This window comes from Microtus pennsylvanicus, chromosome 1 (assembly GCF_037038515.1).
Source record: "Microtus pennsylvanicus isolate mMicPen1 chromosome 1, mMicPen1.hap1, whole genome shotgun sequence".
Taxonomy (NCBI): Eukaryota; Metazoa; Chordata; class Mammalia; order Rodentia; family Cricetidae; genus Microtus; species Microtus pennsylvanicus.
Window position 1 is genome coordinate 124,368,902 of NC_134579.1, and position 141,720 is coordinate 124,510,621.

Below are 141,720 nucleotides of genomic sequence, written 5' to 3' on the forward strand. Positions count from 1 at the left end.
GTGCTGGAATTCCAGGTGTGTGTCACCAATCAGGCCACATACAGAGCTTTGCAAACCCTCACACCCTGGGCTGGGGAGATGGCTCAGCAGGTAAGGCCACTTGCCATGGAACTGATATTCTGAGTTTGACACCTGGAGTCTGCATGGTGGAAGGAGAGAACAGGCTCCTACAAGTTGTCCTCTTGATTTCTATGCATACACAGTACATGTGTGCACATAAACACACACACACAAGATAAATGTCAACAAAACCTTCACAGCATAACTAACCCCGAGAGAGCACCTTGCCCACAGCAGCCCCAGCAGGCTGCCAACAGCATCCTTGGATTACAGACTAAGCCAGGGCTCTGGGAAATGGCACCATGGCTGGTACTATGCAGTGAGAGGCCACTCTGGGATTTGAGCTCGGCTCTTCCTCTAGCCTGCTTACCTCTGCATGGGGACCACACTATACCTGTCCTGCTGTAGTGGCCGCAGAGCCTGTCATGTTCTCCAGGGTGGCCTTCTTTGGAAGTTAGCTACTAGGGTATGGCTGGAAATTAAGGGAGGCAGACTGCTTCTCTAGGAGAAGAGGAAAGAATCGAAAGCTCCCAGAGGACCCTGGTCGTCCCAGCCAGACATAGCCATTTCAAGGAAAATGAGAAATAGGTGCCAGTTGCAAGTGACACAAAGGCCCCCAGAGAACCAACTCTAGACCTGGGGTGCAAGGCGACTTCTCCATCTACCAGTGTCCTAGACGCAGCCCCTCATGGCTGATCTCAGGTCACAGGCCCTCTGGTTCCCCCCCCCCAGCCATCTGTAATGCCCACATCCTTCCCCAGCTAGTAGGTGCCTTTCTCTATGATCACCTTGGAAGGGTCGAGCAGACATATGTTGCTAAAGGGGCGTTTGTTCTTGTTTATAAAATTTATGGCTTCACCTCAATTACACACTGTCAGATTGGGAAGGATCGGCCCCAAAGCCTCTTGCTGCCTGACTGCTTCAGACGTGCGTACATCTGTTAACTCCGTGGGAGCTGTACAGGGAAATCAGGTCTGCTATAACTCAAGCTCGCTGTCCTGCCACGAGGTATGAGCTGCAGGCCTTGGGCAGACACAGCCAGGCATGCATGTGGGCAGGGAGGCGGCTAGCAGCTGCGATGGCCATGCCGTGTGGCCAGGTGCATGGACTGGCCAAGGCTTCTGTCAAGGTGCTTTAAGCTGGGGAGGATGCAAGAGAACTTTCGTTTCCGTGGCCTTTGGAGTTCAGCTGCAGTAGCCCAGCAACTGGAGAGAGTTTTGAGCCTGTGGCTTTCCACCTGGCCATATCAGTGGGAGAAAAGCATGCATCTCCAGTGTGTGGGAGGGAGTTGAAGGTGGGCATGAGTTTTAGGAGGAGATTTGGCAGTATTCATGACAGGGCATGTCCCGGGCCTGCAAGTCTGCCCCCGCTAACATCTTAGAAGGAGATGTGTCTCAGTGGAGCCCAGAGGGTCTTGCTCAGCAATGTTGCTCATTGCAATGAAAACCTGGACACTCATGTGCAAGACAAGGCAGCTGGGTGACTCGGTGAGTGCACTATTCAACTAAGGGACCATAAGAAATGTCATGACCTCCGTAGTAAGTGGGTATGGGGACCTGTTCCAAAATGTTATGCAGTGAACAGTTTGAATCCTGTGAAATCGATATGCGTGTATACACCACAGGAAGGCTGTGTGTTTAATGGTGCTAGCCTCTATGTGGGAGTATCATGGGTTAACACCATTTCCTTTTTTGTCTGGATTTTCTAACTGTTCTGCAGTGGATTTACGTTAGATATAAGGAGGGACAAGGGAGAATGGGAAGAAGTGAAAGCCAGGCCTGAGCGTGAGGCTCAGGTGGTAGAATGCTGTCTAGAATGCACAGAGCCCTGGGTTTGGTCCCCAGCATGGGATAGGCAGATGGGAGTGGTGCTGTGAGCTAATCCCAGGACTTGGGAGATGGAGGTGGTAGTATCAGGAGATCAAGGACAAGGCCATCTTGGCTACGTACCAAGTTTGAGGTTAGCATGGGCTACATGAGACCCCGGCCAAAGAAAAATAAATAGAAAGACCAAAAGAAGGGGGGTGGGGAGATGGGACTGAAGAGGTGGCTCAGAGGTTAAGAGCACTGGCTGCTCTTCCAGAGGACTTGAGTTCAATTCCAGGCAACCACATGGTGATTCACAACCATCGGACAGCTGGAGTCACATTAGTCCCTGGAGGATGACCACCCCTAGATCCTCCCCACTACCCATGAGTGCCCTCTGATATTATCTTAGAGTTCTGCTGCTGTGGAGAGGCACCATGACCATGACAATTCTTAGAAAGAAAAGAGTTAATTGGGGTTGGCTTACAGTTTCAGAGGTTTAGTCCATTGTCATCATAGTGGGAACATGGCAGCGTGTAGGAAGACATGGTGCTGGAGAAACGGCGCAGAGTTCTACATCTGCATCCAGACCAAGAGAGATTCTGGGCTTGGCATGGGCTTTTGAAACATCAAAGCCTACCTCCTCCAACAAGGCTGTGCCTCTTCATCCTTTCAAACAGCGCCACTCCGTGGTGGCCAAGCATTCAAATCTATGAGCCTATGGGGGCCATTCTTACATACTGGCCTAGGGAGAATGTGCATGCAGCTGACTGGCTGGAGTCCAGCCTGGGAATGCAGACTCAGCTTGTACTCTGGGGCAACTGAGGATAAAAGAAGCGATCCCATCCCATCTGAGGTGCCTCACTTACGAAAGCCTCCACCCATCTCAGCCAGAAGTTGGGGGCTGTTATCTCTCTCCTTGACCTGCAACAGCATCTTTTATTGGCCCAGACCTCAAGAGTACACAAAAGAACTGTCATAAATATATTATCCCATGGCTTTACATCTGTTGTAGGAGCTTCGAGTTGCATTCCTGCCACCCTGCTCCCAGCCGCCTGGCTAGCTTATGCCCCGAAATAACAACACACAAACTATTCATTTAAACACTGCCTGGCCCATTTTTATTAATGTGTGTAGCACCAAGGTGCGCTTACCGGGAAGATTCTAGCCTACATCCATCCTGGGTCAGAGCTTCATTGCGTCTGCCCCAGAGAGCAGAGCTAAGGCGTATGAGCTCACTTCCTCTTCCTCCCAGCATTCTGTTCTGTTTACTCCACCCACATAAAAGCTGGCCTATCAAATGGGCTAAGGCAGTTTCTTTATTAGCCAATGACCTTCCTCCATCATACATCCGGAATCCTGGACAAGGGGGCACACTGACAGGTGGAGAGATGGGGCTAGCATGCCATAGTCAGCAAGGGCAAACTGGGACCCAGTTGCCTTCTCTGTTCTGTGAGCAGAGAAGGGCTGACCTCAGGAGGGGAAAGAGAAGATAATCCAGTTATAAGGAAGGAGACTGAGCCAGGAGGCCGGATTCTACAGAGGGAATTTGGTAATCTACTAGTAATGCCTGCCATGGCCTCCTAGAATAAGAGACACACTTTTGATACTTCTACATTCTTAGGGTGAAACCCTCACTGATCTCAAGGAGGAAAGGCTTCATAAAGAGTTGTGGTCTCCAGACTACCTCAGGGGATCAGACTGCCCCTCCAAATCAGTCCCTCAAAGCGATGTTCAACACCTCACGAGAACTAACTAGCAGAGGAAAAATTTCCAAGAGCTTTGAGGTGACAAATCAGGACCATAGATCTCTAAGAGCCAAATGCTTATAAATCTGACTAATTAATTAGTCAACCCTGACGAGCTCCCCACCATAATTCAGCATCTGCAATTAGATTTCATATTAAAGCATGCAAATTTAAGATTAAAGCCAGCGAGAGATGCTGTGACAGGTCCACCCCCTCCAGCCCCTGCCATCCCGCACCACCAGCTCCTCCGGGGGCAAGTTCTAGAATCTTCCCTTCTGCCACTTTGTTTCCCAGGACCCCATTGTGCTGTGCAGTGCTGTGCCCAGCTTCTCTCCTGGAAGATGGCTTCATTTAAGTGGCTCAAACATTTGCTTCAGGAACATTTGGGGACTTCTAGGTTGCAAAGTCCCGCAGCCGAAGGTCATGACGGAAACCTCTGTGGAGGCAGCATTACCTGGCTGCTGGGGACCAGCATGCCATGGAGAAGCAGGGGCTTTGGGTTCAAGCAAGGTGACTTGGGGGAGGGGCTCCACACTAATTCTATGATTATTTTAGATACTTTTTTTTCAAGGAGGGAGGGGCCAATGGCCCAAGGCTGTACAGCTATGCTGCTCACAGTGCACAATGGTGTTTCAATCGATAAAGAGTCACGTTTGACAGTGGCAGAGCAAGTGACATCATTTCTGTGATGTTCACATTCTAATACCATAGCCGGGGACAGGTTTCTAAGACGGTATCCCCACCAAAAAGTGACATGTGGCTACTTTATTGGATAGTCAGGTGGGCAATTGACAGCTGGCTGGGGGGGGACACCCTCAAGTCTGGTGCTTCCCTTTGACTGGGAGCTAGGGGCCAGCTGCTGCCCCACAGCCTGTCACTTTCTCTCAGTTTGTAAGAAGCCATAGCTCAGAGTCCTCACTATAGAAACTCTCAACACAGGTGTGGTCGTGTCAGCTTCCAGAAGCCTTTGCAAGGGGGTGGGGCCAGCAAGAAACTGCAGACAAGAGACAGGGCACCCCTTTAGCTTTGCCTAGAAGCTTCTCCCATTTTTCTGCCTTCTCAGTCCCAATGAGGGCTTTGAGGTGTGGCACAGCTGTGTTTGGACCTGGTATACTAGGGTGACAGTTTCTGAACCTCAGTTTTTCCAGCTGTTAAGTGGGCATCAGAACAGGGTGACCCAGAACACTGGTGACCAGTGATGTGGGAGTGTCATATATCAATCTGTTGATTTCATTGGTTAAGCAATAAAGAAACTGTTTGGCCCTCATAGGTTAAAACATAGGTGGGAGGAGTAAACAGAACAGAATGCTGGGAGAAAGGAGCTGAGTCAGGAGTTGCCATGATTCTCTCACTCCAGGCAGACGGAGGTTAAGATCATTCCTGGTAAGCCAGCTCGTGGGCTACAAAGATTAATAGAAATGGGTTAGATTAATATGTAAGAGCTAGCCAATAAGAAACTGGAACTAATGGGTCAAGCAATGTTTAAAAGAATACAGTTTCCGTGTAATTATTTTGGGTAAAGCTAGCCGTGCCGGCAGCCGGGTGCTGGGGACGCAGCCCGCCACTCCTAATACAACAGAGTGGCACCCAATGCCGATACAGACCAGGGTACGCAATACCACATCGTAGATGGAAGTTTCTACACCTGGTTCCACAGCCATTCAGTCCCAAAGAATTACACAGCGGCTTATATTCATTATAAACTGTTTGGTCTATTAGCTCAGGCTTATTATTATTTAGCTCTTACGGCTTAAATTAACCCATAAGTTTTGTCAATGTTAAGCTACGTGGCTTGGTATCTTTTCTCAGTAAGGCATTCTCATCTTGTTTCCTCTATGTCTGGCTGGTGACTGTGTCTCTGCCTTTCCTCTTCTCAGAATTCTCCTAGTCTGGTCACCCCTCCTATACTTCCTGCCTGACTACTAGTCAGTCAGTGTTTTATTAAACCAATACAAGTGACAAATCTTTACAGTGTACAAGAGCATTATCCCATAGCACCCCATTTTTTCTTTGGATTAGGTACAGCTCCTTGGAGTAGGGACAGTGCCCACATTGCTCATGGCAACACCCGCCCAGCCTGAGGCACAGGAGTTCTCTGGACCCATTTGTTAGGTGAGTGAATGCCCGTCAGGCTTCCCTGGCCAGCTCTTGGCTGGAACACCTGCCAGCTGCTCAGTCCATCTGGGCCAGTGACAAACCATCCAGTAGACTGTATACAAAAGCCCCCACAGCACATACAGGGGCTACTCCCTCCCCTGGACAGTGTCCTGTGTGGGACAGGAGCAGATTTTGGGGTTCACGGGAGCCCTGATGAGCAAAGGATCCTGGATGCAGATGCCAGGCCAGTGGCTAGGGATGGCAGCTATCTAGTGAGCAAAGCAGCACGACCTTTGCCCCTGGCTGAGCTTTGCCCCCCTGCCTCCTCAGGAACCCCTCTCCCGAGTTTGGCTTTGCCCCCACTGGCTTCAAAATTCCAGTCTGGAAGATAGTCCGAGCCCTAGCCCCTGCCCTCCACACAGCAGGGCAGTGAAGTCACTGCCCAGGGCTGAGTCTCTGTTGGGTATTTTTGAATTGTGATCTCACAGAAGTCACTTCATCTTCCCAGACTTTGGCATAGTGAGGCAAGCTCATTCCTGAGACCCCTGGGTAGATTTACAGCAATACTCTTTGCCGAGGCTCAACAGAGCGGGCAGGCAGGACTGACGGACTTGGCCATCACCATTTGACACGTGCTGGCCACACTTGTCCTTGGGCCGATAGTGCGTCATCCTCCCTCCCCCCATACCTCATCTTCACATTGGGTCTTGCCACAGTGGCTACCCTTCCACCTCCATGGTGAAAACTCTGCCTTGGGTAGACATACGAACACTTCCTTTCTGAGCCTCTTCATTGAACCCATGCATGATTTGCCCCATGAATGCAGAGATCAGGCTGCCTTGAACTCACAGAGATCTATCTGCCTCTGCCTCTTGAGTGTTGAGATTAAAGGTGCCAGCACACACCTGGACTTTTTTTTTTTTTTTAAAGACGGGGTCTCGCTCTATCCCTGGCTATTCTTGACTTGTAGCAATCCTTCTGCCTCAGGTTTCCAAGTGCTGGAGCTACCGATGTGAACCAACATGCAACTGGCTAAGGCAAAGATTTTGAGGAGTCTGACTCATTGTTCCATTTTCTCAGATGAGAGCAAGGCTTGAGCCGGTGGCCAGAGGATGCTGATCAACCTTGCCTACTTGATAACTCCAGCTGTCTGTCTGCAAGGCATCCCGTCGGTATTACACAGGCACGAATGTGGAATGAAGCCAAGGATTAGACATTGCCCAGGGTCAGCTGGATGACCTGAGTATGTCTAAGGCCAAGTTCAGCACTGTATTCTCCCTGCTTGAGCCCCAGCCTTGTCCTTGCTTCAAACCACGTGGTGTTCTGATATCCCCTCCCCAGCATCCCTTACTCCCTAAGGGAAGAACGAAGGAAAGGCAGCCACAGTGCCCAAGCCAGAGGCATTGTCTGGTGAGTGTGGTGGAGGTATGGGGTGCAGCAAGGACTCTGGCTCAGGGGCAGTGGCACTGTTTGGCCCAGCAGCAATCTCTGGGATGTCTGCTGACAGCGATTTCTCCTACCCAGGAGTTTAAAGAACAAAGAAACTCTAGAGAAAATATCAACTCTCTCCAGCCACCAGGTATCACCGGCTGTCCACAGGTGATCAGGGCCCCTCAGCTCTTTCTCTGCTGCCTGGGAGGGGAAACTTCAGCTCCAAGAAGCAAGGGAACTTGGCCCGAGCTCCCAGCTGGTGGGTGGCAGAGTTGGGACATGAGCCCTGTGGCATGGATGGATGGCTAAGCCCTCAGTCCAGGCCCCCGATCTACTCCATCTGTTACACATATGCTTGTCACCAGCATTGACTGTCAAGACAACAATGAGGAAATTATTTCATTAGGAACCATGTGCCAAGGGCTGGGGACTGCTGGCCTGTCCTAGGTCCTGATGCAGCCTCTCCAACATTGGTCTAACACTGGTGCGGGAGCAAAGCCCAGCTCCTGGAGACGCACAGGCGTGCAAACACCTCGGGTCAGTCCTGTGCTAACTGAAGCATCTTTTGCTGAGGGACTGTCCCACATAGATGAGTCCCCAGCCTGTGTAAACTGTATGAAATGGCAGGTCCACTCTGTGAGGGACAGAAGCCACTCTGGAAGCTTGGTCAGAGAGCCTCATCAGGCCTGCGGTAGTCCTGGCTTCTTGGGTTTGTTTGGTTCTTGTGGCTCGTGTCCACTTCTGCTGTTTATCCCAGGCTGGCTCTCGGGTTCTGGGATTACAGATGTATGCCACTCTGCCCGACTTAGCCCTGACTCCCCACAGTGACAGGTGAGGAAAACAGGAGACTGCCAGCTAGAAGCGAATCCTGAGCCAGGTCCAGGACAGCTCATGTTCTTGCCACACTGCTTCTCAGCACATAGCACCAAAGTCCCCTTAAAAGAAACGGGTGTGAACTGGGCTCCCGGGACTCAGGGTCAGGAGTCTGACCCTGCAGCCCAGTCTTGCCGTCGGTCTGAGCAAGTCCACTGAGGTGTGATTTGAACCTGTGGCCCTAGCATTCAAGCAGCGGAGATATGGTACCCACACAAACTAGGGTGCACTGGATCCAGACCCTGGCCAAACTTAGGAGAGCTCGGTGCCTGCCCAACCTCTACTTGTAGCAGTACAGCAGAAGGACAAAAGCTGACAGCTTCGCCACCTCCAGCAACAGTGGACACCAGGGTGTCGCAGACTTCACACAGGCCGTCAGCCTAGCCAACAATCCTGCTTGCTTCCCTTACTCAAGCTAGCCTTTTACACCAGCTTCAGTTGTAAAACCTGTACCAGAGCCAGGCTTTAGTTTCAGCTGGGTGTATACACACAGCAGGCAGACAGTGTGTCTTTGCAACATTTTTATGTTAGTGGGGACCCTGGGGTGTTATAGATGTCCCAAGCAAGAGACATATCTGGTCTTTCCCCATCAAGCAAGCTGGCTTTTGTAGGTACAATGTAAGTCATAAACTTCAAAGTCATGTATGCAATCCTGGTGCTACCACCTGTAGGAAGGAGGCAGAAGGAGACCGGCTCTAGAGATGTGTCTCTGAAATGCCACTTCTGAAAAAAAAACCTGGGCACGTGTGGCAACTGCCCAGCTCTCCTGACTCACTGCTGAAGCCAGGATGTCTGTCAAAACACCCTGTGTCTTTCTGGTACTGTGGGTGCCTGATGTGACCTGAGTCATCCAGACATAGGCCTGAGTACAAATCAGGGCAGAGCCACCATATGCTCAAGTACAAATTTAATAAAGCCCTGACAAGTCTTAGTCCATAAGTTACCTACAATAACAAAAACCCCACTCCTTTTTTGGAGCCACCAAGAGTCGATGGGGTGCCAGTGAACACCGGCTATGACACAGACTTGGTGCTTGGCTAGTGTGATGTCATAACTGCTAGAAAACAGGCTCGAAGTGAACTACAGACACCCCTAGGTCAAAACCAAACAGGTCAAGTCGATACTGGTGTTCTTAACCACTCTCTCCCCATGTCCCGCTGGAATTCTCAGGCTCCGTGTTATTCGTGTAGCTGTGCACGGAGCACACGAGTCTGTGGGCACGCTGAGCACACACACGGTTGCCAGACGTCTTCCAGGGATCTTGCCATCCTTCCATCCAAGTGATCTCCAGAAGCCTGGGGCCTTTCCCAGGCTTCCAGCCACAGTTTCTTGCTGAAGTGGGAACAGAGCGTGCCCACTTTCCCACAGTGTGCAGGTTCCTGATGGAAGGTGTCTCCTTTCTTTGAGCGCTATAGCCCTAAGCTGGCTCCACAGAGTGGAGGAGGGATGCAAGAATTTGATGAGACAAGAGGCACATGGCTGTCACCAGATCACTGAGCCCAGAGCCTCTGCCTCGGCATCCTGAACCTGGAGAAAGTTCTTAGGATAAAGAGGAAAAGAGGGTCAGGAGCACAATGGGTGGGAAAACAGGATGAAGTCCAAACCTAAAAAGGAGCAGAGCCAACAGAGGTGGTGCAGAGGTGTGGGGGATACACCCGCAGCCTCCTGGGCCAGTCAGTGCAAAGGGGTCCCTTGCCAAGGGATGGGCTTTGCAGTTCCCGGAGCAAAGCACTGCCCAGATGCTGGGCATTGCAGGCTCTTGTGTTCTCCATAAGGTAACAAGGCAGGCAGATATGCAGATCCAGTAAGTTCTGGGCACCCCAGAAATTGGGCAGCTCTCCAGGGGTGACAAGGTTCTCTCCCAAGCTAGGACACCATGCACAGGCCAGGTACTGACAGCAAGGGTTTCCTGACAGCGTGGCCTGCTGAGGACTTGGGAGGGAGGGCTGTGGTGTGGAACACCTGTTCCCCGTAAGAGAGACCTGACTGAGCTCAGCAGCCTCCCTGGCAAGAGCTGGGTTTGATTGCCTGGGAAGAGGCTGCTGTGGGCAGGGTAGAGGCAGGGACTCTGCTGTGCATAGAGGCTTGGCAAGGCCTTACCTGAGTTTTCAGAATGGAAGGAGGAGCTCGCGGGCACAGGCTTTGTGTACTCAGAGGGCAAAGGAAGAGAGCCTCACAGAACTACCAGGAGCTTTTCTGCGATCGCTAGGCCCAGGTTTTAGGCCCCAGAAGGCAGAAAGAGGGCATGTGGGAGGGGCAGGAGCTTATTTTTCACGGTATCCCCAGCACACTGAGTGCACTGTGCAGCATCCCCAAGCTTGGGCATCTCATGGCTATTGAGGGGTCTGAGGACTCAAGTAAGCTGGCCACACTCCTGGGAGCAGCCGCTCCAGGGGCTGAAGGGCTCTGTAGTCTGGGCGCTCTCGATGGCAGGTGGGTGAGACGGGCTGGGCTAGGAGAGCTCGAAGCCTGTGTTCATGCTGATGGCGTAGCGCAGTTTCTCTCGGAGGACGCTTTTCTTGCTGTAGTTGGGCAGCTTGAGCAGGTTGAAGCAAGTGGAAGAGGTGGGCAGGCGTCCACCTGGCTCCCGCTTGCGGATGGTGAAGAAGCCCCTGAGGACACTGCCCAGGGTATCCCCAGTGTCCTGCAAGCACACACCACAGCTGTGGCTCAGAAGGTGTCAACAGCTGGGGACAGTGGCCTGAGAGGCTGAGGGGGACACTCGGTGCTCTGAGCACTCACATGGGAGTCCTGTGCTAGGAAACCTCAGACAAGCGGCCTCCTGGCTAATGGACACTTACCAGTTACCTAAGGCCGCCTAACACAGTCCTTCTCTGACTGCAAGTACCATGGCCCATGGCCGACTAGCACTTGGCTCAACTATTCCTGAAGTCTGGAGGTGGAGGTCCACCTAGTGTTTGACTGAGGGAGTGCAGTCAGAAAAGAGGTGGTGAGGCAGGGACACAGAGACCAGCAGGCCGGCACAGGGCAGGCTCGTAACACACTGGGCACAAGAATCCTAGGAAATTCTCCTTGAACCTGCAGACCACAGGCAGCTTTCCAGGTGTTCATGGCCAGCAGGGAAGGATCTGGGAAGCAGACCTGGATTTGCCCTTATCCTGAGCAGCACCCTCGCTGACCCTGCCTCTCGGACCTTGAACCTTGACAGATCAGCAGCCATGAAAAGAGCATCCTAATTACACACTCACTCCCCGGCCTTCCTCAAGGAGGGAACTCACAGGTAAGAGTGCCGAGAGCCCACACTGACCCGGGTCTGCTGTGCCCGTTGTGGGCGGCTTTCATGCCCTGAGAACCATGTAGGCAGGGGTGTGGGGTATAGGATGGGCACACAGAGAACTGGGCAGAAGGGAAAGAAGGAAAGGACATGGCTTTAGTTACCTGGTCATCCGACACTTCCACACAGCGGATGGAGAACGGAGGCTTGAGGTAGGCGAATCCTAGGAGTGGGGGCCGGGAGCAGCTGGTCACAAACTGCAATACAAAGTGGAGTCAGTGGGACAGTAGGGGTTTTGCTCCTGCAGCCATGTTGGGCTCTTCTCCCTCCATGTGCTGTTCACTGATCTTTCATTAGAACTAGGGCTGACAGGGAGTGCTTTCCCAACACATGCCCAGAACACACCACGTGTCTCAAGGGTGCCACTCTCTGGAAAAATGTGGCCCATTGTACAAGACTGATGGCTTGTAGGGCAGCTGGGGGTGACATTCCACGAGACAGATCTCCTTTTTACACTAACTGTCTGACACAGGCGCTCCTCCAGCCACGCTGGCTTCCTACTGAAACTGCAGCTGAAGATGCCCTTCAGCTCCTGTTGTGCAGGACCACAGAGTTCAGAGCGGGTCTCCCTGCGCTGTCACCTAGTAAGCAGCAGCAGGAACAGATTAGCGGCATCTGTCCTCAGGGAGGACAGCACTGGTGACATCCGAGGGGGTTTGGGTGAGCAGACACTAGAGGCACTCATGAGCTGAGGCCTGGAGTCAGTGAGTCCAGGGCAGCTTGAACCCATGACTCATGCACTGGCACTGCTTGCTGTCTTACACACGTGCAGAGCATCCTGTGGGCTGGGTCTGCAGGACACTCGGCAGCAACCAGCATGCTGAGAAAAGAAAAGCCAGGTTTCAAGCCAGTCAGGCTGTGGGGACCAAGGTGTGGGACACTGGATGTGGAGCCTGTAGGCAGCAGTCACGCTTCTCAGCAGCCAAATGCACTCCTAGCACTCTGCAAACACGGCCCCTGCCTTTCGTTTCAGATGCGCTTGCTCCAGACATGGGTATCTGACCACACCAGAAACTCACAGGTCAGCCTCAAAGGGAAGACCCAGGAAATCCCTGCTTTAACTCGGCAGTAACCAAACACATGCTGTTTTTTGTTTTTCTAAGAGACAGAATTCTAAGCCTGGCTCCGAAATTCGGTAGCTAATGTAGGGTGCGTCATAAGATGACCACTTAAATGATGTTATAATGGCTAGATGGCTTTATGTATCATGTTTCTAAAGGTTTTTAATAAGTCACTATATTCCTGGGACTGAACAGACGGTTCAGTGGTTATAGGAGCACTGGCTGCTCTTCCTGAGGACCCAAGTTTGATTCCCAGACCCATGTCAGGAAGCTCACAACTTCCTGTAACTTAATGGGCCACTGAGGGCACTAACATTACACAGATATATACACACCAGTAAAAATAAAATAAATATTTTAAAAAGTTACTATGTTGCTGCTCTAACATGTTTAACTTTGCAAACTGGGGCTGACGAGAGGGAGCGGAGAACATTAGCTCTCAATACATTTAAAAGCAACATGGTCATATCCTCTCATGCAAGAATTTACACATTTTCAGCTGGCACTGGAGCCTGTGCAGTCAGAGAAGGCAGGTGTGTAACAAATGCAGTTCTGGTGACAGGTGACCTAAGGCTCTGACTCATTTGTTATACGGGCAGGTGACTGTTCAAGTGTGAGCCATTTGCACTGCTCTCTAGGAAGCAGGGCATGCAACCTCACAAGCAGCAGCCTGCTTTGCCCAGGTGGTGCACTGCTGGGAAAACCAACTGATGCTTCCAGAACCACTTGTTGCAACAAATGCCCCTGCACCCCTGGAGACCCGTGAGAGTGGAGCCCGTGTATACACTGGTTGGACTGGAGTAGGTGAAGGCTTCCTTAGCAGAAGGGAACTGAATTCAGATTGGCCAGCAAGGAAGAAGACCAGCTGTTGGTCTTCACAAAAGTTGTCACACAGAACAAGAGTATAAGCTGGGCATGATGGCCGCATTTGTAACACCAGCTCTTAGAGGTGGACAGAGGATCAGGACTTCAAGGTCATCCTTGGCTACAGGTTACATGGCAAATCTGAGAGCAGGTTGGGACACATGAGACCCTGCCTGGAGAGAGAGAGGGAGGGAGGGAGAGAGGGAGGGAGGGAGGGAGGGAGGGAGAGAGGGAGGGCGAGGGGGAGAGGGAGGGGGAGAGAGAGAGATAGAGAAAGCGCATGAGCCAGCCAGGAGGCCTTAGGGAAGAGATTCCAAGAGCAGGTGGCACAATGACGATGCATTTTAATGACGATCTACCCACACATAACAGAGACAGGCATGTGTGTGCCTCAGTGTCCTACGAATGCCTACACTCTGTGGAGGTCATTCATCAAAACCAGTGACACCCAGGAACATCACTGACACTAGGGCAGGAAACAGTTAACAAAGATGCTATATTTGAGAAAGTAAGAATAAGCCAAACATAAAGGCCACACCTGGAATTCCAGTACTCAAGATGCTGAGGCAGGAGGACTACCCAAAGTCTGAAGTAGGCTAGGCTATGAAGTCCTGCCTGGGTCACACAGAGAGAACCTGACTCAACACCTGTACTCCCTCAAAGCATCCACAGTGTCATCAGTCTAGACAACTGTGTTTCCTCGGGATGCTGTTGGCTGTGCAAGTGGGTGTGATACTACTGGGGGTAGTGCTCTACAATGGAGTAATATTTAGGATAGTCTGTCCTCCCTCCCTCCCTCCCTCCCTCCCTCCCTCCCTCCCTCCCTCCCTCTTTCCTTCTTTTGAGACAGGGTTTCTCTGTGTAGCCCGGGTTGTCCTGGAACTTACTATGTAGACCATGTTGGCCTCAAACTCAGAGCTCTGCCTGTCTCTGCCTTCCAAGTGCTGGGATTAAAGGTGTACGCCACTGTTTTCTTAAAGTAATGAGGCAGTACTGAAGATGGCAAGAGTGGAGCACAGTGGTACACGGGGCCCTGCCCCACGTGAGGAGCAGGCTCTGTCTCTCCAGCCCCTCTCTGGTTCCTCAGCTTTTGACACAGGAGCGAGGCTACGCTGGCACTGTGTGGCCCTCTGATAACCCTACTGTGTTCAGTGTGAATTACAGAGTGGCCCGAGGACTGCGCATGCTCAGGAACGCACAGAGGTTGTGAACGAGATACCTTCAGGAACATGGCTCTTTCATCAGGCGTGAAGTCGGAAGCCAGAATATCCCAGAGCCAGATGATGACTCTGTGACTGCCATGAAAACCTCCGTAGTACACGGTGTGCTTCCTGAAAGCAATCCAAGGGAGGGGGAGGGGCTCAGCGTGTGCTAACACTCATGGGTACAGGCAGTACAAGTTCACATGGCACGGCCTCATCCTCAGGATGCTAACTGGGCAGAGGCTCCCAGAATAACTCTGCATTAGAAGCCTAGCGAGGGGAACAGCTGTCCTCCTGGCTGAGCACGTCACCCTTCCCTTCTCATTGCCCCTTACTTTAAATCTTCCAGATCTATCTCCGCGTTGTCCCCAGAGATGAGACGTTGAAGCTCAGGGGTAGAGAACATTCGGATCCACTCAGGCTTAATAATGGAACGGAAGCCACTAATGAGAGCAGCAGTCTGGTTTTTGATCTGCGTGTGCATCCGAAAATGTGCCATCAGATGGATGTAGCTAATTCTGTTAACAAGAAAGAGGAACAATGGAACTAATAGTCCAGGACAGGCTGCTGCCAAATGGGCTAAGAGATAAGCCTAACACTTTTGAACCATTTTCCAAAACAACAACAACAACAAAAAAACCCCCACATTCCAGCATCTACCAGAACAACGACGGTGATACCCACGATGATGACTCCCAAGTCACACACTGTGCGTCACCATGACAGCATCAAGTGTCCAAGGCACGACCTTGTTCACTTGTCCTCACAGCCCCCAATGTAACGCCCTGTGATGACCCCCCATGTTCTCAGGAGCTGGAGTCACCTGCACAGGTGAGTCCCACTTGATCACTCTCAAGGACACAGCTTAGAGCTCCAACAACTTCACAGTCAAAGTTCACTAGAGCCTAGGGTGCTAGGTGGGCCTATATTCTCCAAAAATGCAGCTGGATTATTCCAACGGGGTAAACAGGAACTGCTGGGAGCCTGGGTCAAGGACAGAACCAGGTATCCTTGCCATATTCTGAGGTTTCACCATAGGCCAGAGTTATGACATGAGTTTCTATTAAGGCTTCACATGGCAGGATAAGAAAGAATCTTGTTCGAGCAAATCCTGCATAGTCTCACATCCCTGGTCCTTTAGCCTGCATATATTACCTCCCCTGACCCTTCAGTGTCCATGAACTCACCTCCCTGGTCCTTCAGTCTGCGTAGATTGATCTCCCCTGGCCTTTCAGCCTGTGTGAACACACATTTTCTAACACCCCCCCTCCCCCGCACACATGCTCGTATACCATCACCCTTTTCCACAGCTCCCCTAAAAGAGGTGGAGTCCCTGGGACATGCACCATATCTGCTGTCAAAAGTTTTATGACCCCTTTCAGCTAGATGTCTCAAAAACTGTTCTACACATTATTCCATACACTGCCCATGGGGACAGTCACACGTCACACACTGCCCGTGAGGACAGTCACACGTCACACACTGCCCGTGGGGACAGTCACACGTCACACACTGCCCGTGGGGACAGTAACACGTCACACACTGCCCGTGGGGACAGTCACAGGTCACACACTGCCCGTGGGGAACAGTCACACGTCACACACTGCCCGTGAGGACAGTCACACGTCACACACTGCCCGTGGGGACAGTCACAGGTCACACACTGCCCGTGGGGACAGTCACAGGTCACACACTGCCCGTGGGGAACAGTCACACGTCACACACTGCCCGTGAGGAACGTCACACGTCACACACTGCCCGTGGGGATGGTCACATGTCACACACTGCCCGTGGGGAACAGTCACACGTCACACACTGCCCGTGGGGAACAGTCACACGTCACACACTGCCCGTGGGGACGGTCACACGTCACACACTGCCCGTGGGGATGGTCACACGTCACACACTGCCCGTGGGGACGGTCACACGTCACACACTGCCCGTGGGGACGGTCACACGTCACACACTGCCCGTGGGGACGGTCACATGTCACACACTGCCCGTGGGGACGGTCACATGTCACACACTGCCTGTAAGGACAGTCACATGTCACACACTGCCCGTGGGGACAGTCACACGTCACACACTGCCTGTGAGGACAGTCACAGGTCACACACTGCCCGTGAAGAACAGTCACACGTCACACACATGTAGGACCAGGACTTAGTACTGCATTAAGACCCAAACCCCAGCCATCTCTTCTCTGCGGGCCATGCTTTGTTCTAAGTTTTCAGACCAAAGCCATGTGGCTACAGGGCAGCACTGACGTGTCGGGACTCTGCTGAGCACTGTCTGTTCGTCTGATTGCTAATGTTGAAACACAAAGCTCCCGAAGAACACTGGCTACCAGACTAGCTGACCAGAGGAACAGGGTGCAGGAGGGCTGCACTGGGACCAGATGACTCACTTGTCCTTGTCCAGATGAATGCTCAGACAAACAGTTCAAATCGCCGGGCGGTGGTGGCGCACGCCTTTAATTCCAGCACTTGGGAGGCAGAGGCAGGCGGATCTCTGTGAGTTCGAGACCAGCCTGGTCTACAGAGCTAGTTCCAGGACAGGCTCCAAAACCACAGAGAAACCCTGTCTCGAAAAACCAAAAAAAACAAAACAAAACAAAAACAAAAAACAGTTCAAATCCCAAGTAGGGGTGGCAGAAAACTGATCAGAGGCCCAACACCCCAAGTTCTGTGATTATCTGTGACAGAGCTGCTGCGCCTTGGCAGGCCCCCACCGTAAGTGCACATCTGCCACATCTGCATTCACACTGTCTTCCTGAGAACACACAAACAGTCATCCTCCAGTGTCCCTGCTCGCCTGCCCTCATGTCTCAATGGGGCTGTCACTACACTCCTAAGAACAGTGGCCAGTGCCTCTGACCTTCCAAGTGATTCTGCAAACAGTAAAACCATCCACTCTTATTTTGCAAATTGAACTTAATACAATTCCAGCCTATGAACTATAACCAGGAAATCCCATTATGGTATTTATGGTCTCTTTCCACCTCAATCTATCTTAATAAATTCTCAGCCTAATTCCGGAGAACCAGAATGAAGTGAGTTTTCTCAAGTGCTGACCTTAAGTGCCGGCCTTTATACTCACTTATTTTCATTGGTAACAGGAATAGTCTTCCCTCCAGGAACCAGCTCATGGCAGACAAGCTGGGGGAGAAGACGGGAGTGATTACTACAGAGTTCTAACAGAGAAGCTGACCACAAAAATGACGGAATTAGGATGCTATGTGTTTGAGAATGATCTTTTTTTTTTTTTTAATAAAACCTCAGGGCCAAAACATCAACAAGCAGGAAAGGTTTCTCATCTAATCCTTGTCCAAACATGTGCACTAAGGCTGCTGGATGCCACAGAGGGAAATGCTGGTGCTGAGGGCAGCAGTGGAAGTCAACATTCGCTGCGAACTAAGAACCTGGAAGATGGCTACCTAAAAATTCCATCAGAGCATGAACTTATTGGGGGACAAGATTATATTGGAAGAGACACAGTATCATCTCTGCAATACACACGTGCACACACACTCATGTACACGTGCATACACAGGTGTGTATGCCTGTGGGAAAGTCTGAACGACACAGGGCACACATTACAACAATGCACTCCAGGCCAGGCGCTGCAGGTGCTTTAGACACTGGATAACCTTTGAGGGGATGCAGGCTGAGTTTGAGCAGCCAGCTCTGCACCAACATGCTCAGGGTTCTCCGGAGCAGACCTCAGGCTACATGTTCAGAGAGCCTCCTGCAGGGACCTACGAGGAGGGGGCAGAGGACATGGAGTCATGCCTGCCTGACTCCAGGGCCTTTTCTCCTCTGCTCCTGATGACACTGTAACAAGGATGTGACATCCCTAGAGGAACTTCTCCTCAGGTGCTGTCCCTCCACATCAAGTCAGAAACCGCCATTTATATGGCCAGTCCTCAGCAAGGATTTCCAAACTGAGGCTCACAGCTTGTCACACATTAGAACAGGAAGGCTGGGTGGAGGCAGACACTGCCTCAACTCCTAAGATGTGACACAGGCAAAGCACAGGCTCTGTAGGAGCTGGCTGAGGTCGGCATGCGAAAGGCCAGGCTGGCAGAGAAGAAACAGGAAAGCCTTCCTCCTAGCCAGGCGACAGACAGATCCTCAGGGGCAGACTGCTGAGGGAAAGCACATAAATTGGCAGGCCTAAAGACTGGAAGAAGTCTGCCAGATCAGCCCACATACCTGACCCATGACATCTTCATCGTAAGACAGTGTCAGCCCGAGGTCAGCGATGTCCCCATCATAGCGCTGAGGAACAGAGAGAAAGCACTGGAGCTTGTATGGGTAGAGGTGGAGGTCTTCCCTCCTTGAGAGGCCACGGACAGCTACAGGCCCCACCTTCCGGCAGAGGTCCCTTGTCATGTGGATGGAGGAGGCTGTGAGCCTCAGCTGGGAGAGGGACCAGAGTGGAGGGGTGGGCACGCTCCAGGTCTCAGTGACTGGAAAGGTGGACCCTAGCTGGTGTTGTTGGCTGTGGTTTCACACTGGTTCTCAGCACTGACCTTGATGGAGGTGAGGTTTTTATAGAACTCTGAGTCCAGCGACGGGAGCTCGTCCACAGAACTGTAGAAGATGCTGTGGTGGTGCCCGAGCATCTGGCTCAGGAAGAAAGAGGCAAAGGGCACGTCCACCACGATCCCCTAGAAAAACCAGGAGAGCAGAACTCAGCTATCGGCCAGGCAGCTTGGGCTGTAGGTGCAGCCTGAGGCCACCAGTGGTGCCTACATATCAGTCTGGAGCTGTACCTCCCACCATCTAAGAAACGACCTAGGGATCTGGAGAGCAACTGTCTTGGGCACAGACCCTGGATCCATGTAGTGCAGGGATGAGGCCTCAGCTCAGCAGCTCATATAACCAGAGTGTCCATGGACAGATACCAGGAGTTGTGAAGGACTCCCCTGATGCCCAAGGAAGCCCCAACTACCTTGACTAGTGAGCTGAAGGAGCAGAAGCTACATACAACAGACCTGAGATGTGGACCTAGTGCCAGGTATGGCCCTCACCAGGGTGACAACTCAATCACTCAGCTTTTCCTGTGCACACTTTACCAAAGAAGTAACAGGCTCATAGGAGGAAGGTGCCCACTGCATTGCTGGCCACACCTATCTTTTTGCTCTCATCTGCTGACTCCCAGGAACCTCCGTTTTGTTCTGAAGTTGCCACTCAGATGCCAGATTCCAGCACTGGGCTGGGGTGTCAGCGGCAGAAACTGCTGAGCAAGCATGTGGAGCTCTGGCTCCACCCACAAAACAGACGACTTGCATGCCGTCTCTCACGTGTCACTGCGTGGCTTTCCAGACAGGGTCTCTCTGTGTAGCCCTGGCTGTCCTAGAACTCGCTCTATAGAGCAGGCGGGCCTTGAACACACAGAGATTCCTGCCTCCCGAGTGCTGGGATGACAGGGTGCGCCACCATGCCCAGTTCCTGGGCATCACTTCAATTTGTCGTATGCTCCTCTGAGGGCCTACCTCATACACAGCCTTTCCCAGCATCTTCCCCACAAACTCGAAGAGCTGCAGGTAATTCTCGTGGATGTAGGATGTGGGTGAGGGGTACAGCCTCTCATCTCCACTGGTTGTCTGTCAGGAGCAAGGACAGGAGAGGTGGGAGTTAAGGGGCCACCTTACTCCACATGGGTTCTCTGTGTCTGACTGCTGCCAGCCCCATGGGTGTCCCCTTGCCCACCTTGAACAGATTGAGTGCTGGATCAAATACCCTCTTGATGATCTCCTCCAAAAACTCCTTAAAGACTCCGTCCTGGTCGATGCCAGCTTCATCCACCCCAAGGTCATTGACAAACTTCACTCGGATCACACCCTTCATGGCGTGCTGGGAAAGCTGCCGGAGCTGCTCGTAGCCATCCTTCCAAGACAGAATTTCAACTGTGAGGAGCACCGCGTCCGCAAACCCAGGACACCGGCCCACAGGAGGACTCATTTGATGGATATGGCTTCTCACTACTTGGCACGAGGAGACTGCCCCCAGGAGGACAGAGAGAGTCAGATGGGGTAAATTACAAAGAGTTGTGCTAGCGCTGACCACCAAAGGTGGAGGAATCTGGAACAAGATGGAGCTCTCGCCCTTCTTTAATGGTCAGAGTATCTTTTAGCTCATGTAAGAGTCAGGCTTAAAAGACGAAAACCCAGGTCCTGGTGCTGAAGGCAACTGTGGGGAGGGGGCTGGATAAGTCAGAGCAATTGGGCTGGCTTTTTGTACCAGAAAGCCCCCCTAGCAGCAGAAATACGGTGGCGGTAGACAAGGCGGGGCCCAAAGCCCAGGTGCAGCAGTGACACTGGGTCTGTACGAGGGTAGGAACAGTGGGGACAGCGCTGGGAGAACTCAGCGCACGCCAGGCCCTGGGTGAGCCTCCGCTCAAGGCTAAGAACAGGAAGTACAGACAATGAGGGTGTCTCCTATCCAGAGCGCCACACACAAGCTCCCAGTCTACTCAAACACAGGTACTGCCTAGTTTCCTGTCACCCTGATAAAAGCTATCGTCATCTGAGGAGGGAACTCACCCAAGAAATTATGTCTATAAGGGCTGGCTGTAGGCAAGCCCTTAGGCTATTTCCTTAGCTTGTGTTGGGTGGTGCCATTCTTGGGCTGGCGGTTCTAGGAGCTCTAAGACAGTAGGCTGAGCAGGACGTGGGCAGTAAGCAGCTCTCCTCCTGCAGCCTCTGCATCTGCTGCTGCCTCCAGGTTCCTGCCCAAGTTCAGTTCCTGCCCTGCTTTTCCTTAAGGGACTGTGATCCAGGATATGTCAGCCAAATAAAGCCTTTCCTCCTCAAGTTGCTTTTGGTCATGGTTTGGTCACAGCAACAGCGACCTAACTAAGGCAGACACCTCTGGGTTCTCATCTGCAGAGGTTTCCGTTGCACCTGACTGTCACTAAGAGTGTCCTAGTGTCTGGGTGCTGAGGTTCTTATCCTGGAGCAGTACAGCCACATTCAGCTGACATGACAGACCACATCTATGGAAACTACTCATCCATTCATGGACTGTCCTGGCCGCCTTTGACACAAAGCCAAGGAACACCCTGGTGGCACATGAGCCCTATTTTGGGGTACCCTTGCTACCTTCCTGTCATGCTTAGTGATGCACAAGTCCCTCCTCTGGCGTCTCTGTGTCTTGTCAGAGGCACTCTTAGGTTGGCGAGCCAGGGAAGAATGGCCTTCATTATCCCCAGGCCACCTGTGGAAACAGGAAGCCAGCTGCGGGCAAGCACACGTGACAGGTAAGTACAAGCAAGCACTCAGGAGGCTGAGGCAGAATCACTGTGAGTCCAAGGCCAGACTGAGTTACTGAGACCCTACTGGAAATCAAACAAAACCACCCATCCCGAGAACAGCTAAAATGAAACAGGAGACCGAGTTGTTCCACAGCTGTGGTGGACTAAAAGCACCGCGAACCCGCACCTGGGCATGACCGACCCAGAGGACAGGTAGAGGCTCTAGCATGCTCCTGGGATCTGAGAACTTCTCTGGTTTGTTCTAAGTCCTGGCAGCAGGCATGTGGCATTGTGGGGATTTAATGCAACGATACATACGATGTTCTTAGCCTGCATGTGGTGGGGCTCAAGAACAACCTGCTAGACACAGACTCATTCCTGCTTGATCCTAGCCACACCAGCCTCCTCAGACATACCCCTGCCCTGTGGGTGCACACCCCTGCCCCGTGGGCCCTGCTGTAGTTATGTGAGGTTCACACACGTGCTCCCCAGGACAGAGTCAGCATCCTCTCAGGTTTCCCAACACACTGAAGTGGAGGATGGTGAGCAGGTCTGGCTATCAGAGCATGCTCGATTCACATGGTCTCAGATCTGCCTGACAGGACAAGAGATGAGGGGCAAGGGTGTGTCTGAGCTTCCCCCAGTCCTGAATAACTCAACAAAAGACCAATTCTCCTGAAGGAGTATTTGTGCAGGATGATGAAACCCACTACAAGTGTGGCCTCACATCCAAGCTAGGGAGGTGTCAGACATCAGCTCTTGATGTCCCCTGTGTCCACAGCAAGCCCAGCCTCGTGAGAACTGGGACCCTGGAATAAAGGGCCCTCTCACATTATAATTCAGGTTCACAACACAGTGTGCTTTCGTGGAACACAAAGAGGAACACTGGCTTTGCCTAAGTTAGAGACTGTCTCCTGTGACACCCCAAGGGGTGATTTGTTCCTGCAGAGTTGGTGCTAGGTGACCGTCCCTTCAGCAGTGGTACTTGACGGAGGAGCCAAGGAGCCCCACTCCCAACACACATCACAGTCCACATCTCCCAGTTTTTCCAGAAGGTGGGTTCTGGTCATACCTGATGGGGGAGGATTGAGATTCCAGAGACAGAGCAGCTATACCCAGTTCTGATGAGGAAAGTGCTAGACACTTTTAACACAGGAGTCAAAGCAGAGGCTACTGGTGGCCACAGCGTGGTCCTCAAGGCACCTGACAAAACTTAATTAGTTCACAATGTAACAGATCTGAAGCTTTACATTAAGGCCCTGAATTTGGGGATCTTCTCTTAAAAATCCTAAGCCCTCTGGAACTCAATGTGGCAGGATATTTGATCACACAGTGAACCTTGAGATTACATTATTTACTGGAAAAATCTGTTTCTAGTTGTGGCGTGGCTCAGCCCTAGCACGCACCTTTAATCTCAGAGCTTTCTGTTTATTATAAACAGAATTAAATAAAGGCGACCATAGGTCAAGAGGCAGAGCGAGCAACCAGATGGCAGGAAGTAAGTAAGAAAAAGCCATGGAGAGCAAGAGGGAGTCAGGAGGACAGAGAGAGACACACAGGAAGCAGAAGGGAGGGACATTTATTTTGAGTTTTTTTTTTTTTTTGAGATGGAAAGGAGAAAGGAAGTTTTTCAGGGATGCTGGATGAGGAGGAAGGTCAGCTGGGTGCTTCCCCTGCCTCTGAGCTAGCTGGTTTTATCCAGCATCTGGCTCCTGAGTGTTTACTGGTAAAGCCAACGATTGAGATTAGAAAAAAAAAAAACCAACTCACAAGTCCACATGGCAAGTCGGGAGACATGGAGCATATGTGTATCTTTGGAGTGACTGATAGCCACCCTCTTGCTCACCCATTTCCCCAACACCAAAGCCTGATGTTAGCTAACATCAGTGAACAGCTGCCCACTGCCTAGTGAAGGTTGACAGCCGGCCACATCCTAGAGCACTGGGCTGGAACAGTGGGAGTGACGGCGGGGACTTCTCCTTGTTCAAACATTCACTGAGGAGGCACACCCAGCCAACCCTGCTTGTACCTGACCTTATTTCTATTTTTGGTCAGTGCCGGGGATGGTACTTAGGGCCTTGCAAATGCCAGGCGGGTGCTCTACCACGAAGTCACACCCTCTACATTCTTACCTTTAAGAAGGTAAAGATACGAATTGTTGTACTTGCTACTTTTTAAACTGCTCCTGAAAACCAAAAGTCCTGGGAGCTAAATAAGTTATCCAGCAAGCAACGGCATACACATGCTGACCGAGAGGAGCTACTGTGCCATAGCACATGCAGGTGGCTGGTGACGTGGCCGCCACACACAGGCAGGACACACAAATGACAGTGTGGACAGAGCATGACGAAAGGTCTGAGGAACAACGTGATAAGTGAATCGAGTTAAGCTCTATGAAAAATGAAGACCTGGCCAGGCAGGAGGCAGAGGCAGGTGAATCTCTAAGGGTTAGAGGCCAGCCTGATCTACAGGGCAAGTTCCAGGGCAGTCAGGGTTGTTACAGAGGAAACCCTGTCTCGAAAAAACAAAAACAAAAACAACCAAAAAAAAAAAAAAAGAAGAAGAAGGAAGACTGTGGCTTGTCACCAGCACTGTTGGCAGACACAGCCACGCTGTGGATAATCAGCTTATGGGGATGCGTGGCACACAGACAGCACACACATCCTAAGCCCTCAGCAAGGCCCTCATAATACAGCCAGGGTGAGATCTAGTTTCTGCTTCCCAGAGGACATGTCTTCACAGTACGCTTCCTCATAACTTTCTGCTCACCTCAAAACACATCAAGATACCGTGAAAATGTGACAGAGACAAAGTGCTTAAGGACAGGGCACCTACTTCTAACTTGTGAGGCCACAGAGTGGTAACCCGGACAGGATGGCTTACTTGAATCTGTTATATCCACAGAAGCCCTTGAGCTCTGCGATGAGTATCTGCATGGTTCAGACAGGGTACAGCCTGCACTGTCTGCATCACATCCTCAAAAGTGAGTCTGAGGACATGCTGGCCAGAACCATGGTGACAGCACAGACCTGGGAGAGGCAGGGCAGTCACTGCATGAGCTTGTTTGTATCCTTGTCTCACAGAGGTATTAGGAATCTGTGTTTCCCTAGGTGTTGGGGGCTGCAGACCCCTGGCCCCTTGACTTTCTTTGCCTTCTGGAGCGAACTGAGCAAAACAACTTGTTTACCTGTGCCTGCAGCTGCTCTGAGCACAAGACCCTGATGGCAGGAGAGTGGGTTCTGGTGAGGCCTGCAGCTGAAAGATCTCTATATAAGCTTCCCTGAAGCACAATAAACTTGGCATTCTTGGTGGATCTTTCAGAGAAGCAGGGCACTGCTGTTAAAACTGAGCCAGCACAAGAGTTTATTAAGACGGTTTTAGAACTTAGTCCCTTGTTTTCACAGGCAGGGGGGTTAATATTACTGATTGGGAGCAGGTAAAAGCTGACCTTTAAAAAGCTTTGAAAGAGCGAGGGCCAGAAGAATTTCCCACGGAAATATTTTTGATTGCTCTTTGGGGGAGCCGAGGTAGAGCTAGACCAAAGCCTTGTTTTCAATGCAGGCAACCAGGACATTTTAGAAGGAATTGCCCTGCAGGTAGCGGGGGCGGGTAGTCGGCCCAGGAGAAATCAGGTATTTGCCGGAAATGTCAGAGGGGGGCTCATTGAGCTAATGAGTGCAGTGTTAGAACTGACACTCAAGGAACTCCCTTCCTGTGTAGGGAAACAGGAGGAGGGGCCTGCCCCGTACCCCCAAAATGCAAGTATACAGGGCAGTAAGTGGACCAGCTGTTCCTATCAGATTCATTCCTCAAAGAAACACCTCACTGTCCATGACCTTGTCCGAGGCACCCTAGGAAGTGCTGGACTGGACCTCTGTGTCTCTGCCCGGGCAGTATTGACCCCACAAATGGGTGTGTAGGCATTTGGGACTGGAGTATTTAGACCTATTCCAAAGGGGTCAATAGGAACAGTCCTGGGAAAAAGTAGTTCAGCACTTAAAGGGATTAAAATTTTACCAGGAATTATAGACTACGATTATACTAGAAAAATTAAAATCATGATTGAAGCTGGGGTGGGAGTTCTTGTCATCCCTCAAGGAACGAGAATAGCTCAACTAATATTTTCACTCTACTAATCCATTCCTAAAACAAGAATGAGGGAAGGAAGGGGTCTGGCTCCACAGGACTCTCTGGAACTTTTTGGGTTTCTGGTTTAGATAACCGTCCCACACTTACATTAACAATCAATGGGAAAAAGTTCAAAGGTCTTTGGGATACAGGGACTGATTCTTCTGTGATCTTTAAAAAACATTGGCCCATGGCCTGGCTCTACAACCAGCCTCTACCATTACAGGGGGTAGGAATGGCCAGTTCTCCAGAGTGCACTACCCCATAGGAAAGTTATAAGGGCGTTTTTAGACCATTTGTCCTGGAACACCTTCCCCTCACTTCGTGGGGAAGAGATAGATATTTTGCAAACTATGGGGGCAGTTCTGACCGCTGAACCTGTGCAGCATACGTTAGCCTATCAGTAGGATATATGTTGCTAAGGTTCTTCCCCCTGGGAAACATCAGGAAACATAGCCAGTACCTCTGCAGTTCATGAACTGTTGACTAACATTCAATTACTTTCGTAGAGAAGATCTCATAAGATTTATATTGGCCACCTTTGGGCACATTCTGGCTTACCTGGCCCTCTTAGGTTGTTCAAGTGACCTGTGCTCTCTTAATCTCTCTGCCCCAAGATTCCTTGGCCTCTGCCCAGTGGGCTCATGATAAATTCCATCTCAATGTTACGTCTTTGAGGCTCACATATAAAATTTCTAAGGAGCAAGCTCTTAAGATTGTCAAAGCAAGTCCTTTGTGTGCAGAACTTGCTCCTGTTTCTTATCTACAAGTTAATTCTCGGGGCCTTTTGCCCAATCATATCTGGCAGATGGACGTTACTCATGGGGCATCTTTTGGCAAATTGGGATTTGTACATGTTTCTGTGGATACTTATCCAGGCATGCTCTTTGTCTCCTCCCACTCAGGGGCAAAGGTGAAGGATGTAAAAAGCCATTGGCTCCAAGCTTTTGCCTACATGGGGCCCCAAAATTGATTAAAATGGACAATGGACCAGCTTATTTCAATAAAGGCTTTCAATTATGACATCCTTCATAAGACAGGAATTTCTTACAATCCCCAGGGACAGGCTATCGTAGAATGGGCTCAGCGAACTCTCAAAGACTATATTCACAAAACAAAAAAGGGAGAGTATAGTACTCCCTGGAATATCCTTTCTAATGTTCTATACATATTAAATTTTCTAACGTTTGAATCACATACTCAAACATTGGCTGCTCAGTGGCACTGGCAGTCCCGTGGCTCTACTCATCCGATGACACAGTGGAAGGATGTGTTGACGGGAGCATGGAAGGGGCCTGATCCAGTTCTCACTTGGGGGCGTGGAAGTGTATGTTTGTTTCTGCAGGGTATTGAAAGCCCCATTTGGGTTCCTGAACAACTTGGGCATCCTGTGGATGGTTCTCCTGACCATCAGCCATGGGCAACAGGTATGATGGGCCCTGGTCAGGAATCTGCTGGTGCTGATAGTCCCGTGTGGCCGTAGTTCCTTTCCATTGACTGGACTACAGAACAGCCAAGGCTGCGGGTGGCTGCTACTGTCACCACTGTGGCCTCTGAGACACCTGAAATTGCCACCAGTCAGACGACAGCTGTGGTTAGCACTGTTGATCCCCTAGCCAGACAGGTTGCCACTGCTTTGGAGGTCCAGAATTCCCAATATAACTTTCACCAGGGCATTTTTCAGTTTGAGCTATAGCCCTCCTTTTATAAGAACAGTCGGAGCATGCGGTTGGCTGCTCCCTTTCCTTTCATTATATTTGTGCCACGCCCATGCCAGTCCAGCCACTCCCATATGGCCTAGGCTTGCTGAACAGCTGGGAACTCCTGTAGCGAGAGGGCTTCTGTTGCTCTGCCTCTACAACAGGCGTAAGCAGCAGTGATGTAATATCACTATTTGCCCAAGAAAGTGAGCTTCCTCCAAGAGCAGGCTATGGAAAGACCAGTGAGCCAGAGAGAGGTAAGACAGGAGCCTGTCACAGTCAACCTAAGACAGAGGCCTTGCATGCTAAGGTAAGGGTTCTTTATGACCGGTAAGATGTGAATATGTGTTTCTGCAACCCAAGACAGGCCTGGTCTAATTATATAGAAAAAGGGGGAGCTGTTGGCGGCTGCAGGCCCCTGGCCCCTTGACTTTCTTTGCCTGCTGGAGTGAACTGAGCAAAAACAACTAGTTTACCTGTGCCTGCAGCTGCTCTGAGCACAAGACCCTGATGGCAAGGGAGTGGGTTCTGGTGAGGCCTGCAGCTGAAAGATCCCGAGAGCTGGTATGTGGCTATCAGTTAAGGATTCCTATATAAGCTTTCCTGGAGCATAATAAACTTGGCACTCTTGTATCAAGGATGACCCATGTCCCCGTCTCTGTCTGTCTGTGTGCGTGTGTTTTTAAGTCTCCAGCTTAGTTCCTGGTTTGTGTACTGTCCCATAGTGCAGGCACTACACCTAGGTCCCTCACAGGGTCCAGGAAGACACCGAAGCCCCCAGCACTGAGGACATGCTAGACTGAGCGGCTACCCTGCCCAGCTGATTGGCTAAACAACCCTTCCTGCTCTAAGAGCCTCGCTCTGAGTGTTTATACCACGGAGTGACAAGAGGGTCTGGAAGCAGCAGCCACCCACTAGATCCACCCCACAGAGCGCTCTTCGCCGTGAGTGGTCACTCACCTCCAACATCCGGGACCTGCGGATAGTAATATGTGTGACATGAGGGGAGGCAGAGCTGGTTTCCACAAGTCCCAGCTTCTCTTTCTCCTTGGTAACCATATTTCGGAACAGGAGGACTCTCTGAAAGTGAGCAAAGGTGGGACCAGTAACAGGGTCAACAACTGATGTCAAAACCGAAACAAAACAAAATCACTTATGCAAAATGGCCAACACTCAAGTCAACTGAGATGGGATGACAACAGGATGCCCTGTGTGCTATGGTTCAGAGGTGTCCTGTGAGAGCGTGCACTCCCCAAAACACCTCTGGGAATCAGCTAAACTGGCACCAAGACAGATGCCTTTCAGAGAGAGGTGCCTGGCCACAACTGGAGTCCAGCAAGAACCAGTGCCATCAAAACCACTCTCATATGGTCAACAGCCATCTCAGAAGCCCAGGGGCACCGCCAGTCACACAGGCTGCTTTTGACAGATGTGTCTGGACTAGAGGAAATCAATATTATGATTTCAGACACAAAAACCATTTGAAGACAAATGTTCTGACTGTCAAATATAAAAAAGGAACCTGCATTATAAAGATGCTTGGCCTTCCTGCCTGCTTCCTGTGTCCTCAGACCTGCCACACAGCAGGTTCTCAGGCACCGTTCAGAGAGAACCTGTCTTCTCAGCCCTAGGGCTTTGACAAGCACCTGCATCTTATCAAGAGACTCAGGCTGGCCTCTATCTCTTGGTCTCAAGTGGCTGGGAGCACCTGCACATTCACCGAGCCTAGCAGAAGGCCTTCCAGTGCGTAGTGAGAACACAGGCCCAAATATGACCACAGGGGCAGGGACCATAGCATCCCAGGGAGGTAACCAGCCACAACTGTGCTTTCCAAAAGGGAGGTGGGGGCTGCAGAGAAGAGTCTGGTTCTCAGCACCCACACGGAACCAGCCTAGATGGATAGATGTGCAACATGTGCAATTCTATCCAGCGGTAAAGACTGCGGTCACATCACTGAAAGGAAAATGGGTAGGCGTGGGGACCATCCTGCTAGGGGAACTCTGCCAGATGTGACAAAGGTGTTTTCTTCCACATGTAGAGTCTGGATTTAAATACATATCATATATGTATGATACAAAAGCAGAAGGGCAGGGTGGGGAAGAGGAAGGGGGAGGTGTGGAGGTAGGGAGGGGGAAAATGGCAAAGGAGAAAACAAAGTAAAACAGGTAATAATGACACTCCATTTCATTTAATCCTTATAGCACCTCCATCAAGGAAAAACAGTTTTTAAGAAAAAAGCAATTGCCAGTGGCTTCCAAGACAATGTAGGTACTCAGTGGAAGGACTGTCCCTCCATAAGGTACCTGGAATTAATAAAAAGGACCACGCTCCACATCTCATCAGAAGTTCTGAGGGTTCCAAGATTGTGAGGGAGTGAGCAGAGAGGACCCAGTGACCCACTCTCACCTCCCCTTCCTCAGCAGCTTAGGAAACAATATTTAAGTCACATGGGGACAACCCCAACTCTCTAGCAGGGTCACCTGTGACGTGTGGGTAGCAACTGTTCCCAGAAGTGGAGCTGGGGAGACAGGGGAATATGGGAGTATCAGTCTCTCAGAATCACAGGCAGCCTGACTGGGCTCTAGATTTCCATGGAGGATGGAAAGAGGGTCAGGCAACCTTATGCAACGTTTAAGAGACTGGGAAGCTTTAGTGACCACAGCAGACACCTGAGTGAGGACAACTCTCTCCAGGACAGTGGGACAAAGGTCAAGCCCCCACTTCACAGCTGCCTTATCCTACCTCAGGCCATCCTGCCCCACAGAAGATGGAAGATTCACAAGATGGATAATAGGCATTGCAAATCTTAGGAGATTCAACCTTGGATTAGAGATGCTAACTTTAGGGGCTGTTCAAAGGCAGAGAGCAGACATCACCAAGCAGTAGGAAGTTAAAGGTGAGGAGGGGTGCACCATCCCTTAGAGAACACAGCACAGGATGGCTGGCTTCAGGAAGCTGTGGGATTTCCAGGAGAGGTGCATGTGTCCCTCTGTGTGCATGAGAGAGACTGTGTGTGGTCTCTCAGGGAGGACACTCGTGCCTAAGTAATCTCTAGGAGATTCCCCCATTCCTAAGGCCTGTCCATGAAGCAGCCACATTACTGGCACACCACTGCGTACAAAGTATTACAGTAAAGCCAGAGAGCAGTGAGGACTCAGTATCTCCAAAGAGCAAGAATTACGAACACTTCATCTCTGCTCTTTTCTAAATATGTATCTGCTGGGGGAAGAAAGAAAAGGGGCCTTTTCTGAGGGGACTCGAGGGACACGGAACTGCCCCAGTGTCCAGCATATCCCGGAAGCTCCTACCATAGTGTCTGGCCCTTCCCAAGGCTTTTGCATGCTCTCTTCCTAGTGCTCTCTGAAAAATCCCTAGGCTCCTCCCCTTCTGCCTTGGTGCCTTGCTGGGCAGATCCCTGTTGCCCAGGGGTAGCTGCTTACAGACCTGCCTTTGTCTGTCTCCCTAAGCTGGGGTGGCTCTCCCAGGCTGAGACCTGGCTTCCCCTCCAGCCTTCTTGATGGTGAGTGTAACGTCTGGCCTCTGTCATCGCCCTCCTCTGGCTCGACCGCTCTGGCTAGCCTGTTTTAACGTTCTTGCTTCTAGTCGGTCCCCACACGATGGCCAGAGCTCTGAACGGGGCCTCAGTTCTGGACTAGCCTCGGGCTTTACAAGGCTCTAGCTTCATCCGACTCCATCCTTCATATTTTCTCTCATCCCGGGCCTTGAAGCTCTGCCTCTCACTTCCCTGTGAGCTGAATATATATCATTTGTATTGTTTCTGAGTTAGAGCAAACCAAATGCCCTACTTCATTAGAAAATACTTACTGATTAGATGTAGATGAAATTTAAGTTAAAAAGTTACTTTAAATCTCACGCAGTGAATCTAAAACTTCATATAATGATCTTACGTAAAACCTAAACTGAAATCCAAGTAATGAGAAAATGCATCAATGGGAGATTGTTGACAATTTATTTTTTAATTAAAATTATTTTTCACTTTAAAAAAAATCAACTAATTACATGTGCTTGTGTGGGTATCTGCCTTGCTGCTGTGTGGAGGTCAGAGGGTAATCTGTTAAGGTTAATGCTTTCCTTCCACCTTGTGTGGAGCCATTTCTTGACCCCTGAGGGCTCCATTAGGTCCATGTGCTGGGGCTTACACAGCACACAGCTCGCATTACCTGACTTCAAACCACCTAAGCTGTCTTAGCACAAGCTGCCCGAGTAAGACAGCCCACCACTGCGTGTGAGGGATGAGTGACACCCACAGACATTCCCAATCACAGTGGCGAGGAGCCACAAACAACACGGAGACAGAAGGTACCGAGTCAACTCACGTTCTTGTGAGGAACGACATGGGGGATGTGCTGCAGGATCAGCTGAGCCCTCCTGCGGTCCTTGTCAAGTTCCTGGAAGAGCACCCAAGGCTTGAGATCCCTTCAGGAGACAGACAGACAGATGTGATTACCAAAACCAGAAAAGTCTTTCTAGTGCAGGGCTGGCGATGCAGGGCCTGTGGCCAAATGCAGCTGTCACCTACTTGTGGAAATCTTATGGGAATACAGCCACATCTGTTGAAGCCTATGCGCATGGTCTGTAGCTGTCTTGGTGCACCACAGTGGAGGGAGTGGCTAGGGCCCTGCTCTGCTGTCAGAACTACAACCATTCCCTGAGACTCTCCAGGTCACTGACAGAAACGCAGATATGCTCTTGAGTTTAGTTTCTGTCTCAGGGCTCCCCAGCCCACCTTCCCAAACCTGGAAGCAGTTTTTACTCAGGTAATTCTGTTGATAATGTAACTATCAGATCAGCTGGGAGGTGAGACAGCTGCTTAGAGTGACCTGGCTTTATCGCCATCAACTGACTGGAGTGACACTGGCGGAAGAGAAGGGACTGCTACGTGACACACCCAGACAGGCGCTTCACAGACAAATGGACAGGGTGCAAGAGAAGAGGCAGTTTCTCGCTCTAAGTTCAAATGCTGAGCAACTGGGCACCTAGGCTGCAGGTGTGAGTGAGGACCCGGGCTTCCCAGCCCCGCCCTACCCCGTGCTCACTTTCGCAGCCAGTGGTCCTCAGGAGCAAAGCGCCTTCGGCAGTCTCGCTCATACAGCACCATCAGCCACCCGTGGACGGACTGGAACAGCTCCAAGGTCTCCCCCTTGGCGTTCTCTGTATAGCAGACAGGAGGGGTCAGAGTTGGTGGGCAGTGCTCAGCATGGCAGGCCTGAGCTTCAGTGGGACCACAGGCTCTCAGGAGCGTTCTAAACGCCCCTAGGTATCTTTCAGGGAAGTCACCCATGCTGCGTTCCAAGAATGCAGCATCCAAAGGCCTTTTCTCTAAGGAGCTTTGGATTGAACTAGCAGAAACATATTAGATTGTAGACTTGCCCACAGCAGAAACTGGCACAAGCTCCATCCCCATGGAAACCAAAGTGTGGATGTAAAGGGCATTTCAGTGCAGAGCTCATCACTAGTAACAACCCCAAGTGCACAGCCTGAAGGAGCCAGCAGAGAGACCTCTGCAACCACGCTATCTCATGAGCGCACCCAGCCACGTAAAGACAGGCATTCTCTACCACCTTTAAAGCAGAGACACCTGCAGCTAAGGGTACAGACTGGCTGCATGAGGTAGCACCAAAGAACGGAGGTGACCTTCGCCTTACCTACGATTCCGTCCCAGATCATCTTAAACACGAAGGAATTGAGAAAAGAGGAGATGGTGACTAGCTCTTCCAGCTTGAATGAGATTTGTTCTTCATACACCTCAATGTCATCGAGGATGCTACACGGGGCAGAAAACTGTTCAGAATTTTCCATTGAAAAACGGAAACAAATGAGACCTAGCTGTCTTCTAGACAAAACAAACAAGGTGAAGAGAGCACTGGCTTTTCAAGGCACGTCCTGCACGGCTTGCAGACAAAATGGCATGATGTCTAAGATCGGCCCCAGAGAAAGCCAGGGGAGGGGAGCTACTGGCTGTTTAGATGAAGCAAGTTGGCCATGACCTAGGGATAGCTCTTGAGGGCTTGCTAGTCTTCTCTACCTTCTGTTTATACTTGAAATTGTTCAGAGTAGAATAACAGACAGAACAGTAAGTTCTACTCAGAGCCTTTCCCGTGGAGGCCTGACACATTCTCCACCAGGCCTCATCCGTGCCTGACCAGAAAGGAGTCTTGAGTCAGTCACAGCACTGTGAAACCAGATCCCACGTCTAGGAGAGAGACCACTAGTCACTAGTGACAACAGTGAGCAAGTGAATGTTTGAAAGAATGTATGGATGGATGTAGGGATGGATGGATGGATGGATGGATGGATGGATGGACATGACACAACTCAACTGAAAATGTACGGAACCCTCTCCATGTGCTTTAGAACACAGCTCAGTCCTGGGTTAGCCTTGTCTCATCCATTAGTGTTCTTATCCTGGTCAGTAGACCCCTTCCTTTAGGGCACCTAGTCAGCTAACTACATGTCCTGAACCCTCTTGATATAAGATCTTCTAGTCTATATGGTGCTGCCTGAGGTTCATTCTAGATCTTTGGAGAGAGTGGAAGACAGACAGCAGCAAATGCAGAAGGGAACACAAGGATTCTTGCAAATATCCCAAGCTGCCTGACCGCGTTCTAAACAATGCCTTCTCTTAGTTACTCTGTGTGGTAGGTGACGTTACCTCCATCCCACCAATGAGGAAAGAGCGGCTCAGCGAGGTCAACTAGATTTGTCTAGAGTCAGCTTGAGGACTGGGCGGTAAGCACTCAACACTGATTATCTCCTATAATCTCTAAGGCGTCCTACGCACGCCTCAGAGCTGGGTGCTGGAATTACTTCATTTATAGATGAGGAAACTGGTGTCTCAGTAAACTCTGAGTCTGGAGTTTTCATGTAATTACATAGAGTGAATAAATGGCTGAGGTACGGTTTGAACACCAGAGACCGCAGAGGCATAGCTGCTGCTCTGGAAGTACCTAGCAACTACTGAACACCCGGCACATGCCGCCTACTTTGTGAATACGGTCTGTTTTTTGTGGTGGGAGATGAAAAGGGCTATGGGTTCTTGCCATGTTGACCAGGCTGGCCTGGAATTTCTGCACTCAAGAGATTTCTCCTAAGTAGCTGCCATTACAGGCATGCATCACCACGCCAGCTCTTGGCCACTTCTTAGAATGGCCTGCCACATGGGTGTGGTTACTCGCTTCCCCACACTGTTGATGGTCCCAACTGAGTCCTAGTCAGAGCATTCAGCCCCCATCAACATACGTGATGAGATGCCGGGAACAATCACAGAACAGCATCAGCATGGCCAGGAGCTGCTTGGACTCTCCAGTGTCATTGTTCAGGCATTCCAAGAAGAGCTTTAACCCTCCATGGGGCCCCAGCTCACAGATAAATGCCCACAGCTTGGGCAGCAGGTCATCAAGGTACGTAAGGCCTGGAAAAGGAGAGAAACCCAAGCTTCAGGTGGAGACTTCAGCTGGTCTGCTATTTCTTTCTTTCCATTGGAAAAGCACAACACTTAAAGCAGTGTGTGAGAGATGGGCCAACAGGAAAAGCCTTTCCACCCTAAGGGTCACAGCAGCAGGGGCAGCTGACCCTGGGTAAGGATGCCCACAAGCGAGACTCCACAGTGCAAAGCTCTCGAGCACACCCGCCCGCAAAGCCCAGCGCAGCTCTGCCTTATAAGAGGAGTTGAAGCGTGGCGAGGCTCAGTTACTGTCCCTATCCCATGGATGGAGTCAGAGCCAGAGAGAGAACCAGGGTCTGTCTGACACAGCAGCCATGTTTTAAGTCAGGAAACCTGCTGTGGGATGTCTTTCTGCATGCTGTGAATATGTCTTATTACCAGTGGTTAATAAAGAAGCTGATTTGGCCAACAGCCAGGCAGAAAAGAGTCAGGTGGGAAATCAAAACAGATTCAGGGAGAAAAGGGGCAGAGTCAGAGAGATGACAGCAGCTGCTGGAGAAGCAAGGTGTGAGGTAACAAGTTCACAAGCCCCGCGGTAAAATACAAACTAATAGAAATGGGTTAATTTAAGTTGTAAGAACTAGTTAATACTAAGCCTGAGCTAATAGGCCAAATAGTTTTTAATATTAAGCCTCAGAGAGGTTATTCGGGAACTGGTGGGTGGGACAGACACCCCAGTTACAGAAAGCAGCTAAGGCCAGGCATCTGTTGTTAAAAGCTTGAGACAATTCAATTGATCAGGGTTTAACTGAGCAAAGAAGGACGGCACACTGGCAGCACTCAGAGCAGTGTGCACCCCAGCCTGGCACTTCCTTTACTGAACTAGTCTGGTCAGCTGGCTGCGCTGAGTACCTGCCATGGCTCTGACTCAACTACTTGTCATGGAAGAATTCACACAGGTCAGCTGTTTTCTTGGTCTTCATGGTAAGTAAGAACAGGCCAGGTTTACCTGGACACAGTTACTACACTCAGAGCAGACACAGGAATGAAGGAATTGAATGGATTTGGCTGTGTTCTAACAGAAGAGTATTTGTGAAGGTGACAGGCTGGCTTGGTCTATGGGCAGACCCCTGCCTTGAGCAATCTCACAGGCTCACCTGCACTTGGATGAGCTCCCTCCTACCTGCTGCTACACTGAAACCAGGAAAGCAGTGAATGGCTGCAGCAGAGAGACCCCAAATGAACCCTTGGAGCAAGCAACAGGTGCAATGGGAACCTTCTAATCTGCTTCCCAGGGATTACAGGGCCTGGACACACAGGCTATAGACTGGCACACCTCTGGCCAATGCTGTGGCAGAGATCAGGAAAGCCTGAGTCAAGGCTCCAGAGTGATAGCTAAGATGCCCCAGAGAGCAGCAGGCCTGCACTGGACCTGAATCCTCTCAGTGGGGAAGGCACTCTCAGAATTAGTCTCAAGTGAAGCCTGTCTGGGTAAGATGTGCTGCCTGGGGTGGGACTCTGGGAGACTCCCTCAGTGCTACTTAAGGATGCTGACAGGTGAACTGATGACCAGTGAAGAGGCAAAGAGACTATAAGGTGGATGCCGCTTGCTTCCTGTTCAGCACACTGGCTACACAGGGGCTCATGTGTATGCAAATCATATACACTGAAGAATTCAAAAGCCTTACAATTTAAAAACACATAAAGAAACAGAGTAATCCTACACTGCACTGGGCAAAGATAAAATATCTTACTGAATACAAGAAGAAAGCAACTGCCCGTGTGACACACACAGGGAACAAAAGGCCCACAGGTGGTTGCAGGGCTACGTGCTGTGGGCACACAGGGCGCAGTACGGTCGCACTGCTGCTGAGCCAGGCCAGCTCTGCAACTGTCTTAAATCACAGCGAAAGAACGAACTCCATAGCACTTTTATCACAAAGATGTGAGCCAAGAGATTCATTTTCAGCTTCCGCACAGAAGAATGAGTTTTCTTGTGAGCTCACCTTAAAGAGACAGGTGGTAACCTCAAAATCCTCTCCCGCAAGAACCTCTCAGGTCCCTCAGGTCCTGGGGGCTGTAAATGCCAGGCAGCTCCTGCCCTGTTTTCCTCCCTCTAGTTTCTTCTGGGGAGCTGCCCAAGGCCCAACCTTGCTTCCAGCTCAGCAGTGAGGCCGCAGAGGGGCCCCTAGTCCTCATGCCCCTAATACCATGTACCCGTGAGAACTACAGATGCACCTTTCAAATGCACATGGAGCCACCTGCTTCTTCTTCATCACTTGTGCTACCAGTGGGGATGACCTGGCATTACTCTGCCAAAAAGAGCAAGTCTCAGTCAGGGTGGCATCTGTGACACCAGACCACCTTCCATAGAGAACTGTGTGGCCCTCAACAGCTGCTGCCGTGAACTGCTGGTCTCCCTGACTCTGGACTATAGGCCCGGGACAGAGACCCTGGCATCCTCAGTGCCCCGCACAGACAAGATGCCGACTACCTGGAGTGAACACACAGGAGTAAACACAGAGCCAGCAGCAGTCAAAGATTTAAAAACACATATACGCAGCCGCCTTCAGCCTTTCCTGAAGCAAATGGCTTCCCAGTTAGAGATATCCACCTATACTCAGAAAATCAGTTCATACCAACAATGCCTGGGCTGCCCCTTAAGAGCCCCTGACCCCCAATTCTGTCCTTACAGAAGAGATTTTCTTGCTCAGCTAAAAGAAAATGTGGGGCATATCCACATAATGAGCATCATGCAGCCAATTAAAATGAGGTTTCTGAAGAACTGACATGATAAATGCTTATGGGTGATGAGCAGAAAAGGGTAGGATGAGATGTGTCTGTCTGAGCACACCTATACTGCGTGTGAGCACACTGGGCACAGGTGGGCATCGCTGGGAGGTGATGGTGTAAGGCTGTTTACAGTCTTCTCCCTGTCTCTTACCTTTGTGGTCTACTCAGAAAGGAACTTTAAAAAGTTGTACTTTGTAATTAAAGAGCTCGCAAGGGGAACAAGATGGCAGTGCCATGACGAGGCTGGCTTGAGCCATCAGAGACTCACCAATCCCTAACCCTCGGAAAACTGCCTGCCCATTATGGAAGCGGGTCTGACCTGTGAGGATCTGCAGGCGGATCTGCGTGAGAGTTGCCAGCGAGGTCTGGTAGAGCACACAGATGCTGCAGACCTTCTGCACCTCGGCGGAGTCGACGCGCCGGCCCCCGACAGGCCTGAGAATGTTCCGAACCGAAGCCGACTTCTGAAACGCACGCTTGAGGAGACCTGGCACTGAGGGAAGAAGACGCACAGCAGAAATTCAGCCAGCTGCCAGCTCCCACCTGTCAAGGAAGAGCATGGCAAGAGCCCTAGTCACAGCAGGGGCGGTGGGGCTGCGGTACAGTCCAATGTGTTCCTTTGAGATGAACTGGGGAAAAGCTAACACTGGGCTTTCGGTGAAGCCCGGAGACCCGTTCAGATCACCACAGTGCTGGTCAGCACAAGGCAGCCAGGTTCAGCTCTCGTGGCATTCTCTGTGTCACAGAACTTTATGAAGACATGGGGTAATGCTGAGGACGATATTAGAGGAGGGGGGAGCAGGGGCCCGGCCCAGGCGCTGTGTATGTGTTTGGAGGCCTCATGTTCTGGCTGAATGGAATTCTGCTTCTGCCTTCGGCTTTTCTGTCCATAGGCAGAAGTGATGTATGTGGAGCCCACACTCACCACCACCTACCAGCAGCAGAACCATCATTTATCTTCTGAGGACTTGACTTTGCAAACTCCATTTTAAAGAAGGGGCTTCATCTTAAGTCATATAATGAGCTGGGGGGTGGGTGATCTCAGCTCCAGAAATATGCTGCCATAGCAGAATTGGAACAGATGCCCTAAAAATGGCCAATTAAGAAGATAGGGAGCAGGGCCATAAAATTTCACGAGGTCCAGATGTTCTTGGTAGGCATCCTGTCCTTGAAGATCCCTTGTCAGTAATTTATAGCTCTTTGTTAGGTTTTTCTTTTTCTTTTTTTAAAGATTTATTTATTTATTATGTATATAGTATTCTCAGTACTCTGCCTGCAGGCCAGAAGAGGGCACCAGACCTCATTACAGATGGTTGTGAGCCACCATGTGGTTGCTGGGAATTGAACTCAGGACCTTTGGAAGAGCAGGTGGTGCTCTTAACCACTGAGCCGTCTCTCCAGCCCTCTTTGTTAGGTTTTCATGCCCCAAAACTGACCAATGGGTTCAGAAATTAGCTTATCCTATGTGCCCCTCACCCAATCCCAAGACGACGGGACCTGAACTGCCCTGATTACGGCGTTTCCCCTTTAAAAGATTGTCCCTTCCCTCACCCGCTGCATTGGGTGGTGGGGGTGTGGTCCAAACTCGAGTTTGAATATTATTAAAAACCCTATGTAATTTGCATCAGAAACCTGGCTCTGTGAATTCATTTGGGGACATAGTGGGGCAGGCAGAAATCCCAGGTCACATGCTGGTCACATTTCCTTACCTGTGCTCACAGCAGAACGAGAAAGCTTTCTTTCTTCAGTGCCCACCTCTACCCTGGAGTGCTCCTGAGGTGCCAGCCTGGCCTGTGCCTCAGTGGCTCCTTGTGTGGAGATTTATAACTAAACTAAAAACCCTTAAAGTCCCCTACAAAACGGACTTTCTGCTCCTCCCTGATAGAAAGAAAAAAGGGTCCACAAAACCCTTTTCCCTTTGGCTATCGGGAAGTTTGTAGACAAGCTGAAGCTCAGAGACAGCAGAACGACCCCCTGAGCATGCTCTGCCTCGCTCTATCTCCCAGGCTCTTATTTCTACCCTATGACCTGTCACTGACTTGAGCAGCCTGCAGATGGTAGTGGGAGGGGTGAGTGACCCACAGGCAGTGAGGCATTCACACAGTAAGGAGCAGGAGCTGCCTTCTGGCTGAGAATGGCCACTCACTCTTCACTGGAAGCACGTTCTGTGGGGATGATGGCTGCGCAGGGGCTGGCTCCGGGTGCTCCAGCAGCTTCTTGCTGAGGATGTCAGAGAAGAAAATGCGGATGAGAGGCACTCCCCATAGGAACTGCAGCTGTTTGGTGATCAGGTACATGGACTCATTGAGGCTAGGACAGAGCAGGAGACAGGCGTGTCAGTGCCACCCACTGTCTGCCAGGGAGAGCCCACTCTCATCCCAGGTGGCTTCCATACAGGAGACAGAGTAAATACAGGCAGAGCTGGCAGGTCACTCGCTGCAATTCCAGCACTCAGGAGACTGGAATGCAAGTTAGAGGCTAATTTGAGTTGCAAAATGAGCTTCTGTCTAAAAACCAACAGAGAAGCAGGGAAGAAGAAACTGCCACTGAGGGGCTGGGTCCGGACAGGCGTCCCATCTGCATCTGCCTGTCACTCCAGTCGCCTCCCACGCTGTCTCCCACGCTGCCGTCAGCAACTGCACTTCTCTTGCACTCAGCCAGTCCAACGCCTAAGAAAGCGCCAGACCTCCAGGGTCTCCTTGACTTAGGGGCACCTCTCCACTCAGGCCGCATTCCCAGACCACCCCAACTCCTAGAATCCATCAAGACCCTAAGCTGGCCCCCACCATCTTGTGGGGACAGCCACAACCCACTGGGCACAAGCCAGGCCGTGGTGTGCAGCATCAAGACATGGAGACAACCCCATCAGGACCCAGAGTGCTCTCGGAGACGTGGGGCCATCACCTCACATTTTAGATGAGGAAATGGGTGAGGAGCGGAGAAGAGCTTCAGTAAAGAAGGCAAGGTGCGCCTAGTGCACAGGCCCTTGCTCCCCAGGTGGGGTGTCACACAGAAGTGTCTTCCTGGGGCAATGTCTTTTAATGTCTGGATGGGTCTCAAGGATGTTCCTCGGGTACCCGACAGAGACCAGTGGGATATCGGAGATGCCTCAGCCTGGTGCCATCCTAGGGCACACACTTCTGTCAGGTGGCTGCCTGCCTTCACCTCTGCTCTTCCACTCTTGCGGTTCTAATGATTCTGAGTCTATAAGACGCTCATATTCCACTGTGTGGAAAGGCCAGCGCGACTGTTACCCCTTTAAATCATTTGCCCTGTCTCAGCGTCTCTGAGGCATGGCTGCCTCGTAATCAATGAAAGTGATACTGGAGAAGATGGACAAGGTTCATCGTTTACTAATTTAAAAAAAGTGAAAAACCATATGATGTCATCTCTACACATTAAAACTATCAATGAAGGGAAAAGATGAAAGGCCAATTGCCCAGATCATTTGCATATGAGGATTTTGGGTGGTTTAATGTTCTCTTGGCTCTGGGGATTGAGCCCAGGGCCTTGTACCTGCTAGGTAAGCCCTCTCCACCAATCCCCAGGTGGTATCTATATTATATAATAAGTGCCTATTACTTTTATAGCAAAACAAAACCACGAAAGCTGGAAGGCGAGAACAGGAGGGAGGGAGGGAGAACGAAAAGCTTTCTCCAAACATACCCATAGTCCACAGACTGGGAAAACCAGCCGAGCACAGGGTGCCAGTGGGTGAGGTTAGACTTCTTCTGGGACACGTACTTCTGGCAGTAGCACAGCATCTGCGTGAGCAAGCTCACGAACCCATCTGTTTCTTCCTCTAACACCTTGGGGTTGAGGGAGCCCAAGTGGAGGATGTTGCCTATGAAGAGAGAAGGCTGAACGCGATGCCAGACAGGTGTACAGGGTCTCGCAGCCTTGCTCTCTGCCTGAGGCACAGGTGGCTGTTACTCAGCAAGGAGAATGTACATGAAGGATTTCAGCCAGCGCCAGGGGCTGAAGGAACCAAGCTGACTTGACTTGAAATCCCAGTGTGGTCACAGATGAGCGACACAGCTCTCAACCCAGCCTGAAATCACATCCTTGGCTGTAAGGCAGGAGTAGCGATGCCCACGTTCCCTATAGCTACTATAGGGAGAGACTGGGCTGCCAGGCACACAGAGGGACACTCAGCATGGCATTTTAAAACGTCAGTAGTACTTAAAAACCAGGAGGAACATTAAGGTGTAACATTAGCTATGTGTCCTGGGAGACGGCTGTATTCAGTGTTTACCAGAGTACTTTCCCCTTGGGGTCCAGTCCTAGACACAAGAGCTATAACTAAGGCTATCTTGAGTTTGACTGGTCTTAGGAGAGCCAGTCTCTAAGAACAGCTTTATCAGAGAATTAGGTGTCTGCTCTGTGTTCAAATGGATCCACTCACAATGTACCAAAGACACTGTAACAGAGATACCACTCTGATCTGAGCCCCTCCCTTTCAGGGAAGAACTCTGCAGCCAACTAACCACACAGCGTCCACTGAGTACCATTCTACGTGAGATTCTATCTGTTCATCATCTGCACTACGGAGATGAGCCTGGTTTTATATATATCTTCTCTTAAGTGCAACTAATGACCTTAACAAAACATGCAGGCTTCCCCCATGGCCATAACCAACCCAAACCCCACCTCCTAGACTCACCCATCAGACACAGAGTACGGCAGCCTTCTAGACTTTCACAAGCATCGCGGCACCGGTCACTGTCTCTTAGAAAGACGATGAATTTGCGAAGCATGTCGTGGGATTCTAAAACACTGAGACGCTGAAAGTGATGGCAGATAGTTAACATGGGGCCGGGCAGGGCATTCCTGAGAGGCATGGACCTGACACTGCTCACTACCCCTCACTTAGGCAGAACACTGCTTTCAAGTGTTAGGGAGATGCAGGGTGACAACAGGAACCTGATTTTTCTGGCTGCTAACAGAAACATGTGTACACCAGCTACTGGAAAAACTGGGGGAAGGAGTGGGAATCAGCAGAGGAACTGTTTTGCTTTTGAGTCTAGCAAACAAACCAGAGACAGAAGTGGCAGGCTCACCTCAGGGGTCACTGTGCTGAGATGAGTCATGAGAGCAGGTACCGACATGATGTGGATGACAAACGGCCGCATCAGATTGTCTGAGAACTGCGCAGCAACTACAGGGCTAGTCAGAAAGGGTAGATAAGTGGGTGAGGGACACACTGCTGCACAGCTGGGAAAGGTCAGTTCTAAAGTACCTGGTGTGAGAGAATGCTTGTACTGTAAGACATTTGGGAAAGGAAGATCAAACACTCCACAGATGGGATGGGCTTCTGATAAGGACGGAGAAAGTTTCCACACAGCCCACTCATTCCTCAACCCAGCAGTACCACCCAAGTGCGCCCCTGGGGACAACTCGCCATTACCTCACACTTTATGCAGAGTTTACCACAGCCTGATAGTAAGATTTAAAGTATACACATAAGATGTAAAATATAAAAAGTACAAAATAACCTGAAAAACAGAGGGAGAAGGTCAACAACATGCTTTTCTGGGCAACATGAACATGGGGAACGGCCCCTTCTTTCTGTTTCCTGTGTTATCTGGGATTTTACAATAAGCATGCATTATTCCCATAAGAATTACCCAGGGTGGGCATGGCAGTGCATACAAGTAGCCCCAGCACAGGGAGACTGAGGCAGAAGAATCATACTCAAGGCTAACCGGGGCTATATATGAGGCTCAGATTCAAAACACTGAGGGCAAGGGTGTAGCCCAGTGGCAGGGCACTCGTCCAGCACACCATGGCTCAAGCACAGAAAACAAAACAAAAGCACCAAAAAGATAGTGACACTTATATCTCACAGCATCTACAAAAGCTAACTCAGAATAATTTTTTTCAAATTTGTAGAAAAAAAAACCCCAGACATCTTTGGGCCCTGGAGTTAGATAAAGATTTCTCAGATATGGCACTAAGAGTATAAATACAAAGAAAGAAAAGAAACTAATTGTACAACATCAAAGCCAGTACGGTGTGTGATCACACCCCTACCCAGAAGGCAGAGAGATGAGCACCAAGTGGAAGAGTCTGCAGACCTTGTCACCTGCATCATGGAGGCTTGCATCTGGAGCGCAGAAAGAACTAACTCAGTAGTAGACAACCCAATCTGAAGATGGCTGAACAAGCCATATAGGTAGTGCATGCCTGTAGTCCCTCCGAGGAAGGCAGGGAAAGGAAGAGCAAGGGCTTGGGGCTAGCCTAGGCTACATTGTTTAACACTATGTTCAAACCAAAGAACAAAACCAGGGATGGGAGATAGCCAAAAGAACTCAACTGACATCTCTCTGAAAGAGACACATGAACGGTTAATAAACACGTGAACACATGGCTATCACCAGCTTCCAGGGACTACTAATGCCAATGACTGTGAGGCCGTTGAGACAGCACTTCATACTCACGAAGCAGTTGGTAAGGCTGGGGAGAACCTGGCGCCTGCATCCCCACCAGCTGATAGTGGGAATGAACACTAGAAAACAGCAGGGCGGTTTCTCGCCAATGTTAAGTGTCCAAGACCATGTTATTTCACTCCTAGAGAACTGGAAACACATCCTACACACAAACTCACACAGAAGTGATTGTGGCACACAACATCCCATCCAGTTTGTTAGCACAGTGGTGTTGGGCCATAAACAGGTGCTGGATCATTGAAAAGATGAGCTGAAAACACTGTGCAAATAAAATACACTACTAACAACAGAACACATGGTGTCTGACCAGAACAGGCCAACCCAAAGGAGATGAACTGTTCTGCAGGACTCGGGAGAGAACAGATGAGGGCAACTGCTAGCGGGCAGGTTCCTTCTAGGGCAAGGAAAACACTCCAGAATTGGACACTCCTGATCGTGGCATCGCTCTATGGATACACCAACCGCCACCATGGAACTGATACTTCAAAAATGGGTGAGGCACACATGTGAACTACACCTTAGTAAGTAGGATTTGGGGCTAGGGACATAGCTCAGTGGTAGCATACTTGCCTAACATACATGGGGTTCAATTCCCAGGGCCAGGAAACAGACCAAACACCAGAGGCTGCATGCGGGTCACTTCTGGTGCTGTGACTACAGCCCGGCAGAGAGCAACGCAGGCCAGGGCTGACTTGGCTTCGGTTCCAGGTCCATTGTTCTAGGGAAGGCACTCACACGCGTGCACGCCTATTCAGATAAGCTTCTCAGACACTGAAACAGTGCCTTCAACACTCAGGGCTTTCCTACGTCAGTTATCAATCAAGACACCCCCACCCATATGCCCACTGGCTAATCTGGTCTAGAGAATTCCTTGCATGGTGTCTCTAGTCTTGGGTATTTGGATACTGGTCCCCAGTGGGTGGCACTGTTAGGGTAGGTTAAGGATGTGTCGTCTTGCTGGAGGAAGAACATCACCGTGTGGGGGGAGGTTTGAGGTTTCAGAAGCCATTTCATTGCTGACAAATTCATTCTTTTTGTGTGTGTGCTTGAGTTAAAGATATGAGTTCCCACCGGGCGGTGGTGGCGCACACCTTTAATCCCAGCACTGGGGAGGCAGAGGCAGGCGGATCTCTGTGAGTTCGAGAAAACAAAAACAAACAAACAAACAAAAAAGATGCGAGTTCCCAGCTTCAGGCTCCAGTTTCCGTGCCGTGCTGGTGACCTAGTCTTATCTCCGGGATCTGCAAGGTCATCTTACCACAGTAACAGAAAGTGAGTCCAGCCCTCATTAAGATTCTCTTGCCAGGTGACTCAGTGGGGTCAGGTTGACAGTGAAGACTAACCAGCGCAGGCTGACGGTGAAGAAGACTAACGAGCACAGAAGCCATGCAGGCAACAACGGAAAAGAATGAGACTGACAAGAAGCAAGTGACTAGCCAGGTGGCATTGGCGCACACCTTTAGTCCCAGCACTCAGGAGACAGAGGAGGCAGATCTCTGTGAGTTCAAGACCAGCCTGATCTGCTGGGTGAGTTCCAGGACAGTCAGGGCAACAAAGAGAAACCCTGTCTTGAAAAACAAAACAAACAAACAAACAAACGAAAAACAAAAAACAAAAGCAAATGATGACTCCTCCCAGCTTACCCTAGCACAACACTGGAGTCTATGTGGTAATGTACTCTGAAGAGGGCCATTATGGGGATAAGAAAAAATTTTAAGACTGAAATTTTATGCTAATCACTTGGCCACCCAAGCTAATATCATTGGTTTCAGATGAGTGAAAGAAAAGAAAATCCAGTTCTACATTTTAGAAAGGGGGTTAAAACAGAATGGCACAGCTCCCTCAACAGCAAAGGCACAAGAGAGTGGCGGTGAAACCATGGACACTTTCTGCAGGCACCTGGAGATTCCAGCCTGGGATATGCTTCCCAGGACTCAGCCGGACCTAGGTCAGTAAAGTCAGGTAGAATGCCACACACGGGCACAGAGGACAGCCCTACATATATGTACGCTTCCCATCTGCCAGTGAGATGACGGTCAGCAGAGCCTTTCTCTGGCTTCCTTGCTCTCAGACCTCAGGTAATGAGTTGGCTGTCCACGTAAATGTGATGTTTCCTGTGTAGTGAAGAAGGCTAGACAACCATCTCATTAGATGCTGAAAAAGCCTGTGACAAAATACATCACCCCTTCATGATAAAGGTCTTAGAGAAAGCAGAGATACAAGGAACATACCTAAACATAATAAAGACAATTACAGCAAGCCAACAGCCAACATCAAACTGAAGAGAAACTCCCAGTGATCCCACAGAAATCAGGAACAAGACAAGGTTGTCCGCTCTTTCCATATCTATTCAATATAGTTCTTGATGTCCTAGCTAGAGCAATAAGGCAACAAAAGGAGATCAAGGGGATACAAATCGGAAAAGAAGTCAAACACTCACTATTGGCTGATGAGATGATAGTTTACATAAGTTACCCCAAAAATTCTACCAAGGAACTTTTACAACTCATAAACACTTTCAGTAATGTAGGATACAAGATTAACTCAAGAAAAATCAGTAGCCCTCCTTTACACAGATGATACATGGGCTGAGAAAGAAATCAGAGAAACATCAACCTTCACAATAACCACAAATAACATAAAATGTCTTGGAGGTAACTCTAACCAAACAAGTGGAAGACCTGTATGACAAGCACTTTAAATCTTTGAAGAAAGAAACTGAAGAAGACACCAGAAAGTGGAAAGATCTCCCACGCTCTTGGGTAGGCAGAATTAACATAGTAAAAATGGCAATCTTACCAAAAGCAATCTACAGATTCAATGCAATGCCCATCAAAATCCCAGCAAAAATCTCACAGACCTCAAAAGAACAATACTCAACTTCATACGGGGAAGCAAAAAATCCAGGATAGCCAAAACAATCCCTCACAATAAAAGAACTTCTGGAGGCATCACAATCCCTGACTTCAAACATTACTACAGAGTTACAGTACTGAGAACAGCCTAGTATACATAAAAACAGACAGGAAGAACAATGGAACTGAACTGAAGACCTGTTAATCCACATACCTATGAACACCTGATTTTTGACAAAGAAGCAAAAAAATATCAAATGGAAAAAATAAAGCATATTCAACAAATGGAGTTGGCATAACTGGATACATACATGTAGAAGAATGAAAATAGATTCATATCTATCGCCATGCACAAAACTCAAGTCCAAATGAACCAAAGACCTCAACATAAAACCAAACACATTGAACCTCATAGAAGAGAAAGTGGGAAGTACACTTGAACACATTGGCACAAGAGATTACTTCCTAAATATAGCCCCAGAAGCACAAACACTGAGAAAAACAATTAATAAATGGGACCTCCTGAAACTGAAAAGCTTCTGTAAAGCAAAGGACACGGTCAACAAGACAAAACGACAGCTTACAGAATGGGAAAAGATCTTCATTAACCCCAAATCAGACAGAGGTCTGATTTCCAAAATATACAAAGAACTCAAGAAATTGGACACCAAAAGATCACATAAACCAATAAAAAAAAATGGAGTACAGACCTAAACAGAGAACTCTCAACAGAGGAATCTAAGATGGCTGAAAGACACTTAAGGAAAATGTTTAGCATCCTTAGTCATCAGAAAAATGCAAATCAAAACAACTCTGAGCTTCCATCTTACACCTGTAAGAATGGCCAAGATCAAAAACACTGATGACAACTTATGCTGGAGAAGTTGTGGGGAAAAGGGAACACTTCTGCATTGCTGGTGGGAATGCAAGCTGGTACAACCCCTTTGGATGTCAGTGTGGCAATTTCTCAGAAAATTAGGAAACAACCTTCCTCAAGACCCAATAATACCACTTTTGGGTATATATCCAAAGGATGCTCAATCATGCCACAAGGACATGGACTCAACAAAATTTATTTTACCAATATCAATAAAGTAAATTCCTTGCTTTAAAAGAATAAATAAATGTTCAATAGGACAGAAAAAAAAAGGGTAGACATGGCAAAGAGTTCACAATGCAACCAGGTTGGGGATGGTGACAGGCAACACAGGAACTGCAACTACTGAGCACATAGCTACGCACGTGCACCAGGGAGAGCCTCAGGGAACAGCACAAGGTTGGGAGGGTCCCCTGTGCCATTTCCTCAAATGTGTATTGCTCTTAGGATCCAAGTGTGTCCACTGTGCAAGCAGACACGGAGAATAAAGTTCCAAGTGTGGGCTCCAGAGTCTGAGTGGGGTTAGTGCCAGGCCTGACCTCTCCCTGCCGTGACACTGAATGTTTTGACCTCTCAGGGCTTTAGCTTCCTTTCCTATAACACGGAGATAAGAGACTATGTGAAGAATGCACGAGTGAGTCTATGAAACCCAGAAGAAGGCATGGTTTTCTGGGGCAGGGGCTAAGGTATCCCAGGCTGGCCTCCGTCTCACCGTGTAGTCATGGGTGAGTTTCAACGTCTAATCCTTTGCCTCTACCTCCTTACAGGCAAGCACCACAGTGCCGATGTCTGTGGTCCTGGGGATCAAACCCAGGGTCTTCCAGCCCAGCCAACTGGGTTGATGGTAGTGATGGAAAACTCTTGAGCCTAGACTACCTGGCATCTTCGCTGAGTGCATCCTCCCACTGCAGGGACAGGATTGTGACAGAGGCTGAATGGTCCACGGAGCTGGGACTGCTTACTTTTCGGCCCTTTACAGATGATCACCAACACAGGCTTGGCAGGGCCACCATGCAAAGAGGCTCCATAGAACACGATACCCGGGATAAGAATAGACACACCCGCCATGCAAACACAGGGTAGGGGACTCCATGCCCAGACATCTCACCAAGGAAATGGAAGGGGCTTTGAGAGACCCACAGGCCTCAGAGTGCTCAGCACTGGGGGCTGTGCCAAGCATCCATTGGCAGAGGAGAAGGCTGCGCATCCTGAGCTAGCTCGACAGTGGGGCTCTTTCCTTCAGGGCCAGTTACCAACCTCTCTCCATGTATGTATGTGATCTCTCAACAAACTGAATACTCTAGGGCAGTTAGGAATGCAGCTTTTCCCACTGGGCAGTTCTCTAAGGACACCTCTCATGTCTACACATTTACACACTATATCAACAAAGTGCGGGCAAATACCACATGCACACACCACACGCCCACACACTCTCTGCTGCTCCAAGGCCAGCATCTCCCGCCTGTGTTTCCAACCCCGTTCTCTCGGGACCTTCCCCCTGCCCTGGGCTGGGCCTTCTTCTTTTACTCTTAGGGACTCAAAAGGAAGAGTAACTCCATACAGTTACCTAATTCACTGCAAATCACTGCCCTAATATAACATGGCAAAAGATTCATTGTTGAAAGTTGAGGGACAGCGTCAATTGTTGCAGAAATGGCACTTTGACGAAGATGAACACTTACAAATTCTGACAAGGTGGGTGACCAAGGGGAATAAGAGGGGTGCTGGGGCACCAGTCTAACTGCTGGCGTCTTACCGTAATGCCAGAGAGAAGGTCGCTGTTAAAGTGCCTGTGGACAGACAGGGCCGGGGTCTGGCCAGGCCGCGGGTCAGCAGTACCTGAAAAGAACGTTCAAGCTGTCAGCCTGACCAGCGAGCACAGCCGTTTGTCCACTCAGAAGAGGGGCTTGGCGGTGGTAGCGCATGCTTTAATCCCAGCACTCGGAGGCAGAGGCAGGAAGATCTCTGAGGTTGAGGCCAGCCTGGTCTACACAACAGGTTACACAGCAGACCCCATCTCAAACAAAACAAAAAGGTGAAAAGGTAACAGAACACTTGAGATAAACCGCTCAAAAAGAAGGGAGCTGCTGAGTGTGGAGGGCCCTTCCGCTCATCACTATTATGCTTCAGCATAATACTGTAATGTCCTCTCCATGCACCTAAGCTAAGGAACAGCTAATAACAGCTAAGGAAATGAGTGTCTGCGAGTGGGGTGCAGTGCCCCCCGCAGTCTTGGCTTCCCAGGAGGCTGAGGCACTCACGTCTTGGGGGTTGAGGTTGGCTTGGGCAGCACAGTAATCCTCAAACAGTGAGTTTAAAAAAAGCCATGTGAAATGTGACTTAAGCTTAACTGTTCCTCGTCCAGCCAAGGATAACGGTCGCCATGACACGTTCTGCAGACTTGCTACTACCATGCTGTGGAGATGTGCAACTGAACTGGGAGATGGACCATCCCAACATCAGGAAGAAGGAAGGGTCGCATCAACATTCCTTCTAAAGCCTGGAAAGTCCACAGCATCTCAGGAGCAACCTACTCTGCCCACTCTCTGGCCCGAGAACTAGCATCGTGTACGGAACTGACAGATGCCATCTGAGGATGCTGAGTTAGAAATGCATGGCCCCCTCCACCAAGGAGGGGCCTCCTACCACAGCCTCACTGTCAGTCAAGACTCTGGGCTGCCCTCGAATTCATTCGCTACAACATTCTCGGGGCTGAGTGCCACTGTCCTCCCTACAAAACCACAGTGACCTGAGTGAGGGACGAAAAGGACACTGTGTATTCAACTCTCCCTGCAAGGGAGGACACAAGGCACATGTGAACCCACAGGAAACTCTAGTTCAGGCACTGCAGGGATACATTAGGATGGGGTCACAGACCTGTAACACAGAGAAAAATCCACGCTGGTTGAGATGGCCCATTATATTTGCACAAATGTGGTTCAGGGCTGGTCGAAAGCTCTCACCTAAATGAAGGAAACAGCGTGAGAAGGCAATCTCTTGCCATAATGTGAACAATTTATGCAGGACAAAGGGGGAGGGGCTGAATGAGAAATGCCCCAGCAATGGGACACTGTCCCCATCAGGTGATGCTGACTGAAAAGCTGTAAAGTAGAAATTTGCTGGAGGAAGTGCGTCACAGGGTGTGTGGGTATCGCTTTGAGATTTCATAGCCTTGCCCTGCTCTCTGTCCCTGCTTCCTGGTACAAGATGAGCCCACTCTGGTTCCCACCGACATCTCTAGCTCCTGCTGCCCACCATTCCCCCGCCCCAACTGTCAGGCAAAAGGGAACCCCTTTCTTCTCTCAAGTGCTTTTATCATGTGTTTTAGCATAGCTACAGACAAGCATCTGACACAAAGCCCGGAGTCATGACCCCAATGGAAGGGACATTCTGCCTATGCTCTTAGTCCTGTAGGGCCCTGGGAGGCCCATTCTCATAGGTTTGGCTCAAGTGTGTTACTTCATGGGTCGATCATCTGATCCCTAGCCAGAAACACTGCTGGTCCTGCCTCCTCTGCCTACCAGGACCTGTATGCCCAGCAGGACTCAGAACTTAATAGCTTTGGGACACTTCCTAAGTCCAGAAAAATGCATAAAACCAACACTTCTTGCTCACTCAAGGCGTGGATTTGCATGGAACAGAATTTTCCATGAATTTTTTTTTTGTTTGTTTGTTTTTCGAGACAGGGTTTCTCTGTGGTTTTGGAGCCTGTCCTGGAACTAGCTCTTGTAGACCAGGCTGGTCTCGAACTCACAGAGATCTGCCTGCCTCTGCCTCCCGAGTGCTGGGATTAAAGGCGTGCGCCACCACCGCCCGGCTTCCATGAATTTTAGATCACCAGCTAACAACTTCCAGCACCCGGTACAACATAAGTGCTCTGGAGAGAGGCTGCAACACACTGAGAACCTACACATTCCTACAGGGGCAAGTTCTTCCATGTATGTCCAGTCTGCAGCTGGGGACTCCCAGGCTGTGGATGCTGCTTCTGCTAGGGAGCCATCAACTCAGCAGACTCCAGCTCTCAAGCACTGCCCACCACTCTATCTCCAGTGACACCATGGGGCTTGGCATGTATGAGGCTACGTGTATTATTATTAAAAAATTTTTAGATTTATTTTTATTTAATGTGTATGAGCACTCTTCCTGCATGTATGCATGTGTAACACGTCTGCCTGGATCCCCTGGAACTGGAGTCAGGGATAGTTGTGAGCCACCATTTGGATGGTGAGAATCCAACCAGGAGTCCTCTGGAGGAGCAGTCACTGTTCCTAACAACTGGGCCCCTTACTCCATTCCAGCCCCTTACTATTTTTTTTCTTTAATTTTTTTAAAAAAACATATAACACAAAAAGGCCTCGGTGGAGTCCACCATTCACACAAGGTGTTGGAGGAGTTAGAAACAAGAGCAGGGAACAAACTTCCTTACACAGAAAGTTCAAAGGCAGGCACATGCTAACAAACACTGGGTACTATGAAGGAGCCTGGTAGGAAGTGCCAAGTGCACAGGCTTAGGCTCCGAGCCTCCCTGAGAAGCTTGTGCGGCCAAAGTGCTTCTCATGAGTAGGAGGCGTCTCCCTCTGTGGAAATGCTGGTTGGGAAAGATTTCTGAAGCGGGCTCACACACCTTTTCCCCGGAGAATCTTCCATGTTGATGTGTCTGTGAAGGTGACAAGCATGGTGAGGTGCAGTGTGATGAGCCTGGAGTCTTGCAAGATTTCTGGCTGCAAACAATGGAGTAAGATTAACACTCAGGCCCATGATCCCACTCCACGATGCATGTACATCTTACACCGCACAGCTGACTCACACCGGAGTCCACACAATATATTCTAGAATTCCCGGCCCAAAGGCTGCCGAGAACAGAGAACTGAGCATTCCTGGGAGACAAGGCCCCAGGTTGCCTCACTCTGTGCTCACAGCTGTAGCAGAGGACAGCGGCAACACAGACTAATGGGGTCTTGGGCGACAACCTTTGGCCTTACTGTTTACTGGCTGTGTGATCTTAAGAGAAGTTTCTGTGCCTTGGTTTCCTTAGCTGTTGACCTGGGACAGGAATGCTTTCTTCCTGGGGCTTTGTGAGGAATAATGGCTTACTGCACACAGAAACTGACAACAGTGCCTGGTTCATAGCTCAACCCAGGTTCTGCTGCCGCTTTTTGTAACTGTGATGCTTTTCCTGTTTTGCAAGAGTAAGCCAGGCAAATGTGCGACTCCTCTCTAGGCTCAGAGACCTGCAGTACGCAGTATAGTATAGAGCTGCCCGATGGGGTGCTGGAGATGGAACACAGGTCCTCTGAAGAGCCGCCAGCACGCTCCACTGCTGAGTCATCTCTGCAGCTTGTTCTTAGGTTTTCAAAGAAGGGCCTCATGGCAGAGATCGATTGTGGAATGCAGTGTGTGCACACATGCGCGTGCACACGACTAACCTGCCTCCTCGGGCCTGAGGCACTCTGGTAGGAATCTTGGAGTTCTAAGGATGGGGTATAGAGTGTGAAGATTCCTGCTCTGTACCTCGATGTCTCACTGATCAGCTGTGAAGGGTGCAGCTTGCTACTGGCTCATTGCCTTGGCAGGGCTGTGGCAAGAGTCATCCATCACTCCCTCAACATGATCACTGGGGGATTTGGGGACACTCACTGCGCTGATCACCTGCAAGCTCTGGCTCCCCAGGGAGACGGCAGCTCATTGTCTACTCACATCCTGCCCTCCTCTGTGTACAACCTGAGAGTGGCCATAGGACCAGGCTGTGAGGTTGAGCTCGGGATCCTCCTGGACTTTAGAAGTCCTCAGGAATTTCCCAGCTAGGAAAGGTGGCCTCCTTTTCTCTAAGGTCAAGACAGGACAGGGTCAGAGTTTGAGGTCAGAACTGCTGGCTATGCGATGACAGGAAGAGGAAGGGACAGCTGCCATGCTTTAGAATGCATTCTAAAATGGCTCTGGCTCAGCTTGTCACACGCAGGTGTATGAATGTGTCTCTTTAGGCTACTAACAAGGGGCTTCCTTAGTTGTGCAAGAGACAAGAATTCATTACACCAGAACGGGAAGGAGGACAGCTTCCTGACTGTTGAGTTAGTTTGTGTTTTGGAGGGAGGTGGAGGTTACGCATGTGCGGTGTAGTGTACATGTGGTGTGCTGGTATATACATCTGTGCATGTGTGTAGAGGCAGGTTGGACATTCAGTATCTTCCTCTATTGTTCCATCGTACTTTTTGAGACAGGGTCTCTCACTGAACCCAAAGATCAGCATTTTATTTAGGCTGGCTGGCCAGCTAGTTCCTGGGATCTACCTGTCTCTGTTCCCCATTGCTGGGCTTATAGGCTCTCATGGCCATGGCCAAAGTTCATGTGTTGAGGATTTAAATTCAGGTCCTCTGGCTTGTACAACACTCTTACTCACTCAGTCACTTCCCTGTCCCTGAAGAGGGTTCCTTGGTGTGGGAGACTGTGGCAAATGTAATCAATGTTCAATATGTGCTCCCAAGATGGGGTCACAGTAACCAGAGCATCTACCCTGCTCGTCCCAGACATCCATCTCAAGTCAATTCTCTGCTAGACTGCTGAAGGCATAAATAAAGAGCAAACCAGGTGTACATAGACTTGCTGGGTTGAGTCTGGGGGTTTGGTTTACCTTGAGTTGTTCAAGAAGCTCACAGCAGTACCACAGGATGTTCTTGATCTGCTTAATCCACAGCAGAGTGAGGTCCTTGGAAAGAGCCAGGGACACGTACCATACCTACAGGACACAAGAAGAGCAGGAGTGTGGGCAGTGATGAGGTAGGGCTGTCTGCATGAGTAAGTGGAAAGCAGCATGTACTTTAACACTAACCCCCGAGATCAGAGTCCAGAAAAGGCAGTCACTATCTTGAATAAAAGGCAGGAGCAAAGCACGGCTTTGTAGATGAGGACCAAAGCATCGTTAATCCACCCAATCCTCAACTGCTTATCTGTGTGATCCCCTGAGCAGGACCTTTCAGACCATAGAAGCGAGCCTTCTAGAACTCGTGAGAGACTCTCAGCTTGGTCCACTCACCTTTGGCTCATTTTCTGCGTCCATGCTGCTCAGGATGCTACGGCACAACTTCTCCAATCTCTGCAGGGGCAGAAAAGCTGGTTATGAATTCTCCAAACTAATCAAAACATGAGAAAGAGGGGACTACACGTTTGGTGGGCACCTGAAGCATGCAGGCAACATGTCAGGTGGTTCATATGTGCACAATCATACTCAGTACCCTCTTAGAGACATTGACACTACAGATACAAATTACAGGCAGGTTTCAAACTGGTGCCTTACAGAACTCATGGGTCCTAGAAATATGTTTTTATCTTTCTGTTTTTCAAGATGGTTTCTCTACATAGCCTCTGACCAGTCCCCTGGATGTGAGGCTTCCTTTCTTGCGCACAGTCCTCTCCTCGCCTTCTGGCTTTTCTCAAAGTCCTGCTACCAGGTGACTGTGTCTTTTTTGAACTCAGAGCCCTTAGCCCCTGCCCTCTGCATGGCAACCCACTGGCCAGCCTGTGCTGTCTCGACACTGACCCTCTCTGAATTCCTGGGATGCCAGGAATTGCAGACCCTTGGATCTTCTCTGCCTCATTCCTGGGAATTGGATCATTGATTATACCTCCTTGCTCCCACTGGGATGTTTTTGGAGACCCATTGGCTATTCCTAACCAGCTATTGTTGCAGGACTACCAGCTGTTGGCCATAGAGCTGGAGGTGCAAGACCATCAGACACGTCCAGGAAAGGATCAGGTGCTTTAAGCCCTAGGGAGTCGACTTGGCTCCACCTCAAACAGCATTTTACCTGGTCCAAGCAGCACCTGATGGTTCCACAGAGCCTGGACAGTGAAGTGAAACAGCCAGATACTCCAGGATGTGACCAGCACCCCAGCTTTCCCAGGTCCCCCCAAAGATGAACGATGCCCCCAGGTCAGGAGGAAGTAGTCTTGAAAACATGGCGTCCTCATCTCTGCCTCACCTGCTACCCCTTTCTAACTCCTCACCTCTTTGTGATAAAAATGGAGGAATGTTAGCATTCAGGCATCTGTACTGGCCTAGCTGTGGGGTCCTGATGGGATATGTCCTCAGCGGCAGCCGCTAAGAGCACCTCCTCTGCACACTCACTATGTTCCCTTTTAAAATGTCCCTGCCCACCTCCCACTCTCTCTCCCTCTCTGCCTGTCTCTCTCCCTCATCTCTCTCTGCCTTTCTCTTCTCTTCTGCTGCTCCTGTTCCCAGGGGCTGGTTTCCTCCCTGCCCTCCCCTCTTCCTACATTCCCTTTCCCCTAATAAAAGCCCCTCCACATGAACTCTGCTGCATGGCCTCTCTCTCTTGTGCTGTTTTTAAAGTTGCAACAGGGTGTGCTAGTTTGAATGTAACTGACCCCACTCTCATAGGACGTGTGGCCATGTTGGGGAAGTGTGCCGCTGTGTGTGTATGTGGGTGCTTTGAGGTCTCATTTGCTCGTTTCCCTCAGTGTGACAGTCAGTTGACTTTCTGCTGGCTTCTGCTCAAGACGTAGCACTCTCAGCTCCAGCACCATGTCTGCCTGCAGGCCGCCATGCTCCCCATCATCATGATAATGGGCTGAACCTTTGAAACTGTAAGTGAGCCAGCCCAGTTAAATGTTTTGTGTGTGGGAGCTGTGGCGGCCATGGTGTCTTGTCATAGCAACAGAAACCCTGACTAACACAGGGCTTACCTCATTTAGTTTAATTTAGTTTTTAACTACGACACAGGGCTTACCTCATTGTCCTCTTTAGTTTTGTATATGAACAGCAGTTTCCTGGCAATCTTAAAAATACAAAGTGCACTTCTTTTACTGGACCCAGAGTCATCTGTGTTAAAAAACTCATCAGTCTCTCTCCTAGATAGGGAAGGGTCAAAATAAAATAAAATAAAATAAAAAGACATCCTTAATCAGGAGCACTAAGCAACAGGACCGCTTCTCGAGCACCATGAGGGAAAACTGATTCACTTTCTGCCCATCAGCAGTGGGCAGAAAGCGTGTGGTGGAGTTGCTCTCACCTGAGGTCTCTGTGCAGTCGCCTCCGGCAGAGGAAACCGCGGACTACGGCCTGAATGATCACCACTGAGCGCTCCCGCTCCTTCTGCTCCAGCCTTTCTTCTCGTGCCTGCCGCGCTCTGTCAATGAACCACGCTCTGGAGGTCTGAGATACAGTGAACATGTTTGCAAACCGACAGGAACCCTGCAAGGACAAGAGGAGCTGGTGTAGGGCACCTGTGCACACACGGGTGGGGCTTGGATGCAAAGGGCAGGTGGTACCTGGGCAGCAGCAGAGGTGCTTAGCAGCCTCCATCCCCCACAGAGCTCATGGCTCTCCTGATCCAAGTCTCAACTTCCTGCCAGCTCCTGTCACACCACCCACAGAGAACAGAGATTCCATGGCTTTGGGGAAATTTCACATTTTCTTAGGGGCAATCGCAGAGCTTGGTGGAGAGCAGAGAATCTTCCCTATCCAGAGAGCGCCGTTTAACTCCATGTGCCAAAAGGTTCCTAGACATTTGCTTTCTCCACTACGTTCCCCATACTTAGAAGGCAATAACACAGCCACCTTCCATCGTGGCAGGGAAGACTTGAAGGAAGAAACCTATGTTGTCATCACTTTGGTCACCCATTCACACCTAGGCCCAGCAAAACGTTGGAAAAAAAAGTTAAAAAAATTATTGCAGGTGGCGGTGGTGGCGCGCGCCTTTAGTCCCAGCACTTGGGAGGCAGGCAGGCGGATCTCCTGAGTTCAAGGTCAGCCTGGTCTGCCAAGTGAGTTCCAGGACAGGCTCCAAAACTACAGAGAAACCCTGTATTGAAAAATCAAAAACAAAAAACAAGCAAACAAAACAAAAGATTATTATTTAAAAGTGTTTAATTACGTTTTATCTCAGCAAGAATGAATAAGCAAGTGTGTATAGACACATACGGGAGCCACAGTGCACACCCCTCATGCCTGTGGGAAGGTCAGAGGACAAGGTATGACGCAGTTCTCTCATTCTACTGCGTGAGTCCTGCAGGTGGAGGTCAGGCTGCCAGGCTGCCAGGCTGGGCAGCAGGCCCTCACTGCTGTGCCAATTTGCTGGCAATTTTAAAAAGTTATCATTGTATATATGTGTGTGTGGTGTTTGTGTGGGCAGGTGTGTCAGTGTGCATGTGTAGCGATCAGAAAACAATCAGAGGGGTTGATTTTCTTTACATGGATTTTGGGGCTTGAAATCAGGCTGTCGGATCTGCAATCACCTCTACCCGAGCCACCCGCACCCCAACCCCCAATCAGCCGCAACGCTACCCCTGAGCCACCTGCACTCTACCGCCTGGTCCTTCTGCTCCTCTACCTGAGGCAGCTCAGCATCCCAAGGTCTTTCTTTACAAATTACATTTATTGAGGCTGAAGAGCTGTCTTATGGATTAAGAGCACTTGCTGCTCTTGCAAAGACCCAGGTTTAGTTTCCAGAAGCCACGAAGTAGCTCACAACCACCTGTAACTCTAGTTACAGAGATCTGATGCCTTCTTCTGGCCGTGCAGGTGTTGCACACTCATGATACACATCCACACATTCAAGCAAAACACTCAGATACATAGATTGATAAATCTTTCTTAAAAATACATTTAAAAATGACATTTCTATTTTGTATGTGTATGCACATGAATGTATGTGTGTGAGTATGCGCACAGATGGAATGTGTGTAGGTTAGAGGACACACGCAGGAGTCAGTAGTCTCCTTCCACCATGTAGATTCCAGGGATCCCACTCAAATGTCAGGCTGCTCCACAGATGCCTTTGTACCCACTGAGCCATCTTGCAGGCCCCCAAGGTCTTTTTTGTTCTTGTATGTGTTACATGTTCCATATGAATCGAAACATGTGTGCACATGTACATGGAGGACTGACACTTATGTCTTCCTCTATTACTCTCCATTTTATTTTTTAATGTAGGGTTTCTCACTTGAGCCCACTGCTCACAAATCACATGATCTACCTATTTTGAATTGCCCTCAGGAACACCATTTCTGCCTCTGAAGTGCTGGGATTACAGTCAAGTGCCACACTTGCCCAGCACAGGTGGATTCTGGGAACCTGAATTCTAAACCTCATGTTTGCATGGCAAGGGCTTTTTCCACCAAGCATATTTCCAGCAGCCAAGACAGCCCATTTAATCTGGATAGGGGACACTACATATCACACTCTGCGGCCAGGCCACACAGGGGAACTGCTCTCGTCACTAACAGGTGCTGTGCAGGGCAGAATACCAAACAGTACAGGATCACTAGTAATTGTTTTCTGCCCCAAGCGGGTGGCTTTGACTGACAGCATTGACCCATGGAGCCTCACAACTGGGTGACTTCTTTAGCAATCCCCAAACACGGCCTCATCAGCCCAGCTGACTAACGCAAACCCGGAGTTTTGGAAAAGCATCTTTCATCAGGTTAATTCACCCAAAGTAGCAGCCACTTTGAAACACATCTAGAATAAAAGGTGGAACTAGATTCCTGTCACATGAACATACATCCAGGGACCGCTAGCCCTTTCCTCACCTGACTCACGCCTGTCAAATGACACTAGGGACTTGCCAGCATGCTGGGCTATCTATCACCGGCAACACTCAAGGAAACATTGTTCTGTGCAGGCTAGTCAGACACACTACCACAAAGTTCTACAACAGCCAGTGCCATCAACAACTACTGAAACAGACCAGCATAATCTGCTAACCATAGGGAAAGAGCTAGGACTAGAGAGGCAGAAAGCCCCAACTGTTCCCTCTTCTGCCAGGCCCGGAAGCTCACCTGAGAACCTGCCTGTACAGCGGAGATGCTAGGTGACCATCAGTGACCTCGCAAGCCTCTGGTTTCAGAGGAGTTGGTTTTCTGGCATAAGAAAAAATTAGAATTAATATTGTTTTGTAGGTGTGGCATCCCAATGTTACTAAGTGCAAGTAATATAGTTGATTGATTTTAAAAACCGTTTAGGGACCAGAGAGATAGCTCGGTAGTTAAAAGCATTTGGGTGCTCTTCCAGAGGACCTGGGTTCAAGTCCCAACATTTACATGGCAGCTTACAGCTTCTGTTAGTCCAGTTCCTGAGGATCCAACACCCTCTACAGACACACATGCAGTTACAACACCAATGCACATAAAATTAACTCATTAAAACAAGCCCTCTAAATCTACTGAAGTCTCCTCTAAATGTGACACTACTTCAAAAGTAACTCCAAGAGGTGGTACAATGTTAAAAGACAATCACCCTTCACATTTTCAATGCTCTGGAAAAATGTTTATGCCTCAGAAGAGCAAGGACGGCTGCCTGGGAGAGCACAGGCTTGCACTTCTCAGTGGAAGGGCAAGCGAATGTGCACACTGGAGACCACACTGCAGTGAAACAGAGTTGAGGCCTCAGGTCTGATCTCTAGCGTGGTAAAAGGGTCAAAAACAAAACAAATTGGCCATTTTGTGTTGTGGGATTATGAGGAGCCCCCCCCCTTCACAGAAAAAGTACATGGGTCTGAGTCCCACACACAGCAGGCACCAGCCCACTCCTCCCGCCTCTGGCTCTGTCAACCCTGCTCATAAGGGGTCCCAGAGTTTTCTGCCTTTGATAATCAGGTTTGATGCTTGTCATGAAAACAGACATGTGTGTACCATGGTTCTTCGGAGCTGTTAACAGAGCCCAGATGTATTGCTTTTACAGACACAAAAGGATTTTCTCTTTTTGGCATTATTTTCAATTGTGTGTCTGTCTGTGAGGATGTAAGTCCAGTGCCCAGGAGGGCCTAAAGAGAGTGTCAGATCCCCTGGAGATGAGCCATGTGATGTGGGACTAGAACTTGAGTCCTCTTCAAGAGGAGGAAGTGCTCTCAACCACTCATCTCTCCCCAACCCGTTTATTATTTTTTTCTAATCGTCCCATCTGCAGCATTAAGCTGTTTCCCTATCCCAGATGAACTAAGGTTTGTCAGACCCAGCACTTGGGACCACGAACCCCTGGGCCTATTGTTGAAATGATGTCAAGCTCCTGAGAGGTGTGAGCAGGGCTCAAGGCTCGACTACAACACCAAGTCCTCTCCTCAAGATGGTCCTACTAGCGGCTGCAGAGCTGGCTCAGGGCTGTGAGTGCCAGCTCTTCTTGCAGAGAACCAGAACTCAGTTCTAGAAGATTCAATGCCCTCTCCTGGTCATGGGCATGCACATATATACATGCAAGCAAAACACTCATACACTTAAAATAAAATTTTAAGAAATCTTTAAAAAAAAGAATAAAGAGATCCCTAGTAGCAGGCAGGACAGAGGAGCAGCAGGCGCGCCCTCCCAGCGGAAAAACAAATGGCTGCACGCAGACTGTACCTGAGAGTGCTCACTTCTCCCCAGGACCTCCCAGGCTCTGATCCCTTTCTTGGGATTATTCCCATGAAAAAAATCTTATACATGGCTTCTATTTACACTGCACAATAGTCTAAGTGTGCGCTTTTCTTCATTCTCTCCTATACCTCCTCACTTGCACAATCCAGGAATCAAGACTCACGACTGAGTAGTACGTCCTCATTCCCCGAAAGTCACAGAGAAACACAGCAAAGACTGTGACAGAGAGGACTCAGATCTGAGAAAATGGCCCTCAGCCCTTTCTAGTCCTGATCCTACCTCTTATTTTACAGTCCCTTGAGTACTCTAGGCCCTTGTTTCCTGAGGATAATAACAATACTCAGTCTCAGGGTTGCTAAAGGAGGGCATGGGACATTTGCCCTTCTTAACCTTAATTTAATCACTGCGCTGTTGAGATTAGGAATGAAAGGGAAAATATTAATAACTGGCAATTGGAAGTTGATCATATCTAAGGAAACCTTATTACATTGTCCTTACAAAGCTTAGAATCTGGTTAGGGAAATCAGAGGTGTACAGGAAGGGAGTTTAGAAAACAGTAAGTTGGTAAGGATTCAGAGCATCTGGAAGGGAAAAGTCCTCTAAGTGTCTCACCTAACAAGGACGGCAACACTGTGGGAAGATCAACTCTTGCCACCCCACCCCCAAGACTTAGTCTGGGTTATACAATTAATAAGTGTCAGAGCCAAGCTTTCAATGCTAACAGACAAGATTCAGACTCTGCGTTACCTCTATATACCTAGGCAACCTGCTTAAAACCCAGCTACTCTGGATGGGACTAACTTCAAAGAGAGACGCAAAACTGCATAAGGGTCCAGACTGTGTAGTAAAATGAATACATACTGCTGGAACGGTTTTCCTTTTTGATAGAAAAAGCTAGGTCGCCAGGCTTAATGGCCACCTTTTAAGGGCAGGTCACAAAACAGAAACTGTACGGATGTTTAACTTGCCCTTCCTTTACATTGGCCTTATCCTATTAGGTTACAATACCCCAATTTTAAAAGCTCAAGAATAGGCAATGGGTCTTAATGAAACCATTTTTAGTTCAAGAATAAGCAATAGGTCTCAAATAATCCAAGGAATGGCTCATAGAAATCTACAGCGAAATGCAGAGAGGGCACAAAACTTGACTGTGTCCTCCGGGTTCCTGAATTTGAACCCCAAAGGAATTACTTACTGGCAAGTCAAACAAACAAGATTCAGGATTCCCCCACTTACAGAATGGCACCATAAAGAGAAGTTGAGAATGCCAGGTTCCTTTGCGGCTAGGCATTCGGTCAAAAATAGGGTCAAGTTTTTCTGTATTAAGAACTATCAGGAACCACTCTAAAATGTATTATAAAACAATCTAAATGCTCCATTTAAAAAGGAGGAAACTCAGGGTCAGAGACGCGACTGGATTTACCCAAGGTCACACAGCCAGCGCACAGAACTCAACTCCACTTCGGGTGCCCCCTAAGGCCCAACATCAACAACGACAATAACAAGTAAGTCTCGTTCATAGATAGTTGGCTATTAAGGCCAGTTGCCTCCAACAAGAAAATCGATGGAAAGGGGCCACGGAGAGATCCCTGGAGCCAGAAAGTCAGCCCCCAGAACCTCCCCGTTCGACTTCACTAAGCCAAGACTCGGCCCCCAGACAACCTCCCTCAGTCCTCGGTCCCGCCACCCAGAGAATCGACCATCCTGTTTCCACTTGCTACCCTCAGGCCGGAGATCTTTATCCGTTCGAGGACCCCACGCTCGGGGTCCGGCCCGCAGTTGCCGCCGCCTCAGCCCGATACCCCCGAGTCCGGCCAGACCCGGGGCAGCGGCCGAATCCCGGCCGCCATCTTGCCCCGGGTGTTGTGCTCCAAACTCCGCCTAGAAGCAATTATACAGTTCCGAGAAACAATAGTTCCGTACAGTTTCTTGGCTCGGGAAAGAAAACCTCTATTCATCCTGTCCTCTTCTTTGGCAGACAAAAAGAAGAAACATCCAGAAGTAGGATAAATACCTGACTCAGCCATGGGGAAGTGGAACCCACCAGAGAGGGAGTGGTTGAATGGCAAAGAGTGCTCATGTTGGGCTCCAGGGGACACTTTAAGAAGGGTCCCTCTGCGGGGCGGAAGTGGGGTGTGGACAACGGAAGTGCCCGCCCCGGCCCCGCCTCCGCCCCCTGCCTTGAGTGAGCTGGGTGTTTCCTGCCTTTCAGTCCGGATTTGTAGACTCCGGCGTCCTCCGACTTTTCATGGTGAGGGCGGTGGCCGCTGTCGGGGGGCTACGGGCCAGCGAGGGCGGCGGCGAGGCCGAAGGGGAGGGACCCGTTGGACTAGGCGCGGTGGGCGGCGGGCGCGATAGCGGAGGGTGCTGGGTAGTGCGTGCGGGCGAGGTCGGGCGGGGGAAGGGCCTTGGATGTGGAACTGGGGCTGGGGGGGTCTGCGAAGGTGCGTTTGGACTTGCGGAGATGTGCAGGGCGGTGAGCGGACGTACTCTGAGTCTCGAGCCTTGATTGGAGATGGGATTTGGAAGATTGTTAGAACAAAGAGACGGCATCGAAACCGACGTTCGGGGTGGGAAATGAAGACTCGAGGGCCTGTGGGACTCTTGGAAGTTGTGTCTTGAGTAGTTGGGTTTCGGGCAAGACAGAAAAGAGCTTCCATGTTCCTTTAAGCCTACAGTCTTGAGCGAAACGACTGTAGATTCAATGCTTGGAATTCTAGGGAGGGATGCCAGGTGTCTGAGGTCAGGGTATCTTGACCTGAGAGTCTAGCCTCAAGTGGCATCAGGGTACCTATCTAGTCACTTCCGTTGAGGCCTTCGGTGACCACACCTCGGGATCCCAGGATGTCTCCTGTTGCTGTCTGGGCTGTGGACTGGTTTCTGTTTACCTGGGATTCTCAAGGGTCTGTTTTTTGAATGGTTCTTTGTCCTTGGGTGGCGATGGGGAGAGATCAATCCAGGTCCTTTGTTTACCACTCACTCCCTGGAAGATCAGTCCCAAACCGAAGACAAATATATATATATGGCTTTGATCAGCTCCAGTTTGTGTAAAACAAGAAACACTTCGGCAAAAGAAGGCCAGTTGCACCAGCAGCTCTTCAGCCAGTCCCTAGGCCAGCAGCATAACCTGAGACTCGTTCTTCAGCCAGTCCCTGGGCCAGCAGCATAACCTGAGACTCGTTCAGAGCTGCCCGGTTTTCAGCCCTAAGCACAGACAATCTGGGCACAGGGTGTGTCAACTTATTTTTACAAACTCTGCTGTGAGAGGGAGGCAATTGGTATCAGCCCTGGCACAGTTCTAATTCTTAGCTTACTTCCCTAGTAAAGCAAGATTGACAATATCCTCACCAGACAGTTAAGCTTGTTAAAAATTAGCAGAGCCGAGCAGTGGATGGTGTACACCTTTAATCCCAGCACCTGGGAGGTAGATGCAGGTGAATCTGAGTTTGAGGCCAGCCTGGTCTACAGAGCAAGTTCCAGGACAACTAAGGCTACACAGAGAAACCCTGTATCATACAACAGAGAGAGAGAGAGAGAGAGAGAGAGAGAGAGAGAGAGAGAGAGAATGAGAATGAGAATTGCCTTCGAATGAAGCTGCAACCTTTTCTGCATTGTAGCAGAGACCTCAGTTTAGGAAGGTGTTATGGTTTAGCCACCATGAGTGAGTGAGTAGTGCCTCAGTTTCTCTGGGGGATGAATTCTTGGATCCTGCGGCTACTTAACATCCAAATCACGTGAAAGAACCTTTTAAGCCCAAGTTACTAGCGGCATCACCCGCTGCTTGCCAGCCTTCTGGTTAGCTGGTCGGGGTCTAATCCAGGCAGGCACCAGTGTTTTGAAAGCACAGATCACTCTAGTAGCTCTGTGTGAAGACACATGGTCTTAAGGAACTTTAGGGGTAGAAGAGAAACCTAAAAATAGAAGGGTTAGGTGGCCCTTGCTTATCTTTGAGGGGAGGGAACAGTATTTGGAAGATTATATATAGCTTTAAAGTCTGTTTCACAAGTTGGGAAACTGAGTCTTGGGTTCAATTGCTCTTGTGAACATCATACAGAAAGATGGCCTAAGAGTTGCAGACCAGGGTTGCTAGGTCCTCAGGCTCGTTTCCCTCTGCTTATGAGATGGGCTGCAGGGATCTGGTATTCTCTGCGTTTTTTTTTTCCTGTCTTATTTGTCTGATTTTCCCCTCAAACCAATAGTTCTCACCTTTCTGTGGATTTTTTTTTAATCTTCTCAAGCATGCAGATGGCTGCTTCCTGCCCTGGGCTCTGAAGCCATGCAGTGAGACTTTCATTTATGACACTTTGGTAGGTTTTTATGTGTGGGTCAGGAATTCACTGGGCCAGCAGAATAAGAAGTTAGAGAGCTTCCTCAAGACCACAGAGCTAATTATAGCTGAATAAAGGGGTACAGAACCTTTTACAACAGAGGCTTGGCATCTTGGCCACCTCACATTAGGACCAGCTGGGGAATTAAAAAAAAAAAAAGTTGTTCCTGGGTTACACCCAGAAGAATGATAACATCAGAATTTCTGTGAACAAGACCCAAACATTCTGTCCTTTTAACGCTCCTCTGGGGTCCAGGTAGAGCCACCATTTAGAGTTGGTGAGGAGAGAAACCTAGCACTGGGACGTTTCAGACAAACAAATCCATAGATCACGAGGTGTTCCCTTCCGCTCACAGTAGCCACATCTGTGCTCCGCTCATCCCTCACTCATGGAGTCAGCGTGTAATAGGGCAGACACTGCTAGGGAAGGCAGGGAAGTCTGCTGTGGCAGCCCTGCTTCCTGCCCGCAGGTCACTGTCACTGAGCCCAGGGGACATGGATGCAGCCAGAATCTGCTCCCCAAGGGTCTCTCCTGGCATTAAGCTAATTAGTTGACTCGGGGTGAGGGGCTCTGGGAAGTTTCTAGGATTTTCTACTTCGGACCTGGTGTCACAGGCTCCATTGTGATATTTAATGCCTTTGTCCCTTAGTAATTCATAGCTGGAGACAGTCTCGGAAGAGGAGACAGTGACTCGAGGCTTCGGTTATCATAATTGGAGTGTTTCTGCTGGAGTGTTCAGCCAGCCTGGAGCTGAGCGCTTTCTGTTCGCTGGCCTCCTGCAGTGGGGGAGGAAGCCAGCGTCTGTTTAATGGCTGGGACAGTCAGGTGTCTTGCCCGTGTTCCTGCCACTACTAAGTGGCAGAGTTGGGGCCTTGAACATGGGTCTGACAACTGAGTCCTTAACTACGTGTTACTTGTCTTTTTGTGTTTTTCTTCCTTTCTTGACTTAACATATCATAGCTCTAAATATACCGAGCATCGTGAAAAACGTAGAGCCAGCCAGACCTTGTCCACATCCCTTGCTTGCTTGTCCCTGACCTCGTGGCTTTGAGAAGTGACTGACTCTTGTGAGCCATGGAATGGAGATGGCAATCCCTACCTCTCAGGTTGTGTCTGTCAGTCAAGTCCATAAGTCTGGAGTGTGTCAGTGTTCTTTGACTTCTCAGAGTGGGGCTGCACAGATGCACATTCTCTAGCGCCCAGCCGTCTGTGCACAAGGTGTGATGCAGCATATGCAGTGTCCACACGGAAGTGCACAGGTGTGTGCATGTCCTGGTCTGTGGGTTTTACGTCAGGTGCCTTGCAAGGTGCTAGACTGCTGCCGCAGACTATTTTGTCTGTGTGTGTGTGCATGTGTGTTACAAGTTTATGTCTGAAAGGATGTAGAAGTATTTCCAATTTGGGGCAAATTTCCTCTTACTCCCTCCTCTGTGCCCCCCCCCCCCGCACCTGTAAGCCTTTCTTTTGCCCTCCTGGTCATCAAAGTTGGAAAGTGCTTGATTCCTAGAATCTCCTGCCCCGGTGGCATTGTTTCTGGAAGACGGGTTTGGCCGTGGCTGTTAATCCAGCAGCGCTGGGGGCTGGAGGAAGTGCAGGGTCCTGCTTTCCTCCTGGCATCATGCCTTAGACCCCAGGAGAGCCCCACCTGAGCTTTGGAAAGCAGTTTTTTGGGGGATGGGGGGATGCGCGTGCGCACATGTACAGAGCCTGTGGGGCTCTGACACAAGTTTCCCAGCTGGGATTTCCACCCCGTTGAGGAGGGGAGAGGGGGACAAAAGAAGAAATGCCTGAAGAGAATTGGTAGCCTTGAACCATATTTCCCATCACTTGCTCACTGTCTGCTGTAACAGCTTGCATCTGTTTGTCCCCTGTCTAATAGAAAGAGGGATGTTTTGTCATTTATGATATAGTAAGCATTTACTATGGAAAAATCTTTCTGGTAAAAAATAAGAAAACCATCATTTTCAGGTAGCTTGTAGTTTTAATGCTGCCAGTGCCCTCTAGCCAAAAGAAAGAAGGAGCTTCCCTGTGCCCAGTGTGGCTGGGTTACGTCCAGGTTGCACTGAGAGGAAGGTACCGCAGGAAGAAGAGCAGGAGTGTCAGAGCAGTGGCCTGGATATGTGTGAGACACTGTCCGCAGGCGGCTCACTGCATCCTGAAGATAGGGCACTTAGGGCACCAGGACCAGCAGGGTAGCAGCCAGCAGGAGAGGCTGTACGGGGTCGTGCTGGCATTCCAGATAAGGCCCGAGTCCTTTGTGTGTTCAGGTGCGAGGGTGGAGTGGTCTTGGCTTTCATGGAATGGTGAAGTTCTGTGACCTTTCCAGGGCCTTGCAGTGCTGGCAGCCCACGCTGTCTGTGGAGACTGCTTTTTCTCTTTCTCAGTTCCTGCTCCAGATTCAGGGAACAGATCCAGCCCACCCCTAGGCAGCTCAAGCTCTAGAATTTGATAGATTCATATCTAAGAAATAAGTTTCCTGCAGTAGGTGAGGGCCAAGTGCTAGCCCTGGTCTGAGTCCCCGTACCTGCAGGTGCTGTCTAGACCGCTGTAGGATCTTGCTGTCTAGTAACACTAGGACAGGAAATTGCTCCTTTTTCTGAATTTGCCTTCTCATCCGCTGTTGCCTTGCTCAGATCACTTCCCCCATAGGAAGTTGTAGGAGCGAGAGTAGGGGACCTGCCTAGCTTACAAAAGCACGTTAATCTGAAGGCCGTCTGAAGAGGCTCCTTCCAGCTGCTCATGTGTGGCTGCTGTAAGGAAAGGGAGAACAGCCCTGGCATGGCTTTGGCCGCCTCAACGTGCCGTCCAGGTGTTGTTGATACAGATAGATTTAGAGGGGACTCGTGCCAGCAGAGTCAGTAGGCAAGGCCAGCCTGTGAGTGAACTGAGGGATGCAGTCCTCTCCTTGGGGGAAGCCAGTCCCCCAGCAGCCACCATTGCCTGCCTGGTCCACTTGGTATCTGATTTTAAGAGAAACCAGAAGTCAGGGTTTTTTTGTTTTTGTTTTTTCTCCTTTGAGCTCTTAGGTTTTCAGCATTGAAAGTTTTAAATGCAATGTATACATGAACCAAACCAAACCAAACAGTTTCTGGAGTGAAATCTGTGGGAATTCAGCCCGGAGCAGAAGGGAGGAGGGAAGCCTGGTGTCTGACCCTGTCTTCTCACTGGCAGGAAGAGATGTCAGGAGAAAGCGTGGTGAGCTCAGCGGTGCCAGCAGCTGCTACCCGCACCACTTCCTTCAAGGGCGCGAGTCCTAGCTCCAAGTATGTGAAGCTGAACGTCGGGGGAGCCCTCTACTACACCACCATGCAGACGCTCACCAAGCAGGACACCATGCTGAAGGCCATGTTTAGTGGCCGCATGGAAGTCCTCACCGACAGTGAAGGTGAGTTCACCTGACAGCCTCCCGCTGCTGGTTGCTGGTTTGACATTGAGCTGAGTGCCACAGCCACGCTAGTGCTGGAGGACGTCTGTCTGTCTGGAGTCCAGTGTTGAGGAGTAGTTGTACACATGGTTGTGTGCAGGAAGCCCTGAGAGACTTGGAGAGGCTAGACTTGGTCAGGGAGGGCTTCCTGAGGAAGTGGCACTGGAGCTGAGACCAAACTGAGCAGGAGTCACTTGTGTAGACAAGGACTTCTAGTTGTGACCTCGCTGGCCTGCTATGTGACTTTGAGCGAGATTCTGCTCCAGGCCTCAGCTTGCTTCTGTAAAACGGGGTCCAGGGCGGCTCCCCTTACCAGTGCTTTTCCAGCTAGGTGGGGTCAGCGCCCCAGTTGCTGCTGTGCTCACACTCAGAACTGTGTTTTCTGGGTGGGAGGTGCCCTTTTGCTGCAGCACATCCCATACTGCAGAGTGTTTGTGGAAATCAAGACAATGGCACCGCAGCTGCAGGAGGAAGCAGATGTTATCTGAGAACCCAGGATTGTTGTGAGTTTTGGTCCTCCCTGTTGCAGACCTGGCAGCGTTCTGGAAGGGCAGCTGAGAAGCTGTGAAGGCTGAGGGAAGCTTCTTGAAGAAAACCCTCCTGGGTGGCGTAAGGCCATATTGCAAACTAGACAGGGTTCATGCCCTTGTTGCTCTCCGGACAGTCTGTGGACCAGCAGGCCTGCTCCTGTTGGAGCTGCATGCCAAGGGCAGCCTTTGTCCCATGCTGTCTGGGGAAGCAGTGTTGTCACCAGTGTGCCAGACACATGTCACGTGTAACCACCAGACACCAGACCTCCTGCTCCATAGGAGAACTCTTGGTCTAGCAGTTCACAGCTATTGTTTCTGTTAGTCCTCAGTGTAGGCCTTTCCTGTGGAATCAGTTAAATGCTTTTTCTAGCACTGTGGGGCTAAGCTACCACCAACCCGGAGATTCTGATTCTTACTCTCTGTGGTTGGGCATGGGTCCATCACTGAAGCCAGATCACTAGATCAGCCACTAGGAACATTCTTAGTACAATAGGCATAGACTTCCTGCATCTTAAGGATTCACCCTGATTTGGGGACCCCATCACTGCCAGCTGCACTCAGGTGTGCTATAAACAGAAATGCCGGGGCTGGACATGTGGTTCAGCTTTTGCAAAGGACAGAGGTTGGTTCCCAGCACGCACATCAGGCAGCTCACGGTTGCCTGCTGCCTGGTATCTGAGGCCTTCTGTGGCTTCTGTGGACATTCATATTCATATGCTCATATGGGCACACAGACTCTGGCTTTAAAAAACAAACGTCAGAAGCGGCAGCTGAGCAGGGGACCCCACAGTAGGGCTTCCCATGAGGAGGGAGGGTTTCGGAGTCCCAGTAGTTTATGTGCTATGTTGGCGCATGACAGAGAGAGAGTGGCTTGAGGCAAGGCCCTGTGTCCAGGCTGGTGGGCATGTCCGCCTCTCGCACTGCCACTGCCTGAGCACTGCACCGTGTGCACACTCTTCCTGAGTAAAGAAGAGCGTGGGTGTGCGGAGCACCTTGGCTGAGTCCTGCCTATCCCTTGGCACATCGCAAAGTCACCGCTGGCATTTATGGAGCCCTTCCTGGTGTCAGGCATGGTGCCAGTTTGGCCTCGCTGGCCATTGACTGCAGTTGTGACAGAGTGAGCGGCTTTCTCTGGACCTCATCTCATGATGTTGGCAGAGCTAGGAGAGTGCGCAAGTACTGGAGACCACTGCCGGGTCTGCCGGGTCTCAGTGCTGGATGCCGTGGGCAAACTGGAAGGGGAAGAGATGGAAGAGTCTGCCTCCATGCAGGGGACAGGAGTGGATGTGCTACAGTTTGCCATTGTACCTTCAGGGTGCCTTTTCTAACACAGTGGCAGTGAGCAGACTTTTCCGTGACTTCTCTGGAAAGTTGAGTTCTGGCCATGCTAGAATTTTCCCGTGAGCTCTCCTCAACATCTTCAGTGGCCCAGTGGGCTTATGCAGCAGCTCCTGCAGGAAGAATTAGATTCTGCTTGAAGCCAGGCTCAGTCCGCAGCAGCAGATAAAATACTGGGCATAGCACGTGCCTGTAGTTCTGGCATTCAGGAAGTGGAGGCAGGAGGGTCAAGAGTTCAAGGCCAGCCTGGAATGGTAAGACCCTGTTCTCCCCCCCACCCCCCCGCCACCCCATTTTTCTTTAGCACTGGCTTGCAGTGCATTGTTACTTGGTATGTAATACTGCTCCCCCCCCCCCCCCCCAGGTTTCAGATCTCTGACTGAACGCATTCTGAATTAGGAGTGTAGACACAGGCTGAGCAGAGTCGTTCTGCACATCCTCTCAGAAAGCCACATAGTCTATACAGTATGGCCTCGGTACCTTCTCTGTGAGAAGAAGTGGCAGTCTTCTCACCCAGGCAGGGACTCCAGACCCAGGCAAACAGGTGTCAGGCTGACGCTGGCGCAGTAGATCTCCAGGTGGACCCAGGGTCGGGAACTGTGTTTTTTTAGGTGTTGCATTTACCACCGCTGTGGAGGTCACTAAACAATGTTCTGTTAGTATGGCTTCAGACAGTACTTGCTGTTCTCTTTTGCTCTTGTTCATTCATCATTATACTTATGACATCATGAATAAATAGCCCCTTCTCAGGTATTTCCCTGTGGCAATCCCTTCTAGACACTTACTGCTGCCGATGGAACATGTCTGGTTGATGGCCCAACAAATTGTTTCCCGTTCCCGGTATTCAGGGTGTTGACTTTTCCCTGGGGCTGTGGGGCTGTGGGGCAAGGGCTGGGACTTTTCCTCTCCTGCCTCCCAACCTCAGCCTCTGCAGCATTCAGCTCTTAGCTGTTGTCCCTCTCTAGTTTGTTTCCAGAAGCAGGTGGGGACAGTGTCTCCCACTGCATCGGGTACTGTCAGAGTCAGTACATAGGCCTCACCGTGGTCTGCCCTTGTGCCAGCACTGGGCACTGCTGAACCCGGAACTACTGCCAAGTTGCTCTTCTGACCCAGCGCCTGCTTGGCTTTGCACTTCCTCATTTCCAGTGTGTGCATCTCTTTTATTGCAGTTGGTTTGACCGCATCGGCACCAAGCTTTCTCTTTTGAGCCGCCAGCCAGCTCCCAAATTGTGACCCAGAGACTTCCTGAATGCTCGGCCTTAGCTTATGTTTGTTTCTTGCTAGCTCTTAGGACTTAACCTGTTTGTCTTCCTCTACATTTTGCCCCAGGGCTTTTTATCTTTTCTTTCTGTATGCCCTACTCTGTGCCTGCTAGCTGGTCACTGCCTGACTTACTGACCCTGGACGTCTGTCTCTCTTTCTCTCTGTTCTCCTCCCCCTTCTCTGTCCTATTTATTCTCTCTGCTCAGCCCCGCCTATCCTTTTCTGCCTAGCTATTGGCCATTCAGCTTTTTTTTAGACCAATCAGGTGCCTTACGCAGGCAAGGTAAACAGCAACACATCTTTACATAATTAAACAAATGAGCACATCTTCACATAGTTTAATAGTCTACAGCATGCATCTAATTTACAATCCCCCCCTTTTAAATCTTGCTGCTCTGTAAAGTATGTGTTCTGGATCCTGCTTCCTTGTGATCCTATTTGTAGACATCTTCTCCCAGTCTGACTTACCTCAACTTTCTTCAGTGCCTCTGCATTTACACTTGCTTTTACAGTCAGCTTTCTCCTTCCTCTCTCCTTCCCCTTTCCCTTTCTCTTCACCTCTCCTTCCCAGTTCTGGGAATAGAGCCTGGGGACTGCACTTGCTAGGCAGAACTCTGTCTGCACTTCACAGGTCCTGATCTGGCTCAGCAATTCTCAGACAAGAACTGTTGTTGTTTGTGACCTAAGGGATATTTAGCAATGTCTAGAGATGCTTTTGGTTCACAACCTGGGTGCCCAGAATGCTGCTCAGTGCCTCAAAGGCGCCATCTCACAAATCTTATCGACTTGATCAGTAGAGCCAGTGCTGGGAATTTGCATTTGTAACAGCTATCTTTGTAACAGGTAATTTGAGTTTGTAACCGAGTGACTGTGGAGACTGGGCAGGCTTGGAGTTGTAAATACCTGAGCGTGGTGGGGACAGGATTCCTAGAGAAGGAAGGGAAGCAGAAGGAGATCTCAGGCTTCCCCAGAGAGGAAACACCAGTGTGTTTGCATGAGGTGAGCCCATGCCCTGCAACCCCCTCCCGCAGCAGCCTTCCACCTTGGTACCCTGAAAGCCACACTGGCTCCCTTCCCTCTTGGGTTCTGGAACTTGCCGCTTCCTGCAGTCCTACAGCTGTCTTCTCTAGCACTGATGATGTGGTGCATTCATTGTCACCGACCTGTGACTGTGAGTGCTGCCGACAGGCTGGTGTTGTGCTGTATGCTTTCTGTCTGTTCTCTGTCACACCTGCATGCCAGCATTGCATTCCGTCTGCAGAAGAGACTGTAAGACAGAGCTTAAGGGGATACTGAGGTGTGGAGCAGGCAGGTGACCGCTGGGGTTTGGCAGGGCCCCGGCTTGTCACCACTGTGTAGGTACTGAGCATCTGGAGCACAGTCAGGGCCTCTGGGCTGCATCGCCCATGCTATGTCCTGATGGCCTTGGAAGCTGTCCTAAATTCTGTGTGCTCCAAAGAGCAAGGAACTGCTTGATGACTGGTTGCTGTTCTCCATGTAGGCGGTGGAGCTGTGAGCTATAGGTTCCTGCTTTGAGAGTAACCAAAATATTTCAAGTCAAAATGCTAATTGAAACCTCATGGAGAATGTGCCTGGCTCCTTTGCCCTTATTTGTTCAAAGTATGCCTTCCCCACAAGCATTTCCTGACGTTCTTGAGCCAGAGCCCAGTGTCACAGCCTGCCTGTTCGTTTATGGAAACTCTGGGCTGTCACTTGGGTAATGGAATTGGGGCCTCTTGGCATTTCCCCAACAGCTTGAGCTGATCACGCATGGAAGGCAAGACACAAGCAGGCCTTTTCCTGTTGGCCGAGTTTGTCATTGACTGCTCTTTCTCCTGAAGCTTGAGGGTCCTTATTCCTAGTGGCTGAATCCTGATCCCCCACCCCACACTGGAATGGCACCAAGCATCTTGGGGACTCTGCATCTGTGGAAACGCAGAGAATAAGCCTCCCCTAGAAGAGCAGCTGGGGAGGTAACACTGTCATTCCATACTGTGTCCTCATTTGTCCTGAGGATCTTGGGGGCTAGGGCCGGATGCATGCAGGCTGAATTGAACTTACATACATATACATGTTTTATTTGCCTTTTGATGGGTTGAGAGCTATTTAAATGAATTTACCATCTTTCAAAAATGAGGAGATTGACAGAAAAATCGGAATCTCTGACTTGTTTGGAATGCTAGAGTTGAAGAAGCCCTGAGCCCACTTTTCCCTTTTTGCCATTTTTGGCTGAATCGGTTGAGGCCACACTTGGGGAAAGGGTGTGCTCCCTAGCCAGCCCCTGGCCTGGACCACCCAGCTGCGTGTTGTGCATTGTATACAGTAGAAAATGCTGTCTTGTTTTCTCAGACCCAGAAAGAGGGATGTCTTGCCCCTACCTGGAGGTCACTGTAGGATTTGCCATCCCAGCCTACTTAGCAGCACATTCATAGATTGAATGTTCTTCCTGCTCCATGCAGGAAACACAGGGCTGTGGCAGTTTCTCCCTGAAGGCTCTGGAGGAAGACTGCCCTTAGCAGTCTGAGGAGGCCCAGGAGAGGAAATGGCAATGGCCTTTTCCTGCAGAAGATCGCAGTCGTTCACCAAACCACCAGAGGCCATTGGCAGAGCTGGATATAGGAGATGGGGGCAAAATGAGGTGGCCAGGCGTGTGACTTGACCTGTGAAAAAGGTGCTTTTAGCCCCCTCCCCCTGGCTTAGGGGTCTGACGACCCAGGACAGGACACAGGGGAGTCAGAAGTAGAGGTACCTGTTCTTGCTCACAGAGAGCAGAGGGGGAAGGCAGTGGGAGCCTGGTTCCTGCTTATCCCTCGGTACCATGCTATGTACTGGTCAGGTGGGCATGACCAAGTCCCCTTGCCTGCAGTCACTGTGTGATCTGGCTTTTACCCATCTGACTGCTTTAAAAATTTTTGAGATTTATTTATTCTTGTGTGAACAGTATGCCTGCACATAAATCTGTGTACCACGTGAGTGTCCTGTGCCTACAGAGGTCAGAAAAGGATCTTGATGCTCTGAGACAGGAGTGACAGGTGGTTGTGAACCTCCATGTGGGTGCTGGGAATTGAACCCTGGTCCTTGAGATGAATAGTCAGTGCTCTTAACTGCTGAGCCATCTCTCCAACCTAGTCCCCATTCCCTAACTACCCCACCCTTCCCCTCCACCCTCTTACTCCATCCCCATACGCTGCCTGCTTTTGAGTGTTTCCCATGCTCCCATGAGAGGTCACAGGTCTTTGCCCCTTTCCACCTCTTTTTGTTGCTTGTCACCAGGCTCCAGGCCTGACCTGAACACCTTCCAAAGAGGTCACATTTCAGGAGAAGATTTTGAAAGCCAGTGGGCCCAGGTGGAGGAGAAGTAAGCTAGTGACAATTGGAGAGGACACTTGGTTAGCAGAGGTTAGACTTGCCCATTCCCCTCACGCCTGGTGCTGGCCAGCAGGAGACATTCTTCCGTATCCAGTGAAAGCTCGCTCACCATCTCTTGTTAACTGAACCCTTTGATGGCAGAGTCTCTTGTTCTGTTTCTGTCACTAACCCTGGAGTGCTTGTGTGAAGTCATGGTTAGGTCCCTGCCGACCGGAGGTCACAGTCAGGGATGTCTGGTGGATCGGCTCTATTGCTGGAGTTGGGGTTTTGGTGTCTCGAGTTTGCCAGGTCCTTGAGAGTGCATTTTCAGGCTTTAGCTGCCCTAGGGTCTCATGGGGCTGATGACCACAGGAGTCTGGGGGGATTGTGCCCAGCCATGGTGCTCACCTCCCCTGAGAAGTACCCTATCACCCCACTGCAGGCTGGATCCTCATTGACCGCTGTGGGAAGCACTTCGGGACAATACTCAACTATCTTCGAGACGGGGCTGTGCCCTTGCCTGAGAGCCGCCGGGAGATCGAGGAGCTGCTAGCTGAGGCCAAGTACTACCTGGTGCAGGGCCTGCTAGAAGAGTGCCAGGCGGCCTTACAAGTAGGCACCCCTCTGTCTGTCTGCCCATATGAGGGATTCCAGGTCTATCTGTCACCTTCCTTTCCTCCCTGCAAATGGGCTCTGCCTCACTGAGACATTGGGAGACGTTTTGCAGAGTAAGCCTGGGACCTGCTGAAGCAGAGCTTTGCCTGCTTCTGAAGAGTTTGAACACAGCCCTCAGGGAACCATTCCCCTGCCATTAGGATCTGGTTGGTTGTTCATCCCACCTGGGATGCTGATGACTAAGGGATATTTGATGGCACTTCAGAAACACTGTCTGTGCTCAGACCTTTATCTTAGGGCCTGGGTGGCTGCATCATTTCATGTAGATTGCAGCCTTCTGGCTCCACCGGGATACTGACTTCCTACAGTTGTCACTGTTGGAAGAAACCTCCAGATACACTCCCTTCACTCTTGCTGTGTACTGAAGCAGGACCAGCGAGAGCCAAGTGCACAAAGCACATGTGCTGCGATAGGGTTGTGATTGCGCCTTCCCTGAGCCTTGGAGCTGTGTCTGGCCCTCACTGGAACAGTATTCGTGGTCCTGAGTTCACGGTACTGGCCTTGTACACACATCTCTTGCCTGTGAGCCCTTGTAAATGTTATGAATTTCACGGATTCATTCTTGTATGTATGGACGTTATGCAGGCATATCTTTTAGGACCTACAGCAGCATTCCGTAATTGATGGCTTGTGCCACCATGGCCCTCCCCACTTTCCGTACCCCTTCCTGAAGTAGGCTTTCTGCTGCTGTCTGTTCCCAGCTTTAGACATGACCTATCGGGTTTAGAGAAAATTAGACCTCACCTCCTGAGTTCCCTCCCCTCCACCAAGCATACATGTTCCTTCTCGCAGAAGAGTTTAATCACAGCTTTGAGTGAGACAGTGTCCTGAGTTCACCCTGTCATTGTCAATCTTATTGTTCCCCAGGGCATTTTGTTCACTTGATTTCTAATTGCATATCTATCCCTACTTGAGCCCCAAGTTCACAGGTAGGGCAGTCTCATGCTGGACTGTCCAGATAACACCAGGATCCTCTGTGTCATCTCCGTGTTGGGACATGTCCTCTGGCTTCTCTGGCTTCAGATTCGAGGGTCAGCTACTAGGACTTGCCTCCTTGTCCGTTCCCTTTCCCGTCTGAAAATTGTCTTCGTGCTGTGTTGCCCTTGTTTCACAAGGTGCCACATCTGTCCTTGCCTGTCTGCGCCTTCAGTGACTTTCTCTCCCTTGCATTTTCACTGTGTTGGTTCCAGTGTCATGTTTGAGAAGCTTCCCATACATAATTGCATGGCACTTGGCTTCTCTTGAGGCCTGAGGAAAAGCTACAGTATGACTGGCTTTCTTCTGTGGGAGCCTCTTGGGGAGAAGGTGTTGCCCTGTAAGGAGCCCTCTGCTGCCAGGTGTGTAGTGCCTGAAATTCGGGCATTCAGAAGGCAGAGGCAGAGGATCACAAGTTTGAGGCCAGCCCAGCCTACATAGCAACCCTCTCATTAAAAACCAAAGAAGCCTTGTACTCTTTTCTGTCTGTGGGATGTAAGCATGAATGGATGTCATCTGGGGCTGGCAGGCTTGGGGACTTACGCATAGTTGAGAGTAGCAACACATCTCTGTCCACTGCTCTGCCATCACTGCAGGAATGTGGACCTTTCTCCACTGCCTGCGATGGCTCTGCCCTCACCCTGGCCCTAACCTGTGGTGGTCCCTGAGGTCTGTCAGGCTTCTTTCCTCCCTCGCATGGGCTTTGCTTCTGGCTCTCTCCATGTCTCTCAGCTGGTGTCTGCTTGCCAGCTCAACCTTTGACCTCTCTGTCTTCTGACTTCTCTTCTTGCATTCTCTTTCTTCATTCTGCTGCTCTCATTATAGTGGGTTGTAGGAGCTTTTGATGCCATCACCTGCCATACTGAGGGTTTCCTGGGCAGAGAGAGCTGTCATCTTCTCTTTACCACAGCCCCAAACACAGCAGACTCCTCCACTAGTCTTAACCCTTCCTAATAACAGGGACTGTCCTGTGTCTCATCAGGGCCTGGCTTGCTGGCTGACCAACTTAAGCAGCGGTGCGCTAGGCAGAGCCCTGGGCTGAAAGCATTTTTTGTTCCAGCAGAACAAAGATACTTATGAACCCTTCTGCAAGGTTCCTGTTGTCACTTCCTCCAAGGAAGAACAGAGGCTTATAGCGACTTCAAACAAGGTGTGTAGGGGCTTGGGAATGGGGTGTGCGTGTGTGTGTGTGTGTGTGTGTGTGTGTGTGTGTGTGTGTGTATGAGTATGGGGTGTTTGGGGTAGGGACCCAAAAAACTGCCTGTGTTTTGAGATAAAAGACTGGATTCTGAATGGGAAGCCCCATCTGTGTTACCTCTGCTCCTGGAGCGTGCAGCAACCCTCCTCCTTCTCCTGTAAGCTCTGCAGGCCTGAACCTGTATGCCTAGTAACTCCTCTCCTTTAACCCACCCACAGCCAGCCGTGAAATTGCTCTACAATAGAAGTAACAACAAATACTCTTATACCAGGTAAGCGCCAGACAGCAGTTGGGCAAGGCTCTGCCTTGTCCATCTCACAGCGGAGGCCTCTGCACTTTAGCTGGGTAGATAGGTGGGCGGGTAGAGGGAATGTCAGTGGAATCCCCGTGCTGTGCAATCCACCCTTGGTGTTGTACCATCGAGTGGTTTAGACATAGCCACAGTGTGCAGCCACCGTACTTCAGGACATTTCCCACCCCACTAGCAGTCTCCCCATCTTCCCTGGCCTCCAGCAGCTGTGAGTTTACATTTCTGTGTCTGTAATGTGCCTGTTACAAACGTGTCCCGTGGTTGTGTGACCAGTCCCTTCACTTAGTGTAATGTTTTCCTGGTTCGTGCACTGGAGCACCGCCAGTGCGTCTCTCCTCTGGCTGTTTTATCGTACAGACCTCCGCTTTTCATTTGCCATCAGCATAGGCATTTGGGTTGTTGAGGCTTGTGACTGTTAGGACTGATGCTGCTAGGAATTCAAGTTCACGTGCTTTGTGGACTTAGGTACTCCTTTCTTCTAGACACTGGGAGTGGGCTGCTGGTCTTCTGTGATTGTTCAGTTTGTGGGGACTGCACTATTTGAACAATGCCACCAGCAAGTGCCCTTTGACTCTCAGGAACATGCTCTGTAAATGAGCAACTTGAGAGCTGTAAGGATTTAATGGGTTCATTAAAGACCTACGTACTGACCAAGGATGAAAAGTCTTCCTTGAGGAGCAGTGGTGGCGCGTACCTTTAATTCCAGCACTCAGGAGGCAGAGGCAAGCGGATCTCCGTGAGTTTAAGGCCAGCCTGGTCTATAGCGTGAGTTCCAGGACAGCCAGGGATAGACAGAGAAACCCTGTCTCGAAAAAACAAAAGTCTTCCTTGGGCTTTACTGTTATGTATCTCATGGGGCAGGCTCAGTAGCTTGTGCCCAGAGGCCCTGCATTCAGTAATGTACTTAGGCCTGTGTAGGGCAGGCATACATCATGGGTTATGAGCACAGCCTTCAGGCCACAGCTGTCTTTTGAGTCCCTGCTCTGCCATTTATACATTTGTGAACTGTTGTCTTTGAGCTTCCATGTTCTCCCTTGGGCGGTAGATACTACAGTGCCTCTCTCAAAGGTCACTAAGTAGAAACACAGGAAGAAAAGGAGCTGGGGAAGCTGTGTGAAGTACTGGGTGGACATCTGCAGTGGCTGCAGCCTGTGCTCACCTCCCCGAATGCTCTTTGCAGCAATTCTGATGACAATATGTTGAAGAACATCGAGCTCTTTGATAAACTTTCCCTGCGCTTTAACGGGAGGGTCCTGTTCATAAAGGACGTCATCGGGGACGAAATCTGCTGCTGGTCATTTTACGGCCAGGGCCGAAAAATTGCAGAAGTCTGTTGCACCTCCATCGTCTATGCCACGGAGAAGAAGCAGACCAAAGTAAGAGCTGTTGGGGGGCCCCAAGTGCGAGCTGACACGTATGCCTTCCCTGCCTGCCTTGTTGGGCTAGGGCAGGTCTGTATCTAGGCCTCAGGGAAACAAGTGTGGTTCCTGCTGACACTGGGCAAGCAGAGGTGGCCATGCTCCCCGCTCATTCTGGCCAGTCCAGGCAGAATCAGGTTTGTTCCTGTACCCGTGTACACCTGGCTGCCAGTGCCTTCTTCATCTGGCATTGCTGGCCCTTCTGACGGCCCGTCCGTGCCGAGTTGTCCTCCCTGTGCAGGAGTCTTCCTACCAGCACAGCCCCGCAGATACTCAGATGACACTGCTGCCTTCCAAGCTGCCCCTTGACTGTCTACCCTCTGTCCTCTTGTCTGCTGATCTAGATCTGTCTTCCACTGCCATAGGCCCCACACACCCTTCCTTCTTAAATTATTGATTATCTGCATGCTGTGTGTGCACGAGTGCAGGTGCATTGGATTCCCTGGAGCAGGTTCCTGGCAACCAAACTCAGGTCTTCTGGAAGAGCAACCAATGAATGCTCTTAACCCCACAGCCATCCCTTCAGCCTCCCACCTGTCACCTTTCCAAGCCACCCAACTCCCTCACTGAGCTGGGTATTGGGTTTATCTTGGCATCATTCTCTCTAGTGTCTGTCACTCCTGCTCAGCTGTGCTGCAAAGCTGGGTCATATAGCAGGGTGCTGCTAGAGCCCAGCTGGCTGTCAGCTGCACTTTCTCGGCCTGCTTGCCCACTCGGGGAGAGGGTGGCCTCCCTCCTCCCCATTCTCCCCTCTGCTTGCTCTGCATCCTGTTGTCTCCTGCTCAAACTGAGGGAAATTGGATTACCTGTGACATTTTGATTCTACCAAAAGCAGATTGCCACAGTTGTAGTCACCTGTGTACAATCTGTCACTGGATCAAGTTACTGTCACCTCTGCAGCTTTGGGAGATGGAGTTTTGTGGGTCTCAAAGCTGGCAAAACACTGGTGATACAAAACCAGACCACAGAGAGAAGCCAGAACCTTGACTGATGATGAAAAATTGAAGTCACAGGAGCTGACAAGTGTCATGCCAAGTGCTGCACATCACTGAGCGTCATGACCACCATCTTGGGAGGGTGGTTCCCCATGTGCTCCTGCTCCTCCCCTGCATAGGGTTGACTGCTGTGCTAAGTCCATGCTAAGCACAGGTATTCAGACTCTATCCTGACAGGTAGGGGTTGCTTCTGAGATAGCCAAGGGGAGAGTGCTGAGGCTCTTTGTTTCAAACATGGCTGCGGGCCAGAGGCGCCTGCTCACTGTGCAAGCTGCTTCATGCTCTCGTTAAGTTCTTCAGTGTTCCCAGTTCTCATTTTAGAACTTACTGGGGAGCAAAGGGATTCAGCAAACACACGCTTGAAGCCCAAGTGATCTTAGACGAGCAGAAGTCTCCAGGAGAAAGCCCGAGCTTGCTTGTTAGCCTTGTTGGTTGCAGAGCCTGGCTGGGAGGGTCAGGGCCCTTCTCTTCTCCCTGGCTCCTTTGGTGATGACTGTGTCCCTCAGGGGAGCCCAAGGCCGTGATTTTCCAGGTAACTGGTGGTGGCAGGACTGGTCTGGATGATGACAGTCCTTCCTGCTCCTCCCCACACGCTGAGCTGTGTGGTTCCACACTTGAGCCGTGGTCTAAGCTGCCTGTTCTGTTTGCCTGGTGGTGACTGGATGACGGCATTCCTGGTGCGTCAGGCTGCTCTTCTTGTCCCTCGGCCCTGCGCAACCTTTAGTCTGGCCCCTAATCCAGCAGCGCTGCGCCCTTCCTTGTATCTGCCCTTGGCGTCACTATTCAGTTGTGGCTTCTGCGAACTCTTCCTGTGGTCAGCACCATGGCTGAGCCTGTCTCTGGGTCGTTGTGGTTTTCAGCTCTGCAGCATGCATTTGCTTCCCTGTCTTCACTTCTTGCTGCTGCTGCCATTTTGTTGTAACAGCTGTTTTTGGGCATTTGTTGGGTGATTCCCGTATGCTGTGTCCTCGTGGCGCTGGCATCTGCTGAGTGAGCTTTCCCACGGACTGAGATTTTCTTGCTTCTTCACAATCCCAAGTAGTTTACAGCCATGTCCTAGCTGTTTGAGTATCAGTGTAGGACACTAGGTCTTGTCCCGTTCCTAGGGAGCTGTGGTTTTATTGTTATTGTTCCTGTTTTTAATATTCTCTCTCTGTCTCCCCCCCCCCCCCACACACACACAACCTTGGCATGTGGATGAAGGTCAGAGAGCACTTTGTGGGAGCTGGTTCTCTTCTACCCCATGTGGGTTCTGGGAATTGAACTCGGGTTGTTAGGCTTGGCACCTTTACCCACCGAGCCATCTCACTGGTCCCAATATATATTGTTTTGGTTTTGCTGGCAATTGCCACTGTGGGATTCAGGCCACAAGTTCAAACCAGCCCTGTGATTGGAGTTGTAGTATCAGTTTGATTTCCCAGCCTCAGCCTGTGTGACTAGGTGGCTGTGTCCCACCGCCCCTTTGTATGTGGAGAAGCAGTTCCTGCCACTGTGGGGAGTTTAGGTGTTCATAGTTTCTGGGGCTTCCTCCTTCACAGCCCCAGGACCTTCATTGTCCTGGGCTCCCTCCTTTCAGTGGCTCAAAAAGCTAGGGCTTTGCATCTTCTGTGCCTAGGCCCGTGTCTGAGGCTGCCTTGCTCGAGGCTGAGAAAAAGCAGCAGGTGTTGTTTCACCCTCCCCCAGAAAGGAAGGCGGCACCTGAGCAGCTGAAGGCTCTGGTTGCAGCCATGAGTCTGCTAGAGGCTCCAGTATAAGAAAACAGCAGCCAAAGGGGCGTGTCCCCCACCACCACCACCAAGTCTGACACTGTTGGCTCCCCGTGACTATCTTCATTGTCAGCCTAGGAGCCTGTTAGCCCTATGACCCTGCTGAGAAGTAGGGCAGTGGCCATGTGTAGCCTGCTAATGTACCCACTTTGTATTTGGGGCACAGGTTGAGTTCCCCGAAGCCCGCATTTATGAGGAGACCCTGAACATTTTGCTGTACGAGGCCCAGGATGGCCGAGGACCTGACAATGCACTCCTCGAGGCCACAGGTGGGGCAGCTGGACGCTCCCATCACCTGGACGAGGACGAGGAACGAGAACGGGAGAGGATTGAACGAGTGCGGAGGATCCACATCAAGCGTCCTGATGACCGGGCCCACCTCCACCAGTGAGCGGGCAAGCGCAAGCTGCCCTCCACCCTCCCTTTGCCCCTGCCCCTCAGACCCTGTGCAGGCTTCAGGGTACCTCCCACTTCCCCCTGGAGTCTGGAGACACTTTTGTAACAAGCCAGATAATTATTTTGATATTTCTCGACAAAGTGGATTGCCTCTGTGTTAACCCAGGTGCGCACCCCTTCTGAACAAGCTGTGTCTAAGGACTCCACTTCTCGTGAGAGCCTGGAGCCGGCCTTTCTTGGCTCTTGGAGGAAGAGTGTGAATGAGTTTGGCATGTATGTGAGAGCCTTTGTTGCACTATTTATTTTCATAGGTGTTGACTACCTGTTAGGGCTGCTTAAGTGACACTCCTTTAAGGGCTCATTTGACAGCTCTGAGGGGTTGTGTAGGTGGCGACTGAGAGCAGCCTGGCCCTGTGTGTTCTGACCAGGCTGGGAGTCTGCTCTGTGTACGGTTTTGTGACTGGAGCTCATTGGCCAATAGTTTCAGCTTGTAGTAGTGGACAGGGGACCGAGTGTGCTTCCAGCCTCTCTGTGGTCCCTCAGTGTGGCAGCTCAACTGTCTGGCAAGGAGCAGATCGTTTCCTGCCAGTGGATTCTGCTGTCTTCTGTGCTCCTCCCATCCCAGAAGATCATCTGAATACCTGCAGCCATTGCTCCTGACCGCTGCCTTAAGGGTCTGCTCCCTGTGAGGCCTCCTTTCCTTAAGTGGGCATCTTGCCCTTGGTTAGGAACTGTGTGGCCCCCCAACATGGTGGCATCGGGTAGGGACACCCCTAGGAGCTCGCAGGCTGACTCAGGGCGTTTCCCTGCTATCTCGTATAGCTCCCTTCAGTTTTTATTTCCTGCAGAATAGAGTGGTCGTGCAGATACCTTTGAGTCTTGTTTGTGTTCGAGGACGTGTGTGACTGCTGGTGGGGACGTGTGACTGTGGGGCACAGGTGCTTGTGAGGAGGACATGCCAGTTACCTCTAGTCCCCTCTGCTCCTGTGTAGATGAGTTATGATTGGCATGGGTGGTTGTGAGTAGACTAGTTAAAAGGTTAAGGTGAGTACTTGATGAAGGAATTGTTACTTTTTTTTTTTTTTGAGGCAGGGTTTCTCTTTAGCTTTGGGGTCTGTCCTGGAATTAGCTTTTGTAGACCAGGCTGGCCTCGAACTCACAGAGATCCGCCTACCTCTACCTCCCGAAGGCTGGGATTAAAGGCGTGTGCCACCACCGCCTGAATTATATTTTAGACCAAAGGTATGATAGTGGGTAATCTCTGAAACGTTTTTAAAAGTTTCTATTTTGTGATGGTTTTTACAGCTCACTTTGTGCATGACAGTCGTATACCTTTCTCTTGTATCTGGCAGAAAAGGCAACAATAAGTAAACAATCCCGACTGGATCGAGGAACCGTGTAGATGCTTTTTACACAATGGTGTGGCAAAACTTTTGTATTCAGAGCCAAGAAAGGGAGCTTACAGATCATGTTTCATGAGTTTTTTATACTGTTTGTTTTAAACATCAGCCCCACCCTGTGGGTTCAACTTTCGTGGGAAGTAAAAGTGAGTGTCAGTCCTGGTGTGTTCTGTAGGAACAGGAAAGTCACTGTCTACACTGTTTAAATGTGCGTGTGCAGAGTGAGTTGGTGGCGTAGGTGACTTGCCTTGGCCTCTGCGCCTTACGTTACTCTTTTGGCAGCTCTCTCTACTCTTTCCTCAAACCTTGTGCCTGCAACTTTGCACCTCCGCACCCAGGGATAGGAACAGGCCTGGCAAACATTCCAAGGTGCCAGAAACGCCGACAGCTGTGTCTGCCAGGGCCTGATCCAGAGTCAGGCCTTCCAAAGCTCTGCTTCTAGCACGAAGGGCAGTCATCAGCACTGCAGTTCAGAGCCGTTCAGTGAAACACTGGCCTCGGATTTGGTGTAAAGAGTGAAGTTTTATTGCACACTAATGGCTTGCAATTAAAATAGATTGGAATAGCTAACCATCATAACCAAGTTCAGTGTTTGTGGCAACTGGGGCCCACACCCCTAGCAGGCACAGTCTTCTGTCGCCTTCCTGGGGAAGATGGGCGGTTTGACCTCTCTAAGTCATGGTCCCATGTAGGTACAACTTTCCCTCCCTGCTGCTCACTGCTGGTACTCAGCCCTCCCCAGGGTGTGTGCAGGCTAGAGGACGCCACCCAAAGTCACTGGTCACCTTAGCACACCCCTAACCTTCCTGTCTGCGCTGTGGAAACAATGCTGGGAGTTTTAGACATGATCACTCTTGTGCAAGCGTCTGTAGACACGTGTAAAATAAACGTTAAACTGTGCTTCTACTCGCATCTGCCTTGTGGTCTTTTGGGGATTGCCTGTCTCGGGGCTGCAGTGTACAGCAAAGAGCGAGGGTGCGGTCTGGAGTCATTGTGTAGTGGGGTGTCACACCCTCCAGGAGCTAACACGCCTGTGGGAACCTGGCCCAGTCCCTACAGCATGGAAGTGTCATTTCCAGCAGAATTCAAGTTGTGCATCGCAGTTAAATTTCCATTATCCCGTGTCTTAGCAGCTTGACAGACGTACAAAGTCTGCCACCCACTTCTTGGTGTGCCTGAATTGGGATCTCCTGGGGACAGGTGGATGACTCAAGGTTGACTCCCAGCAAACATTTGGGTGCATTACCACTTGGCACCCAGGAAACTGGGGGCTGGCTTTGCATAGCACAGCTTCTACTGCTACAGTACACTCTCCAGGAGCTGCTGGATGAAGTCCGTGCTTGCTCAGTTGGAACAGAAATAGTGACTTTGACTTTAGAGGGCAAAGGTCATTCTCTGTCAGGTCTTCTTCCCTGTTGACACCTGAGGAGAAGGAAACCTGGCTTTAGAGTCTCAGCCCTGAAGGAGGAAGCTACCATTGGGAACCCTCTACCTCCTCAGGGACAGCCAGCTTAGAAAGCAATGCACAGAGACCTGTCAGTGCACCATCTTCACCCTTGTGTAGGCACGGAGGAAGATGGGCTGTGACCACAGAGTCCTGGAAACATCTCACGTCACTAAAAGACTGCCCACTTTGCATTCAAAGTGACCCTTTTCACTTGTCCCTGGCCGGGGACGGCGGCCACTCTGCTGTGGAAGGCACTTGTAAACAACCAGTTTTACATGTAAGCCTAAATGTATGTAGAAAATGCATTTCAGAGATCCCACCCACAGCTGCTTTCAGCATGTTGCTTCCTTGCACCACACCACCAAAAACCGTCCTCGGGTTGCTGCGACCCAGAGAGGACTCTGGGGACCTTGTCACCAGTGAGTGAGAACTCAGCCTCCAGTTTTCTTGAGGCAGTGGTTTCATATCTCTGAGTCTCCTTAGACCTAGGATCTTCTGCATCTCAGGGTGGTACCTGACCACACGGGAGAGCTTTTGTGAGCCAGTGAACAGCTGGGCTTTAAGACTTGTGAATGATAATTGGGTCATGTGACCCTCTGGTCCACTGACACCTGGCCTCTCTGTCTCTCTCACTACTAAGTTAGTATTTCAAGAGGCATTCTGTACCTTTCTTCCAGAGTAAATCAATTGGGACCAGAGGGGGAAATGAACCAATTTGGTTACATGCTTTTACATATCATCTAGTGCGTCCTCCCACTCAGCCACCTCTTTCCAGCCAGCCACTCACCACTGTTAGCTGTCCGCTTTTATCCTTATAGACTTGGTCTTCTACTCCAGTCTCAAAAAGTATTGTGCCTTCTTTCCCAGGACTGATGTAAAACTGCAGGCTTAAAACACAGCAAGGGGCGAGTTACTGACATGCCTTTGAGTCTACGAAAGAAACTCCTTTGGGAAGCTCCCCTCTCTGGCGTTTGTATCCCTGCTTTATTATACTGTTTGTTACGTATGTGGCCAGTCAGAAGGACATTCTCACAAATGTCTCGCGTGCTTCTGCAGTTACTCTCAAACCAGTCCCACACTTCGGCTCTTTAAAGGGCTATCTGGGGGCTGGAGAGATGGCTCAGTGGTTAAGAGCATTGCCTGCTCTTCCAGAGGTCCTGAGTTCAATTCCCGGCAACCACATGGTGGCTCACAACCATCTGGAATGAGGTCTGGTGCCCTCTTCTGGCCTGCAGACATACACACAGACAGAATATTGTATACATAATAATAAAAAATAAATAAATATTTAAAATATTTAAAATAATAAATAAATAAATATTAAAAAAAATAAACGGCTATCTGGTACTTGAATGATGCCTATGTGGTTTACTCTGCCGACCACAGCTGCTCGAGGATTCCTCCGAGGTCCGTCAGGACAGAGTGCGTGCTCACACTCTACCTACAAATTCACCCCTTAAGTTGTGAAAGCTGGGGGCAGAGCGAGGCCTCTACCGGGAGCATCCGGCTGGAAGGGGCTGCGAGCACAGCCGCAGTTGCTGTGGACACTTGGGCTGCGCACAGGAGTCGGCTGTGGCCTTCAGTCCACAGTCTCACTGCCAGCCTTGGGGCTCAGGCATGCTGGGTAGCCTGACATCAGCCGGCCTTGCTGGGGGACTGAACAGCTAAGGCGCTGCTCCAGTGCTACCGAGAGAGCCGACCAGTTCTCTGTCTCTCGGTGCCAGTCCTTTCACCCCCACCCCAGCAGAGGTGGGCCTGCACCCTCTGGGCACACTGGGTCAGTGACAGCAGTCCCAGGAGCATCAGCACCCTCTTTGAAAGCTGAGAAAGATGACTCCTGAGGTCAGTGATGCTCCTTTGTGTACCCTGAGCCCAACAGATGGGACTCATGCTGGCAGCCCTGTAACTGTGACTAAGCCCCTACCTTCCTTGAACAACGCGGACGACATGTTCCTTCTTAATCAGCATGGCCAGTTTAGTGGCCACCTCAAATATGTAGTCACACTGCAGGATGGCGTCCCCCTGTGGAGACGGTGACAGAGCGGGTTCAGGATGAGTGGTTTGAATGTGGAGGCTCTGCAGAGTTCCACTTAGTTTCAGCCACAGCAGCTTCCACACCAGCGGAGGCCGGAGGGCACAGGTACCTTTTGCCGTTTGTCCCCTGGTGAAACATGAATGACTAGGATTCCATCGCTCAGACTGCTAGTGGAGACACCTGAGGATAGATCCAGAATTCAGAATTAATGAAGAAGACGGGGCCTGGGGAGATGGCCAAGATTGAGGACCTGAATTCGGATACCCAGCACCCACATAAAAATGAGACATTCAGGAGTATCTGTACCCCTCCCGTGTGTGTGTGGGGGGGGGGAAATAGTTGCATCCACTGAGCCCCAAAGCTCAGTGAGTAGCCCCATCCCGAAACATGAGAGGCATCAGACACCCACTTGAGACTGCTCGCCTACCTCTCAGGGCTGAGTACTCGATCTTCTGCTTGATTTTGGAATGTTCCACCACATACGCCGCCCTGGTAGTGAGGAGGAGTTGCCTCTGCCGTGCCTTGAAGCCTTTCCTGTCATACTTGATGACTGGGACGCCATACTATAAGGTGGTTGGTGTCAGCGGAGGAGGGCTGCCTCAGACTGACTCAGCTTTTGTATTAACACTTTTGCTTTGCTGTCCTGGTTCTGGAAGGTTTTGATTCTGAGTTCTCCCTTACTACTCAGCCCTCTGAGGAAACTGAGACTGCGGATCCAGCCTCCTGGGTCTGCTCTGATAGGCCAGCAGCGAGGAGAGCACTCATGACTCCTGGGTTTTCACAGTCATGGGGGAGTCTCCATTCTCTCATACTTTTCTCCAGAACCAAACCAGGGCCTCCCTCCTCACCCCTCAGGCACCCCCCAAAGTCACACCTGACTGGCAGCTGTGTAAAGAGGAGGTCAGTACTGGGGTCATCAATCTACTGCTGCTCACCAGTATGGTGTCTCTCATGATACAGGTCCTGGCTACATCTCTTGTTTCATAGAAAAGCAAACCAAGATGGTTTGGGGGTGACTGGAGGCAGGAATGGTAGTAGACCTCCGTTGGCAAATGCCACCTAGTGCCCAGAGTAGCCGTGCGAAGCCCCAGCGAACCCAACTGCACCCCTGTGCTTTAGCATTTCTAGACACTCGGAGGGAGAACATGCCCTGGCCTCAGACAGAGTAAGGGTCTTGGCGGAGGCCGCACACAAGGGTATACCTGGATCTTTTCACTGCCAAGCAGCTGGAGCACTTTGGGATTTATGTCGCCTTCATCTAGGGGAAGGAGCCAGAATAGCAGGGTCACCACCCTGTAGGGAAGACCTGCCGCCTGCCGAGTCTGTGTTCCTCCCTGCCTCTGATCCAAACGCTTACTCACCCAGCCGGCTGCGGGCGAAGGGCTGGTTTAAGCTGTCTGTGTAGCCGTCCTTCTTCCCCCTGAAGATTTCGCTCGTGACCACCTTTTGCTGCATCTGGAAACAGACAGTTCAGAGCGTAGACAAGGTGGCCCTGGGCTGCTTCCCGGCAGGAGCCTTGTCACAGATGCTCTACAGCTCACCCTGGTGGAGACTGGGCTGGTACTTTTGTGGGTACCCTTACACTGGTTTGTGGGTGGAGGTTTCAGAGCTTCGGAGAGTATGGTGGTTTGAAAAAAAGTCCCCCCAAAGGGTGTGAAACTATTAGGAGATGTGATCCTGCTGGAGGAAGCGTGTCACTGCGGAGGAGTGTTTAGAGGTCTCATATTCTCAAGCCAAGCACAGTGAGACAGGCCATTTCCTGTTGCCTGCCTATCAAGATGTAGGACTCTCGGTTCCAGAGCATCTGCCTGCACACCGTGGTGATAATGGACTAAACCTCTGAAAATGCTAGCCATCCCCAATTAAATGTTCTTTCGTAAGAGTTGCCATGGTCAAGGTGTCTCTTCACAGAAACCCGAAGACAGGGAGCATCTCTCTCTCCTAAAGCGTCTCTGCAACTCCAGCCCAGAGGTAGCTTGTGACCCACTGCTTGTATTTGTAAGTAAAGCTTTATTGGGACATAGCTATGGTGTTTGTATATACATGTCTGTGACTGCTTCCTGCTATAGCAAGAAAGCAAAGGAACAACAGGGCATTTGGCCCAGAAAGCCTCAAAGACTGACTGCAGCCCTTCACAGAAAAGACTACAGGGGCAAGAGTCCCCTGGCATAGGCAATTCTGCCTCGTGCAGTGCAGGGGCCTCCTTGATTCTGTTCCCATGGTAACAACACGGGGATGCTAATTGTAGCTGCTGCTATTTCTCACCTCCTTTATAAGCCCATGGGAATAGTGTGACCCTTGGCTCATAGGTAGACGGTAAACGTCGGCTTTAGTACTAAGACTCTGATGTGCAAGATTTTCCCACTACCATGCAGATGCCACATCTTCTGCCCTACCATGGCTTTCCTCTCGGCTGAGACTCCCCGGCAGTACTTCCGAACAAGATTCCTCACGCACATCTTCCTGAGCAGGTTCGAAGCCTGTGTGGAGAACACGCCTCTTTCCCACCTGCCTCACTCCTTCCGTGGGCTGTGGTGACCCACGTGGCAGCTTAAGGGCATGGTGCTGTGATCGAAGCGAGACATCAGTATCTTACACTCGGTCAGCACCCCTGAACTAGTTCTTGCTAACTTGATCAGAGCTTCTAAAGGGGAGGCTGTGGAAATGAGACGAAGAATCTCACAGGGTGGGACTGCGGTGGATTCCAGGGATCCTAAGAGGAGCTGCCACTCTGCTTTGGAAGCGCAGTTCTCAACCTATGGGTCATGACCCCTTTGGGGGGTTGAATGACCTTTTCACAGAGGTTACATATCAGAGATCCTGCATATCAGATGTTTACATTATGATTCATAACAAGCAAAATTACAGATACGAAGTAGCAATGAACATAATTTTGTGGTTGGGAGTCATTACATGAGGAACTGTGTTCAAGGAGTGCAGCATTAGGAAGATTGAAAACCACTGCTCTAGAACATTCTTTGTGGAACCCGTGACAGTCAACAGTCACTTAGCTTCAAGACTGCTACAGCATGGTTGGAAACCATTCAGAGTGCTCTGCCACGTGTCTGTAATTTCAGGACGTGGGAGGCTGAGGCAGGAAGGTTACAGGTTCAAAGCCAGCCTGGGCTATATAGTAAGCCCCTGTGTATTTAAAAGGCTCTGTCTAAACGTGTCTGTTGGTTTTATAGCCCCACTGATGAATTCTGAGGCATTCCATTTCTTCTAAGAGCTTTGAAAAGCAGCCCTGTTGAACCAAAGGGAAACGGGACACCCAGAAGGTAAGCTCTTAGCACCCCACCATCTGCAGCAGTAGCAGCCCACTATAGATTTACATTTTCCAGGATGCCTGGAGGCCTCAGCCAGCTCTGGTCCAGCACAGTCTTTGGCACGTGGTAGCGAAGATTCAAGATGTAATTCTTCTTCACGAGCACTACAAACTCCTCATTGTCAGGACAGAGGGGTTTGTCACGATTGATGAAACCCTTGATGAACCTCAAGAGGAAAGTGACAACGGTGGTTTACTCAGCCACACGGCCAGGAACCCCACCCGCCACACCTGCCCCAGCACCACTCTGTTCTAACTAGCTTGAGGTAGTTGCCAGTTTAAAAATGAGCGGCATGACATAAAAGTCAGACGTCAGTTTTCCCTAAAGAGGAAGGCTGGCCACGCTGGCCGGTGCACGTGCACTGGGCACAACGATGACCGACAGATGGCCTCCTGATTGGCTTGCAGTCCCCACGGCACCGTGTCCATCCCCATCTGTGAGACTTGCTCCCTTTGCCTGCCTCACTCTGGAAGCCATCTGACTAAGGGATATCACAACACTCAGCTGAGCTGTGGCAGTCAGGATTTGGAGAGCTAACAGCTGGATTCCCAGCCTGCTCTAAGGGCTGATCTTTCTGTACAAACCAAAACCGCAGCTGGAGAGATGGCTAAGATGCTACTCAGTCACGAAGGCTGAAGTTCAATCCCAGCACCCACAGCAGGCAGCTCACAAATACCTCTGCTCCTCTTCCAGAGAGCCAGGGCCCTCTCCTGCCTCACATTCACACCCATCTGCATATATACACCCAGCAGGCAGCTCACAAACACCACTGCTCCAGCTCCAGAGAGCCAGGGCCCTCTCCTGCCTCACATTCACACTCATCTGCATATATACACCCAGCAGGCAGCTCACAAACACCACTGCTCCAGCTCCAGAGAGCCAGGGCCCTCTCCTGCCCACACTCACACCTCTGCCCTTCAAACAGTCACAGAGAGCCAGGCGGCCTACGGCACACCCCTTAATTCCAGCACTGAGTCAAAGGCAGGAGGATCTCTGAGTTCGAACCCAGCCTGGTCTACAGAGTTCCAGGACAACCAGAAACAGAAACCCTGTCTCCAAAAACACCAAAGAGTCACAGAAACCCCAGCAATCCCATGAGCACTGCAGCGCGCTGGTCCCTGGATACCGACATCTTACCTCTGGATGATCTGCACAGCCCACCTTCTCCTCTTGATCTCCCTCCGAGCCAGGGCTCCGCGCCAGTAGGCTTCTAATTTTGTGGCTGAAAAGAAGCCGCTGCTCATTAGAAGGTAGGATGGTCATGCAAAAGTACCGCTGGCTTTTCCAGAAGGGCCCAGTCATGTGACTGCCCACCTGTGGGCCCTGCTGATCCCAGAGATCCTGACATTTCATACCTGCTGCTCAGAGCAGGGTAGCAGCAGGGGCTGAGAGAATCTTTTGGAAGCTGAAGGTTCCAGGAGGGACCACCCTTGAGACCACAGCCTCATCTTATCCCTGTACTTAGTTTCTAGCACCCAGTGCCAACTTCCAGTTCCACATTCAAAGATGGAGATTCACAAGAGACGTGAAAAATTTGGGCCTGGCCTGCCTCCATGTTTAATCAATCAATTTCAATCTCAATCTCTCTCTCTGTCTCTCTCTCTCTCTGTCTCTCTCTCTCTCTGTCTCTCTCTCTCTCTCTCTCTCTCTCTCTCTGTCTCTCTCTCTCTCTCTCTTTCTCTGCCATCTCTTCCCCCATGTCAGCAGTGTTTTTATTGAATATAACACATTGCAGTACTCAGAGCCCATGGGGCTGCTGGACCACGGTCTGATGACCAGCTGCTCATTTATATAAAGTTTTATTGCAATACAGTTAAATCTGCTCATTTACATACTGCCTAAAGCAATTCTGAGGCGGCAGCAGCACAGTTGAGTAACTGTGGAGACTGTATGACCCACAGATGGAGAATATTCCTGTCTTGCTGATCTCTGTCATAAAGGAATAGTATACAGCTTTGAAAAGAAGTAACCATGCATCTCCTGGTTGAATTTCAGAAACAATTCAGAGAATAAAAATCCAGCCATAAAATACCAACACCTGTCAAGTTGTGCTATTTTGGGACGTCCATAGATGATAAAAATATAAAAAAGAAAAATGGAGGAGTAAGAACCATAAAATTCAACAGAAAGTCTAAGAAACAGGGATGGGAATATCCCTTGAAAATGTCATTCCAAATGAGTTTTAGTGATGTGCAAAACTTTAAAGGAAATTACTCTTAGGGGATGGGGAGATGATGCCGTAGTGAAGTGCTTCACTCTGCAACCTGGAGGACCCGAGTTCAAATCCCAGTACTCATACAAAAAGCTGGACATAGCAGCATATGTCTGCTCCCAGTGCTAAGGGATGGTGGAGGCAGAAGATCCCTGGGTCTCATTAGACTTTCCGGTCAAATCAGTCAGTGAGACCTTGTCTCAAAAAAAATATGGTGAAAAGAGACGGAAGATGCTCATCCGTGACCTCTAGCTTCAACAGGCGCACATGAACACAAGTTCCTGACACATGTAAAGTCTGTGCATGGAACAAGTGTAGGCCACCATGCCATGATTACAGAACAGACAAGGGTGTAAGGATGGGGTAGACAGGGAAGGGCTCATCACACCCTTTCCTGCCCGACCTCACCTGCTTGTCTTTTCCTCATGTAGTCTCTCCTCCGCAGGCAGCCTTTGTATGTAGCTTGGATTCTTGAAACTTAAAACAAAAGTTTTGATGAATTGGCTTCTGTGTCTTTATGATTCCCAGAAGCAGGAAGGACCGACCCCCACCCCACCCCAGAGTTGGGCTCCAGAGCCTGCAGTGTAACCGTTCTTAGGGTGCTAAGATTAGACAGGAGCAGCTGGCTCCATTAGGCCTGGCTCCACGGGTAGAGGAAGAGGCGGAGGTAACAGTGCCCCAGTTCAGACATCATCCTCTCAACCCATCCACAAGGTGGGAAGGACATGGGTGCATCTCCAAAGGAAGCACGCAGGCTCGGTCAGAGATGACTAGCGGCCTTAGGAGGACACCAGCTGAGCAGTGTGAGCACCCGGACACCCTTCAGCTCTGACCCCCATCACCCCCTCCACACAGTGAAAGGTCCTACTAGAGGCCAAGCTCACAGAGGGCCTCAGACACCAGCAACTGCACAGCCTCTAGGAAGAGGTGCTGACGCAAACCCCTGAAGCCTGGCTAAGCCAGTGCCTTCATCTCACTGGTGGGTGGCCATGGGTACCTGCTGCTGGACGTGCTCAGTGGTAGAGAGCTGGCCTAGCATGTGCAACCATCAAACCTTGAAACCAGACTGGCCCAAGTTCAAGCCTGGCTCTGCTGCAGACCAGCTGTGTGATATTCGGCAGCTTCCTGGCGTCTCTGTGCCTCAGTTCTCCTGAATGTGAAGTGGGGGCAGTAGGCCTACTCACAGGCCTGGTCTGGAATGTGACTTGGTCAAGGACTTGATGCACATGGCACAGAGCAAGGACCTCAGCTGCTCAGTGTGCAGAAACAGGAAGTGCCTGGTCCACCATCCAACTCCTGTCACTTGCCATTCACGGAAACACCTTGGCTGTGGGCTTTGAGGGCAAACTTGTTGCCATCACCACATATGTAAAGGAACTGGTGAAGGCTGGACTGAGGGGCGGGTCTCCCATAACTACACTTCGGCATGCATAAGGGTCCTAGAACGCCACAGCCTGGACATAGAGCATGTCTCCTCCTGCCCTCGGAGCCCATCAGTCCAGAGGGGTCCATCATAACCCTATAGCCCCACACCTTATCCCTGGTTCTTCAGTGAGGTCTTTGAACACATAGACACCCATGTTTGAGGTTTTTCTTCCCTCACTCCCTGGTTAAACTTTTTTATTTCTCTTGAAAGTGGGATAAAAAGATCATACCTAATTGATGTTTACTAAATTCAAAGGCATCTTCAGTAGCAAACAGAGTTCTGGGAAAGCGGATGAATATTTTAGTTCTAGCAAAAGCAAAAAGAAACATGTAATTATTGGCCAGTCAGTCACCACCCACGATGGGTGTCCCACCCCCAAGGCACGTCCAATCAGAACTTTAGAATGTGACCTTTGTGGGGCGTGGCTCTCTTTGCAGATGTGATTTTACAGTAGGGACAGAGGGGAGAGAGTAAGTTAGAGCAGGTCCTGAAGGAGTGTCCTTTATCAGAGCTAGAAAGGATGTGTAACCAAACAGGCAAGAGCAGTCCTGTCAGTGCGGGAAGGCCCGGAGCCTGCCAGAGCTCCCAGAGATGGTGAAGACCTTCCAGATGGAGCCTGGCCTGCCCATGCCTTCCTCTTGGACCCTGCACTGTGAGAATGCATTTCTGCTCTGGTGACTTTTCATGTAGCCCTAGAGAGTGAATCTACCATGCTACCTGAAGTTGCTCACAGTTATGCCTCTGGGGTTTCAGGAGGGATGCTAAGGGGCACCAACTACATAGTGCCTTGTGCTGGAGACTTTCCCAGAGCAGCTACTGCGTGGGGTGGCAGCATGCCATGCCCTGTGATGCCAGTTCCAGGGTTATAGAATGTGCATGGATTTGTGTGGCCATCTCAGGGATGTGGATGGATTAAGCTGAGCCAGAGCTGGCAGACTGATCATTGGTAGAGCCAGGGGCAGGCATCCCTGAAGCAGGCAGGCATTCCTGAAACGGTCAGGCCCTGTTGTGTAAGAACTGGTCCTCTTGAGGCTTGAACACAGTTCTTTACAGCCACACTAGCCCTGACCAGAATGACTAACAGTACAGACCCAAGTCATCCTGGCCATTCTGAGTGAGTGCCCAAAAGTAGTCAACACATGGGAAAGATCTCTGCTCCAGATACTGGATCCCTACAGTGGTACCCGAGGTTCTAGAATACCATTTTGGCTTGCTAAGAATGAAGCAAGATGAAGTTAGTTCTCTGTGAGCAGTAAGAGAAGCCTAACCAGGGCAGGCAGGGCCCTATCCTGCCCCCTTTTCATTTGTAGGCAGAGGCTCCACCCAGCAGTGGCACCAAGCCTGAGACACCTGTCTTCTTTGCATCCACTCATTCTCACTATGACCACACAGCTGCATTTAAACCTAGTAGCAGAACTGGCTTTCAAACAGAGTTTCCCAAAAAAAAAAAAAAAAAAAAAAAACCACAAGGCAATTCCAGGCATGTCCAGCTCTTGGGCTCTGTGCAGCCATGGACACCAGTGAATAAGAATTTTAAAGATTTTTTTTTCCATTTCAATTGAGCAATTTGCAGTGAGAACTTTGTTGACGGCAGCACTGTACCTCCACATCAGAGGCTGCACACGCCTGCTCCATGCGGATCAGCACAGGGGAGAGACAGTTTGGGGGCTTCCCGGCCACTTACTTTCCTAACTTGTAGTCCTGAGGTTGGTAGCCGATATACTTGATCAGCCTCTCGACACCCTCTCCTGGGGGGCCGTGCCAGTGTGGCCAGGTATCTGGGCACAAAGACTTGTACCTGCCAGGAATGGAGAAGGACATATAGAAGCCATCGGGACCCCCTACAGTGCCCTCTGCGCTAGCCCAGAGGTCCTCACCTTTGCAGGAAGTGCTCATACTTGCGCCTGTAGGCGAAGCCTGCCCGGCGTACACGCAGGTGCTCCATCAGTCCCAGGTACTTAATCTGGTGACTGATGAGGAAGTCGTCAAACTTGCCTTTGGGGAAATAGAAGAGAGAGTGACTGGAAAGGCTCCCTCAGCTCCACCTAAGCCAAGCTTCCAGGCTGCTGCTCCAGGCTGGGTCCAGCCACAGAGACCGGCTATTAGGCCTCAGCTGTGTTTCTTAGGTGGAAGGGATCTAGTTTCTACTGACAATCCCGAAGTCCACTAAGGAAGCTCGGAATCTCACGGGCAGCAACGGGCTGAAGGGCTTCTTCCTGTTGTCACCTCTCTAGGGAGAACACACTTCAGGCCCTGTCACCTGCCGGGGCTCTGCTCAGAGAGCTTAGAACGAGAACATGCCCTAGAGTCTCAGGCAGATCTTCTGGAAGATTGTTCACTGCTGCAGAGAATTCTCCTGTCATCTGTCACTCTGATTCCTGTCACCTTGGACACCTGTCTGGCATCACCAGGCTCTGTCCGGACCATCAAAGAAGCCCTTCTCAATATGTCTATCATTTGTTGTTCTTATTTCTTTTCTTTTTTCCCCTTGCTTACCTCTGCCTCCTGGGGTGCTGGGATTAAAGGTGTACTACGATGCTCAGCCCTTTTCTTTTTTTTTCTTTTTTCTTTTTTTTTTGGTTTTTTGAGACAGGGTTTCTCTGTGGTTTTGGAGCCTGTCCTGGAACTAGCTCTTGAAGACCAGGCTGGTCTCAAACTCACAGAGATCCGCCTGCCTCTGCCTCCCGAGAGCTGGGATTAAAGGCGTGCGCCACTACCGCCTGGCTGCTCAGCCCTTTTCTAAAGTTTATTTTACATTTAAAATGTGTGTGTGTGTGTGTGTGTGTGCACGTGTATGCCTGTGTATGCATACATATGTGTGTGCATGCATGTGTGCGTGTGTGTGTATGTGTGTGTGCGTATGTGTGTGTGTGTGTGCAGGTGTTCTCAGACTCTATAAGAGGACATTGGATCCCACAGAGCCAAAACTACAGGCAGTTGTGAGGCACCTTTTATCAATGCTGGGAATTAAACTCGGCTCCTCTGTAAGAACAGTATCTGCTTTTCATTTTGGCGCCATCTCTCCAGCCCCTTCTTTTATGTTTCAGGCTCTCTCTTTCTCTCTCTGTGTGTGCTCACACACGCATGTGTGGTGGTAAGAGGGCAGCCTCAGTGTTAGTCTGCCCTTCCTGTCTTGTTGCAGATAGGATCCATCCTGCTGTTTGCGATGTGCACTGGGACACCAGGTTAGCCCATGAGCTTCCAGAGACTCAGTCTCAGCCTCCCATACCTCCATAGGAGCACTGCCTTTACAGACACGGCTTTATGTGGGTGCTGGGGATTTGAACTCAGATCCTCACACTTGTAAGGCAAGTGCTTCACCCACTGAGCCACAACCCAGCCTTCTTCTATTGTTAGAGTTCATGTTCAAGGGCGTGGCTGTGGTGGCTTTGAGGTTAAACCCGCCACCCTGCTGTGCTCCCACCCCCCCCCCCACCCCCAGTTCCAAGGTCTCTGAGTGGGTGACTCACTGGGCTCCTTTCTCTCGTTAGGCTTGATGCAGCGGATGTACGAAGGCTCCTTGGAGGTGAGAAGTTCCAGGAGGCTACTCAGGCTGTTCTTAAACTGAGTCCCAACCTGTGTGGTGAAAACACACTGAGCGCACACCCAGCTAAGGCTCCAGCCCCTGAGGCCTGACCTCTGCCTATTAGCATTCTGCCCACTGACTGGAGGCAGCAGATGCCCTGTTCTAGGATGATGAGTTCCCATTGCTTTGGGGCTTGCCAGGCAAGAGCGGCCGGCTTCTAAGGCACATCGAGATTTTCCTATCTTGAGCAATGGCTGGGCCTGTTGACAGGGAGGGGGCTGTGCCTGGGGTGCTAGGTTCCTTGCTCAGGCAGACATCCACCCAGGCTCTTAGCTTCACCCAGGGGGAAGCAGTTGCGGTATTACAGCTGGGATCTGAGATGTCCCTCGAAGGCCCATGTACTGGAATTATAAATCTCTGTGCAGCAGCTTTTACAGTGACCAAAGATCCCTGACCTCACTGAAAAAGGAATCACTGATCGATTCAGAGGCATGGTCTTTGCGTATAGTGGTGGTGGTGGTCTTTAGGAGGGCGTGGGTTCTTTAAAAGACATGGCCTAGTCAGGAAGTAAGTTACTAAAGCTGTGCTTTGAAGAATACATTTCCCACAATCCCTTGTGCAGGCTCCACACCTTCTCTGCCAGGGTATGCCATGCCACCCACAACAGGAGGCCTTGGGGTGCAATCTAAAGTCAGGAATCAAATCGACTAAAGTTGTCTTCCTTTAGGCTTTGTCACACGCAGAGTACCTCAGGGAGCCAGGTCGCCACTGGGTCCAGCCCCTCTGTCTCCCCTGAGTTTCCTAATTCTCTCCCTCCCAGACTGTAAGCCCCCCCCAGGACAGGGAACCCCCAGCCCAGGACAGTTGCCTGCACAGGAGGTGTCAGTGATGGTCTGCAACAGAATGAATTGATACAAAGTGTACACACATATTTTGTGATTGTCTGTTAGAGAAAAGGGGAGAGAGGTGACTTCAGAGGGGGCAGGTATCGAATAGTCACTGTCCCCTGGGACTTTTGCCCCCTTGCTAAACCACACCAGCTTCTCAGTGCTCGCTTGCTCACCGTTGGTGGCCGTCTCCGGTTTTCCAGCTCTGCCACCAGGAAACACTCCCTCAGAATGCTGTTCTGGGACCCACACAGCACCTGTGTGAAGAGGACCAGCATTGAGCTCGCTGCTCTAGGAATCATCGGAGGCCAGGAGACAGCAGAGCCACCCTCTCCATGGGCACTTAAAGACATTCCCCCCTACAGTAAAGTGGGAAGCCACACAAATGGCTTCCACGCTCAACACTGCCAAAGAGCACACTGGGAAGAGGCATCTAAATGCAGCAGCCCCAGCCTTGTGTGCTTGTGGGGGCATCTGGTTTTCTCTAACATGATGACATGAGACTTTCCCCAGCCCCACTTAGTGCCGGGGAATAAGCCAACCTATGCACAATCAATCCCAAGAGTGGGGAGTAAGTGGTCGTGCAAGGTGCAATGCACTTCTGTGCAGGGAAGGACGGGGACACACAGCCTGGCCTCCAGCTCTGGAGGAGAACTCGGAAGCCGGCAGATGTTGGCTTGCAGGAGGCAGACATGGTGGCATGAAGCCAAACACTCTAGGCTTTGCATTATCTGGCCTTGCTCCATCAATTTTCAAAAATAATCTGTTATAAGAAAAATGCAGGCCCTTTTATTCTTGTTACAATCATACTGGGCACCTTGCACACACTAAGTCCAAGCCCAGCCTCTCCTTGTTCGTCATTTTCCTTCTCTTCTCATCTTGGACTTCGTTTTTTTTCTTTTAGACAGTTTCACTAGATAGCCCTTTAGGCTGGCCCTAAACTCAAGATATTCCCATCCCCCCGTCGAGTGCTGGTGTGTGCCACCACGTCTGGAAGAAGTCCTTAATTTAATAAAATTAAGACCATACAAAATGTGCTTCTATTTATCTAATAGAGTTTGTTCAGCCTTAAAGCAGGAAATCCTGTTGGTTTTCTTAGACAGGGTCTGGTGTCATCCTGGCTGGCCGAGAACTCCCTGTGTGGCTGAGGATGACTTCATCTTCCTGGTCCTAAGTGCTAGAGAGGATGACAGACTGCCATAGTTCCAGTTTAGGACACAATGCATGGGCAAGAAAGTTCCAGAACTTCCAGAGCCACCATTGATTTCTGTCATAGGCCATGACCTCACCGTTAAAAACATGTGGGATGAAGATTCAAACTTACCTCCTTCAGGTGTCTATAAAGCAGGTCATTGTTTTTCTCCAAAAATCCTGGTTTAAAAAAAAAGGTCCCAATCAATGAGATTCCACACTGACTGCTAAGACACATCCTGATGACGTCTGAGGTTGCTTGGGGTTTCTGCCTTCAGGATACTGAGACGGGGCTAGATCCCAGCAGTAAGCTGTGGAATGTGCTATGCTAAGCATGGAGCAATACCCAGGCCTCAACCGACGCTAGGAGGACGCCCCCTAGCTGCAACGATTTACATCAGACAGAGCAAGACAGCATGAGGATCCTGCCCCCTGCATACTCCCAGACAGATCCAGATATCCTGGGGACACCCCCCCATGCCAGACAGAGCCAGGCATCACGGAGGACACCCCCCATATCCCCAGACAGAGCCATATATCATGAGGATGCCTGCCCCCTGCATACTCCCAGACAGATCCAGATATCCTGGGGACACCACCCATGCCAGAAAGAGCCAGGCATCATGGGGGACACCCCCTATACCCTCAGACAGAGTCAGACATTATGGGAGATACTCTTCCTTTATACCCCAAGACAGAGCCAGGTATCCTAGGGAGATACCCCCCCCCCCCCATATAATTCTAGAGTACCAGATACTATAGGGGCTGATTTCACAGGCTGAGAGTCAGGTCCTCAGAGGGAATTTACAGCAGACACATGGCTTGAGTCTTAAGTGATCCAGTAGCGATGACTAATAACCCACAGAGACAGCGGAGGGCATTGAGCCCTAGGTGGCCAGTAGACACCGTGTGACTTAGGAAAATCAACCCCACTGAGAAAGACAAACTCCAGTGGTGACCTTTTCCATGCCCTAATTTTTTTTCTTTTGGATTGGTTTGTTTGTTGAGTCAGGGTCCTGCTATGCAGCTCTGGCTATCCTGGAACTCGCTACATAGATCAGGCTGGTCTCGAACTTACAACTTACAGAGATCCGCCTGCCTCTGCCTCCGGAGTGCTGGGACTGAAGGGGTAAGCTGCAATGTCAGGCCTTTCTCCCTGGAGTCTCTTCATGCCCAGGTTGGCATCCAGCTCGCTATACAGCTGCTCTTCCTCCCTTTACCCAACAAGCACTGAGATTGTAGGCATCTGCCAGCATGCCTGGTGTGCACAGCACTACAGACTGAAGCCAGGGCTTTAACACATGCTAGGCTGGTACTCTACCACTGAGCCACATCTCCAGCCTGACGAAAACTGGCCTTACGTGGTACAGTTAGAGTCCGGAGTCGTGACACATGCCTTTGCTTCCAGCATTCCCCAGGCAGAGACAGGCAAATCCCTGCAAGTCCCAGACTAGCTAGGATTATTTTGTTAGATTATATCTCAAAAACAAACAAAAAAACCATTGTTGGCTTGTGGCTAACCCAGGAATTGAACAAGTAAAACCAGCAACAAAAGCTATGCTTCAAAAAAGCCGCATCGAAAATGCCTAATAAGGTGGTGATCGTCAGGTCTCAAAACGGGTCTTTTTATTCCGGCAAAATACACAATTTACCACATTGTGGGACTCAGTGGGCAATGACTCGAGGTGATCCGAGTTTGGATCCCCAGTGCCCATGTAAAACCCAGGTTGGTGGCTCAAGCCTGTAATCCTAGGACTGAATGGGCAGTGAGCTCCAGATTCAGTGAGAGCCTTCTTAAAAAAAGAGGTGGAGGGTGACTGAGGACCCCTGATGACCTCAGGCCTCCACATGTGCACACGCCCACACATGAACATATACACGGGAAGATTTACCATGATAACTGTAAGTTATCATGGTAACTGTAAGTACAGCAGCTTCAAGGCCATCCACGTGTAACCATCACCACCTGGGACTTTGTAAACCTCCCAAGCCCAAACCTGTACTTGAACTAGCGGCTCCCCAGCCCCATTGTGTCTCTATGGAGGGAGTTGATTCCTGCAGACCTCTTGTGTGAAAAGAATGACACTGCAGATGTCACTTCGCGACTGGCTTCTTCCCCTCTGCATCTTCTCCTTCCTGTCCAGGGCTGAGCCAAGCTCCATTGCATATCGAGCATGTAACTTTGCTACTTGTCTATCCCTGTGGCTTCAAGCCCCTGACTATGATGAAGAATGCTGCCCCACATATGGGTGGACAAATGCAGCTACACCCAGAAATGGTCAAAGCTAGCTTCTAGTAGAACCTGTAACTCAGGTAGAGCCCAATGCAGTGATGTTTCCAGGAGACAGGTGAGAGCAAGCATCCTGGGGACTGGGTGCTGTCAACTTTCCAGAGAAAAACAGCTGAGCCTGTGCTTCCCTGAGCATGGATGCTGCTTATGAAAGTCAGAGGTTGGGCTCTCAGCCCCCTCCACCAGCTCCTGACTCTGCGACCCCAGGAGATGCATTAAAATGCTGTGAGCTCAGGGGGGACAAACCTGGGACCATGCCTGCTCCGTGGGTTAGCCCAGCGAGTATGAGTGGGGACCAAGACTCCAGTGTTTATCACATGGAAGATGAAGCACACATGCAAATGAAAACGCTCCAGCTTTTGTAGGCAGCCATTAAGACATCTCCTCAAAGCACTGACAGGAAGTGTGGATCCAGAGATCGCCTTAGGAGAGGCTGGACTTCCCTTCCTCTGTGCTCCCTCATGGCAGCCAGCTTCCAGCCTCACCCAATGTCACTTCCAGTGTCACTTAATTCTGTACACAAAGCCACAAGTCATCCCAGAGAGCTGGGCTGTTCTAAACCATGTTCTCTATACTGCTTTGCATTTAAAGAAAGGAAACTTAAAACGTGCTCTGTTACTTTAAAGATTTGGGGTGCTGGAGAGATGGCTCAGAGGTTAAGAGCACTGGCTGCTCTTCAGAGGTCCTGAGTTCAATTCCCAGTAACCACATGATGGCTCACAACCATCTGTAATGAGCTCTGGTGCCCTCTTCTTGGCCTGCAGGCATACAGACAGACAGAACATTGTCTATATGATAAATAAATAAATCTTTAAAGGAAGAAAGATACTCTCAATAAAGAGAAAGGTCAGTTCTCAGAATTGGGGAAAATACCAGCAAATCCTATAGTTGACAAAAGGTCCAGTGTCCAGAAGATGTGAAGAACTCTCGTGATTCATCGAAGCAGGCCTCTCCTCAAGGATGCACAAATGAATGGCGAGGACACGAAGAGTACTTGGCTTCAGCAGCCACTAGAAGAGCCACAGGGCAGACCTTCACGCCTGCCCAGAGGGCTGCTGGCAGAGCATTGTGGGTGCTGGGGAGGATGTGGAGAAACCAGGACCATGGTGGCCAGGGGGGTCCGCGAAACACTAAGTAGGGTGCTCCCGTGGGATCCAGCCACTCGTTTCCTCACTATCTACTCAGGAAAACAAAAGCCAGGCCATCCCAGCTACTCCAGGAACTGAGGTAGGAAGATGCCAAGTTCAAGGTCAGCCTGGGCAACTGAGTGAGACTGTCTCGAAATTCTAAAACTCCCAGAAAAGGACTGAGGGGACCTCAGTGACAGGGCACCCCCCTAATGTGCACGGGACCCAGACTCAATCTCTGGAACTGCTGGAGGAGGTGGGGGGCATACAGGTATGGTCCCAATGTCAGTCTCCACACGGCTGAGAGGATAAGCCCCCTGAACACTTATGAATATGAGCACAGACAAGCTTATCCAGAGAAAGAACTATTACTCAGCAGTAACCTTGAAACATTATGCGAAATGAGGGAAGTCAAACCCCCAAAGATTCTCCAGTTCATGATAGGAAGGCTGTGGAGTTAGGATGTGTATTACTTAATTCTCAGCTAGGCAGTGGTGGCGCAGGCCTTTAATCTCAGCACTCAGGAGGCAGAGGCAGGAAGATCTCTGTGAGTTTGAGGCCAGCCTGGTCTACAGAGCGAGTTCCAGGACAGCCAAGGCCACACAGAGAAACCCTGTCTTGAAAACCAAACAAAAAAGAAGAGAAGAGAAGAGAAGAGAAGAGAAGGAAGGAAGGAAGGAAGGAAGGAAGGAAGGAAGGAAGGAAGGAAAGAAGGAAGGAAGGAAGGAAGGAAATTTCTTAATCTCTATTGCTTTGGGGAGGGGCACTTGTCTAAAATGAAATTGAGTGTACAGTTGCACAACTCTGAACACACTAAAACCCTCAAGTTGCACATGTTAATGGATGAGCTACGCAGTGTGTGAATACTTTTATTTATTTAGGTTTTAAAAACTGGTGGTTCTATCTGAAGTAATAAGTAAAACGCGAAAGAGCCTTCGGGTGGCATGCTTGAGTGCAGGAGCTTTGGGGTGACCGCAGATGGCACCTCCTTGGACGACCTGGTGACCGGCATGTGCACACAGGCACCCGCTCATCTGTGACCCACAGACTGTGACCTACAACCTCTGTCACTCACCCTTGGTGCTGTAGGTGACCTCTCCTGCATAGTGCAGGAGGCGGAACTCCAGCCAGCCAATCCTCTTCCAGCCCTTCGGACCAGCCAGCTTCCTTCTGCAAGACAGACACATGCTGCTAGACCCTTCTCCTTCATGGCAGCAAGAATGACAGAGAAAGTCCTGGGCCAGCCGCTCAGCGGCATTGCCATCAACCTGAAGGAGGCGCCCAGTGAGCCTTGTGCCCTATGTCTGGCTGTGTGTCAGCTCTCACACTTAGAGCTGCCCCCCACTAAGCTAGTGAGGAAGGAAGCCCTATCTGCCTGGGAGAAATATTCAGGCTTTGTTTTTAATAAAGTTACCTGGCACTGGGGGCATGACTCTCTGGTGGAACCCGTGCCTTGGGTTCCCTCGACAACATTACAGGATGGTTTTTGCTTGTTTGTTCTAGTTTTTTATTAAGAATTTTTTAATACAATCTTTTCTCATTTTACATAGCTATCCCTGTTCCCACTCCCTCCCTTACTCCAGCTTCCCCCACCTTCCCCCACCACACCCCTGTTTGTTTTTTAATCCTGTGTGTCTGGGTGTTTTGCCTGATGTGTGTCTGTACACCACATTAGTAGCTGATACCTCCTGATGCCTTGGAACTGGAATCAGAGACAGATGTGAATCTCCATGTGAGTGCTGGGAACCAATTTGGGTCCCTTGGAAGAGCAACAAGTGCTCTTAACCTCTTCAGCCCCATTTTTTAAAATAATAATAAAAAAAAGGTTGGGTGTGGTAGTGCACAACTTTAATCCCAGTACTCAGGCAGGAGGATCTTGGTGAGTTTGAGGCCAACCTGGTCTACATAGGAAGCTTCAGGTCAGCAAAGGCTACATAGTGAAACCCTGTTTCAAAAAAGTAGAAGAAAGAGAGGAGAAAAGGGAAAGAGGAGGAGTAGGTCCAGCGAGATGGCTCCACAGGCAAAGGTGCTTGCCACCAAGTCTAATGGCCTAAGTTTGATTCGGGGACCCTACCTAGCGGAAGGAAAGAACTGACCTCTACCCAGTGTGGTACATGTGTTCACGGGCATGCTCACATACACAGATATTAACATATGCATTCTTTAAAGGTTTGGTGAAATAGATCATTTGGCAAAATGCTTGCCGTACAAGCATGAGACCTGAGTTTGATTTTCAGAACCCAGCTTAAAAAAAAAAAAAATCAGGCGTGGCTGTGTGGGCCAGTAATGCCAGCCCTGGAAAGTTGGAGACAGGCTGGTCCCTACAGGTCAGCACACCTAGCCTAATGGACAGACCCTAAGTCCCAACGAGAGACCATTTGTGACTCTGCACAGTTCACTGTTCATGCTCACCTCATTTGCATATCTAGCTTCATCCGTACGTCTCTCAGGTCTGACAGGGGTGTTATCAATGACAGTGTCCGTGGACACTCAGAAAGCTACTGAGTAGCTGTGGTAGTATCCTACCGTGCAGAAAGTGGGGCTCAAATGCAGAGGGGTCACATCAGCTCTGCCCACTCAGTAAGTGGCCACGCTGGGACTATGATTCAAAGCCAGGTTTTGTTTTGTTTGTTGGTGCTGGGACTGAATCCAGGTGTCTGGCTGACCAGGAACTTGTTACATAGATCAAGCTAGCCTCGAATTTAGGGATCATCTACCTCCTGCGTGTGAGTTTAAGGGAATGCCTACCCCTCGGTCTACAGCACGTTTACGTTTTTCTCTTATTTGTCTCAAAGACTAAGTTAAAATTTGAGTTTTCTTTCTGGAATGTTGTGAATGTTTTTGATTGGCTTGGGGGTTGCATATAAATCAAACATTCGGGGTCTGTAGAGATGGCTCAGTGGTTCAGAACACTTGCTGTTCCTGCAGGCCACCTAGACTCGGTTCCCAGCTCACAACTGCCTGTAGCTCCAGCTCCAGGGAATCTGACAGCTGGCCTCCATGGGCACACGCCCTCACACGCACAAACACACACACGTGTACACACATAAATACATTCCCTGCTGCATATTCACACTTATTATTTGTTCTTATGCTTGTGTACATTGGTGTTTTGCCTGCATTTATGTCTGTGTGAGGGTGTCAGATCTTGGAGTTACAGACAGTTGTGAGTTCCCATATGGATGCTGGGAATTGAACCCGGGTCCTCTGGAAGAGCAGTCAGTGCTCTTAACGGCTGAGCCATCTCTCCAGCCCATGCACCCCAAGTTTTTCTCATTTGCTCCTTCGTTTTAAGCTCTTTGTCTTTCAGTGTGGCATAGGCTGGCCTGAAGTCTTGATTCCCTGTCTCAGCCTGCCGAGCCCTGGGACAGCAGGCCTGTGTCACTGAATCTGGCTGTTGCTACTGTGCCTAAATTGTTCAGAAGGACCATCTCATGCCTGCACCACATGTGAAATGTAACCACCATCAAACAAAGATACTCACTCTACTTGGAATTCCTGTCAGTCCAATTTCTTCTAACAGGCATGCTGGCATGTGAGCCGGTTTCCAGGATGCTATTTTTGTATATGAAGTGTGTATGCATTGTGTGGTATATGTGAACATATGTACATGGTTGGCACCCAGAGACCTGAGGAGGATGGACACTGGTATCCTTCTCTGTCACCCACTGCTTTATTCTTTTAGGTCAGCTGGCAGCAGCCAGCTCCCGCAATTGTCCTCTCTCAACCTCCACAGCCCTGGATGTGTCCAGCCACGCCCAGCTTTTATGTGGGTGCTGGGATTTGAACTCAGGGGCTCATGCTTGCACAGCAAGCGCTCTTACCCACTGAGCCATCTCTCCAGCCCCAAAGGACTTGGACTTGGACACGGGTCCAAGAAAGAAGACATAGCATTCTCCACACAGTCCCCCAGATGAAGTACGCACGTTTGGAAGTGTGCGTGCTTGCCCACTTTCTCTTCCAGCTTCTCCAGGAAACTCAAGTCTGTGGCGGGACCTGGACGGATGCATTCTTCATCCTTTCAAATGAAAAGACAGCTCAACCGCACACCACAGTGTATACTGGTTCAGATCAACCCCACACCATGGCATACACTGGTTGGCTGAGATCTAAGTGCTTTCTCCAGCCGTGGTTGGGTGTTCTAGATGGAATTCCTGTCACCTCGCATGAGACCAGGTGGATGCCTGGGACAAAGGTGTACCCAGCACATGTGCTTGGACACTGGGGCTGACCCCAGAGAGACTGGAGATGCCACATAGTGACCCTTCCTGCATCTGACCACTGCTGTCCTATTTCCTTTTCCTTCTCCCTCCTATTCTTTTTTTTGAGGCAGGCTTTGCTGTGTATCCAGGTCGCCTCCAAGTCCTGCCTTAGCCTTTCCAGTGCAGAGATTATATGCGTTCCACCAGCACAGACTCCAACCTGTGTCCCTTCCTTCCTTCCTTCCTTCTTTCCCCCTTTCCTCTTCCCCTTCCCATCTTTCTTTTTCTTCTCCCTTGCCTTTAGTTAGAGTCTTGCTGTGTAGTTTCAAATGGTCTCAAACTCATAATCCTCCTGCCTCTGCCTCCTGAGTGTTGGAATAGCAGGCATATACCATCACAGCCCAGTCTAACCCATTTTTCTTTCCTTCCTTCCTCTCTTGCCCCCTACTTAGTGTCTTGTAACAGCCTCAAGCTCATGATTCCTGAATGATGGGCTAACAGGCAGTTCCCACTATGCCTTGCTCTGGACAAATTTATGGACTTCTCAAAGACACTCCTGGATTCCATGGCAGCTTATTTGAACACTCTTAACTGGTCACCAAGGGTCAGAAACAGCTGTACGCACGGTGCAGAGGCTTCCTGGAGAGAAAGCTGTGAAAGCAGCTCAGCCTGAGCTAGCACATTTCTCTATTGCTGTGTGTTTATTTCCTCAACAATGATGGTACTTCACTGGCCATTGTAAACACTCGCCTGTACACACACACACACACACACACACACACACACACGCATGCACACATGCATGCACACACATGCACGCACACACTACATGCACACACATGCACGCACACACTACATGCACACACATACATTTTGAGTCATCCCATTCTGTAGTCTAGACTGTCTTGAAACTTAGTATATAGTCCAGACTGACCTCAAACCCATGGCAATCTGCGCTGCTGGGGTTACACAGGACTTCCTCTTTCAAACCCTGGCAACATTCATCCACTGTGGCAGACACCCAGTGAAGGAACCAGGTCACTGTTTTCTCACCAGAATAGACATGATCCCTCTGTGTCTCTCTTCTACCAAATCACAGATGATCTTGTTGTTGAAGTACTGAACAGGCTCCCACTAGAAGAAGAGGAAAGAGTTGTCCCAGAATGCACAGGGGCACCAAGCACATTGGTTTGACAGGGATTCTCCAAATATTTTCTCAAAATCTGATTTCTTTTAAAATTTATTAAGTCTACAGTGTTCTGCCTGCATGTATGCCTGGCTGCCAGAAGAGGGCGCCAGATCTCATTGTAGGTGCCTGGGAGGCACCATGTGGTTGCTGGAAATTGAACTGAGGACCTCTGGAAGAATAGTTAGTGTTCTTAACCTCTGAGCCATCTCTCCAGCCTTCAAAATCTGATTTTCATATCCAAATTTTACTTTTGGAATTTGTAATAAACATTTCCAGTTTTAGTTTTAGCTTCTGAAGGAATGTTCCAGAATTACTGGATTGCTGGGCAGGGAGGTGAGCTATGATACTGCGATGATAGGCTGTTCATGGTGGATGTGATTTCCAAAGCTTGCTTGGATCTGGCAAATGTTTTTGCTCTGGTCTTAATCAGTAACATTTACATAAACTTGATTCACTTGGTGGGCTGGAGAGATGGGTAGGCAGTTAAGAACACTCCATGCTCTCACAGAGGACTCAAGTTCAAGTTCCCAGCACACACAGTGTGTGGCTTACAACTGCCTGGAACTCTGGCTCCAGGGAACCTGACTCCTCTTCTGGCCTCTAGGGGCACCTGCACTGAGGTGCCCATCCACACACAACGCACACATACACCAACTTAAAATCTTTAAAAATTCTGCTTTTGGGGCTGGCAAGATGGCTCAGTAGGTAAAGGTGTTTGTCACTTAAGCCTGATATCCTGAGTTCGATCCCTGGAACCCATGTAAAGGTGGAGGAAAGAACCAACTCCATGAAGTTGTCCCATGTACTGGCATGTATGTCTCCACACACACCATGTAGACACACACACACACACACACACACACACACACACACACAATACCGAAAATTTAAAATCCTTAAATGACGCTTCCTAAATATCCCAAGTATTTTCCAAGGGAAGAACTAAAATCCTCAATCCAGGATCTTTCTCAGATGAATGAGGAGGGTCGGGGTGGAGCTGGGGGATAGAGCCCTTCACCAATGTGTCCAAAGCCTGGGGTCCACTGTGCACTGAGCCCTCCTCCTCCCTCGCTGCTCCCCTCTCTTCCCAGACACACACGTTCACTCCCTCAAATGCCGAGACAGGTCCACTGCTCACCTCGATGCCTTCAGCTTCATACTCAGCCTGCTCGGCCTTCAGCGTCCTCTCTATCAGCAGCTGCTGCAGTTTCTCGTTGCAATAATTTATGCAGAACTGTTCAAAACTAAAGATGCGGGGAATTTCGGTCGTGCAAATCATATAGATAGGCCAGGCACCACCGAACCACTTTTTGGTGAGTGCACAGTTCTTCTCTATAGAGCAGTCTGCTAGTAAGCGGGAAGGACCACGTGGAAATGGGTCAGTGTTTGAGTGACGGGAAGGACCACATGGAAACAGGTCAGTGTTTGAGTGGCTGGGGAGGCAGCCTGTGGGTAGGGCACTTGCCTAGAACAGTGTGTGAATTGAGGGCTGCGGGGACCTGTTGGTCAAGGGACAGGAAAACGAATTCCAGCTCCTTAACCATGGCGTAGACTCTCACTGAAACCACAGAGACAAGCACAGCAGGCAGCAGTGGCCACTCACCCGTTCTTGTCGAAGACTTCGAAGCCATAAATGTCCAGCAACCCAATCACAGTCTTCTGGGTGAAATCCTAGCGGGGGTGGGGGATGGGGGGGAATGCATGCCGTTAGCTGCTTGTGCTGTGGCTTGGCCATCTGTGTAGCTTCCAAAACTTCATTTTTTTTTAAGTATTTATATTTTAGTATGTGTGTCTGCCACCTGCTTGTAGGTACCCACAGTGACCAGAAGAGAGAGGGTGTTGGATTCCCTGGAGCTGGTGTTACAGCAGCTGTGAGCTGCCTGACGCAGGTGCTGGGAACCAAACTTGGGTCCTCTGCAAGAGCAGCAAGTGCTTTTAACCCCTGAGCCATTTTTCTAGCTTTTACTCAAAGGGTTCTTGTGTTGAAACTTAATCCCCGCCGTGAGGCTTTAAGAGGAAGCTAAACTTGACCATGGAGTTTGGAAGTAGGGCCTCTGGGGCAGGTCATCAGCTAGATAAGAACATCAGAGCAGAGCCCCTGCCGCACACTGCTGCTGACTTCCTGTGAAGACAGAGACCAGAGCCGGCGCACAGAGCATCTCCTCTCTTGCCGTGTGACACTCATCCCTCTCATCATCACTAAGGTAGGGGAAAATGGACTGATCCAGCTGCCTTTGTCATTTTGCAATATTCAGAGCCCTGTTGTCCCCAAGGTTGAGACTCTAAAGCACATGGCTCCTGCCTTCTTCTGCAGTGGCTCACAGGGCAACTGCTGGGGCCTGTCAGGCTGCTCCTCCTGCCAGCCCCCCAGCTGGACCTGCCTGTGGCTTGTCTAGGCCAGTAACACCTTGCCTTCTGCTTCTCGTCATGATTTCATGTCTCTCCAGTCTCCGAGGTTTGCATTGATCCAAAAATCAACAATGAAAAGTGACCTACAAACTGCCCAGGAAGTGTGTGCCCAGGTGAGAGGAGGCAGTGGCATGAATTCCACTTTATACCAGCAAAGGTGGGCACCTCCCAACGAGGCTGTGGTTTCAGTGTGTCTCCCCAAAGACCACATGTCAGAAATACCTTCAGATCATTAATATCGATATTTGGAGGACAAGGTCCCAAGGAGGGGCCACCAAGACGGTTAGGGGCCACTCACCAGAACATCCTACCTTACAGTGGACCATCCTCTTCCATGTCAGTGCTGGAGGAGACTCCATTACATACAGCATTGTGCTCTTAACTCCCCAGCCTCCAGAACCCTAAGCTAAGTAAACTTCTACACTTTTCCATCACCCAACTTGTGGAGCTCAGTTGGAGCCATAGAAAATATGCTTATGACCTTCCACCCTAGACCATGGCCAAGTTCGTCCGTAACTTCGCGGAGAAAGCCCCGGGGCTAGTATCCACTGCTGTGACTTACTCGAAGCCTCAATTGGCCACATTTTGGCAATATGCCAAGGTTGAGCTGGTTCCCCCAACCCCTGCTGAACTCCCTGCAGCTATTCAGAGTGCAAAAAAAATAATTCAAAGTGCTAAAACTGGTAGTTTCAAACATCTTACAGTTAAGGAAGCTGTGCTGAATGGTTTGGTGGCCACTGAGGTGTGGATGTGGTTTTATGTCGGAGAGATCATAGGCAAACGTGGCATCGTTGGCTATGATGTGTGAAGACTGACCTTCACATCTGATTTTATTTGAGTTCTTTCAATATTCTTGGACCACATGTAATGAGACTGCTATCTGAATAAAATACCAACTGTCAAATGGCAAAAAAAAGAAAATATGCTTATTGTTACTAACTTAAATGTTCATAATTATGTGTGTATATGCACATATACCACATGTGTTCCAGTATGCACAGAGGCCAAAAGAGGTCATCTGGGTCCCCTAGAACTGGAATTATAGGTGGCAGTGAGCCACCCTTTGCAGACGCTGGGAACTGAACTTGTGTCCTCTGCGAAAACAATAGCATTCTTAACTGCTGAGCTATCCAGGGCCACTTACTGTTTTTAACAGGACACAGCAGGCTCTTCTGTCGGAATGAACTGAGATGCTGCTTCCCCCAGTCTGTATTCTGCTCTTAGGCCTACAGTCATGCCTTAATTTCTGGCCTTAAATAAACTCCCATCTTATCTGATTCCACTTAAAAAGGAGAAATGACCCACTTAAAAGCAGGTACTTGGAGGTCAGCTGTACGTGTTTAGGCATTGTTAAAATTCTATAGTTGTAGAAAGCTGCTGTATGCATCCAGAGCCATCTGGTATACCACAGATGCTGTGGGCACCAGACTTTGAGAAGTACTGCCAAGCCATCTGAGGTGCACACCTTCTGTGTGAGAGGCATTGGAAGACCCGATAAGACAGAACCCCTGTCCACGAGGCACATGCAGTCCATCCTTCACAACCTCTTTACTATAATGATCTTAAGACATCACCACTTCAGTGAAAACGTGCAACACATGCTAACCCACCTGGTTGACTAGGGAAGAATTGATTTTATTGACCAGCCAAGTAAATGTCCGCCCGTATATGGCCTTTGCCATGGCATCTCTAGCATAGACAGAGAGCTCTACTGTCAGTGGGCATATCACCTGAAAGGAAGGGTAAGATGTGTCATTTACAGATAGAATGGGCCCCGCCCCTCAGTTTTCACACTAGTCTTCCATGGGGACTGAGCAAAGAATACAAGTTAGGAGACCAGGACCTAGACTGGTGTCCTGGTGTTTGCGGACTGAGCTTGGTGCAGAGGTGGGAGCGTTGACAAACACGCAAAGAACCACACAGAGAAAAGCCGCGGTGCAGACAGTGACAGGTGCCATGAGGAGAAAGGTGAGGTCGAGGCAGGTGATCAGGGAAAGGGCCTTGATTCAGGGCTCTCGGGGCTAAAGCATGAAGAACAGGGGGAGGCATTCCAGCAGAGAGAGCAGCATGCGCAAGACTCCACGAAGGAGGCAGCAAGTCCTAGGCATGAGCTGGGGGGAGGGGGAGGAGGAGGGAAAGAGATGGGGAAGGAGACGAGGGGTGGGAGGTGGGATGATTAATGGGGGATGGAGAAACAGAGGGTGGAGGAATAGGGGTGTGGGTGTCGGAAGACAAGGCTGAGATCCCAGCAAGAGCTGAAGCATTCAGGGCCTGGTGGGCTGGGTTTGGAGGTTTGTTACCCACAGAGGACACCAGAGAGCTACCATCTGAGTCAGGCAGTCATGGGTGGGGGACACATATCTCTCCCTTTTCACCTCCTCTGTTTTGGCTTCAATCTTTCTGTGGGTGAGAGCTTCCAGGAGAACCGCCGGGCAGAGCCCCAGGAGCTGCGTGAAGGAATTTGGCTCTCATTCAGTGACTGTAGAGAACCTGTGTCCTCTCCAGGTCCAGGGTCCCCCGCCCTCATCATTTTAGGGAGAAAAGGGCCTCACTGAACCAGCCAAGGTGGTTCACTCCTGAATCTCAGCACTCAGGGGGCAGAGACAGAATGATCCGGGTCAGGCCCAGCTTAGGCTGTGTAGAGAGATCTTATCTCAGAAACAAAAGACAGAAGCAAGTTCAGTGGTCATAGCTCCCCATAATCTTCCTAACTGGCATCAGCAAAAGCATGTAGTACTGGGCATCTGGGCTGCTGTGGGCACTGGGGACCAGGCTCCCCACCCCCCTGCTCTTCAGAAAAGGAAGGTCACCTTGGCAATCCACTTGATTTCGTGTGTGTCCGGAACGCTGGCACAACCTTGTTTGTTCTCCTTGAAGCAAATGTTGCCTAGGTGCAGGACGCTGGCAATGATCCCAAAGAGGTTCTAGAGATGTAGGCAAGCAGGGCACAGAGGCAGGGGAGTCAGCAGCACCTCTGTGACAAATGGCATTGAGATGTCTCCTCCCCCAAATCCCAGCCCAGCTCACAGAGCCAGCTGCCTCCTCGCTATAAATGGGCCCTGGTCACTTCCAGTACTAATGATCTTAATGAGGAGTAGAGGCTGGATGGGAGCCTCTCTCATTCCCCAGCACAAAATATAAGTACATAAGCATTTTATTATTTATTTATTTTTGGTTTTTTGAGACAGGGTTTCTCTGTGTAATAGCCCTAGCTGCCCTGTTACTAGTTCTGTAGACCAGGCTGGCTTCGAACTTACAGAGATCCATTTTATAAAATCAGTTTATAAGCCCGGCGGTGGTGGCACACACCTCTAATCCCAGCGCTGGGGAGGCATAAGCAGGCTGATCTCTGTGAGGCCAGCCTGGTCCACAAAGTGAGTTCCAGGATAGACAGGACTGTTACCCCGAGAAACCCTTTCTCCAAAAAACAAAACATTCTTATTAAAAAACAGTTTATAAAACAAATTCCCAGCTAGCAGGGATAATGTATGCCTGCAACTCTAGCACTTGAGAGGCTGAGGCAGGGGGATCACTAGCGTTCCAGGCCAGCACGGGCTACATAGCAAGACCATGTCTCAAAACAAATAAACCATCCCCACAGGTAATCCTTCAGTTTTCAAATAACATGTCTCAAATATCCTCATTTTATAAGACAACATTTAGTTCTTGAAAGATAAACAAATTTATAATCAGAATGGAAAATCAAAAACTAAAATTCTATTTAATGTTTACCCATGATGCAAGTTGTTTCAAAATTGAAGAGTAAATAAAGAATAAATGTGCAAGCCCGATGGGTCTAATCGGGGCTGGACGTAACCCGGGCAGGGACCATGTCACCTCCCTCTGTGCAACACTGCAGAAACAAGCTGAGCAAAGAGCCAAATGCCCGTTTTCTATTTGATTAGGCTGACTGATCTTTTATAATTGTTTCCATACAACACCTGAGGCAGATTTACACTCAGCATTCTTTGTTATTTATCTCCAAGTGCTTGCATTACAACATGTCCTCTATGTCACCCTGTGCATGGTCACGTGTGCATGTTCATGCATGTGCACGTCCATATGTACGTGCATGCATGTGTTTGCATTTGTGTGCACGGAACCGAGGAACCCAGGTGTCAGCTCACAGGCATCGTGTCCACCTTTTATTTGTGTTTACCAGTTCTCTCGCTGGCCTGGAACTTACCATGCGAGCCCAAGACCCCTTCCTCTGCCTCTTCATTGCTGAGATCACAAGTGTGCACACTAACACCTGGCTTTCTTTTTCTTAGGGGGCTGGAGAGATGGCTCCGTGGCTATGGGCACGTGTTGCTCTTACAGAGGACCTGGGTTCTTTCCCCAGCATCCACATGATGGGCTCACAGACATCTGTAACTCCAGATCCAGGGGATCTGGCACCCTCTTTTGGCCTAGGTGGGCATCAGGCACGTATGGGATGTACCAACATACGTGCAGGCAAAACACTCATACATATAAAATAAGTCTATTTAAAAAAAATATTATCTAACATTGAGTCCACTGGAATTGGAGTTATAAATGGTTGCCAGTCACTTGACATGGGTAATGGGAACCAAATGAATTGTCTGCAAGAGCTACAAGTGTTCTTAACTACTTAGCTATCTCTTCAGCTCCTACACCTGCTTTCAACACGGGTTCTGGGGATCAAGACCTCTACTGACTGCACCATCCCACTGCCATGTCCCAGGTCTCTGTCGACTGCTCTATGCCATAGCCGTATCTGGGATATTAACTACTTATCCTCCAGGCCTTGACACGTGTTTTTATTTGCTAAATTCAGTGGTCCTACAGTGACCAAAACCCCAGGAAAACAGGGTAGTTCCCATCTAGACAGAACCCCAGGGCCTTTACCTCAAGGTCAGCTTCTGTGAAATCAATGACAAAAAAGGCATTGAACACAGTTTTCCAGTCGTTTTTGTCGTTGGTAGGCGACTCTCTGGCACAGTGACCCTATGACACAATTGGATCAGTTTGTGGCATTTTAAGGACAGTTGAACATGCACACATCTGCTCCTAACTCGGAGTGGCTCTCTGACCATCCAGAACCCACTCCTGTAATGTCCACTGTAGACACGCTTTTCAACCACCTAGTGGAGATCATTTGCTGGCAACTTCTTATTTTCAATCTTACTTGGTACTTCATCTTTAAAAATCCCTGTCATGAGAAACTTTCAAAGCTAGTGATCTATATTCTCAGCACCTGTTTTAAACCACATTTCCTCTTTCATTTTGCTAAGTAACTGGAAGGCGTTTGTCTAAAAGGGATCGGCTAAAACAGGCAAAGAAATAGCAGCACTTAAATTTGGATGATGGTCCTGATGCGCTTGGGGATATTCAGAACAAACAAAAATCCCTCACTGCAGGGCTAGACTGGAGGCCCCATGGAGGAGGGGAGGATGCGCACTTGACAGACTGATCGGCAGCAGAGACGGGATCAGACTTTTAATTAATTTTGTGTGCTGCCTTTTAAATAACAGACCCACTAATGTCACAATTTTTATTGCATGTATTTATTAATTATGTGTATGTATATATGTGTGGGCATATGCACGCCAGGATATGTGGAGACCAGATACAACCTGCAGGAGTCTGTTTTCTCCTCCTCTACGTGAAGCATTTCGCTGTCTCTGGGTTTTTATTAATCGTGTGTCAGCCAGGGATAGAACTTATATCATCAGACTTTGATGCAAGTGGATTTATCCCTTAAGCCATGTTGCTGGCCCTACAATGTCGCAACTTAAAAGGAAACAGCTTAGACATTTTAAAAGTTATTTTGCATTTGGAATACAAGATGTTCCCAGTTTGTTGGCTACCTAAAGATCTATCATATTAAAATGTGTCTGTATTGTAGATAGTGTTCACTGAGAATCAGTCAGAATAAAATTCCCAGTTGTAGAAAATCAAGTTCCATGTCTGTGAATTCTGTATTCTCACATTCAACCAAAAATACTCAGGTAAGTTACAATGCACTGAGCATGTGCAGACTTCTGTTATTATTCCCTAAACAGTACAGTATAACAGTGTTTAACTATTGTGCCCATGAGTCTATGTGTAGAGGTCAGAGGTCGATCATCCTCCACCTTTTTTTTGAGTCGGGGTCCCTCACTGATCCTGGGGCTCACTGATTTGGTTGGTGAGGGGACACTCGCCCTAGCCTTCTCCCCAGTCCCTCTGTCTTGCTAAAATCTGTTAGATTACATTTCTAAAGCTGGCCACCAAGGTCTGTTCTCTTATTTGGCCACTTCCTCCTCCTGAGGTCTACCACCAAGGTCCAGATATCAAAGTATTGAAATCCAGCAATCAGAAACCTCCTTTGAGCTGGGCAGTGGTGGCGCACACCTTTAATCCCAGCACTCAGGAGGCAGAAGCAGGCGGAACTCTGTGAGTTTGGAGCCAGCCTGGTCTATAAGAGCTAGTTCCAGGACAGGCCCCAAAGCTAAAGAGAGAAACCCTGTCTTGAAAAACAAAAAACAAACAAACAAACAAAAAACCAAAAAAGGCTCCTTTGGCTCACCTAATTAATATGCCCAATTAAAATTAAACACTTCATCCTAACATTGGGTTTCCCTTGACCTTTCTAAACCGCCATTTTCCTGTGGGTCACATCCATCTTCTCTCTATCCAGAGGCAGTACTTTGTCCCCTGACCCCTCTGGGACAGATATCCCTACCTCCTTTCCCTTGTTCCTTCCCTCTTCTCCCTTGGCCCCTGTCTCCTCTATCACCTCATCCTAGCCCATCCCACCCAGATATTCCCTCTTTCTCTTCTTAAAAATGACACTTGCAAGGACCGAGCCAGGAAGCAGCCACTTTAGCTCTCCCCTCCCCCCCAACAAAGGTGTCTCCCTGTGAAAACAGGTATTTGGGGGTGATTTGTGCCTAATCTGGGGTCTTGGAAGAAACCCCAACTATGTGGGAGTCCCCTTCAGTTAGACTGGCTGGATTTGAGCCTCAAGGGCCCTCTCTCTTGTCTCTGCCTCCTCACTTTTGATGTGGATGACAGGGATTCAGACTCAGGTCGTCACGGTTGGGGGGCAGCACTTTAGTGACTGAGCCATCTCCGCAGGCCCCGTAACTTCCTAAAGCAGCATTTGTATTGTATTTGGTCATGCAGAGGACCTGAAGACGACTTAGCATATACAGGAGGATGCATAGGTCATATGCAAACTCTTTGGTATTTTACATGAGACTTGAGCTGAGCATCTATGACAGGTCCTAGAATGGATCTCCATGGAATCCGAGCAGCTGTCCCTTCCCACATCTTTTCCTGCCCCTTGCAGGCAAAGCGTGTGCACATCTGTCTGTCTGAGACACACAGTTGATTCAGAGCAGTGCAAACTGCTGGACATTTCCCCAACACTGTGGGGCATCAGGAAATGGGCTAAAAACAAAACAAAACAAAACAAACACACATTGGCAAAGCCAGTGGGGCATATGGGTCTGGTTAAAGCAGTTGGGTCAGGGGAAAAAAAATCTATAAAAATAAAGGTGTGCGTGTTTGTCTGTGTCTCTGTCTGCGTCTTTGTGTCTGTCTGTGTCTGTGTATCTCTCTGTGTTTGTGTCTGTGTGTTGGTGTCTCTGTTTGTGTCTGTGTGTCTGTGTCTCTGTCTGTGTCCGTGTCTGTGTCTCTGTCTGTGTCGTCTCTGTGTCTGTCTGTGTGTCTGTGTCTCTGTCTGCGTCTGTGTGTCTGTTTCTGTCTCTGTGTCTATCTGTGTGTCTGTGTCTCTGTCTGCGTCTGTGTGTCTGTGTCGTCTCTGTGTCTGTCTGTGTCTCTGTGTGTCTGTGTTTGTGTCTCTGTCTGTGTCCGTGTCTCTGTCTCTATCTGTGTGTCTGTCTGTGTGTCTGTGTCTCTGCCTGCATCTCTCTCCAAGAGAGAGATGTGATTCTCAAAGGGAACACCAGATGTTTGGAGAAGTGACTGAGGCTTATGTCACTTCTCTGTTTCAGTCAGTCCCAGATCAGGCACCAAAGATGACAGACACGTGGTTATGCTGGGAGAACAGGTCCTTAACAAGAAACACAAAGCAAACCCACATCAGCCTGGCTTTGAGAACCAGCTCTGGATTTTCTGAGGAGATTCTTTACTCCTCTCCATTCGACTTGGCTCTTTAAAGTCATTCCTGCTTTCTTCCCAAGGGTTCTGTGCCACGCTGGTCCTAACTTTCCTATAACCTTTGCTCTCTCTCCCCTGCATTCTGCCTGGCCACCTGCGAAGCCAGGCCCAGTGAAATGGAAAGCGGGGTGGGGACAGCTCTGGGCAAAGAAAGGTGCTAATGGGACCAAATGCTTCACACAGCCTGGGTAACGTAGAACCCTGGCACAGGCTGCAGAGAAATGAGTTAACCTCCGAATGTCCCTCTGACAGCGCTAACTCCCAGGCCCACTCACAGGGACGGCCAAGCTCTTTCCACCTCACAGTGGAAGGCGGGGAGCTGGGGAGAGTTCTTTCCAGATGGGTGGATGGGGCAGAGAGGGACAGCAATGCCTGTCAGACCTGCACCAGCAACTCTACCTTGACTGTGCGGCAAACCCAAGGGGAGTGTGTGCGACACTGAAGACTAGGACCCTGTGCATCCCCAGCTGGACCACTGAGCTGCATCCCTATACCAGCTCTGGCATCCCCACCCCACTCTGGAAGGACCACATCTACATATCTGAGGGTTGGCTCCAACATGTTTGTTCATTTTAGTTGGTGCCAGGTTTCAAACCCAGGGCCTTGCACATTTGAGGCCAGTGTCCTGCCCCTGGTGTTGTTCCCTCTGTTTCTGAGATTGTTCAACCGAATCTAATTTTTTACTGGGAATTAGACATTGGGTTGCTTTACCAAGGTGAGAAGGCTGCCCATCAGCAGAGAAGATGTGTTAGCTTGCTTGTATCATGCAGAAAGGTTCAATCAGAAGAGCAAACACCCAGCTCCCTCCTCCCAAGGGCCACTAGAGTGGGCCTTGGCTCCTTCCCACCTGTGAGAGGTACTTGTAGAGGTGGGGGTCTTGCTCAAGCCCCAGGGAGGTGAGGCGCTCCACCTCACCACCCGCTAGCAGCTGGTAGAAGATGTGGAAATTCCGCTCCCCATGGTTTTGGTAGACAACGCGGGATTTTTCGATCAAGTAACTGATGATATGCCCACCTACGGGGATGCCCTGTGAAACAAAAAACGCAGGGGGATGGCTCTGACAAGTCCCCTCCCCGCTGTGGGCCTGACCAACCGCAGAGGTCTAGCTTAGGGTGGTTTTGGGGGGAGTCTCAGTAGCAGACTGACTTCAGCGTTACTGTGTGGTCCAGGCTCCCTGAGCTTGCGCTCTTCCTGCCTCATCTCCCAAGTGCTTTAAGATTTGAATGAATAACAGTCTCTCAGGGTCAGTGATTGATGTTTCTAGGCTGTTTTTTGCCCACTCCAAGGTCAGGAAGGTACTTTCTCAGCCTGTTTTACCATTTAATGTTTTGGACTATAGTCTCTTGTGCTAATTTTAAAATAACTTAAAATGTGTATGTGTTAGTATGTGTAGGTGTGTGCAAGCAGGCATGCACATGTCCCACAGCACCTATGTGGACGTCAGAGAATGACTTTCAGGATTTCGTTGTTCCATCCTTCTACCATGTGGGTTCTGGGGACCAAACCTGGGCCATCACCTTTGTGGAGCAAGTGCTTGCACACACCAAACTGTCTTGCTAACTCACACAATTTAATTTTTGTGTATGGTGTGAGGTAAAGGTCTTCTAAAATCACCAGTAACACTTAGTGTCATTGGATTGAAGGAGTTTGCTTTATTTTTATTTATGTATGCTTGTGAACTATCACGTGGTTGTGGAGAATTGAACTCAGGACCTCTGGAAGAGCAGCCAGTGCTCTCAACCTCTGAGCCATCTCTCCAGTTCCTCATTCATTGGAAAGATGACCTCATCTCTACTGACTCTGGTGGTGATTTTGAAAAGGATTTTTTTTTTTTAAAGCATGGCTGGAAAGTCAGCACATTTCCTGCTCTTCCGGAAAGGAGTTCAAATCCCAGCACTCTGCCCTACAGCTCACAACCTCCTGCATTATGTGTTTTATGCCTGGCTTTCCTCAGTCAACATGATACATTTGAGAAACCTATTTGACCTATGTGACCCTGTCGTGAGAATCAGCTACATACAACTGTGATTGAGGGACTAGTACCATGGCAACCCTTGGCATGGTAACCCTTGTTGGGGCTACTTCTGGCTGCTGAGAATTTCTACATGTTGCTCTGATTGGTAACCCCCGGCCCCATGGACAGACATATATACAAAATGCACTGAGCTGACATTTCCAGTGTATGTGTTAAATTTTGATTACAAAAGAAGCCTGAATCCACTCAGCCAGGAAATGTCTTTCAGGGTCTATGTACATGCCACAAGCAGATCATAGACCAGCTTCTGGGAGGCCCTGAGCCAGCCAGAGTTAGCTCCTGCTCTGCAACCCCAGATATCTGCCACACCCCAGCCTGCCACTTGGAATACGTATGTGTCTGTAAGGACATATGTATTGACATGCAACCGATGTGTTAAATTCCATATGTAGCACAGCCTCATTCATTCATTCCTTCATTCATTCACATGCTGCTCATAACTGCCTTCATGCTACAACAGGTGGTGTTTGGATCCAGGGTGTCCGGCTCACAGAGTGGAAGGTATTCCCTACCCTGCCCTGTCTGAGGCAGGTCGCACACCTGCTCAATGGGTTGTTTTCAAGCTCTGTGAAAAATGGCGACCTGTCCATCGCCAGGGCCCACCTCTGTGACGTCAAGCTATGGTCTATCTGTGTCACCTCACTGTGTAAACACACCCCGCCGTAGCCATTCTTCTGTGGGTGCACAAGGTGCCCTCTCTGTGCTGGATGCAGCACCTAGTCTGGTGCTGTGAGCAGGGCTGTTGTGGACATGTATGCATCCGTGGGACATCTCTGCAAGTGGAACACCGCCCATATCACACCGTAGCCCAGGCTGACCTCAAAGCCATGGCTATCCTCCTGCCTCGGCCCCCTGTGTGCTGGGATTATGTGCCACAGCAGTTGGCTGTACTCTGGATCATGTGACAACAGCCTCACCACACAGGAGCCTGTAATTGATGCAATCTATCATCTTCTAATAGGTTCACCTATGAACTCCAGCAGCTGTGTGTGTGGCTTCTTAGACATCCGTGTCTACACCCAGCACTGGCCATGAAGACATAGAAGGGGGTGGGGTGGAGGATGAGGTGGGGCCTGGGGAGATGGTGCAGATAAAACTGCCTGGGATCCTCCGCACGTGTCCACAGTCCCAGCGCTCTCACAGTAAGATGGGAAGATCCCCAGGGAGCTCACAGACTAGCTAGCCCGACCTGTGGAGCAGTGGAACAGGAGACCTTGTCTTGAATAAGGCAGAAAGTAAGGACTGAAATGTCCTCTGACCTCCATATGGGTGCCATGTGCTCAGGAACGCACCTGCAGCATGCATGCCTATACACACACCCACATGCAGACTTTTAAAAAATGATTCTGATCCTGGATTTTCCCACCGCTTGGGTCAAAAATGCCTCTTTCCCAAAAGTTACCTGGGTAAAGGGACCCCAAGAGCCTGCCCTGGACTGCGGCATACCTGAAAGTCAAACTGTATGTCCATGTATTTTCCAAACCTGCTGGAGTTGTCGTTCCGGAGGGTTTTGGCATTTCCGAAAGCCTTTGAATACAAATGTCACACAGTGTCACTCCGGCTCACCAAGCCTGGCAAGTCCCCGCCCCCAAAGAAAATGGAGGGCGGTGGGTGGGGCTAAAGAGGAAAACCACACTTATCTTCTAAAAATGTTTCCTAACCACAGAGGAGCCAATTCTAACGCTGTATTTGGACACAGGAAAAGCGCGGGGGGGGGGGTCCCACTAGAATCTCAGAGGAGAGCTATTAGAAACCACCCAGGACAGTGTGTGTGGCTTCAGTGTGCGCGACTGGCAGCTGTCGCTACACCCGCCTCACACCCAAGGGCCAGCTGCAAACCGCTGTAGCTGAGCATCTCCTACAGACAGGGCAGGCACGCAGGGCGCAGGTTGGTGCATTGCCATGGTAGCGGTGACAATCCAGATGTGCCGTTGTCATTCATGCCCCCAGCCCAAGGCCTCTGGAGACCCCAGCACCTTCCCCAGCTGGGAAGACAGCTCTGGACCAGAGGGCTTTGCTGAGGCTGCTGGGGCTTACATCCGAACCTGCCCGCCTCACTTCAGGGTCATGTCCTTCCCGGTGACAGCGCCTGTCAAACCCCTCTTTCTCAGTACTCACTTGCCTATTTTTACTGCTGCGCACAAAGGGCTCCTTTTCCTTGGGGCCTCCTGGAAGTTCCTGCAGGGGTCCTTAAGGCCACTCACCTCCAGAATTGGGGTGGACAGCAGCAGTCTGTCTCGGGCTATTTGGAGTGACTGTGTCATTGGGCAGGTCACTGCGAAGTACTGGAGGATCTTCTTGGAGGCCTCTGTCTTCCCAGCCCCGCTCTCTCCAGAGATGAGGATGAAATGGTTGTTTAGCTCTGAGCACATCATGCGGTAGGCATTGTCGGCGATGGCATAGCTAGGGGAAGAGTGGGCGGAAGCACACTGCTTCTTAATGCTGCTCACTTGCCCTGGGCAGAAAGACCAGATATCCTGTCTCTGGGAGGCCACAGAGAGACTGTAGCACCTCAGAAAAACCCCTCTGCAGGGATCGTCTGAGCGGTCTGCCACAGAGAACACTGATGACAAACTTCTGCGACAGAGTCAAAGGCCAGGGGCACCTTGTTGGAATCTACCTGTGTGATAGTTGGCGGCAACTGCAAACATGGCAGAACCTAGGATCATCTGGGATGTGGGCCAGTCTGTGGGAGACCGAGGGAGAAGATCTGCCCACCACTGATGCCGTGCCTGGAATCTTGGGCTGTGTAACTAGGGACGGAAGACTGAGCAGTAGTGAGGGTACAGGATCTCTGCTTCCCGATTGCGATTGCAGATGTGCTGTGACCAGCTGATTCCCACTCCTGCCTCCTTAGCCTTCGCCCGTGAGGCAGAATTGACCCTTTGTCCCCTGAGTTGCCTTTGCCGTGATAGCTCATCCCAGCAACAGTAAGGGACTGGGACCACCTAATCGATCTTATTCTAGAGATTGTGAATCAAACATACTGTCTACCATCAAACACACATCGAGCTCCACCGAATTTCCTTTTTTTTAAAAAATCTATTTACATTTCTTTGGGGAATAAGCCTAAATCACACCCCTGTGAAACATTCTACTAAAGATTAAAAACTCCTATACTATCAGCCTGTGAGGAAAGACTACCACGAGCATTTTATTTCTGGGATCAGAAGCGAAACTTAAGATGGCAAGCTCAGGGCTCAGTGGTGGAACCACTGGTGGTGCTGAGGGGAAATCTGTAGATATTTTAAGAGGAGGCTTTGCCTCCAAGACACCTAAGGGGAGAACTAGCCTAGAGTTAGCAGCAGAGGGAAGCGGGAGGCTGAGTAAAGCCCAGTGTGCCAACCAGGCAAGAAAATTGCTCAGGATCAGATCCAACGGGTCCTTAGCTGCAGTGACTCTCAAGCACCAGCAGGTGGCGCCACATTAGCCACATCCCGGAGAAGATGACTCTCTAGCCACTCACTTTTCTGAGGCTCCACAAAGCCCCCTCCTCCTAACATTTTCTACTGCTTCTGCATGCAAGAGTACAGGACCCAAGGAGCGTCCTTCACGGAGGCGGAGGATGGACTGATGGACGGACGTATGGACAGACAGATATGAAGAAGGAAGAGAGAGGGAAATATATACAGTGGGGGGGAAAAGGCAGCTGCTTACACGTGTGGCGGTAGCTCAAAGAAGTTAACCCCTTGATAAAGCTCCATCTGGCTCGCAGTGTAGATCCCCAGCTCCTGGTACGGATTCACAGACACAAGCAGGGTCCCGATGTATGTCTGAAGGAAGGGACCACACCACACGTGAGGAATTCTGTGTACAAATAGTGTCATGTTCAGAGGTGTGCAGAAGGCAACGCGTGGGAAGGCGAATTAGCTACAGGGCTTCCGGGAGTTTTCATTGAGGAGGGGACAGGATCTCAACAGAAACAAAAATATTTGTCTTACATTTTAGTGTGCACGTGTATACATATTATAAAGTGTGTATATATACTATATATGTTTATATGTATTATACTATATGGTGTGTGTATATACTATATATATGTCGTATATACTTACTGTATTATATGTTATAATTCAGCGTGTTGATACCAAGGTTACTAGAAAAAAATATTTCTTAAATTGTATGTTTTATCCTGACCTTCAGAATCATCACCCTTGATTATAAAATGGAAACACAATTTCTGTATAAGCAGAGCGGAAATGACACGGGGTAACAGGGTCATCAGGACTGACCCTAAGACTGGGTACAACTTCCCACCCTCACAGCTCTGGTTACATTGATTAAAGTAGCGGAGAATTTTTTTTATCAGAATGCTCTTCTCTCTCCTGGATCCACAGTTGATTTTTGTCCTAGTGATTAAAAACCTTGTCAGCAACGATCTGAGTGCTTGACGTAGACATCTGCCTTCTGTGCTGCGAGACACCGCAAATTCAGAATCTGAGAGCGCCCCACATACTTTCAAAGGGACCCAAATAGTTTTGTTCTTTGTTTTTTGTTTTTTTTTTTTTCCGAGACAGGGTTTCTCTGTGGTTTTGGAGCCTGTCCTGGAACTAGCTCTGTAGACCAGGCTGGTCTCGAACTCACAGAGATCCACCTGCCTCTGCCTCCCGAGTGCTGGGATTAAAGGCGTGCGCCACCATCGCCCGGCTCCAAATATTTTTGTTTCTGCATTAAGACATTAAGTGCTTTGCTTGTTTGTGACTGCCTTCCAAGGGGTCTTTGGTAGGGGTTAGATCACAAACGTGAATACAGTGTGAATCTGAGCAGAGCCATCAGCTGAAGTCTGGAGAGGTGCTGGCAATGGGAGGCTAGCACGGGGCTTTGGAGCGCAGGGAAGCAAGCTCGCCCTGCATGTTCAACCAGTGCTCAGGGAGATGTCTGTGAAGCTAATGCCCAGATGCCCACTCGGGGACTGGCTGCTATCCTGTTGTTAAGCCAAGAGAAATTGCATCAGGAAGAAAGGCAGAGCAGAGCAGTGGCTGCCTGAAACCCTAGACTGCTCCTGGATTCTCAAGTTAGGTAAATTGATGGAGTATCTCTTGTGGCATAAGGTGGTTTAAGTTACTCCTATCTCTACCCGGCTGGGTGGAGAGCACCCCCTACGTGCCCTTTGTGGTGACGTCATTCAAGGTCATCCAGGCTGTGCACAGGGGGAGGGGGAATGGAAATGGTTACGGTACATAGATAAGGTTCTCTCTGAACCGCTTGCGAAGATTCTCCAGGAAGGCGGATTCGCTGGTGTAGGCGTCCAGTAGCACAAAGTCCTGCACTCCGACCTTGTCCCTGGCGGTAAGCGTCCCTTCCATGTGCAGACGGATGTGTCGTTTCCTCACTTCTTCTTTCTGTGGGAACAGAACATTCCTCTGCAGGTCACTTATCTAGAAACATCTACCGTGAGTCTAGTGCCTGCAACGAAACAGATGCCACACCCAGGAACAGTAACGGGCTGAGGTGATGGTAGCGCTAACATATTTCCACCATGTCTTTAGCATGCTTTTCCATGCTTAGGGATGCTTGGATTCACAAATACTCACTGTTGTGTCGAAACTGACCACAGCATCAGTAAGGTAATACTGTATGTGGGTGTGGAGCCAATGTGTGTGCACATATGTGCATGTATATGGGGCTCACAGGCTATGCCATGTAGACCAGGCCTGCAGTGGGTTACCATGGACCGGTCTATAAAGCTTTTATAGTAACAAAACTAACTAATTCTGACTAAAATTGACTAATTCTCAGAACATAGTCACCATTAAGAAGCACACGGTGTGTGTGTGTGTGTGTGTGTGTGTGTGTGTGTGTGTGTGTGAACAGCAGTGGCATCTGGCAGAAACCCAGAACCTATTGTGTGTGATACCATTCTAAAGACTTGGCTTGCAGTGTCTCATCTCATATTAATTCTGAGTTTGTTATTCTGCTGAGGTCCTACTATGTGCACACACAGAGATGTAGTATGCAGCCAAACATGCAGTCCTACTATGTGTACACACAGAGATGTGGTGTCCTGCCAAACATGTGGTCCTACTACGTGCACACACACAGAGATGTAGTGTGCAGCCAAACATGCAGTCCTACTATGTGTGCACACAGAGATGTAGTGTGCAGCCAAACATGCAGTCCTACTATGTGTGCACACAGAGATGTAGTGTGCTGCCAAACATGCAGTCCTATTATGTGTATGCACAAAGATTTAGTGTGTAGCCAAACATGCGGTCCTACTATGTGCACACACAGAGATATAGTGTGCTGCCAAACATGCGGTCCTACTATGTGCACACACAGAGCTATAGTGTGCTGCCAAATATGCAGTCTGTAAATTGAGTGTAGCGGCGTAAACGAATGCAGACAGTTTGTAAAGATATATATAGTTTTAATGTAGAAATAGACTTACAGAACCACCATTCCCGCGGAGACCAGGAAAGTAGAAGAGGAGAGCTCGGAGCACGCTCGCCAAATTTATAGGCAGACATTAGCCAGAGGCGAACACGCCCCCTAAGGGGCGGGACTTATCCCTACATCTGAGGTGCTCTTAGATCTACATATAAGTGTAAAATTTATTAATAAAACTATTAAAAACAAATAAAAGTATTTTCCAACCAGAGAACGTTAGAGAGTGTTCTCAGATGAGATGCATAGAGATAACATTGGAGAGAAAGATGGAGGTTAGACTCCAGCAATGAAACTTCTCAGAAGGAAGGAAAACTAAAACTACAGCTCCAAAGCCTCTGCACCCGGGAACCAGCTTCTTCAATTCAGAGCCTGTGTGATCACGAGGCCACCCAGCTAAAAACTCAGGCATGGCTGCCTGTGCCCATAACCCCAGCAATCAGGGGCAGAGATGGGCAGGTGCCTGGGAGCTCACTAGCAATCAGCACAGCTGAAATGGCTGGCTTCTGGATCATCAAGAAACCCTGCCTCAAGGTGAGGCAGCAAGCACAGGGAACAGAGTGGCCACCCAGGACTCTGCTTGGTTCAGGCTACAAACACACTGCCTTCATAACGATGCATTTGACAGCCTGGGGCCCTGATCTGCACACGCTGTGCGCACACACCTATCTCTGAACAATGCACCAACCACCTCTTAGCAAACTAGGAACTCCGACCTGCACCCCAAGCACCGGACTGCGGGCACACACCCTGAACAATGGGATGTATCTCTCCTAACAGCCATTCAGTGGTAGACTCCATTCATCTCCCTGCAGTTGTGTCTGAGGTGAGAGGAGGAGACACGGATCGCTCCTGCAGTGGCTTGGGTGCACGTACAGTGAGGCAAACTGTCCTCTGAGTGAACGTCAGGGAGAATCCCCTATTGACTTCATACACACAATTGGGCATGCGTATAATTAAGTCAGATGCATTATTTAAAGGGATATGCACACTGAGCAAAGGCCTTCCCAGTTCAAACCTGTCGCCAAGTTTGATCCCTGGGCCCCACGTGGTAGAAGCAAACTCTACAAGCTGATCCTTGGTTCACACACACGAGAGAGAGAGAGAGAGAGAGAGAGAGAGAGAGAGAGAGAGAGAGAGAGAGAGAGAGAGACTTCAGTGATAAGAAAAACATTAAAAATTGGTCAAAAGACTTAACTGGACCTTGTTACAAAGGAAAATAGATAAATGATCACTGAACACAGCATTCGAGACAATTGGTTATCAGGGAAAGGGAATAAAAAAATATGAAGATTTCACTAGAAGAGGTCAGGTGACCGACACCAGCAAATGTGGCTGAGCTCCATGTCCGTTGCTGGCAGGGAAGGGAGTCTGGCAGTGTCTAATGAAGTCAGCCACAGCTATAGCCTTTGATCAGCACTTCACCCCTAAGTATTTACACAAGAGCGATGTAAACCCAGGCCCACAAAAGACTGGAACACCAAGTTCAGCCCATGTATGGCTTCATTCAGAATGGCCTGGAACTGGACACAGTCCAAAGACCCATCAACCGGAGAATGGATGTGGCCCATCTGCACTGAAGACTGAACGTAGCAATAAAAGCAAAGTAAAGGGTTCGAGAGAGCGTGGAAGACCCTCCCGGACATTGTGAAAGAATCCAGATGCAAAAGGGCATGCACCATGCGATGGCATTTGTGTGACTGTCTGGGGTGAGCACAGCTAATTTACAGTGGACACTCGGAACAATTGTCTCCCGGTGGGGGCTGCCGGGGGAAGGACATTTGCGCAGTGATGGAAACTTTCTGACTCGATAGAGCTGTGAGTCAGCTAACCGCAGACATATCGCTAGTGTGTGTGGTGTTCAGCCTGGGTGTGCTTGATCAACTCTTACCAAACGGAACCAAAAAAATGACGGAGCTGGATAGAGAGAGGTGGAGGTCCATATGAAAATATAGTGGCTAGACGGGCTGGAGTAGTATGCTGTCCTGTTTGCTTTACATACCCTTTTAAAACTTTTCTATAGCAAAAAAGCTTTTAAAACAATGACCAGCAGATGTCTCCCTACACTAGCCCAGAAAAACCGGACCCAGAAAAACCAAATCTACCTTCCCTGTCTTATTGACTGAAATCAAGACCCAAACGAGACTGGATGGGTACTGGGGACTGAAAATCTGGAAAATCAGCAAGTGCTCTCAACAGTGGAGCCATCCCTCCAGCCCTAGCTGGACACTTCCAGGGAAGAAAAACGTCCCTTATCAATATCCACACAGTGCAGTAAAAGGAAGGTAGCCAGGCGCCTGCGCACTGAGCCCACATCATGGCAATCTGGAGACGGCAATGAGCTTATTACAGGTTTATGGGCATTTGATGTATGTGCTTCACTAATGTCAGATTCCTCACCGATGCTCAGGGTGGCACCATTTTTACTCTTGGGAATCTGCTCAGTGCATCCTGGAATCCTTGGACATGGCTTATTTTCTTTCAGCTGCTTCTCTGCTTGCCAAGGAGCTAAGATGGGGCTGTTAGAGATGGCTCAGTGGTTAAGAGCACTCACTGTTCTTATAGAGGACCCAGATTCAGTTACCAGCACCCACATTGTGGTTCACAATCACCCTTAAGCTCAGTTCTGTGGGGCGTGATGCCCTCTTCTGACTTCCAGGCACACATGTGAAGCATAGACATACATGAAGGCAAAATGCTCATCATACAGAAAGTAAGAAGGGAAGGAAGGAAAGGAGAGGAGGAGGAGAAATAATCAAGATGTTTCAGATTTTCATTGTCTTTGTCTCGTGCTATCTATACAACAGACTTGTAAAAACAGTATCAATGCAATTACTGAACACTTGAGTTTCTTAAGGGACATTTAAAGTTAATTCTTTGACCTCACACACAAACACAATGTATCATGATCATATTGCTCCAATTCCCCCATGCCGCTTTTTACCTTCACATCCCATTTTTATAACCCCCCTGAAGCTTTTTGGTTTTTTTTGAGCCAGGGTCTCAAAGTATAACTAAAGCTGATCCTACACTTGCAGCCCCCCTGCCTCAGCCTCCTGAAGTCTTAGGATCCCATGCATGCACCACTGTGCAGGAACAGTTTGGATTTTGTGAGATTTAAAAATTGCTATTTTATATGTACGAGTAATTTGTCTGTATGTATGCCCGGGTACCATGTGTGTGCCCGGTGCCCACAGAGATCAGAAGAAGGCATTGAATCCCCTGGAACTGAGGTCACGGTTGGCTGTGAGTTGTCATGTGGATGCTAAGAATTGAAACCAGATCTCTCTGCAAGAGCTGGCAGTGCTCTTAACGCTGAGCCATCTCTCCAGGCCCCACACTGGATTTTAATGAGTTCTCAGTTCTCCAGACATACCTCATCAGGAGAACACAGTTCTGTGTTTTAATTTCCCTGGAGACAATTGATCTCTATGGCTGGAGTGTCCACTAAATGCACATTGAAGGACAGGTCTGCCTTCATCACCACCACCATCACCACCAGCAGTGAGGGAGGACATGTCACGGCATGTGGAGGTCAACAGACAGCTTCTCTGGAGTGAAGTCTCTCCTTCCATGCTGGGTTCCTGGGATTGAACTCGGGTGTGGGCTTGCACATTACGAATTTTTATCTGCTGAGCTACCCTGCACTAGATCTACCTTCCAGTTCATAGTGTACACAATCGCCCCGAATGCATGGACAATGACTCCACTAGGGAGCCTGTAAGAGATGAAGACACACATTGAAAACACAAGGAGAGACCATCTCCTTCTCGCCGATATGGCAGCAATGACAAATGCCTGCTAAGACAGCTAAGACCCTCCACCAGTCTGCCAGCTGCTCCAGGTCACCCTGGGACACCACGGGTCCATTCTTTGGCAGGCTCCCAGGAGTGGTGACAACCTGGTCATGTCATGGTGAGGTTCGTGTGACCCAGGGGACTAAAGTCACAGTATGGGAATGAATTGCATACGTGTGAGTGAATGAGATCTTCGTAAAACTATGAATTGTCTTATTTTTAAAGCTATTATTTTCAAATGTAGATTTAAAATGTTATTCATTTATTTTATTTTATTTTCTATATGTTTGTCTGGGTGAATACAGAGGTCAGAAGAGGGCATTGGATCCTCTGGAATAGAAGTTACAGGTGTCTGTGAGCCACAGCGTGGACGCTGAGAACCAAGCCAATGTCCTCTGCAAGAATAAGTGCTCTTAACTGTGGAGCCGCCGCTTCAGCTTCCAGAAAGCTGTTGTTTCTAAACAGGTATAATAGGGCCCCAGACCTTGGTAGGCCATCAGAGCCTCCCACAACTGACTCCTGCCATCCTAGTTGGAAAATTCAGCACGTAAACAGCACACCAATGACAATAATCCAGCCCTGCTAAAAAAGGACAGATTGATACAGATGAGCCCAAGAAAGCCTTACCTGCTGGAAGGTTGAGCCTGATGGGGGAAATGGGAATCTTACCCACTTCTGAGGGAAACAATTCAGGAGGGCCTGTGACCAGGCAGCCACTCCAGTTGTGGCCAGTGTAGAAGAAGCAAGCAGAAATACCATGGTGACATGTGACAGTTCCAAGAGACCACTCCCCAGACTCAGAGATAACACCACACCACAAACAGTTCTGCAGGCTACACGGCACCAGGTGCCTGTGGGGGGAGGTACCTGAGGTGACTGGTGGAAAACAGATGTGGAGAAAAGGACTTGTCATTTGGCCAATGTCAGCGGAGACTAAAGCAGAAAGGGTCCGACCCCAGAATCCATGTACTAGGAAAACGTGTGTCATATTGGTGTGGAAGAATCGAGAAACACACATCTCATCAACACTGTGCTGCTCGCAGTGAAGGCGGTACCACTGTGTTCCTCCACATCTGTCCAGGCTCCAGTTCAAGGGCACCAGGTCAGCGATGCATCCATGCATGATGCAGCTCAGGGACCGCTGAGGCCACAGGAAGGCAGGCATGATCCTCCACACCACATGGTGGAGGCAGACGGACTCTTGGCATGGTTGGCATTTTTACTACGTTTATTCACGGGAAGACACACATGCCATGTGCATCAGAGTCAGATGCAGAGTCGGGTGGCTTCAATGCCAGGTCATCCACCTGCGGAGCCGTCTCACTGGCAACACATAGATTACAGTAACGAAAGAAACTACTCAGGTAGAGCGTGGCTTTAACCCTAGCACTCGGGAGGCAGAGGCAGAAGGAGCTCTGAGTTTGAGGCCAGCCTGGGCTACAGAGTGAGTTCCAAGACAGCCAGGGCTATGTAGAGAAATTCTGTCTCAAAAAATAGGAAGGAAAGAAAGAAGCAAGAAATAAAGGGAGGGAAGGAAGGAGGGAGGGAGAAATAAAGGGAGGGAAGGAAGGAGGGAGGGAGGGAGAAATAAAGGGAGGGAGGAAGGGAGGGAAGGAGGGAGAAAGGGAGGGAGGGAGAAAGGGAGGGAGGGAGGGAAGGAGGGAGGGAGAAAGAAAGGGAGGGAGGGAGAACGGGAGGGAGGGAGAAAGGGAGGGAGGGAGAAAGGGAGGGAGGGAGGGAGGGAGAAAGGAAGGGAGGGAGAAAGGGAGGGAGGGAGGGAGAAAGGAAGGGAGGGAGGGAGGAAGAAGGAAGGAAGCAATGCACACAAAGGCCAGAAGACGGTGAGACTGGAGTTATGGATGGTTGTGAGCCACCATGGGGGTTCTGGGAAACTTACCCAGGTCCTCTGCAAGAGTGACCAGTGCTGGGGCTGGAGAAATGGCTCAGAGGTTAAGAGCACTGCCTGTTCTTCCAAAGGTCCTGAGTTCAATTCCCAGCAACCACATGGTGGTTCACAACCATCTGTAATGGGGTCTGGTGCCCTCTTTTGGCCTGCAGGCATACACACAGACAGAACATTGTATACATAATAAATAAATAAATAAACAAACAAATAAATAAATAAAAAGAGTGACCAGCGTTCTCAACAGCCGAGCCGGCTACTTAGTTTCGCCACCATATATTTGGAGGCAGTATCTCTCAATAAGCCTGAAGCTCATCGGTTGGCTAGCTTAGCTGGCTAGCAGGCCCCAGCAACTGGTTATAGATGGCACTCAGTGTCTAACTTTTTTTTAAAGATTTTATTTATTTATTATGAGTACAACATTCTGTCTCCATGTATGCCTGCAAGCCAGAGGAGGGTTCCAGATCTTATTACAGATGGTTGTGAGCCACCATGTGGGTGCTGGGAATTGAACTCAGGACCTCTGGAAGAGCAGCCAGTGCTCTTAACCACTGAGCCATCTCTCCAGCCCCTGTGTCTAACTTTTATATAGGTTCTCATACTCGGGCAGCAAATGCTACCCACAGTGCCGCTTCCCCCTCCAGGGCACTGGATCCACAGGACTGGAGTTGCAGGCAGCTGTGAGCTGCCCAAACTCTGAGTCACCTGGAAGAGCAGGATGCAGCCCTAACTCCTGGGTTTATCTCTAGCTCAGGATGCAGCCCTAACTCCTGGGTTTATCTCTAGCCCAGGATGGAAGTGTGTAATTATTGAGACTTTGGAGAAAAAATAATGATCATCTTTTGTCTCAAAGGAGGTCTCTAACCGTGCGCCGATGAGGTAGAAAGCTGGACTGCAGCCCCTGGCTCCCCACCTTTCTCCACACCCCAGAAACAGCAAAAAACATGAAGTTTGGGGGGATGGTCCACAGCAAGTATTTGGAGACTCATAGTTTGGGGTACAGTTCCCCTTTGAGCTTAAAAAGCTACCGAGCCACTGTGTGCTGAGTAACAAATGCTGTTTATGTCCGCACTCTCTTCCCAGATTTAACAGACAGCCCCCCACCCTGACCAGAAGGCCTTTCGCCACCACTCCCATGGCCCCCATTCAGTCTGTTTGCTGTAGTCGGACTTCCTGTTCTCTGACTCTCTCCAGTGGTGAGGGCTAGCCAGAGACCTCTGCCCATCTTACTCTAAGAAATGGAACCTTCACACAGCTCAGCTTGCTCGTTCTTTCTTATTCCCTCTCCTCGCTACACTCGCTGGACCCATGCTGAGGGTCAAGCACAGAGCTCCCCCACCCCTACCCCCACCCCGAGTGTGTGAGCACTCGTCTGATGGGGTGTGAGCCCTCGGCTGATGCTCTGTCGTCTCCAGCCCAGGGGGTGTGAGCCCTCGGCTGATGCGCTGTTGTCTCCAGCCCATGGGCTTAGAGGCAGGACTCCATATTTGGCACTGGTTGATCTCAAACCTGCTTTTGTAGCCCAGGCTGGCCTTGAAGTCACAATCCTCCTCCTTCAGCTTCCTGGTTACTGAGGTAACAGGAGGGTATCACCAGGCTTGACACATTGTTTTTCTTGGTGTCTAGGAAGAACTGCTGTCTCCTCGAGCCCCCTGATACTGGCTGGAGACTTCTGCTCTGTGAAGATGGACTAGTTTCTTTTTTTTAAAGCTGTATAAATACACACACACACACACACCACAAGAGACAGAGAAGAGAGACAGACAGACAGACAGAAAGACAGATAGGCAGAGAATGCACATGAAAACCCAAACTTTGATTGTCTTTGGTGTCAAGGGAGGCCAGAGGATGAGGCACTGACGAAATTTCTGGGGTACTAGAACATTCTATCTAGACCCAGATGCTTAGACAAGCATATGGTTTATAATAGTCCAGCAGGCTCCACATTTTTAACATACTTCCCATATGCAGGTGACACCCACAATAAAGGGGCTGTAAAAGCCGTCACATCCCAGTTCTAATGCTCAGAGAGAAGTGGACGAGATTATCGTCTCTGCAGAGGCCCGGACTGCCATCTTTCATGCTTGCTATGTATAATTGTACTCAGAGGCCAAGAAAGTGGGAACCCTCATTTCCTTTGGAGAATTACACTCCTGGGGTGAGATAGCAAGTCACCTTGCTTTCTTCCTACCTGCAGAAAGGTTTTTTGTTTAAGTTTTCTACAAAGTCCTGAGGTTGTCTCCTCCAAACCTTCACAGAGCAAGGCATTCAGGCTCCATTTTGCAACCAAGATCTATGACATGTCTGTCCATGGCCCTACTGTAAAGACGAGAGAGCCATTCTTTGTACACTATTTCAGTGTGCTTTCTTTTTATCGGAGAGAGGGGAAGCAAGGTGGAAGACGTTTGGGGTTTGTGAACTGAAGTTCCTAGAAAGAAAAATGCCCTACTTATGAAAGTTTTTGCAAGGCTGAGGGTTCCAGTTCATGCATCCTCAAAGAATGCCAAACACAGGTGCATGTGGCATGAATGTCGCCTGGAGCACCGGGAAGCTGCTGCAGCCAATCCACTAGCTCCCCAGCATTAGTGGAGTTGAGGAAGAGGGAGAGGGAGGAGGACAGGCTAGACCCTGCACGTCAGTTGTCGAATTAGCGACAAAACAGCCCTGAAACTGATGTTCACATTGCGCCAACTCAGGAAGCTCCAGAAACTTCCACCACTCAGACACGAGCACCAGACTCTGTCCTAGAAAGACATCAAATAAACAGAAAGAAAGGAAGGGGGGGGGACGACAGACCAAATGTAGTGAAGGGAAGGCAGGAGCCCCCAGGCCTGGGGTCTGGGGCTGGTGGCTGAGAAGCGGCTGCGTGTCCCCTATGGAATGGACAGAGGTCGGGGAGTTGCTTCTCTTTCCCAAACCCAAAGGGGGAGGGAAGTAAGTGAGAAAATCGCCTGAGTTCAAGCATTCCTTTACAACCACAGCTTTAAATACTAAATATGTTTCATGGCTGCCATCTTGAAAAACATTAGTTAGCCAAAGGCGCCCTTTGATTCCCATCTGGGATGGAAACACTGGCCGATAATCCATTGAAACGGTCCCAGCACAAAGGCCTTTCTGCAGCAATCACGGTGCTTGTGAAGGACAACATTTTTGTGTGTAAAATAAAACATTTTAATGCGCTACAATCCATTACACAGATAGCCCTCCATTTCCTTTCAGTAATGATTCATTAGAAAACATTTAACGTCACTGTCGATTTCACACTGGGCAGTCTGGGCACAAAGGACGAGAGATGGCCCATTTAGAAAGGCTAGAGCCTTCTTTTCTAATCTGAGAGACTCCAAGGAGGTGGGGCCCGCAGGACACAACAGGCTGGCTAAATTGTGCGGTTAACGGTCAAAGCGCCCCCCGCCTACTTTGACACTCATTTCAAGATGACAGCGAACAATAGAGTTTTGTTCCATGCAGCCCTTTCCTGCCTGCCGCCTACATCAGAGTGCACATGGAACCCGCCCGACACTTCACCCACCTGCCTCCCCCCTCCCTGCCTCGTCCACTCCCTCCCTGCTTCTTTGCCAGCTCCCCCTTTAACACAAAGAGACAGGTGAAGAATATGAGAAAAGCGGCCATTCAGCGTGTCAACTTCCATAACACAATTGCCTGTCAGGTTCCCTGTGAGCACTCAAATGTCTGGGTTGAGGCCAGACAGCCCGCTCTGAGCTAGGTTAGTTAGAGGGTGAGACAGCTCGGCACTCACTTCTTGTACCCTCCATAGAATGCCTCTCCTGGGCAGGGAGACCGCAAACCATCCTTAATAACAGCAGCAGCCAGAGTTTGCTCTCAAGGCAAGAGATAGCGCGTCAGCCCAATGAAGAGCTAGGTGAACATGCCTTTTCTGTCTGCAGTTCCAAACATTGGCTAACAAAGCAAAAATTGTATCCAAAGCTAGAGACCAGCCTATAGGAGAGACTGGAAAATTCTTAAAGACTTTAAAACACACACACACACACACACACACACACACATGCACAAGATCTCATCAGGGTAATCATGACCCTTGCTAAAAAGAATAACCCTTAACCCCGTCAGGACATCTGGCTGGGGACCGAGCAAACACGCGTGCACACACATTCAGGCACAAAGGGCTTCTGACATGCTTTCTGTGCTGACATTGCAGGCCACAGGCTCTCAGTGATGCAGAAGAAATCAGTGGGGGGTCAGACACGGTGGCTCACACCTGTAAGGTCTCAGAAGGCCGAGGCAAGAGGACTATGAGTTCAAGGCCAGCCTGGGCCAGAAGGTGAGACTTTGTCTCAGAAACAGTCGCAACAACACTATTGATGGGGCGTGGGGCGCTGGTGGGCACTAGCTTGCACACGCCTGCCCTGTGGTTGTCCCTGCCACAGCCATCCTCATGAGCTTCCCTTGCTTCTGGTTGTCACTATGTACTGTCAACTACTGTCTTTGGGGGCTGGCAAGATGGTTCAGTGGGTAAAGATGCTGGCTGCCAAGCCTGATGCCGGGTCCCATGGAGAGAATGGAATCCTGCAAGTTGTCCTCTGGCCTGTGCACACACACAAATAAATATACTAAGCATTTAATAAACAAATCCTGCCTGTGGTTAGCCAGTGGCAAGCTAGGATACATTAGCTAGCGTGTGCATGCTGAGCGAGGAATGAAATTCCTAATGAAGCTATTGGCACTCAGCCAGGCTAGTGAGATTCTAGACATATTTTCATGCACCATATTCTAGGCAGGGATCAGAAAACTGGCCGGAAAGCCTAGTCCAGACACTGTCTGTCCGTGAAGCCAGGAACACTCACGCTGAAAATAACGGGAGGAAATGAAAGAAATACTATGTGGAACACAGAACAGCCCATTCGCATCATGCTTCTGTGTCCTGTGTGAGTTTCAGTGGGGCACGCCAGTCTTGTTCCTGTGTGCAGAGCGTGTGTATGTGTCTATGGATCTCTGTGTGTGATATATACACACGAATGTTTCTATCTGTCTCTCTGTGTGTACATATTGTGTGTGAATGTATATGGTGCGTATATTTCTGTGTGGCATGTCTATGTCTGTGTTGTGTGTGATATGTACATGTATGTCTTCTCTGTGTGTATACATATGGTATGTGTATCTGTGTGGTGTGTGTATGTCTCTGTATGTGTCTCAGTGTGGTGTATCTGTCTGTTTCTGTCTCTCTGTGTCTATGAGTTGATTGTGTGATTGTGTGTGTCTGTTTCTGTGTGTGTCTCTGTGACGTGTGTATGTCTCTGTATATGTCTGTATGTGGTGTGTCTGCATTTCTGTCTCTGTGTGTGTGATTGTGTGTGTCTGTTTCTGTGTGTGTCTCTGTGCCATGTATGTATGTCTCTGTGTGTGTCTGTATGTGGCGTATCTGTGAGTTTCTGTCTCTGTGTGTGTGTCTGTGTTCTGTTTCTGTGTGTGTCTATGTCTGTGAGTTTCTGTCTCTGTGTGTGTGTCTGTGTTCTGTTTCTGTGTGTGTCTATGTCTGTATGTTTCTGTCTCTCTGTGTGTGTCTGTGTTCTGTTTCTGTGTGTGTCTATGTCTGTGTGTTTCTGTCTTTCTGTGTGTGTCTGTGTTCTGTTTCTGTGTGTGTCTATGTCTGTGTGTTTCTGTCTTTCTGTGTGTGTCTCCACATCAGTGGTATGTCTGATTGCCTCTGCCTCTGTGTGTTGTGTATTTGTGTGTGACTCTGTGTGCATGTGTATGTGCCATTGTCTCATTGTGGAGCTGCATGGCTGCTACAGAGGCAACAGGTCTCCCAGGACTTTCAAGTCTCTCTCTAGGGCCTTGCAATCAATGCGTGTGGAACAGACTTCCTGTCTAGTTTAGCCAAGTTCCCTTGGGAATTGAGTCCTTGAATCTGTGGTGCTTAAAGTCACAGCACTACAGAACAAAGTGAGACCGCAGATGCAGCAGTGTGTAAACAGTCCGAAGGTGTGCTCTACCCCCTGGAGTTGTGATGCAGCTAAGCTTGGCAGAGCCTGACTATTCCTAGTACTGAGACAGGAGGAAGAATTCAGGGACAGCCTGGGCTACATCACAGATGCAGACAGATAGGCCAGGCTCTCAGGAAGCCTCTTGGACAGTGCTCTCCCCACTTCTGAATACAAGGCTGCTAAAACTGAAGACTAAGTCTGCTCAAGGATGGATTTGAGGCCGGCAGCCCTGTGGTTGAAATGGAGGATTATCTTCTGATCTAATGACCAGCAGACAGTTAGCGTTTTACTATCCAGATGCCTCTTAATCACTGATGAGTGTAATTACAAATATCAGCAAACAGAACGATGCCTCTAAATTACCTCGAGGATTAGCTGGGCTGCTGGTAGAGACAGTTAGGGCATCTTAACTGGCTCGTGGGAGTCGTGGGTGGAGGGAGAACAGTTACAAGCCTATGGCCACACTTCTCAGCTTAAGTCCTGGGTGAAGGTGTAGAAAGCAAGACTCGTGTTTCCTAAAATAAGCCAGATGAGCACTTCGGGAGGCTGGAGAGTTGGTGCAGGGTGGAGAGTGTTTGCTGCTCCTGCAGAAAGTGTGCCTTGGGTTCCCAGGACCCACGTGGTAGTAAGTCTACCTGCAGGGGACTCGACACCCTCTTCTGGACTCTGTGGGTACCCACACATCATTTCAAAACAATAAAAATAAGTCTTCAAAAACATCTGTGGAGTTTACAGCCTCCTTCAGCAAAGCCACACGTAACCCTCCCTGAGGACACAGAAGCTCTCTGTTGGCCACGTGGTTTGCATATGAACTTGTGAAAGAGGCACTTCCAGGTGTGTGTTCCTAGAGGCTATTCTGGCTGTGTGTTCCTGGCAGCTCTTCCGGGAGTATGGTCCTGGCTCCTCAGCTGCCTTCTCCAAGAACAGAAGAGTCTCCGTGGTTTGGGAGCTTGTGGCAGAAACCAGCAGTGGGGCATGTGTGTACCTACGTGGACTGGCACCATGAACATTTTCCCTGTTGGTGTCCCCGGCTCCTGCCAATCCTGGTTCCTCCTCACCTCAGTCTTTGGGTTAAAAGGAAAATTATGACTTCACAATGTTTAAAAATAGTGTTTGCAGGTGTGTATTTATATGTGCATATGTGTGTGTGAGAGGGTTCACATGTATGTGGAAACTGGAGGTCAGAGTCAGGGTAACCTCCTCAGTCTATGTCCACATCATCATCACCATCACCATCTACACCCTCATCACCATCACTACCCTCACCACCATCACCATCCGCACCCTCATCACCATTACCACCCTCGCCACCATCACCACCCTCACCACCATCACCATCACCATCACCATCACCACCCTCACCACCCTCACCATCACCATCACCACCCTCACCACCATCACCATCACCATCACCACCCTCACCACCATCACCATCACCATCACCACCCTCACCACCATCACCATCACCATCACCACCCTCACCACCATCACCATCACCACCCTCACCACCATCACCACCACCATCAACACCCTCATCACCATCGACACCCTCATCACCATCACCATCAACACCCTCATCACCATCAACACCCTCATCACCATCAAC

At 49.9% G+C, this 141,720-nt stretch overlaps 3 protein-coding genes and 1 pseudogene across 8 annotated transcripts; 2 read left to right on the top strand and 2 right to left on the bottom strand.

Moving 5' to 3' along the window:
• Positions 1-8,906: 8,906 nt before the first annotated feature.
• On the bottom strand, positions 8,907-63,385 carry Ube3b (ubiquitin protein ligase E3B). 5 transcript variants are annotated; one of them, XR_012911588.1, is made up of 28 exons: positions 62,990-63,147; positions 59,700-59,780; positions 56,930-57,111; positions 56,648-56,768; positions 54,934-54,993; positions 54,532-54,636; positions 52,528-52,624; positions 50,781-50,866; positions 49,660-49,742; positions 42,783-42,888; positions 42,386-42,506; positions 41,389-41,566; positions 39,869-40,032; positions 38,042-38,215; positions 34,785-34,956; positions 33,191-33,309; positions 32,582-32,696; positions 31,862-31,961; positions 28,485-28,604; positions 20,154-20,330; positions 19,937-20,047; positions 18,971-19,108; positions 18,651-18,716; positions 17,536-17,594; positions 14,772-14,954; positions 14,454-14,565; positions 11,414-13,407; positions 8,907-10,658 (listed from the first exon to the last, which is right to left on the bottom strand). XR_012911588.1 is itself a non-coding variant. In XM_075982941.1 (28 exons), exons 3-28 carry the CDS (start codon positions 57,088-57,090, stop codon positions 10,467-10,469), a joined length of 3,213 nt encoding a protein of 1,070 aa, XP_075839056.1. In that variant the 5' UTR covers positions 57,091-57,111; positions 59,700-59,780; positions 63,283-63,385; the 3' UTR covers positions 8,907-10,466. The 5 variants fall into 5 exon arrangements, 4 of the variants coding, with proteins under 4 accessions (XP_075839056.1, XP_075839067.1, XP_075839047.1 ...); XM_075982941.1 differs by lacking the exon at positions 62,990-63,147 and adding an exon at positions 63,283-63,385 and having other exon boundaries at positions 11,414-11,506; XM_075982952.1 differs by lacking the exon at positions 62,990-63,147 and adding an exon at positions 63,313-63,331 and having other exon boundaries at positions 11,414-11,506.
• A 36-nt stretch (positions 63,386-63,421) lies between these two features.
• Kctd10 (potassium channel tetramerization domain containing 10) lies at positions 63,422-85,538 on the top strand. 2 transcript variants are annotated; one of them, XM_075982979.1, is made up of 7 exons: positions 63,422-63,519; positions 68,768-68,981; positions 75,942-76,111; positions 78,210-78,299; positions 78,566-78,618; positions 79,838-80,033; positions 83,003-85,538. In XM_075982979.1, the coding sequence occupies exons 1-7, from the start codon at positions 63,517-63,519 to the stop codon at positions 83,225-83,227; spliced, it is 951 nt and encodes a 316-aa protein (XP_075839094.1). In that variant the 5' UTR covers positions 63,422-63,516; the 3' UTR covers positions 83,228-85,538. The 2 variants fall into 2 exon arrangements, with proteins under 2 accessions (XP_075839094.1, XP_075839103.1); XM_075982988.1 differs by having other exon boundaries at positions 78,213-78,299.
• Positions 85,539-86,742: 1,204 nt separating this feature from the next.
• On the bottom strand, positions 86,743-127,385 carry Myo1h (myosin IH). Its single transcript, XM_075957715.1, has 30 exons — positions 127,245-127,385; positions 125,722-125,837; positions 124,269-124,467; positions 123,511-123,591; positions 120,877-121,056; positions 116,769-116,867; positions 114,710-114,823; positions 114,275-114,346; positions 113,510-113,629; positions 111,094-111,161; positions 110,629-110,734; positions 109,355-109,435; positions 108,026-108,117; positions 105,175-105,269; positions 100,816-100,862; positions 99,668-99,748; positions 98,549-98,654; positions 96,956-97,073; positions 96,763-96,876; positions 95,308-95,384; positions 94,061-94,129; positions 92,578-92,662; positions 91,447-91,606; positions 90,511-90,594; positions 89,476-89,569; positions 89,317-89,372; positions 88,542-88,677; positions 88,224-88,294; positions 88,004-88,101; positions 86,743-86,966 (listed from the first exon to the last, which is right to left on the bottom strand). Exons 1-30 carry the CDS (start codon positions 127,368-127,370, stop codon positions 86,837-86,839), a joined length of 3,075 nt encoding a protein of 1,024 aa, XP_075813830.1. The 5' UTR covers positions 127,371-127,385; the 3' UTR covers positions 86,743-86,836.
• On the top strand, positions 112,396-112,820 carry LOC142840997 (ATP synthase F(0) complex subunit g, mitochondrial pseudogene; annotated as a pseudogene).
• Positions 127,386-141,720: the final 14,335 nt, after the last annotated feature.

Bases quoted from the DNA above. Each gene is read 5' to 3' on its own strand.
- Ube3b (XM_075982941.1), bottom strand. From the start codon at position 57,090: ATGTTCACTGTATCTCAGACCTCCAGAGCGTGGTTCATTGACAGAGCG. The intron at 54,994-56,647 runs GTAAGCCCTGTG...CTGCCCCTGCAG, and splicing joins AAACTAAAGAGGACAATGAG to AGATTGGAGAAGTTGTGCCG. The intron at 19,109-19,936 runs GTAGGCCCTCAG...TGGTTTTTCTAG, and splicing joins TGGGAAAGGCTGTGTATGAG to GGGATCGTGGTGGACGTGCC.
- Kctd10 (XM_075982979.1), top strand. The intron at 68,982-75,941 runs GTGAGTTCACCT...ACCCCACTGCAG, and splicing joins AGTCCTCACCGACAGTGAAG to GCTGGATCCTCATTGACCGC. The intron at 80,034-83,002 runs GTAAGAGCTGTT...TTTGGGGCACAG, and splicing joins CGGAGAAGAAGCAGACCAAA to GTTGAGTTCCCCGAAGCCCG.
- Myo1h (XM_075957715.1), bottom strand. From the start codon at position 127,370: ATGGAAGGGACGCTTACCGCCAGGGACAAGGTCGGAGTGCAGGACTTT. The intron at 105,270-108,025 runs GTGCGTACTTCA...TCTGTCTTGCAG, and splicing joins AAGCACGCACACTTCCAAAC to AAGGAAGCTGGCTGGTCCGA. The intron at 95,385-96,762 runs GTAAGTGGCCGG...TGCTTTTGCTAG, and splicing joins CAGGACTACAAGTTAGGAAA to AACTAAAATATTCATCCGCT.